Raw genomic sequence first — 121,896 nt, forward strand, 5'->3', positions numbered from 1 at the left:
TCTGTGTACACTTCACCCAGCTTCCCCCGGTGGTCACAGTTTCTGTGATCATAGAACATTGTCAAAATCAGAAAACTGACATTCTATGATCCACTGATCTCTTCCAGACTTTTCAGGTTTACATGCATTCCTGTTTATGTGTCTGTATGAGTGTGTTGTATGCATGTAGTTCTTTACCGTTTTATCACAGGTTCAGGTTTGTGTAACCACAACCATAATCAAGATTCAGAACTACTCTGTCACCATACAGAGAAAGATGTCATTTTAAGAGAATTATTTGAATGGGCCATCCACCCCACCCCTTGTTTAATTGGGATGGTAGTGGTGACCTGGGTTTATATATATGCAAATATATGCATTTGCACATATTAAAATAAGGAAGGATAAGCCGTAAACTTAGATAGCAGGTGCATGATGATTAAGACTCTTCACTTGCATTTTGTCACAAACTAACAAATTATCCTGAAGAGTCTTCCGTAAGGGCCCATGCTACTAATCCTTTTTCATAGTCGTATACTATTCCCCAGTGGGGCTATACCTGGTTAATTTGTGCTTGTTCCCTTCTCTTGGATATTTGGATTCAAGCATTTCTTTACATTTCCCAAAATAAATGGCTCATTTGACCCTCACAAAAAGTCTGAGTGGCGTAGGTCTAATTATACCTGATTTCTGAGCAAAGAAAATGAGAACAACAGGAGACACAATGGCTTGCTCAGTCATATAATACAGAAATGGCATAGAAAAAAATTTTTTAATGTCAAATTTATTGAGATATAATCCACACTCTGTAAATTTCAACCATTTTAAGTGCATATTTCAATAGTTTTTAGTATATTTACAAACCACCATAATCATCACCAATCACATTCAACCTTATTTTAGAATATTTTCAATACCCCCAAATAATCCATTGTCAAAAATCATGAAGATTTGTGCCCAAGCATTTTTACAGTCGTAAAATTTTTACAGTCGTAAAATCCTAGACCTCTCATAATTAGGTCTAGGATCCATTTTGAGTTCATTTTTACATATGGTGTGAGGTAGGAGTCCAAATTCATTCTTTTGCATGCAGATACACTATTTTACAAGTGTCACTTGTTAAAAAGCTCATTCTTTCCCCCACTGAATGAACAACCTTGTGAAAATCAACCAATCAGAGATGGGCTGGTATATTTTGGACTCTCAATTCTACTCCATTGATCATCTATTCTTATGCCAGGATCACACTGTCTTGATGGCCGTAGCTTTGCAATAAGTTTTGAAATTGGGACGTGTGAGCCCCTCGACTTTGTTCTTCTCCAAGATTGTTTTGACTATTCTGTGTCCCTTTAATTCCCATATGAATTTTAGAATCAGCTTATCAATTTCTGCAAAGAAGCCATTTGGGATTTTTTTTTTTTTTTGTCTTTTTTGTTGTTGTTGTTGTTGTTATTGTTGCTATTTCTTGGGCCGCTCCCGCGGCATATGGAGGTTCCCAGGCTAGGGGTTGAATCGGAGCTGTAGCCGCCAGCCTACGCCAGAGCCACAGCAACGCGGGATCCGAGCCGCTTCTGCAACCTACACCACAGCTCACGGCAACGCCGGATCGTTAACCCACTGAGCAAGGGCAGGGATCGAACCCGCAACCTCATGGTTCCTAGTCAGATTCGTTAACCACTGCGCCAAGACGGGAACTTCCATTTGGGATTTTGATAAGGATTGGGTTGAACTTGCAGATCAATTTGGGGCACATTGCCTTCTTAACAATATTATCTTCCAATCCATGAACATAGGATGTCTTTCCATTAATTTAGATCTTCTTTAATTTCTTTCAGCAATGTCTTGTTGGTTTCATAGTATAAGTTTTGCATTTCTCAGTAAATGTATCCTTAAGTATTTTATTCTTTTTGATCATTTGCAAGGGGAATTGCTTTCTTAATGTCATTTTATTTGTTTATTGCCACTGCTTAGGAAATACAATGGATTTTTATGTATTATTCTTGTATCCTGCAGCCTTGCTGGAATTGTTTACTAGTTTTAATAGTTTTTTTTTTTTTTTGGTGGTTTTTTTTTTTTTCAGTTGACTCCTTATGATTTTCTGTCTACAAAATGATATACAAATAGAGATAGTTTACTTCTTCATTTGCAGTCTGGATGCCTTTTATTTCATTTTCTTGCCTAATTTCCTAGCTATAACCTCCAGCACAACGTTGAATAGGTCATGTCTTGTTCTTGATCTTAGAGGGACAATATCTCATCTTTCACCATTAAGTATGATGTTAGCTGTATATGCCCTTTATCAGGTTGAGGAAGTACCCTCTATGCCTAGTTTTCTGAGTGTTTTATCATGAAGGGCTGTTGAACTTTGTTAAGTCTCACAGCCAGGATATGAAACCATGTCTTTCTGACTCTAGAACGCCAGTGCTTACCTGATAAACTAAATCAGGGGACCCCAAAGGAGCCCAGCATTGAATCCAGTAAAGAGCAGATGGTCAGTAAATGGGTATTTCCATCTGCCTTTTCTCTTTGGCATTTGAAATTAACTTAGGGAGAAAGAAAGAGAGAGAGAGAGGGAAATGTTTAATTTGAAGGAATATACAAAGATAGCAGATTCTCTGGCATAGGGCAAAGTTTTTGACTTAGCTTGCAAGAATTTAAGGCTGGGTTCTGTGTAGACAATCCTGAACTTGGCATGAGGAGTCCTGTTTATACACCATGATGGGCAGTTCCTCTGGAGCTGTCTAAACAGAAACACAATGAAGCTAATTACTGGGTTCTGGGTGATGCTGGGGTGGAGGTTGGACTGGCAGGGAAGGAGGAGGAGTGTGGAGGGCAGAGAAAGCCCACCCTTCTCCTGCAAAAGGTAGAAATGTTCATTGACTGAACTTTTCACCCAACAATGAGTCACATCCACAGTTTGCCAGTCCCTGTGGTTGGCAGACACAAAAGAGACCCAGAGCCCACCACGCCCTGCCTCCCAACTCTATTATTTTCCACTGTGTGGATCTTTGAGGCTTAAGCCATGCCCCCAGGGAGAACATTCCCTCCTCTTTTCTCTTCAAGTTTCAGCTTGCAGGAAGTCTTGGTTTGGTGTTACTGAATCCCTAATGCCTTTCTGACACTTGTCAACTCTTTGGGGTTGGCCAGAGGCGGCAACAATAGGAGACTAGAATGTTCTGTTCTCCTTGTATTGATTTTTTATGATCATCTGGCTAGCCATCCTGGTTTCCCCAATGACAGTGGTCACATTTATCAAGCAGTCTCTTCTAGAGTCCACCACACCCCTCGATGATGCAACTCATTTCACCCTCCCAACAACTCTAGGAGACGGAGACTTTACTACCCACCCCACCTGGCGGCTGGGAAAACAGAGGCACAGATAAAGTGGGGAGGCAGGCAGAAAATGAGTAAACTGTTCCCAATATAAACCACTCCAAATTGTAATAAGTAATCTGGAACTGAGATGAAGATGAACTCTGGCAGGATGGAGGTGGTGGTGGTCGGTGGGGGTGGTCGGTGGGGGGCAGTCTCAGAGATTTGAAGGATGAGGAAAATCTGGCCGTGGGAAGAGCAGGAGGAATAGCATCTGAGGCAGAGGGGATAGCCAGTGCAAAGACCCCAAGGCTGGGCTATGCTTGAGGTTTGCAACCAATAGTGAAGAGACTGGTATGGGTGGAGTGGAGTGAGTAAGGGGGACAGGTGGAGGAGGTAAGGGACAGGAGGTGATGGTGGCAGGCGGTGCCACACCTTGTGGGCTGAAAGGACTTGGATTTTTAGCCTGAGTGAGATACTGCCTATTTCCTCCACTGGACTCAATTCTCAGCGGGCAGAAATTTTTTGTTTATTTCTGTGTCCCAGCCCTTAAAACAGCCTGGCACAGACTGATGGCCTGAATGATGGGTTTCCTGAGCATACACTGCACACACTGCACTGTATTTTACATTTGTTTTCCTTTACCACCCACAAGAACTCGCTGAGGTAGATGTGGTTGTACCCTCTCCACAGATGGTAACAGTGAGACTCAGAGTGACTTGTTTCAGGTCCCTCTCCTAATAGGTGGCAGGGCTGAGTGTGGCTTATGCCACAGCCAGCCCCTCCAGAGCCAGCAGTTTCATTTCACTCTGCCTCAATCAAGCATGCAAGGCTTGAACACTTCCTGTGAACCTCAAATCACCTAAGCCTCCCATTTGACATTTGACCCTTCGAGATGAGGTTGTGTCCCCATTGCCTGGGTCACATTGTCAATGGCTAGGTTAGGGTCACACGGGCAGGAAGGAGGACAGAACAAGCTCTGCAAACCTGGCCGCTGCACTGGCCACTGGGAAACTCCGAGCTTAATTTAGGTTTCTTGTTTAATTATTCATCCTCTCCTCTCTCTTCTCCTATTTATGAGTTCCGCCTTCTCATTTTGTTCCCTGGGTTAATGCCTTTTGTTTATATCTGCATCTTTGGCCGGGAATGAATGAATCAATGATTTTGGAGGAAAAAACCCCAAATGTTAAACAAGTCCTTTTGTGTGTGTGAGGCCCTCTCCAAACATATACCTTGAAGAAATAAAACACTTCCAATACGTTCAGAACATACCCATTTGATGAGCAATCTTGTTTGGTGTCTTTGAGCCTTTCCATCCTCTGTGGTAATCCTTCCCTTTTATTTTTCTATCTCTTTTTTTCTCATTATCCCCCCCACCCCTCCCCCCTTTTAATGGCTGAACCCATGGCATATGGAAATTCCCAGGGTAAGGACTGAATCCGGGCCACAGCTGAGATCTATGCAGCAGCTGTGGCAACGCCAGACCCTTTAACCCAGTACACTGGGAAGGGATTGAACCAGTGCTGCCACAGAGACAAGCTAGATCATTAACCCACTGTGTCACAGCGGAAACTCCTCATCCCATCTTCAAGCACCAACTACAGGCCATGCAGGCACAGTATCACACTTTGTTCTTACACTGTCTTGTGAGCAGCGGCCACCTTGCCCCATTTCACAGATGAGAAACTGAGAACCAGAGAGGCAAATCCATTTTGTAAGTGGGAAGGCTGAGGCAGAGCCCCATACAGCAAATCAGTGTCTGAGTAGGGATTCCTGCTGTGGTTTGTCCTGACTCAAGGGTAGCAGGTGATGGCAATTAGGCAAGATGTTTGTAAAGTGCTTACTCTTCAGGAAATGCTCCTCGCCTATTCCCTCATCATGGCAACCAATACACAGGAATCTCAGGCTCTACAGGGTCACATCTTAACACGACCAGAATAAAATCAGGATGATGAGAGAATGGCGTGTGGTGGTCAAGGAAAGCTTCTCCCGGGAGCTGCTGGTTGAGCTGAGACGGGAAAGATCTTGGGGAAGACTATTCCAAGTGAAGGAACAGTGGGGGCAAGGGCCCTGGGTCAGGAGTGAGCAGACTGTTAGGACTGTAAGAAGCCAGCTTAGCTGGAGTATGGACACCTGGAGGAAGAGTGGTGGGTGCGAAAGCAGAGGGGTGGACCTCACAGAGGAGTCTGGATTTTCTACGAAGGGCACTAGGGAGCCACAGCAGAGTTTAGAGCAGGGCATGGCAGGAACCGTGGCCTTAGTGCCAAGCGCCCTGGGGCTAGCGGGTGGCCGGAGGCCAGAGGGTCCCCAACGCTGACGCCGCTACCCACGTGTCCCGCGAAGCTCCACGCCCCACGTGCTCCCGCAGCCCTTTAAACTCTCCGGGCCACGTGACCCCCGCCTAGCCGCTTCATTGGCGGGGGGCGTGGCAACTGCGCGGCTGCGCAGTGACGCGCGAGGGCCAGCCCCGCCCCGGCCCCGCCCCCAGCCGGCGGCGGTGGTGGCGCTGGAGGAAGGGATGACGTCACCGGCTGGGGGGGCGCGCGAGCCGGCGCGAGGGGAGCGCGAGCCGCAGTGAGTGTCCTCGCGCCGCCCGCCCGGCAGCCCGGCCGGCGCGCGCACGCCGCGAGCCGCTGGCGCTCGGGCTCTGCTTGGATCCCATGCAACAGTCAGGATGTGAAGCGGAGCAGAGCCGGGGGAGCCCAGCCCAGCCAGCCTTCAGGTAAAGGGAGAGGGGGAAATTATGAATTCGATTTAAAGAAATGCAGGCGCTCCAGTGGGGGTCTCGGAGGCAGTGGAGTGGGCAGCGCGCCGGCTTTGTGCCGGGGAAGCCTGCACGGCCATTGTGCTCGGAGGATGCTCCGCTGCAGCCGGCTGCACGCCCAGCCACTGCGCCCGGCTAGCGGCTTCCGAACAATGCCCCGAGGGGCTGGGCCGGGGCGGGCTGGGGCCGCCGGGAGGGCTTGGAGGGCGGGGTTGGGGGCTTCACCGCGGCGGGGGAGGGGGCTGGGCTGGACTCGCCCGGAGCGCGGCGTTGGAAGCTGCCCAGCGCCGCCGGCTGCACCACCCCGGGCTGCGGGCGGGGCAAAGGCGCGGAGGGAGGACGCGCTTGTGTGTGTGGAGGGGGAGCTGGCCCCGGCGGCGCCTGGCCAGGCTCCCCGGGCAGGTCCTGGAGGCAGGGGGCGCTGTGCTGGGGGTGGGGGGCGCGCAGGCGCCCCGGAGTGGAAACCAGCCTGGGACAGGTGGCTCCAGGTGGGAGCGAGGGGGGACTGACTGGATGGTGCGCCCAGGGCAGCTGTTGTGCCTGCCGCCTTTGCTTTCCAGTCCCCCTCCCCTAGAGACCCCCTACTCAATGCCATCTCCCCCTAGTGCCCGCCCAGCTTCGTCTGTCCTTTGGGGGGGACCCTCTGCTACCTTGGCCTTGCCCCACCCTTCTGCGGCCCCAGCGCCCCTTCCCAGCCCCCTAGGTGGGGCAAGGCTCAGCCCTCAGCCCCAGGGGACTGGCGGACGGGCGGGTGCACATTCCCGGCGCCTGACCTCCCTTCGGCGCTGGGGGCCCCTTGGGGATCCCGGGAGAGGGGAAGCCGCCCCTGGAGCTGCCGGCCTCACGGGTTCCGCACGCCCCGGGAGCCCCCTCGGGGGCTGGGGCGGGGGGAGGTGCAGTGACGTCATCCCGGGGGCGGAGCCGTTGGAACCGAGTTGAAGGGGGCGCCGTGCCCTGAGGGGAGCCCCCCGAGTTGGAGCGCCGGTACTCTCAGCGCACGGGTTTCGGCCAGGCTGCGGCCAAGTTCACTGCTCCTTATGGAAACCTCTCCCAAATTTAGGATCCTCCCTACAAAATCCTGGACACTAACCCCACGAAATTACCCCTAAATCGGAGAACTCCCCTTAGGCTGCTTTCTCTCCAAAATTCTCAAATCAGAGAACCTCTCCCCCCTGTCTGGAATCTTTTTTTCGGCCACCCCCTCCTAAATCTGGTACCTTAGTGATCCTTTCCCCCGAATTTCAAAATGTCTAGTGGACACCTAAACATGCAGTTTTTGAGAGTACCCTTTCCTCGGCAACCCTTCCTCAAATTTAGCCACTCCCTGGTGTCCTAATGCTCCAAATTAACAAACCTCTCCAGCGCCTCCATCTGAGGGGTGGCGGGCTCAACTGGGATTCCCCTGTCCCCCCATCTCCATCTGAGAGAGTCCTCATTCTGAGTGCGGGGCCCTTCTGCCTCTGGCCAAACCCCTGAAAAACCAGCCTGGCCATCAACTGGTGAAGGGGGGTGTCTGAGGCATCCAGGCTGGGCATTAGGACTCTGAGTAGTGGGGACAAAGCCGCAGGGTCCCCAGGGGTCCCAAGGACAGGGACCCACCCACTCTGGGCCCGTGTAGTTTCCCCCCATCCCAGCCTTTGGCTGCTGAGGGTCTGGGCTTCCCTTGATGTTCCCCATTGTTGCTGTTCCTGAGGTGCCAGGGGCCAGGGTCCCTTTTGTTTGGGGGACCCTGCTTCCTCTTCTGAGCCGCCTTCCACCAGTGCGAAGAGAGAGCCAGCCCGCGCCTCTACTCCTGTGATACCAGCTGCTGCTGCTGGAGCTTTTATTAATGGCCAAGGGACTCAGTCGATTCTGCCATTTGCATAGCTTCCCTCCCCCTCCCAGGGTCTCCTTCCTTTGTGCCCCCCTCCCCCTGCCAATCTCGCCTGCCTTCTGTCCCTCAGTTTTCTTCTTCCTCTGCCAGCTGATACTTTGGCTGCCGAAGGCAGGCAGCTGGGGCTGGGGGCGGCTGCTTCCCACCCCCAGATCCCAGAGCCCACCCACTTGGGCCTGGGTCTCTGCCTGGCTCCCCCTCCCCACCCGCCCCCCATGGTGCCCACCGAGGGAGCATCTCTTGATGCCTGCTCTCGGATCTCCGAACTTCCCCTCCAGAAAGCTGCACCTTGCCCTGTGCCTGGGCCCAGGGTGGGGGGGCACCTTCACCATGACGGTGCACTTCTGCATGGGGCCTGGGCCCCCCCAGCCCCCTGGGAGCAGCCACCCGCCATACGGCGATTGCCCTGAGAGTTGGTATAATTGGGCTCAGGCAAACAAAACGTCGCGGGAGACCCGGCCTGCCTGGTGAGCTCATGCGCTTTTCTATTCCTGCCACCCAGCCGATGACATCGGGCCCCCCAGGGGGTGATGGGGGGGCTGGTACTGTCATGTCAGTGACCGTCCTGAGAGGAGAGGCCATGCCTGGCCCACTCCCCGCCCTCTGTAGGAGACTGGGGGTGGGGCGGGGGGGGGTTACTCTGGTGTGGCCAGGTGTGGCATTGGAGGGCGCTGCTGGGGTGCAGGCTGGGCTCCTTGGGAGAACCGTCTTCCCCCAGGGTCCCTTGCGATGTGGTGGGCACAGAGAAGGGGCCCCTGCAAGGCAGGTGTCTGCCTGCTGCCCACACAGGATCCGTCGCCTACTGACCATGCTTCTGTTTGTATCCCTTTGGAGCATTCCAAGCGCTTTGCTTTTCTCCTGCTTCCCCGGGGACCCCTGGGCATCTTCATATGTCTGAGCCCCACTCAGAGACAGGAGGTATTTTTCTGCCAGTACCAGGGCTGTTGGCCCTGGGCTGATGTGTCAGAAGCAGGTGGAAGAGCAGAAGCTCCCTGTGTGTTGGGGATTTAATGGTGGCATCTGGGGGCACAATTCTGGAGCCGTCCTTCTCCACCCATTTTCTTCTTCGTTGGGCCACAAGGAGCATGGGGCTCTAGCTGGCTTTCCTTAAACCCAGGACCTGTTGGGGAGGCAGGGCCTTCCCTTCAGCAAACGGCTTTCCTGGGCTGACTCGGTTTCCCCTCCTGCCACCTAGGTGATCACTGAACAGCATGTGACAGGTGTTGGAGCACAGCGCACCTCCAACTGCTGCTTCCCGGAGCCAGGCGCCGGGAAACCTGTGGCTTTGCTGATGACTCCAGCCTGAGTGATGGTCAGCGAGGTGGCTGGGGACGGATGGGCAGGGACAACGTGGCTCCGAGGCGCTCTGAGTTCACCTGCTTCCCATGACTTTAGTGCAACCGCTGCCCGTGGGGAGGGTTGGGGGGGGCACAGGGTTCAGGACAGGGAAGAAAATGCTAAAAATAAAGATGGATATTTATAAACCCCGCAGGTTTGGGGGATAATTGACAAAGCTTAACATTTTCAGCTGAAAGTGATCCCTCCCCCCGCCACTGCATTAGACTCCATTTGTAGACTCATCCGGAGCCAGCGGAAGGTTCTTTGGAAGTGCAGCAGGCTTGGCCGGCACGTTGCGGACCATGGCTCCCTTTGAGGGGTGGCTTGTGCGTCTGGAGGGAGGCAGGGTCACTGAGACACCACCCAGCTCTCCTCTGCGTTCAGGACAGCCTCCTGGCACACCCTCTGTGGGTGGGCGTCCTGTTTCCCAGAATTTGCAAGGAGGAGGTGCCCCTCTTGGCACAGCTGGTACACGCTGCCCTTGCGCTGTCCTTCCCCATCGGGAAAGGTGCCTGGCCAGGGATATGTGGGGAGACCCCAGCTGCCCGTCAGGCAGGGTGGCTCAGCCTCCAGTGGGGACAGGAAAGGGCCCTATTCAGGCGTAACCACCAGGCCCATACAGGATTGAGGTGCCAAGCTGACAAAACCCTGCATGGGTCTGTGGCCAGAGTCCCATCGCTGCGCTGGAGAGAACGAGGGCTTTTCAGTTGGTTTTTAAATTTGGTCTTACTCTCATCTGACTTCAGCCTGGAATCAGAAGGCTCCTGGCTTATACCGGAGAGGATGGGGAGCTGAAAGGGACTGAATTTCAAATGCATGTGACCCTGTCACCAGGAGGACGGACAGCCCTTGAAATGCACAGGAAGTGGTGACACCTGGGTCTCCCCACCCTAGGGTCCAATTTATCACCCCCTCTGGCCTTTTAAAAGCTCCTGGGTTTTGAGTGTAGTATGAAGGTTTTTTTTTTTTTTTTTTTGCCCTTCTCTCGTTTTTCTTTAAGGAAAGAAAAGACACTCAAAAAAAAAAAAAAAAAAAGAATCCCGACAAACCATTTCTGTCTTGTCTCTGGCTGATATTTCAGAAGCGTCGGGGGGGGGGGTTGGGGTTGTGCGTGGGGAACATGAAAAATCAATTGGCTTACACTTCTGCAAAGGCGAAAATTAACGAGCGGGTGGGAGTGACTCACGGACAGGCCCCGACTTTCTTGTCGCTTTATTTTTGTCTCTCTTCTCCCTCCCCTCCTCCATTGAGCTGCCGGTCCCCCTCGCCCCTCCCCCGGGCCTGGCCAAGCTGGACCTGGGGGTTGGTGCTATTCCGGGCTGGCTGTGGAATCCCTCTTGTGTTCCGTGGAATAGAGGCATCCCTCCCAGTCCAAAAGGATTCCAGTACCTGAAAATACACCCAGGTTTTTGTCCGAGATCCCTGTTCTCATTCCCATGGATTCCACCCTGGTGGGGGGCTTGGAACTTGAGTGTCTGGGTCACGGTGACCCCACTCTCATAAATGTCCCTTTTTGAAGGGGCAGGTTTTGTCCAGATCTCCCTGGGTGGTCCCTGCGGCTTTGGAGTTTTTTTGTTCTTTTTGAAGTCTTTGTTGTTTTGTGTCTCCTCATAGGAAAACCGAAGATCTCAATTCTGCCCCCACCCCCCTTCTCTCCTTCCTCTCTCCCTCTCTGTGTGCCGTCGCTCTGCCCCTTAACCTCTCTGTGTGGTAGCTTCCTTGCTTGCAGAATGAGATTATTCCTCTGGCTTAGGGGGTCCTAACTTCCAGCACCTACCCTGCCGGAGCTGTGCACGTTTGAGCTGGTTGGTCCACCTCTCTGTGCTCCTTCATCTCTAAAATCAGAGCCATCACACAGCCTGCTTCATGGCGAGCCAGGCCAGGAGATGCTGCAGGTTAAGCGCCTCCCTTGGCTCTCTGTCGCCTACTGAATCTGTCCTGTACGCCTGGCCCCCCTGAAAGTGTGTAGCTGCCGAAGCCCCAGAGGCCTGGGACCCTCGGATGGAGGTGGATAGAGGCGGGGCTGCTGGAGAGGGGCCAGGGAGATGCTCTCTTGCCGTGCTGTCGGGTGGGTAATTGAGTGTTGGTGGAAATTCAGGGGTTCTGGGGAAGGGAGGTTGACGCGTCTGTGTGTGTATAATTTAATGCTGCTTATAATTAACCCCGTGATCAGCAAATGAGGGGATGTCGGGGGATAATAATAGCTGCTTCGACTTATTTGGAGTCGGTGCCCATGCCAGGCCCTCTGCTGAGTAAGCACCTTGGGAGCATCCTTCTCGCCTTTTAACCTTCATCCCTCCTGTTAGCGCAGTTTCTTGGAAGCCCATTCGGCAGACAGGGAAACTGAGGCACAGAGAGAGGTCTTCACTGGCCCGAGATCACACAGCCCACAAGTGACTAGACCTGGAAATCTTACCCAGGACCAGCGACTGCCAGAACCTCAAAGATCTTAACCTCTGGGAAGGAGTGGGGGCTCTGCCCACTTGTCACAGAAGTAGCTTTGATGACCATTCACCTGCTGGGACACTTGAGAGTCACTGTGGAGACTCCAGGGCTCCCAGATGTCTTCCTCAGAAGGTAAGAGTGTGGATGCTAGTCCGAGGTTGCGGGTTCAAATACTGGCTCTGCCACTCACTGGCTGTGTGACCTGGGGCAAGTTGCTCAACCTCTCTGTGCAATTCATTTTCACATCTGTAAAATGGAGAGTGATGCTGTCTACCTTGTAGTGTTGTTGAGAGGATAAATGAGTGAATGCATGTAAAGTGATGCCTTAAGTAGCCAGACCTGCCCTGTGGGGGCTCTCCAGTACCCCCTTCCCCCAGTGCCCACAACCCTCAACCCTTCACGGGGTCCAGCATGGGAAAAATGTCAGGATGACTCAGCCACTGCAAACTGGGGCGTTCCCCGTCACTGGCTGCCTAACAAGGCCGCCCCACTTCTGCGGCAGGACCGGGCCCAGGCGCCTGGCAGGATCTGAACCACGGGAGGCCAGGCCAGGCGGGCCGAAGGGCAAGTGGCTGCCTAGGGAGGCTCCAGGCCGGAGGCTTCAGGCGCTCCTGAGACCCTCAGTGGTGCCCCCTCCCCCTCCTTCCAGAGTCCGTGGTGGATCTGAGTGAACCCCTGGTGAGGAGGTCGGTGAGCATGCAGGGCTGTGCGGTCTCAGCTTTGCGCTCAGGAAAAGCGGTCAGTTTATAAGCTTGGTGTGTGAGCGCTCACTCACTCATTTGCCAATTCATTCATTCAGTCAATTGGTATTTGTTTAATACCGGCTGCCAGAGAACTCGAGAGCCAGACTCTGGATTCAAAACCCAGCTCTGCTACGCACAGGCTGCTGGGCCTCGGACTAGTTATGCAGTTCAGCCATGGAGCCTTGGACTAGTTACCGATCTGCCCTGTGCCTCAGTTTCCTCATCTTTAAAATGGGTGCTTTGACTTTGCTTCCTTCATTATAGAGGTATTATGAGGGATATATGCCAGGTAGACAGAAAGCGTGGGGGTTTTGGGGTTTTTTTTCCCCCTTTTCTTTTTATTTATTTAGCCATGTCTGTGCTGTGTAAAAGTTCCTGGGTCAGGGGTCTAACCCAAGCCACAGTAAATAGTTTTGGTTTGTTTTTAGTGAAAGCAAATGAAAATGGAATTCTAGGGAGACAGCAATAAACAAGGCAGCCTCCTTCCTCCATCCCTTGGACCCTGCAGCCTACTGGGGGAGGAGGTGAGTACATAAATAAGAAAGAAAAATACCAACTGCAGTAGGGGTCTGCAGGAGACTAGGAATCCAGTGGCCCTCCAGCAGGTCACCAGGCCACTATTTTGTCTGGGAGGGATGGAGAGGCAGAGGGGGCTTTCTGAGTTGAACTTGGGAACAGTAAGTGCAAAGCTGAGAGGGGGCACCTGCAGCTCTGGCAGGAGGTGAGGGAAGCAGAAGTCAGAGGCGGGTGACCATGTGGGGTGGGGTGCCAACCCCGAGGAATTGCATCTCCCACACTTGCCGCTAGAGTTTGCTGAAAGCCCCCAGAGTTTGGGTGCAAAAATTGTTGCTAGCAGAGTCCTGGGAGCTTGGGAAACACCTCTGGGAATGGCTGTCAGCCTGAGGCCCAGGGAGGGAGAGGAACTTGGTCAAAGCCACCCAGCCAGGCCTGCCTGCCTGCCTCTGCCTGCGTGCTGGGCCAGGCCTCTCACTGCAAGGTGGGCTGGATCCCGGCACATCAGTCCAGAAGGAAAACCGAGGCGGGGAGACGTGGCAGGAAAACCGTCCATAAATCCCAGTGCCCATCAGGGCTGGGCACGTAATACCTCGGGGTGGTGGGCCCCGGCCAGGCTCTTCCAGCCTCCTGGGCAGCAGCCCTCAAGTGGCCCCACTGCCAGATCTGCCTGTTTTTCCAAGAAAAATCAGAAATCTAGATTTTTCCGCAAAATGGCCCTGTTTTCCATCCTTGGATTGTCCTTTTCCATAAAATGCCTCTGCTTGCCTATTGAATCACTTGGGTACCTCATCTGCTGTCACCAAGCCTCGGTTTCCTGGGCTGTAAAATGGGTTTACGAATCACAGCCACCTCGAGGGGGTTCGTTGGAGGCAGTGGTGGGATAACTCATGGGGAGGGCTGAGAACAGGGCCTGGGCCAGCGGCCGCGCTCGATAAACGTTGGCTCTGATTATATTAATATTGGTCATAATGATAAACTTGACTTAAATTAAATGCTGTGCAGAAGGAAGCCGCTCGTCCCGCGGGGCAGGGCAGTGAATTATCTTCTGGCTGCAGGACCCGTTCCTCGCCTCTTGGATTTTCTGGAATGTACCTGTTTGCTCGCGTGGCTAGGGCACCCGGTCACCTGCATTATCTGTAGAGTTTATTGCAGCGGTTCTCAACTGGGGGCGATTTTGCTCCCTGGGGCACACAGGGCAATGTCTGGGGACATTTGAGGCCGACATGATGGCGGTGGGGGGAACCTCTTGGCATCGAACGAGTAGCTGGGGATGCTGCTCAACACCCCACCGTGCCCAGGATGGCCTACCCCACAGAGAAATGTAATGCTGAGCTTTTGAAAACCCTATGCATGCCCCAGACCCCAGGCAGCGAGAGAAATCAGGCGGAAGGTCCACCTCCATCGCTCTGCACTGTCCTGCTGGACTCAAATGCTGACATTCCTAACTGGTTCCTGCTGCACCGTTGTCCTGGCCCCACTGCCCAGTTGATTATCAGAAGTGGGTAACTCCCCCTGACGCGTGGATTCTGGAAACATGAAGGGCTGGGGTTTCTGGTGACAGGGCTGGATCTGGGACGTGGAAGAGCTGCCACATCTGGGTCCTTCCCCTTTTTTCCCACCTGGCTTTTGGAGGCCTGAGCACTAAGTTTGAATCCTAACTTAAGTTCTCCTCGGCTATAGGAGGCAACCCCTCGGTCTCTCCCCCGAGCCTCGCTCTTCATGTCTGTAAAATGGGAACATATCTTGCCTGCTGCGTCACTCGGAGTTAAATGCGGTCACATTGATACTGGGCCAGGCACTCAGGGGCAACAAGCAGGGGCTAAATGACTATGTGTTCCCCTTCACCCCCAGTCCTCATGAGTAATTTAGGGGGGACAAAGATGGGGCCCAACCCCCACAATTTCCCAAACGACTGCAACGGAGGGGCAATAACCCAGCAAGGCCTTGAGTCCCTTGTTGTGGAGCCTACACTGTGTGTCTGGCCCTGGGCTCCAGCTTCACTTGAATTTTTATCCTTAGAACAGCACTGACAAGTGGCAGCTGTCACCCCATCCGGCAGATGGGGAAACCGAGGCACAGAATGAGGGTGAGAAACTGTTAACACTGCAGCCTTTTCCCATGGCCACCTGTGCGCCCACAGCTGAACTGAGGTGGCATTTCTTTGCTAGTGGAGGTCCAGAGGTCTGCCCTTGGTTGAGTGATCTGCTAGTGCTTTCTTGAAATTCTTCATAATTTTTGCACAGAGAGGCTCAGCAGTTGCTCTTTTTTGTGCGCATGTGCTTTTCAGGGCCGCACCCACCCTAAAATGGAAGTTCCCAGGCTAGGGGTCAGATCGGAGCGATAGCTGCCAGCCTCCACCACAGCCACAGCAACATCGGATTCTGCGACCTACACCACAGCTCACGGCAACACCCAGTCCTTAACCCACTGAGCAAGGCCAGGGATCGAACCTGCAGCCTCATGGATCCTAGTCAGATTTGTTTCCACTGCGCCACAACATGAACTCCCTCAGCGGTTGCATTTTGCAGATCTGGATGATGTAGCAGTTATGTAGCCAGCAAAGGGGGGGGTCACAGAGAGGGACATTGTTGGCTGGTCTGGGTTCGAGATCTGTTTTTGCCTCTTAGGAGCTGTGTGACTTTAGGGAAGTGTCTTTGCCTCTCTGGGTGGCACACCCAAATCTTTCTGGCCAGCCAAGCCCCCACCGGCTTCTCCACCCACTCCCTCCTCACTGGTTCTGCACCAGTCACACTGACCTTCCTTCTGCTGCCACCGCTAGGCCTTTGTCCTTGCTGTTTCCTCTGCCAGGAGCTCCGTTTCTGGCCACGCCAACCCCATCCGGCCAGTGTTCCCCGGCACTCTTTTGATTGTGTTTCCTCAGTTGCTGTTTTACAATCCGCCCCCCTCCTCCCTTCCCAGGACAGCAGCTCCACCAGGCTCCCTGTGCATAGACCAGCCTGCCTGGCTTTTGCGAGCCGCCGCCCTCCCGTGCTAGAAGCATGTCTAATTGTCCAGATCAGGCAGGTCATGGCCGGGAAAGCTGCACATCGGCAGCTCAAAGGCCCTGGCTCAGCTCCCTCTGCCCTGGACAGGGAGGCCAGGAGACCAAGTCCCCAGTAGAGGTGCTGTGTGACCTCAGTCACTCACTTGCCCTCTCTGAGTCTCTGCCTGTCTGAGCTGTCTGGTGCAGCAAGCTCTATGACAAATGGCTTTTGAGAACCACGGGCCCTGAGAATGGTGTCATGGGGTCAGTCCATGGGGTTTCCAGTCTCCTGGGGAGCAGAGGAGAAGCCTAAAGGAGCAGGGCACCTCCAGAGGGCATCGTGGCTGGGCCGGGGATTTTAAGACTCAACTAGTCCCAGTGTTCATGTGACACCCCGTGTCTCTGGCCAGATAAGTGGAGAAGCCACCGAGGAGCCCCTAGGAATGGGCCAGGCTTTCTTTGGGGGCTAACACTTGGCATTTGAAGAACCTGCATTTGAATCTTGGCCTCTTGAGCAGCATGACCCTGGGCCAGAAGAATCTCCTGCCTGGGCCTTAGTCTCCCGGTCTGTACAATGGGAGCGAGACTGTCTCTGGGATGATGGGAGGGGCCTGTACCGAGCTGGCGCGGCAAAGATGTATGTAGTGGCTGAACATCACACAAGATAGTATGATGATCAGCGCCCTCTGGAGGCAAATTAACAGGCCCGTATACAGTGTTTGGGGGGACAAAGGGTTTGGGGATCCTGGGAGCAAGTTGGGCCCAAGGCTGGCTTTTCTCAGGGGTGTTGTCTCCCAGCCCCAGGCAGACAAAACCACAGGCCATACCAACGCCGTGATCCACGCTGGCAAGAGGCCTGCCCCAAGGGCCGTCTGGGCCACAAGGGGGAAACTGAGTCATGCCTGAGTGGCCAGAGCCCTCGGCTGGTGTGTGGTGGGGTCAGTCCTGACCTTCTGCTTCTATGCCAAGGTCGCCCTGCAGGCCTCATCCCTGTCCAGTGCTTGGCCTGACACCACCCACATTACAGTCACCTGGTATGACCTGTGACTTTCGCCCCACCTTCCTGGTCTTCCTCATGACTTGGTCATTTTCTTTTTTGGGTGGGGGTGCCCACACCCACAGCATATGGAGGTTCCCAGGCTAGGGGTCCAATCAGAGCTGCTGCTGCTGGCCTACACCACAGCCACAGCCACACCAGATCCGAGCTCATAGCAGTGCCAGATCCTTAGCCCACTGAGCAGGGCCAGGAATCGAACCCGTGTCCTCCTGAATACTAATTGGGTTTGTTACCGCTGGGCCACACCGGGAACTCCAGACTTGGTAGTTTTCTTGAAACCCATTTTCTTCGACAACTTTAAGGAGAAAATTTTGTCTTCTTCCCATGAAGGGGCAGTCTGGTACGTCCTTGATCTCTGCAGGCAGAACCTTTAAAATCAATGTCATGAGAGCAAAAAAAGAGGGAAGAAATGACATTAAATCATCCTGCTGCCACCACAGGCTTAGCGCAGAAGCCAAGGGCTACTGAGGCGTTAAAGCCGAGTTAACACCCACCAGAGACTTCCAATCTACAAAGGCTGGAAAAAGTCGGAAAGGGGTTGGGCCCCCTTGCTGGTCGGGACTGCGTGGCTGAACGCAACCAAGACTGTGCGGGGGTCTCCACCTTCAGACTGGGTGCTCAGACTTCCTCGTGTGTGTCTGAGTTTTCCTTCTCAGCAGCCTGGGGAGAAGGTTATTTCTCCCTGAATTCAATTAATGAGCCTATTAAAAACTATTTATTTTCCCTGACAGTTGTTTACTGAGGAGAAGGAGATGAATGGGCCTGGCATCCTCACCAGGCAGGCACGAGGTGGTGAGGGGCATGCCTCGGGCCCCGGGGGGCTTATCAGGTGCAGACCACCCGCTTTCTGCCTTCCGCCCCCACCCTCCCATCATGCACAGCCTGAACCTGGGCCACGGGCTGGCCACCGTTTCTGACCTTGGGGTCTTTGGTGGAGGCAGAGCCTGGGATGAGTGAAAAGCATCCAGTGCCCAGAGGCCGGGGACTGGCCCCGATGGTATCCGTCCCCTCTGCCCAGGTCAAAGTCTCCGATACACGGGTTTGAAACCAAGACCCGACCCCAGTGGACTAGGTGGTTGTGGTGGAGTCTCCCAATATCCCTGCTTTCTCCTCCTCAGCTGTTGAACCCTTTGACTTATCTGGGCACATGGCTCTCTGCCGAAAAAAGCCCCTAAACACTCCCCCGTGTACCTTGCAGCTGCCTGTGTCACAGGATCCAATTCTGACCAGTGGGATACATGAACAGAATGTCCTGGAAACGCTTTCAAAGGCAAGTAGTGCGTGCTTCCTTCTACCCACCCCCCCAGTTGGAATATGGAGGTGATGGTTCACACCCAGGCAGCCACTTTGGACCATGAAGCAGGTGTCACGGTTAAGAATAAGGGATCAAAGAGATGGAAGGTGCCTGGACTCTGCTGATGATGGAGTGGGCAAAATAGCCCTGATAGGCCAACCTGGGGCTTCTTTTACGTGAAGAGAGAAATTACGCTCCTCTTGTGCCCTTTTTGGCATCCGCAGCCCAACTTAATCCTAATTGAGGCAGTAGGTCAGCCTCAGGACACAGTTGCTGTACTTCCCTCCTCAAGGCTCTGCTCATTTTAAAGTGAGGCTTCCCCTGATCTCCCTTTTCAGATCCACAACGTCGTTATTTTCGAGATGATTTGTAAAACTGTTATTTGCAAAACCGGCCTCTCCACCTGGCTCCCCTTCTTCCCCGTTCCTGCTCTGCTGTTCCTGGAAGCCCTTGTCACCACCTCCCCGTCGTCCGCATCTTATCCTCTGCCTCCTTTTTGCCGCCTCTGCCGTGTCCACAGCAGCACCCGTACACAGTTGGGCTCTGTGCATGTTTTGCACACACAAAGATCTCCACTCACAGGGCAAGAAATGAGGCTCTGAGACGCCCGAGGTCTCCCAGCTGGCTGCTGGCCGTGCCCGCGTGTGCACTAAGCAGGTGGCTCCCGAGTTCTTCCTTTTCACTGCCCCTCCCCGCAGCCGGCCAGTTCGGGCCGCCGAGTCAGTCCCAACGGCTGCTCCTGCTCCTTCCTCTCGCCCCCGTGTTCTCACCTCGGCCTCCAGAAATAGCCCCTTTAAAATAGCCGCATCCCTGCGTTTTGGGGCCTCTGCCCGCCCACGGATGTGACGCTGTGCTGACGGGCCGGCCTCCTTATTGATGTGGGATTTTTTAAAAATACAGTTGGTGTTAGGTGTCCTGTTCCCCACCCCACTCCCCACCCGCCCCGCCCAGCCACCCACAAGGCTGCTTCCATCCCGACATTTGTCATTTGGGGTTTCATGCTGTGGATCCCCACGGATATTCCATCATGTCTTGGCCGTCTGGTTTGCAGCACTGAGAGCTTCCGCTGCAGGCTCATGTCACTCACAGTTCTGATTCTGGTTGGAGAGCCCTGGGTTCGAGTCCCAGTGCTGCCTCTTGCTGGCTGCATGGCTTTGGGCATGTGGGGGGACCTTGCTGAGCCTTGGTTCACCAGGCTGTGAAGTGGGCACATTGCGGGACTTGGGCAAATGGTTGAAGTTTTCTGAACCTGTTTACCCACCTGGAACTGAGACCCCGTGAGGGTTTTCCACTCAGGGCCCAGCCCAGCCGGTGTCCTCGAGCTGGGAGCTGACTTCGTTGCAGCCCCCAGCCCCCTCTGAAATGGCCACCATCACCCATCCTGGGGAAGGATGGAGTGAATTTGGTGCCAACTCTGGCCACTGCTGCTTCTGGGAACCTTTAGGAAATCACTGAGTCCCGCTGCCAGGGACTCAGTTTTCCCTCCTTCAGGGACTCAGTTTTCCTCATCCTTAGAATGGGCCCACGTCACCAGATCGTTGGCAGGTGGCCAGATGAGGCACATCTGCTGTTTTCTGCTCCACCCAGCCTAAGGACACAGCAAATGCTCCTTAGATGTGGAGACGTTTTCCTGTTGTTTTTTATTCTTGTGTTCACTGAGGCCACATAGATTAGTGGTTAAGAACCAGACCCTGGGACCAGAAAGCCTGGGTTCGAGTCCCAGCTCCGTTTCCTCATCTGTTGTGATATCATTTCCTGGCATCTGTGTCCCTATCTGTTAAATAGGGAAAATGATGACCCCGCCCTCCGGGTCCCATGAGTTAGTAAGGGTAAAGCCTCACTGCTGGACTCAGAGTGTGTGACCTGGTGCCCGTAAATAATACATCTATTCATGGAGTCCCTTCTGGCACAGTGGGTTAAGGATCTGATGTTGTCACTGCAGCAGCTGGGTTTGCTACTATGGTGTGGGATCGATCCCTGGCCTGGAAACTTCCACGTGCCCCAGGTGTGGCCAAAATAATAACAACAACAACAACAGTAATACTTCTGCTCACTAAAGAGTCATCAGGCACTTTCCAGAGTGCCGACTCTTCGTGGGAGGGGTATCAGGGAGACAGAGTTGATCTGTTTGTTTGGCTGGGAGGTCCTGGCTCAGCCTCTGGGGCCTCCCTCCCATTGAGGCTGGGATTAAACTGCCCGGAGGAACGTGCCCAGCCCCAGCCACAGGCCCCCGGAGGCTGCCCCTGCTTCCTGCCTTGGCTAAGCAGGTGTTGGCTAGAGGCTCAGGAAAGGGGGCAGAGGGCAGAGGGCAGAATCCAGGGATGGCGCTGCAACGGGGACAGGAAAGGCCCCCTGGAGGAGGCGTGGATGCTTCCGCTGCCAGTCCATGGCTAGTTTAGCTGCGGCCGCTGCCGCCGCCCCCACATCTGTGCCTTCCGTCATCTGGGCACCTACTGTGTGCCGAGCTCTCTGCTGGGACTCAGCGGGGGAGGGAGTGTGTGCCTTTGTGGGGCTCACATTCTGATCAGAAAGAGATGACAAGCAACATATGTGTGATGTTAGGTGGTGATAAGAGAACACAGTGAAGGAGAAAAAGGATACGTGAGTGGAGAGATGAGGGCTGTATTTTATTTTATTTTATTTTTTGCTTTTTAGGGCTGCACCCGCAGCATATGGAGGTTCCCAGGCTAGGGGTCCAATCAGCTACGGCTGCTGGCCTACGCCAAAGCCACAGCAAAGTGGGATCTGAGCCCCATCTGTGACCTACACCACAACTCACAGCAATGCTGGATCCTTAACCCACTGAGCAAGGCCAGGGATCAAAGCCACATCCTCATGGATACGAGTTGGGTACTTAACCTGCTGAGCTACCAGAGGGAATTCTATTTTCTTTTATTTATTTTTTAGTGCTGTCATTTTATTTTTTATTTTTTATTTCTTTTGCTTTTGAGGGCCACACCAGCGGCATATGGAGGTTCCCTGGCCTGGGGTCTAATCGGAGCTGCTGCTGCCGGCCTACACCACAGCCACAGCAACGCCAGATCCGAGCCGCATCTGCGACCTACACCACAGCTCACGGCAACATCGGATCCTGAACCCACTGAGTGAGGCCAGGGATCGGACCTGCAACCTCATGGTTCCTAGTCGGATCCATTTCTGCTGTGCCACGACTGGAACTCCACTGCTATTATTTTAATGGCTTTTTATTGAGGAGTTGACAATTTGAGTAAAGCCAAGATGGATGTGAGGGAGGGAGCCGAGTGGCTATGTGGGGAAAGAATGTTCTGGGCAGTGGCCACAGCATGTGTAAAGGCCCTGGGGCAGGACTGTGCCTGGGATGTTGGAAGAACAGTGAGGAGGCTCATGTGGCAGGAGTGAGTGAGGGGGAGAGAGGGAGGAGGGGGACAGGGGTGGAGGCAAGTCGTGTAGGACCTTGTGGGCCCAGGAGGACTGGGCTTTTGATGGGTCCCTCAGATGCTCACAGACTGGGAGTGGCGGTGGGGAGCAGGCAGAGGAGACTGGACTGGTCCGGGCAGGATGATGGGGTGACCAGATGGAGACAGAAGACTGGGGAGAAGTGGGCAGATTTTGGATAGAGTTTGGAGGCAGAGTTTTCATAGGCTTAATCTTCATGGGAGCTCCGTGAGGTTGGGACTCATACCCATTTGGCAGGTGGGGAAACTGAGGCCCAGAGAGGTTGAGTCATCTGCCCAGCCACACAGTGGCAGAGTGGCCAGCCGGGCTGACCTGCTGCTGGACCTGGCTGGCGTGCAGCTTGCTCTCTAAGCATTTAACAGCCATCACTTCCTCCTAATTTATATAGAGATTGACTACATGCATTTAAAGGCTTGCGTGAGCTTGAGTTCTCTTCATCAGGAGGTTGGCTGGGATCCCTGCTCTGCCCCATTTTAGGAAAATATGTTATAAATGCTGGAGGCAGGAAGACCAGGGCAAAGCTGTGGACCCTGGATTTGAACTTGCGCCTACCTCTTACGTAGCTGTGTGACTTTATGGCTTTTGTCCAACCTCTCTGAATTCTCGTTTCCTGTGAAATCAGGCTCAGCTATTTGCTTGTCATCCCAGTAATATTTTCTGAGCTCCAGTTATGCACCAGGCAGTTTTAGGCAGATTGGCTGTTCCCGTCCTGACCAATGTGACCCCCAAAATGTCAGTTGACAAAGCACAGTGCTTGGGCCACGTGAGGGTGGATAGGAGCCTTCCGTGGATTGTCACTACTTTCCGTGGGTTCCTTACTGTATTAGAGGCTTGGGGGGAAATTCTGGGGCAGCTGCCGGTGGGAAATGCTAGGTGCCTGGGGCCTGGCAGCACAGCAACCAGTGTCATGTGCGAAACCCCAAATCAACAGCTCTGGGGCCAAAAGCAATTCAGAAGAGCTGGGTTTGGATCACAGAAGAGTTTTAGGAAAACTTCAACTATATATTTCACTTCCACTTTCCATTTCTGTGCAGGAGAGAAAGGTGATCAAAATCTATGTCCAAAGAAGTTGTGAAAAGCTCTTTCAGTAGTGGTCATAGTAGATAATTCTGTGTGATAAGGAAGTCGTGTCCAATTTAACTGGCAGCTCTTTTTCTTTTGTTACTGACACATAAAATAGTGATGCATCCTGAACTCAATGAAATACAGGAATCATCAGATGTGGAGCTGGGACGGGGAGAGGAGGAGGGCTCCAAGCGCGAATGATGGGAGGGGAGGTCAGGGAAGGCTTCCTGGAGGGGAAGGCTTCCTGGAGGGGCTGGCACCTGATCTAAGGTGGCGCAGTGGAGTAAGAGCTATCTGGGCAGAGAGGAGGGAATGGGGTTCCAGGCAGAGGGAACAGCATGGGCAAAGACATCCAATACAGAGTCACTGTGAGCTGTCCAGGTGCAGTGAAGTCTTGTATCTTGCACGAGGCCCAGCACATAGTAGGTGCTCACTGAATGGATCGTGTGAGATCGTAGACAATGGGTCCATAATAGACAGCCAGTGAATGGGTATGAGGCAGGTGCTCAGTAAACGGGCACTGCCCTCAGTCCCAGACCCGGATGCCACGAGGGTGTTGCTTTCCACCATCTGCATTCTGAAAGATCTGAGACCCAGAGGTTCGGGTCTGTTTCAAGTCCCTCCGCAGGTTGGCTGTTGAGCAGAAATAGCCTTGAAGGTTATCCTCGGCTCCCTGCCCTGCTACTAAGAAGGGTCCATCCTCAGGCGCAGAGTGGGCATGCAGGTTGAAAGGTGGAGAAACCCCAATCAAACTGACTTTATTTTTTTCTTTGTATTTATTTATTTTTTAAAAGATAAAGTGATTGAGTCTTTTAACTGAGAGGGCTGATGTTGGGACAGATTTAGCTTCAGGCATGACTTGATCCAGGAGCTTAGATAAGGAGCCTTTAACTCCTTGTTAAAGATAAAGAGACGTAGGCCCAGATCACTTACACTGCTTGCCCAAGGCCACTCAGCTAGAAGGAGGTTAAGCCACAATGCAAACTGGGGTTGTTCCGAATCTAAAGCCCATGGCTTGGGAATGTCGTCCTGAGCTGGGGGCTGATGATTCCACTTCACAGATGGGGAAACCGAGGTTATATAGAAGGGAAAGGACTCCTTAAGGTCACAGGGTAAGCAATGAGTAGAGCCTGGGATCAAACACACGTCAAACCCGTGGTCTTGGACCTCATACCATATAGTTCTCTGTCAACACAAGTTGAATGGTGAGTTAGTCCCACTGAGGCAAAGTGGAGGAAAGGTTTGCCAGGAGCCACCGTGACCTTGGGCCAGGCTCTCCCCTCCATTCATACCTCCTCCTGCCACCCACCATGGATGGTTATGACGTCGCCCTTGCTCTTGATGAACACATCAGGGATGACAGGTGGGGAGGTCCCCGTTGGCCCTGGCTTTGTGCCAGGCATGGGTCCCGGCCAGGCCTGCCCATCTCTGTCACAGGAGGAAGTGAGATTGGCAGCCAATTGTTCTTTTCCGAGCCAGCCGCCTCGTTCCCCAATGCCGAGTTTCCAACATGTTTGCATTGATTGCTCAAGCCCTCATCCCTTCTCCCCAGCAGACGTCGGACCCACTGCTCAGGAACTCCTGCCCTTTCTACCCGAGCATAGTCCTGCCTCTGCTCACTTTGCCCTTGGGACATCTCTGCAGCATTTGAGGGGCACTTACTGTGTACCAGGTATTGAGATTGAGGCTGCCAGTGAGCTTTGTCACCTCATCCCAGGTCAGGCTCTGGGACTGGGCGACCTATACTCTTATTTCTGACCTGCCATCTCCAAGCTGTGTGACTTCGGGCAAGTGGCCTGACCTCTCCGAGGCTCAGTTTTGTCTTGGGTAAAATGGAGAGAATTGTGTGAAATAAGGGTCTAGCATGTAATCCATGGTCTTAAAATATTAGCATGTATTGTTGTTATTGCTGTTATTATTTCAGCATTAGCAAATATAGGTCTCTTGGTCCCTTTCCCCTTTATCCATACATCCGACACCCACTGTTCCATGCCTTGCTCTTCCACAAACAGACTCAGTATGTACAGAGCCTTCATCGCCTTCTGGGGGGCTGCATACTGTGCCATTGACATGCCCAGCCTCCTCCTGATGGTCATGTCCATCCATCTCTCTGTCTCAGGTTCCCATGAGATGAGCTGCAGTGTTTGTTCACACACAGGTGTCTTTGTGGAATACATGTTTTAGCATGTGCTGGATCTCACCTGGTCACCCTGTAGAGTGTCTGTAATTTCTGCTTCATCCATCAGAGAGTGAGTGCAGGCTTCCCCTTGACAGTTTAGGGGGATAGGATTGTTTTTTTTCTTTGACTGCTCCCACTGGGCCAGTTGGAAGAGTCCACCTTGCCCACCTTGGTTTCAGATCTAAAATTTTCTTTCAAACACTAAGAGTGTTGAGATAGCAATTATAGTGCTTCTTCGGGGCCTGGGACCCTGCTGGGGGTTTTAGAGATTCATCCGTGGATGTTTACTGAGCCTCCGCTGTATGCTAGGCCCTGACCCGGGTGCTGGGAATAGATTGGTGAAGAAGACAGAGGAAAAGAAGAACAAATAAATAGATTAAATATTTATTAAGGGGATACTAGATGCCTTTAAGAAAAACGAAGCCAGGGAAAGGGGTAGGTGATAAGGAGGTGCTGTTTTAGCTACAGAATCAAGGCGGGCCTCTTTGAGGAGGTGACATTTCAATAAAGACCAGCAGGAGGTGAGAGAATGAATTAAGTGGTGGTCTGAGGGAACAGCGTTCCTGAGGTGGGGAAAAGAGTTGTGCAAAGGCCCTGGGGCAGGGGCGTGCTTGGTATGTTGGAGGAGCAGTGAGGAGGCCCATGTGTCTGGAGCAGTGGCGAGGGCGGGAGCAAGTGAGGGCAAGGAGGGGACGGGGCAGGTTGTGCAGGGCCTCGTGGGTGGCAGGAGGACTTGAGTTTTTGCCCCAGGGAGTAAAAGGGAGCCATGGGCAGAGCAGAAGCAGGACCTGACTCCAATCCTCACAGGTGCCCTTTTGCCACTGAAGTAGGGCAGACCGTGAGGGTGAGGGCAGGAGCCAAGGACCAGGGTTGGGGGTGACTGTACCTGTCCAGGTGAGTGATGATGAGGCTGGTCTAGGTGGAGGCAGAGGGAGGAGAAGTAGGTGGCACAATGGGTGCCAGGTGGGGTTGCAAGGAATCAAAGATAACTCCTAGGTCTCTGGCTTGAGAACCTACAAGGACGGAGGAACCGGCATGGGGAGCCCCCAGGTTACAGACATCCACCAAGTTTCCCAGAAGGGAAAAGGACTGCGTCTCTCTACAGGTGCTGGAAGGGGCCTCCTGAAGCTGGTAGCTCCTAAGTTAGCCCTTGGATATGATCTGGAGCTGGTATTCCATGGTGCAGATAAGTCGGTGGCCTCTGCCTGAGGCACATCCCTTTCTCAGCCTCAGTTTCCCCATCTGTATAGTGGAGATGATAACGGAAGGCAACAAAATGAGTTAATATGTACAAACCACTTAGAACACAGCCAGCTACACATTTGGGTTTGGATGGGGCTGGGGCCAGAGTTTTGTCAACCCCAAGCTCCACTGGGGCTCTTGGGGCAGAAATTCTGAGATTTGCTGCAAGTCTCCAGTTCAGGATATGGAGGAGGCCCGGTTTGTAGACCAGGAGGTTGAGGCCCAGAGAGGTTAGGGCACTCGTCCCAGACCACACAGCATGTGTGGCACAGCTCTTGTGGGCCCACACACCCTCCCCACGTTGCTCCTCTCTCTTCTTCTCTGTGTGTTTTCCACCCCCAGGGCTGCCAGCTTTAGTTCTCGGTGGTTTCCAGGCTCCCCTTGACTCCAGCTTGGCACTCACCTCCCACCTCCACACACTCTGGACCCAGAGCTTGGTGCCAGGTGGGCTCGAGGGCTGGGGGTCTTGATGAGCACCCTCTGTTTTACACTCAGGGGTCCCTCTGCCCCCACCAGCCCCTCCCCCAAGCCTCCCACTAATGATGGAAGTGGGACAGGAGGGAGAGAGTGAAATTATATACACATGAACATACAAAAATTAGTTTAGGATCTGGGCCAAGAACCACTTGCGCTTGGCTGGGCATTGTGGGTAATTCATCGCCGATTACCATAAAAGCCAGAGCCTGGCTGACAGGCGGCCGCGGGGCTTTTGTTTAAGATTCTGATGAATATATAATCTCTCTCTTGCCGGGGAGCGTGAGGTTCCCCCCACCCTGCCCGTACCCCCTCTGCTCAGCACAGCCCCCAGGAAGGATGTCCACAGGATCCTGCCCAAGGGGCTGGCAGTTGTGGCCTGCTCAGGAGCCAGGCCGGCCATGGTCCTTTGGTGAGCCTGCCTGGAAGAAGCTGGGCTTAGCATTCGATGCCCACGGCTTTCTCCAAGGACCCCGGGCTTTGTAATGCAGCGCCATCCCTGGGCCCAAGTCCCTCAGGCCTGCATTCATCCACCCAACACATGTTTATTGGGCTCCTAACTGTTTGTTTGGCCCCCCGCGGGTGCTGAGATGCTGCGGTGATTGAGATGGATGGGGTCCCTGCCTTTTCAGAGTCTGGGGGCTGATGGATGAGTAGACAGACAAGCATTTATCCATATTTAAAGATTCCCTAAGTCTGGCCCAGGAGATGCAAATTGAAACAACAAGATCCATTTCTTGCTCATCCGCTTGGCAAAAATGTCTGAAGCTTGATGATATCCAGAGTGGTAATGGGAGAGAGACCTCTGGGCGTCACCAGCAGGAGAATAAATCAGCTTCGCCACTTTGCAACATCTTTTTATTTTTAATTTCCTTTTCTGGCCAGATAACACATACATGTGGGACGCACTTGAGGATATATGGAAGAATACACAGTGGAGAGCCTTTCTACCCCTGCTTCCCTCACATCCTCAGTCTCCCTCCCCTCTTCTTCCCCAGAAGCAGCCACCAGCCTCCTTCTAGGACCGTGGTTTTTTTCTGGAAAGGGCCAGACTGTAAGTCTTTTCAGCCCTGCCGGACAGCGGTTTCTCTCAATACTATTCAGCATGCTGCCCTTGTAGCATGAAAACAGCCAGAGACTTCCATGAATGAAGGGCTGTGGTCGAGTGCCAATAAAGCTTTATTGACACAAACAGCCAGCAGGCCAGCTTTGGCCCATGTGTTGTAGCTTGCTGGCCCCTGCTCTGTATCAGTGCTGTCCAGCAGAACTTCGGTATGATGTTAGAAACACGCTGTACCCATGCTTTCTAATAAAATAGCCTCTAGCCACATGTGCTGTTGAGCATTGGCAATGTAGCTAGTGCAAATGAGGACTCACATTTTAAATTTTATTCCATTTTATTGCATTCGAATGTAAATGGCCTTGCATGGCTCGTGGCCACCGTTTCGGGCAGCGCAGTTATCTAGACATCTTTGGTGAACATTCAGTAGGCAGCTAGGTGTGTATTTCTTTGTTTATGCAAAATGATAGCATCTTTTAAAAGCTGTTCTGTACTTTGGTGGTTTTTCTTTCCCCCTCTTGAAAATGTAGTATCTTAAAAGGTAATTTCATAATTATGCATCTGGCTTTTCCCTTTCACAGCTGTGATACTAGTCTCATAATACTAAAAGATACTAATCTTTTGTGGCAGTATTTGGTCCCTTACACTGGTATGCATTTACCAGTCCTCTGCTGTTGGGCACTTAGGTTGCTTCAAGTCTTTGGCCACGTGGACTTTCAATATGCCTCATTTCATGAGACTGCTTCTTTCATATTTCCTAGAGGTGATGTTAGGCCCAAAGGGAAGGTAGAGATGCCCCAGCTGCACACCTCTCAGCATTGAGATGTGGCCGGTGTGGTCACAGAGGTTCACAGGCATGGGTGGAGACTGAGAGAGAGAAAAAACAGGAGCTAACCTAAGTGTTCATCAACAGGGGATTGTGATAACCTGGTAAGGCATTGTAGCAGAAGATTATATTTAGCAGGCAAATGTGTGTGCTCAGTAGATACAATGTCAGTGAAAGAATGCAAGTTGGGAAATGATAACAAACAAGATGATACAGTTTCGTGGGTGGAAAAAAACCCACTCAGTATTTTTTTTTTTTTTTTTTTTTTTCTTTTTAGAGCGGCACTTGTGGCACATGGAGGTTCCCAGGCTAGGGGTCAAATGAGAGCTATAGCTGCTGGCCTATGCCACAGCCACACCATATCCAAGCTGCATCTGCAACCTACACCACACACAGCTCATGGCAATGCCGGATCCTTAACCTGCTGATTGAGGCCAGGGATCGAACCTACAACCTCATGGTTCCTAGTCAGATTCATTTCCCCTGCACCACGTCAGCAACTCCTCCTTTTTTTTTTTCCCTTTTAATTTTAATTTTTTCCATTATAGTTGGTTTACAGTGTTCTGTCAATTTCTACTGTACATCAGTGTCACCCTGTCACACGTATATATATACGTTCTTTTTCTCACATTATTCTCCATCATGTTCCATTATAAGTGACTAGATACAGTTTCCCTGTGTTGTACAGCAGGATCTCATTGCTTATCCACTCCAAATGCAATAGTTTGCATCTGTTAACCCCCAGATTCCCAGTCCATCCCACTCCCTCCCCCTCCCCCTTGGCAATCACAAGTCTGTTCTCCAAGTCCCTTCCCGTGTGGCTCCCACTCAGTATTCTAGCCTTACCTTTGGTCTGTAACTGCTTGGGAAAGATATGCAAAGATTGACACAAACCAGCAACAGAGGTTGCTTCTTGGGGCAGATAAGAGCGACTCTCCCTTCTGCAAATGTTTGGATCTGCTATGTACCAGCTGCTCGGAAGAATTTGAAAGAACAAATCCCCTGCCCTCTTGCAGCTAGCACTCCAGTTGGGGAGTTGGAGAATAAACAAAGCACAGGAAAAAAAAAAAAAAAAAAAAAAAAAAAACCCCACATCAAATGTCAGAAAGTGGTATGTTGCTCAAGGAGAAAAAAAAAAAAAAAAAAAAAGAATCAGAGAAAGGGTCTGGGGAGCACTCAGAGTGGGAGGCAAAATTTTCAAGATGATGTCCCAAGAAGACCTCACTGAAAAGGTGACATTTGAACAGAGGTGGTGAGGGAGTGAGCCAGGTAGATTTCAGGGGGAAGAGTGTGCCCAGCAGAGGGACAAGACAGTGCGAAGGCCAGGCATTGAGACTTCCCGGGACAGTTTCTGATCCCAGACCACTGTGCTTACCCAAAACCATGCCTCTTCTGTCATTTCAATGAGCACTGCTTGCTGGGGGCCACTTCCGGGAAATAATTCATAAGTAGTCATAGTAGCTAATAGACTTGGGAGCCAGTGGTCCATCCTCGTGCCTCCAAGTGGAAGCCAGCCCCAGCCCATGTGCAGATTGCAAAATCACAGCTGGGCTAGGTTTAAAATGTCGCAAATTCCACAACTGGGTGACCTCCAGTTAGGCAGGAGGGCAGAGGTTAGGGAGGGAAGCCAGGGCTTGGATGAGTGGTGGTGGTGGTGGTGGTGGGGAGTTAAGAACCAGCCTGGGTTCATGTCCCAGCTCTGCCACTGACTAGCGGTGAGAATTTGGGCCCACCTCCGGGCCTCAGTTTCCCCCACTGAAAAATGGGGAGAATAATCTCATCAGTCTTTGAGGAGGTTAACTGAGCTGCTTTTTGGATGCCTGGCCCATAGGGAGAGCAATCGTAGTAGCAGTGTACAAACTGAGCACCTACTGTGTGCCTGGCTTTGTTTGGAGCACTTTGCTCCCCACCCCCATTTTCCGCCTCTCAGGGTAGGTGGGATTTGGGTCCAGGTCCAAACCCGGGTCCAGAGATGTCACCTTCTCTCTGTTCACCCAGGGCTTGAGAGCTCGGGGAGCTGCCCAGAGAGGACATGCCCACACCTGAGCTCACACAGCAGGTTCAGGCCAAGCAGGGAACCTGGCTCTGCCATCCCATCCCCCTCAGCAGCCCCCTGGTCCCTAAGTCTTCTCACGCACGAGATGCACTTGGCCCAAGGTTCCTATTCTTGCCTTTCTCCTTTGGTCTAGCACCACTTAGGTTTTCTCTTCCAGTCGCCCGTTTTTTCACATATTAGATACCACCTCCTCCCAGAAGCCTGCCCCACCCCTGTGCCAGGCGCATCCCCCATCACACCTCTGGTCCTTAATTGCTAGAGCCCCTGTCTGCCTCCCTACAGCCCTTGAACTCCCTAATTCTGGGCCAGGTCTGCCTGGGTCATCCTGTGTCCCAGCCTGGAGCCTGGTATACAGCAGGCGCTCTATAGATGCAAGTGTGTGTGTGAAAAGAGAATTGTTGCAGAAGTGTGGTAATCATTCGTGTGTCAATATATTCATTCCTCAAATGACATCCTCTCTTGCACCCTCTAGTCCCATCTGTCTCTTGTTCCCTAGAACTTAGTGTGTTCGTTCCTACCTCAGGACCTTTGCATGTGCTGTGCCCTCTGCCTAGAATTCCTTCCTCCCCATCTTTGCATGGCTGCCTTCATCTGTCCCTGTCCCTCCCTAGAAGAGAAGCCGTGGGAGGTTGTCTGCCCTGTTTCTTTTCTTTCTTTTTTCTTTTTCTTTGTTTTTTTTTAGGGCTTCACCCACAGCATATGGAGGTTCCCAGGCTAGAGGTCAAGTGGGAGCCACAGCTGCTGCCCTACACCACGGCATCACCAGATCCAAGCCATGTCTGTGACCTACACCACAGCTCACAGCAACACTGAATCCTTAACCCACTGAGCAAGGCCAGGGATCAAACCCACAGCCTCATGGTTTCTAGTCGGATTTGTTAACTGCTGCACCACAACGGAAACTCCTGCCCTGTTTCTTCTGTGTTCCCAGAACTCAGGTAGCGACTGGACAGGAGAGATGCTGAAATTCTAGCTGTGACCACCCTGCTAAGGCAAGTCAGTCAAGAGCCCCGTGAAGCCTGGCCTTGGGGAATTCTCTGGCCAGTGCCTCAATTTCCCTATCTTTAAAGGCCTTGAACCCACAAAAATCAGCTTGCAGGCACCAAAAAACCCAATCCTCCTGTGCACAGGGGAGGAAGTGAAGGCCCAGAGAGGGACAGGGACTTGCTCAGGGCCAAACAGCTTCCTGGGGACAGAGCTGGGAAGAGATTCTAGGCCTCCTACTTCTTCTGAGCCATGAGTCCTAAAGTGGGGGACCCGCCCCCAGGGTGAGGTTGTTTTGGGGTGACCTGTGGGGGAGGCATCTGGCAGCACAGACCTACACAGACCAGCGACAACCCTGTTCTCTGGTCTGTAGCATGTCTGGGAGAAAGCCTCAGCCGGGTGCCGGGGGATCTTGAACACCAGTACCTGCCAATCTCTTCTCTAACCAAATCCCATGCTGCTGCTGGCTTTAGCAACAGTATCCAGGGAAAATGGAAGAACTCAGTACATGGTTTCATTGTAATAATTTTTCTGGTGACTTTCAAGGCTCCGCTGTTAGAGCTGTGCATTATAGAGTTAGTTTCTAAAGTAAATTAGTTTAAGAGAACGGCGTTAGCCAGCTGAATGAAAGATTTAATGAGGGTTATTGGGATGTGGCAGAAGTCGGGAACAAGGAGGGGAGGATTTTGGGGGAATGCCACGCACATCCCCACTGGGAACCTGGCAAGTGCAGAGGCATCTTACAGAGAGGATGTGGCCAGATCCATTAAAGTGGCCACAGCTAGCTCAAGGTGGGAGATGCAGGGGTGGGGGGCTGGTGAGGGCCCAGCCTGGAGGAGTGTTCCTGGCCAGGCACTGCCCCTCCCACCCTGTGCCTCTGGCTGAGTCAGCAAGTTGTTGCTGGGCTGCAGAGCCAAGTCTGGCTGTGGTCGGGGCAGCTTTTTACAAATTTCTGCCCTTGGGGCCGGAGTAGCAGCCCCCAGCGGGTGCCTGGGATGGAAGCCAGGTAGACTCAGGTTCAGATCTCAGCTGTGTGGGCTTGTGGCTGCAGATGATGCCTGCCGACCTCTGTCCAGTCCTGCAAACCAGCCCCTTCAGACTTCGCAAGGCCTCTTAGCCATTTGTTTGTTCCTTCCTTCATTTACAAAGTGTTTATAAAGTATCTACCCTATAACCAGGCCCTAGGACCCAGCAGAGGCTGAAACTGACCAGGCCCCACCCCTCGCGGGCTCCCACAGCCTCCAGCAGAGCTGTCCACAGAACTTTCTGCGCTGATAGAAATATGCTCTCTCCGTGCCAATTCCGTGGCCATGAGCCACACCAGAAACACGGCCGCTGTGATGGAGAAACTGAATTTTGAATTGTGTTTAGTTTTACTTCATTTTAATTTTGTCACGTGTAGCTAGCGGCTCTTGTATTGGACAGCACAGATCGAGACAGTAAACGAGAAGTAGATCATTTCAGATGAAAATATGTGCCAAAAAAGAAAAAAAAAAAAGCTGGAGAAAGGATGAGTGATAAAGGCTGATGGAGGTGCTGCCTGAGCCAGGGTGATTAGCCATGGCTTCTCTGAACAGGTGATGTTTGAGGGAGATCTGAATGGAGAGAAGGAAACTGCCATGAAAAGATGGGGGAAAGGTGTTTCAAGCAGAGGGAACCAGCATGTGCAAAGGTCCTGAAGCAGGGCTGTGCCTGGGGAGTTGGAGGAACAAGTAGGAGAAGTTCTGTGTGGCTGGAGCAGAGTGAGCAAGGGGGGAGGGGGAGAGAGCAGGGGCAGTTTGGTGACAGGGGCATATCATTTGGGGCCTTGTGGGGGGCAGAGACGACTTGGATTTTTACTGGAGGAAAGTGGGGGCCCTGGAGGGCTGTGGGCAGAGGAGGTAAGGTGGGGTCTGACTCAGGTGTTCACAGATATCCTCTAGCTACTGTGGGGTGGGCAGATCATGGGGACCAGGGCGGAGGTGATAATAGGGGCTAGACAGGATGGGAAGGGCAGGCGTATGGAGAGCAATAAACAAATTCAAGAGAAATTTAGGAGCGAAACTTGAGAGTATTTCCAGACTGGCACCATGTGGGGGTGAGGGAAGAAGAGGAGTCAGGACCAGCCCACAAGTTCTAGCCTGAGCTTCTGAAAGCATGGAGCTGCCTTCAGCTGAGCAAGGGAGGACAGAGGGAAGAGCAGGTCTGCTGGATCCAGCTGCACCTGAAAGCATCCTAGATTTGTCCAGAAGGAGAGGATGGTATCTGGGCTTGGGGGATCCCGAAGGTGAACAAGGCAGGTGAGGGGCTGGTGCGTGCCTGTGGTGTGCCCGCTGCGGTGTGGCTGGCAGGCAGACACAACACCACAGCTCTGATGAGTGTGGGCGAGGCGGGCTCCTGGCTGGTCTGCACATGCTTGCTGCCCCAGGGCATGAATGCCGAGCAGGGTGGGGAGGGGGTCCTATTGGGCAACCTGGGGCCCTGGAGCCCTGGAGCCTGAGGAAGGAGGAAGTTGCCCGACCAGTTTCTCTCTCGCTTCCAAAACCAAGAGTGTGGAGTTTGGTGGTTGCCCTTCAATGAAATTTTCGGGGATTTTGTCCCCAAATGTGAGGTCAGCAGAGGGAGGGGAGTAGGGGTCTTGCCCAGGGATGCTGTTTTACCTACGGGAGCCACATCAGTGCAGGTTGCAGAGGTTTGTCTGTCCCAGCGGAGTCCCCCTTTGCTTGGAAATGATGGGTCACAGCTTTGTCTGAGGACCTCCTTCTGTTATTTATACTGGAAATCAAGTGGGGACCCACTGAACTCTCTGGGCTGGACCCTGGTGAGCCATCTCATCATGGTGATCTCTGTTTTTTTAAAAGTACCCGCTTACGCACATCCAAGAAAGACTGGGAAGAAGGCAGTCAGCCTCAGGGCCTCTGTACTTACTATTCCACCTGCCTGAAACTCTGTTCCCATAGGAGTTTGTCCTGCTGATTTGCTCACTTCACGGTCTTCTGAGAGATCTGCTCAGATCCCTCTGTGCTTCTAGAGCCTTACAGTTCATTTTGTTTTTACTTTGCCATCTCTGGGTACTTCCCAGCCTTAAGTTATTGACAATGTCTGTTTCTCGGTGGGTGTCTCTCTCTTCCAATTTGAAGCCTGGGTGGGGGCAGGGGCGCTTATTGTCCCACCGCTGTGTCCCTTGTGGCCCAGCACTTAGTAGGTGCTCAGTAAGTGTTTCTGGAAAAGAATGAAAATGACCCATATGAACAGTTTCCCTCCAATGAGCAGGGTGCATTGTGGGCAATTTTTATTTTCTCCTTTATGCTGATTTCCCCTAATTTTCTGCTGCACGCGCCTATTTTATAATTAGAAGAAAAGTTATTTTGAAAAAAAAAAATTACCTCCCAAATGTCCCAGCTGCGGGAGCTGACGTGATCTAGCCCCAGGCTCCATCCCAAGGGCAGCCGCCTCCTGGGTATATACAGAGGACATAGCAGCCAAATGTTGGGGCGGGGGGTGGGGCTCCAGGGTCAGCCCTCAGGGACACAGGGTGGGCAGAGCAGTCAGGGATGGCTTCCTGGAGGTGGAAGCTCTAACCTTCACGATGCTCGAGCTGGAGTGCTCCAGTTGCTCCTCCTGAATCCCCTCTTTAACCTGCATCCTGCAACCAGTTCTTTAGAAAATTCCCTTGCTTCTGCCTTTATCATCTGTCCAGAATGTGCCCTCTTCTGCCCGCTTCCTTGCTTCTGCCTATTCTGTCCCCTTATTACTTGCCTGAAGCAGTGCAGTCACCTCGGCCCAGGTCCCCTGGCTCCCACCCCTGCCCTGCCCCCCATTTGTCCTCCCCAAAGGGCACCTGCGAGCATCTGAGCATCAAGTCCCATCCCTTCTCTGCCCACAACCCTCTATGGCTCCCACATCCCTGGGGGTAAAAGCTCAAGTCTTCCTCGAAGCCCCCAAAGCCCTGCACAATCAGTCCTGTCCCCTCCTTGGCCTCTTCTCCTCCATCTCTCCCCCTTACTTACTCTGCTCCAGCCCCACAGGCCTCCTGGCTGTCCCTCCACCATGCCAGGCATTGTCCTGCCTCAGGACCTTTACACAGGCTGTGCCCTATGCATGGATCGCTCCTCCCAAATATCCGCACTTCCTCAGCTCTTAGCTCAAATATCACCTCCCCTCTCCTTGACCCTCCTGTTTAATATTGCATCCCACCCCATGGGTCCCCCCCTCCCCTGCTTTGTCCTTCTTCATAGCACTTAGCACCAGCTGCCCCTGGGTGTATTTTCTTGCTTTTATTGCCTATCTGTTGCCTGCACTGCCATCAGTGTCTTGAAGGCAGGGATCTTTGTCAGTCTCAGTCACTGCTCTGTCTCCAGTGCCTCAAGCCAGGCCTGGCCCACATTAGGTGCTAAGAAATGTGTGTTTTAAAAAAGTGGCGAGTTGGCGTTCCCGTTTGCGGCTCGCTCGCTTAAGAACCTGACAAGTGTGTGTCCGTGAGGATGCAGGTTTGATCCCTGTCCTTGCTCAGTGGCTTAAGGATCTAGTGTTGCTGCAGCTTAGATCCCATGTTGCTGTGGCTGTGGTATAGGCTGGCAGCTGCAGCTCCAATTCAACCCCTAGCCTGGGAACTTCCATATGCCTTGGGTGCGGCCTTAAAAAGAAAAAAGATAAAGACACCTGCTTTGTGACCAGGGCACCGCACAGTGTGGCCTCTTGAGGAGAATAAAGTTGGAGAGGGCCCTCCTGGGTGAGGACTGGCGCGGCTGTTATGGAAATGTTTGCTGAAAACCTACTGGGTGCTGTGCGCTGGGCACTTGACTCCGGTTAAGACAGAGACAAACTTCACCCGGCCTGCCAAGGTCCCAGTCTGGTGGGAGAGGCAGACCTGGGACCAGAGAGTTCACATGCGGGGTGATCAGAGCCATGATGGTGGCGGGGGCGTGGCACTTCAGGCCATTTAGTAGATGGGGCCGCCCAGTTAGGGGCGGCCAGATGCAGGCCACATTCAGCTCCAGATCTCTGCCTCCCCTCTACCATGGGAGTGGCTGTGTTCCCAGTGTACTGCGGTCACTTCCATCCCCTGGAAGCAGGAGGTCACTTCCACGAAGACACAGGCAAGAGGCCCAGACAGGGCAGGGCCAGTCTGGGAGGGGGTGGCAATTCCTCAGCCACAGTCTTCTGGGTCTCAGGCAACCTAGAACCAGGCGTTTCTGCCCCAGGTCGCACAGCTCTGGTTGTCAGGATGACGTGGGTTCATGGAGTGCCTGTTCTGTATTTCAGCTGGGGAGACTGAGGCCCCTAAAATGGCAGGTTCTTGTTTGAGGTAATGTGGGTGGACCTGGCCTCAAACCCCAATCTGGATGAGCCCTTGGCCTGGGCCATCATCCTGCAGGTGCAAGCACAGCACCTTCTATGCTCCTGGGGACATTTTCTGAGGGCCCACTGTGTGCTCTGCTGTGCTGTTGCAGGGGGAGTTTCCGCGGCTCAATCTCACCCCCATGTTGACTCAGAGCACCTCCTGTGTGCTGCCTACGTGGTGTTGGGGCACCAGAGGGCCTCCATGAAACATCCACCGTGGGCCTCCCAAGGTTAGAGCTCAGGGCCCTGTGGGGGAGGGGAAGTGTCAGAGGTCTCCTGCTTAACAGCACCTACTGTGTGCTCCAAGTAAAAGGGGTAGGTGGCGAGTCTGCATGCAGACATTCACAGAGCACTTACTGTTTGCCTGGTGCTTTGAGACCTCCCCGGTGCTGGGGGAGGTAGGATTTTATGTTCTGTTTTGCAAATGGGGGGACTGAGGTGTGGGACAGGAAAGGGGCAGATCACCCAGGAGGAGGGCCTGGGAGGGTGCCTTGGATGCTGGGGAGAGGTGGGGGTTGGACCTGCCAAAGCATGGGTGGGCCACCTTGGGAAGTGAGTTGTCCTTGTCCCTTTTTGCCGCCCCCCCCCCCCACGCCCATGTTCTTTGTCCCATCAGGCGGTGAGCTTCTAGAGGCTGGGGCTTGTCTGTCTCCAGCACTGATTTTTCCCCCTGGGCTTTACCTTTAGAGTAGTTTTGACGTTTTCTGGCCCCAGGCCTCCTGTATCTTTATGGGTCAGGGCGCTGAGTCTCTGGACCCAAACTTGAGTTTGAATCCCAGCTTTTCCTGACCTTGGTAATTTCTCTCTTCTCTCTCTTTCTCCCTAACCGCTTTGGGAAACGGGGGCGACTGATGGTGGGTGATGGGAGCGGTAGCAGCGTTTGGAATACAAGGCTATGTTGGCTCTGGGAGCCTTCCCTGTGCATGGACGGTGGAACTGATCCCAATTCACGAGGGATGGGATTAGATGGGGGAATCACACCACCCCCGCCCCACTGCGGAGGCCCTTGGGTCTCCGCTGGGGGTCCCTGCCCCTCGCTCACCGCCTTCCCCAGCTCCCAAGAGCTGCTGGGCCTCCGCGTTCCCTGCCTCTCCCTTGGAGTTTTCAAACCCGCACGGGGCAGCAGCGCCGGCCGGGATTGGCTGCCTGGGTGGGGCCGCCCCTCCTTCTCCCCCCTCTCTTAAGCCCCGCTCCGGAATCGGGTGTCTCTGGGCCTGGCACGGTGGCCCCATCTGTTTCCAATCTGACCCTGCGCTCTCTGCCCCCTCCTCACGGTTGTGGCTAGGGTGTGGGCCTCTGCCACGGTGTCCCCGTTCATTTCCCCCACCCCCCCAGACCTCTACTGGACTCCCAGCAGGAGGGAGGCCTCTTTGTGTCCGTGCCCCTCCCCCACCCTCTGGGTTTCTGTGAGTGTAGGGGGCGCGGCCTCTGCCATCCAACCCAGACTGGGAAGGGATCTTCTGCCCCTTCTCCGACCTCCTGTATTTGGGTGTGTTTGGGGAGCTCTCTGCCGCTCTGTCCAGCATCCAGCCCCTTCATCCGTTGCCATGGCCACAGTCCGTGCCTAGAAGAGAAGGGGCTGTCTCAGGCATCAGGCTTCCAAAGGGAGGGTCTTGGGCTGTGCTTCTTCGGCTGCCCCCTCATATATGTGCACACATACAGGGGGCACAGTACCCCCCTTGGAGGCCTCCCAGGCACGGGACCCCCATCCATGTAGGCTTCCAGTGCCCGCCGATTTGGCTCCCCACTGTCCCGCCCGCTCCACTTCCGGCGGGCCCTCCCCGGGGCTCACTCTGGTGCCCCCTCCCCGGGCCCGCCCCCTGGCCGCACCGCCCCTTGCCCCGCCCCGGGGCCGGCCCCCAGGCCGAGCTCGCTGGGCCTCGGCCTCGCCTCTCCGAGTCCTCGTTGCGCGCCGCGCTCCGGGAGGACCCAGGGACAGGCTGCAGCGGGCCCTGCCGAGGCAGCGCGGGGCTCGGGCCCCGACCTTTGAGCCGTAGGGTGAGTGCGTTGGGACCCCTTCCACCTCAGGGCCCAGCATGCGTGGGGCTTTGTCCCTCTCCCACCCGCACCAGGCTTCCAGGAAGGGGGGTCCCCAGGTTCCCCCCACACTCCCGCCCCGCTCGCGGCCTGGCCCAGTGGCCCTGCAGAGACAGCTCAAGCCTGCCACTGCCCTGCGCTACCCCCCGCCCCCCATTCGGGTTAGTCGCTTGCACTTTGGAAAACTCCAGACCGTTATGCTCCGTGGGGTCCCCTCCCCCGCCTGGCCCCCAGCCCGACCTCCTCCCCCACCTCCTGGGGGCGGAGCCAGGTTGGGGCAGCCTTCTCTGCCATCTCCGTGGTGCTCTGGTAGCAGGTTTCTGATAGGGGGCTTGGGCATTCTCCCGCTGGGGACACACGCTTTGCAGAAGAGGTGGCAGGACTGTGGGGGTGGGGTGGGAGTTGGGGATAAGTGGCTGGCATCCCTGCGTTTAGCCACTCCCCAAAACTCACTGGAAGTTTTCCTCTATTTGTCTTAGCCCCTCAGCCTTATGGACCTCAGATGGATGCTGTGCCTCGTGGGGGCTTTAATAAATTAGAGGGTTGGGGCAAGCATATCAGCGTTCACCTTTGCTCTTCCCATTCCTGTCCCTAGACACCAAACCTGCGTACCCTCCTTTATTGCCTGGAGAGTCCTGCTTCCTGGGATTCCTACTCAGAGTCCTGGGCCATCTCAAAGGGGCTTCCTGTGACCCTTGGGTTGGCGCTGAGCCTCCTAAGTCCTGCCTGCTCCTCCTTGAGTTTCCCCTCCATCCCTTAAGGCTTGAGCAGACCTCCCTCTACCCAAGAGTAATTGTAAGTTGCAGCTGGAGGCCGCGCCCAGGTTGGCCTTCCCTGCCTGCGGTGGCTCCTTCTGGCCTCAGTTTCCCCCTCTGAAATGGATGTGATGACAAGAATGATGTGGATAAAGCGCTAAGTGGGGCCAGGCATGAAGAAGGTGTCAAATAAATACCTGTTCCTCAGATGGGAAGAAGACTCTCTCCTGGAGAATGATAGGTTTATGAGGGGAGCAGACCTGTGATGGGAGATACTGGTGCTGGGGAAGCTCAGAGGGGGCCCTGATCCAGCCTGGGGTATCCAGGAGGGCTTCTTGGAGGAGGTGACAGCTCAGCTGAGACCCAAGGATGAGTGGGAAGGCTGAGGTTTGATGGCAGTCAAGGAAGGGTGTGTGGGGTGGACGAACCCCGTGCACAGATATCCCCAAGGGAGCCAGAAGGCAGTGAGTGGGGCACCCACAAGGCAAGCAAGGCGCTTAGGGTGCAGCATGATAGGGTTGGCAGTTCTGGAGGCTGAGGTTAGGGGTCTAGATTTTAATGGACTTTGATGGAAGCCATGGAAGGTTTTTAGCACAGAGGAGGAGTAAAGTCGAACACAGCTACTCCCAGCCTCTGGGTAGGGGGTCAGGGCTGGGCAGAGGAGGGTCCTGGGGCCAGGGGAAGAGTCTATAGAGGGAGTGATGACCTGTGGCTGCAGCTTGAAGGATGAGCAGGTAGGTGGGTCCGCTGGAAGGAGGACCTGTGTACACAGAGGCCCAAGGCGGACGGGTGCATGCCGAGAACTGTGATGACCTATGGGAAGAGGCAGGGCAGGTGCAGGACACCACACAGAGGCACTGGGGGAGCCCTGGCAGGTGTGAGCAGGGTAAGAGCGCACCTGGATCTTGGTGTCTGGGGCTCCCTGGCCTGGGGGACATGCTGCTGGGGGACATGGACCCCTGGCTTGATTGAGAGCTGCTCTCTGGCCTCACATAGTAACCCAGCCCAGCCCCTCCATGCTGGGTGACCCTCGATGTGCCAGCTAGCCTTCTCTGAGCCTCAATTTCCTCCTCTGTCAAACAGAGGGAAGCACAAGTAGCATTTAAGAGGGCTCGGCACATGGAGAGGAGGGCACCCAGCTGGTATTAACCCATCACACCCTCTGAGGCTGCGCCTCCTGGCTCCCCACTGCCCTGCCCATCACTTGTGGCCGTGGGGACCCTTGGGGACAGCGTGCAATACAAATCGATAGTCAATTAAAGGCGGATCCCTCGGCCCTGATCCTAGCCCTTTCTGGGAAGGTGGCCCCACCCTGAACCCATTTCTTGCTTGGGGGGGACATTGACAGCCCAAGAGGGAGAGGGGCTTGGCTAGAGCCACATGGAGCCACCAGGGGCTCCAGAGCTCAAGCTTAGTTCCTGCTTTACAAAAACTTTGGGGGATACAGCAACCCAGGGAGGCTGGAGGCCTGGGTCCTGCCCTCAATGGGCTCTGGGGCCCTGGGAAGGGGTTCCAGGCAGCAGGAAAGTCCCTGGGCCCAGAGGAAGGCAGTGGGGCTGGAGAGGTGTTGCGGAGTGGAGAGGCTGTGCATCACCAGGGGCTTTTCTGTAAGCCTGGCTGCCACTGTTGCCAGCCTCCAGCCCTGGGAAGTCCCTGAGGGTCAAGGTTGCACTGATAAGCACCTAGCCCCGCAGGACAGACCAAACCTCGAGGTGGGGCAGGGAGAGGCAGTGGGGAGAGGCAGTGGGGACTTCTCTGGCCCCAGGAGAATCAGCCTCGTGCCAGTGACACAGAGCCTATTTGCTGCCCAGTCCTGGGTCATAATCACCCTTTTATACTCTCTGCGCCGCGTGGGTACACAAGGCTGGCTCCAGGATCGCGTGACCTGCGCCCTGGTGCCCGACTGGAATGGGTGCCCACTCACCCCCTTGAGCGTGGCCTGGGAGCCCCCAGAGGCTATCCAGCAGGCCTCACCGGGCCCAGAGAGGGCCGTCCACTTTCCTGAGATCACGTGGACTCTAGGACCAAGCCCCCACCCAGCTGGGGGCCTTGGCAGAGTCCCTGCTCATTTGTGGGTCTCAGTTTCCCCATCTGTGCAAGGCAGGCACCCACCTCTGCTCGGCTGCTGGGAGGCAGGTGGTGGATGGCTCAGCGCCTGACACCCAGGTGGGTGGGGACCTTTTCTGGGCCCTGGGTTCCAGGTCTGTCTGGAGGCCACTCCCTTTCCTCCTCCTTATGCCCTGCCCAGCCCCATTTGCCACCCAGGCTATTTCCTGTGACTCCCAGGGGTGGCCGTTCCTCTCTTAATGGCCACGCCATCCTTCAGACACTTACGGATCGCTGTGTTGTGCAGCTCCAGGGCGCCTACCTTACTTTCCTTTTCTGAGCCATGGTGAGGCTGGTGGCCCAGGCTGCTTTACTGCAGGAGGGCCAGGGAAAAGGCTTGGCCTGGCCATGCCCCTCACTGCTCAGAGCTGCCTAGGGCCCCTTACCTTGCGGGCTTGGTCCATATCTCCCACTCTGCCCTAATCTCTTCCCAGCTCATCCCCAGGACCTTTTGTGCTGCTTCTTGCCCTTCCTCATGCTGTTCCTTCTGTGGAGACAACCCTTATCCCTTCCCATTCATCCTTTAATTCTCAACCAAGTAATAATATTGACATTAAATCTGGAGGCAGGAGTTCCCATTGTGGCTCAGTGGTTAACGAATCCAACTAGGAACCATGAGGTTGTGGGTTCGATCCCTGGCCTCACTCAGTGGGTTAAGGATCCAGCGTTGCCATGAGCTGTGGTGTAGGTTGCAGACGGGGCTCGGATCCCACGTTGCTGTGGGCTGTGGCATAGGCTGGCGGCTACAGCTCCAATTAGACCCGTAGCTTGGGAACTTCCATGTGCTGCAGGTGTGGCCCTAGAAAATACAAAAAAAAAAAAAAAAAAAATCTAAATCTGGAGGCAGAAAGATCAAGGCAGTGGGTACAGTGCATGCAAAGGCCCTGGGGCAGCACCACGCCTGGTATCTTGGAGGAACAGCCAGGAGACCTGAATAGCTGGGGCAGAGTGAGCCAGGGGGAGAGGGAGGAGGTGGGGGCAGGGATGGGACCAGGCAGGTTGTGAAGGGCCAGGTCGGAGGAGTTGGGCTTTTACCCATAGAGGAGGAGGGATGGGCCCCGACTTAGGTGCTCACCGGCGCCCTCTGGCTTTGGGGGGAGGACACACCAGCCAGGGATGGAGGTGGCATGGCAGGAGGTGACTCCTTGGGTCCAGGTGAGCCATGAGGGGGCTGGACAAGGTGGAGACAGAAGAAGGGGCAAGAAGTAGATTCGGGCTAAATTTTGACGGCAGAGCTGACAGAATCTGCATATGTTCTCTGCCGATCCCTAGCTGGAGACCCCACACCCAGGTCCTGCAGGAAGCCAGAGGAGGCTGGAGGGCCTTGGAGTTTGCAGGTCCTCCCTCAGCCAAGTTCCTTCAGGGAGGACCTCTCCTCCCTGAGTCTGTCCTACACCTGCCACCCCCACTCCTGCCCCAGGAGCAGCCCCCGAGGCCGTGTCCTGCTCCAACCCAGCTGGCTCAGCGTCTCTGGGGGAGTCAGGAGCTCGAGGCTGAGCCCCACCTGAGCCTGGATCAGCCCTATCCTGCCCAGTCACTGAGAAGGCGTGGGCTCAGCGAGGCCGGGGATGCAGGAGCCAAGGGGTAATTAGGGGCCTCCCTGTTTAGAAGGCAGGGAGTGGGGGAGGCGTTGTGGCCAGGGCCCGTACATGCATCAATTTCATCCGGGCCCTTCAAGCAGGTGACCCCCACCCAGGCCAGCTGGTGTTATGGGTGAGGAGACCAAGACTGAATTAGGGAGGTCATACCCTCCGCACCAGGGGGGCCTGGCAGCCCTGGGTTTGAGGCCTTCTGTGTTGCCGTGCTGCCTTGGTTTCCCCAGAGGCTGTCTGAGGGGGGACCTGGCCAGCCCATCCAAGTGGTCTGAGCCAGAGCCCCCTTCCCCAGATGTGGCCAAGCCCCTGTGCATCTATGGGTGGGGTCACCTGCCCTGGGGGCTGTTCCCCCGAGGTGGGGCCTTCCCCTTCCTCACTGGCCACTTTTGCTCTTAAAGGGCCCAGAGTGGAAGCACAGGGCAAGGAGGTGGCTCTAGGCTTCCGGTTGTGTCCCAGTGTCTATCTGTGGTCTGACTATGCACGTGCCTATCTCTACTCGCACGTGTGGGTGAAGGGTTCTGACTTTGCGTGTCTGTGTATGTGGTTGGACTGGGTGCACCTGTGGCCTGCTGACCGCCTGTCTCTGTAGCCCCACTGTGCTTGGGCATGCGAGTCTCTAGGCTGTGTGTTTTTCACCTGCCGTGCCTCATGGATCTCTGATCTACAGCCCAATTGTTTGTATGTATTGCCTGCCTGACCGTGACCTTGTGTGGATGTTTCCTCTTGCTGTGTACCCGTGTGTGTCTCTGGTCTGCCTGTGCTTGTGGTCTGACTGGACGTGCATTGTCTGCCCCACTGTGACCCTGTGTCTTTATCTTGTGTGACTCTGTCTGGGGTCTATTTTGTGCCTGTCCATGTAAGTTTCTTTGGCCTGATTACGTGTATGGACCTCTCTCATTGCCTGCCTGTACATCTGTGACTCTGTCTGATCTCCCTGTTTGTCTCTCTGCGGTCTGACTGGGGGTCTGGGTCTGTCTGTGGCCTGACTGTATGCAAGCATCCTTCTCTGTCTGGCCTGACTGTGTGTCTCTTGAGACCCCTCCCCCACACTCCCACCTTCTTCATCTCGGCTTCCCCACTCTTCACCCTGGGCCATGACCCGGCCACCACCAGCCCAGCCTTCCCCTGGGGCCACTTTGGGGCTGGGCGAGGTGACCGCAGCTGGGTATTTTGGGAGCCAGAATCACAGGGGCCGCCCCGTCATTACATGGCACCCATCCCTGTGGCCATGGCCTGGACTCGCCCTGGGCACTGCCTGCGGTGAATGTGGGGCCGACCCAACCACCAGGGCCTCATCCTTGGGCCTCTCCCTTCCGCCTGGCTCTGGCCAAAGTGGAAATTGGGGAGGGGGCCGTCCCAGGGTTTGGCCCCCGCGAGGGACCCTTCTGTCCCGGAGGAGTTTGGATCCTCGTGGGAGCAACAGACGGAGTGATAGGCATTCGCACTTGATTTGCAAAGTGGGGTAAATGCCGTGGAGGATGATCTTAGTCATTTCTGGAGCCGTGGGATGTGGAATGGGGGTGGGGGCTGACCTTCGAGGGGCAGAGAGGGCTTCCGGAGGAAGTGGCAGGGGAGCTGAGACGTGTCACGCGGGAGCGAGGGGACAGCATTCCCGGCAGAGAGCACAGCGAGGTCAGAGGCTTGGAGGTGGGACTGAGCTGGGGCCATGTGGCTGCACCTCCCACGAGAGGGAGGCCGAGGTCAAGAGTGGCTTCCTCTGGGGGTGACAGGAGCCATGGGTGGTGGCCGGGCAGGGATGGGGGGGAAGATCCATCTGGTGGCCAAATGGGCCGGGTTGTGGGGACAGCTGGCCGTGTGAGCTGGGGTCTTGTCCTTAGGGAGCCGTAGCTCGGGAGGGGGAGAAATTGGATGTTCAGGAGTTCCCATTGTGGCAGCAGTAACAAGCCCAACTCGTAGCTATGAGGATGCAGGTTCGATCCCCGGCCTCACTCAGGGGGTTAAGGATTCGGTATTGACCTGAGCTGTGGTGTAGGTCACAGATGCAGCTTGGATCCCGTGTTGCTGTGGCTGTGGTGTAGGTGGCGGCTCCGGCTCCGGCTCTGATTAGACCCCTAGCATGGGAACGTCCGTGTGCTGTAGGTGCGGCCCTAAAAAAGAAAAAGAAAAAGAAATTGGATGTGCAGAACAGCTTTGAGAGCTGGGCCCTGTTTTGGGGTTGAGCCTGGGGTCAGGGCTGAGGTCTGGGCTTCATCACAGTCGGGTCTGAGCTGGGATTGGGACTCAGCTTGGGGGGTGGGGACTGACTCAGTCAGTTCGGGCTGACATTACAGAATACCATAGACTGTGGGCTTGTAAACAACACACATATCTCACGATTTCAGAGGCCAGAAGTCCAAGATCAAGGCGCTGGCAGATTGGGCATCTGGCGAGGCCGACTTCCTGGTTCACGGCTATCTTCTTGCTGTGTCCTCACATGGCGGAGGGAGGGAGCGAGGGAGCCTTCTGAGTCCCTTTATAAGGGCCCTAATCCCATTCACGAGGGCGCCACCACGTGACCTAACCACCTCCCAAGGCCCCACCTGATCGTACGTACCATCACCCTGAGGGTTAGGTCTCCACATAATTTTGGAGCCATGCATTCAATCTATAGTTGGGGCTCAGCACTTCCTGCCCTTTCTTCACCCTGTGACTCTCCCCCTGGGCCTTTAACCCTCTCCCTCCCATCCCCTGACTCTCCTCTACCCCTCTGCCTCCCTCTTGCCACCTCCCCCATGAAGGCCCCCCGGATTCTCCTGCTCCCCTCTCATGGCCCCTCCATTGTCTCTGCAGACGCTGCCCCCTCTGACGCTTGGCTCGAGGCCTCTCTGTGAGGGACTGGGGGGCCATCCCCCCTCCAGAGCGGAGGTCGCAGGTCGCTGCCGAGCATGGCGCCTGCCTGGGGCCATGGCGTGGCGACTGTGGTTGGTCCCGTGGGTCTCCTCGTGGTCCTGCTGATCGGAGGCTGTGCTGCAGAAGGTAAGCGTGAGCATCTGGCTTTGTGTGTGCTCGTGGGGACACGTGTCCCCACCTCCTCCCAGGGGCCCCCGGTCTTGCCGAATGGAGCCTCTGTGCTCCATGAAAGAGGCCGAGTAGAGTGCTTGCTGGGCACTGGGTCCTGAGATTCAGAGGTAAATAATAAGGCTGGTATTAAAAAGCAATCCTAGTAACGCTGACGATGATGTCTGTTTCCCCAGCATCATCTTTGCACCAAGTCCGGTGCTAAACACACACGTTACCTGCTCTGTCTCCCTCTGCCTCGCAGAACCCAGCGTGCTGGTTGCATTACTCCACATTTTTCAGTGAGAGAAACCGAGGCTCAGAGGGGGCAGAGACTTACTTGAAGTCACTCCTGAGGGAGCCAGAGAATTTGTCTTCCCTTACCACAGGTAGAAACCCCAGTGCCCAGTTGGTAGACCCACAGGCAATCAAACCTTCCCAGGCAGAGCCAGGGAAGGCTGCTAGGGAGAAAGGGCATTGGAGCTGGGGTTTTGTGGGTGTATAGGAGTTTGCTGATGGAAAGGGCATTACCGGTGAAGGTGTTAACTCACGGGAAGGCCTGGAGGTGAAGAAAGAGGTTGGTATAGTTTGGGGATTGGCAAGGCTGCGTTTCCGGCGAAAACATGGAAGAGGATGGGGGTCAGTCCAGGGCCGATAATGCCACGGTTTATCCCACCATGAGGGGCTTAGAGGAGGTGTCAGTTAGGGCCATAGGAATCCCAAAGGTCAGGCCAACAGGGAAAGAAACTGGGGTCTGCTGTTAGGCTGAGTTTGAATCCTGATTGCTGCTAACCTGCTGTATGACCTTGGGCTAGTGATTGAACCTCTCTCAGCAGCTCTTTCCACTCTGAATGAAACTCAGTATCATCCCCCTCCCAGTATTCCTGGGACAAGGACACATGATAAGCCCTTGCATGCTGCTTGCACATAGTAGGTCCACAATACAAAGTTAACCACATGCATAATAATTCCTGCCGCTGGAGGAGACATATGCACCTGCCTTGTCCGTCTTTGCTTTTTGTTTTCATATTGTTTTTAATTTTTTATTTATTTTATTTTTTTGTCTTTTTGTCTTTTTAGGGCCCCACCCGCAGCATATGGAGGTTCCCAGGCTAGGGGTCGAATTGGAGCTGTAGCCTCTGGCCTACACCAGAGCCACAGCAACGCCAGATCTGAGCCGCGTCTGCGACCTACACCACAGCTCACGGCAACACTGGATCCTTAACCCACTGAGCGAGGCAACGGATCGAACCCGCAAACCTCATGGTTCCTAGTCAGATTCGTTTCCGCAGCGCCACAACAAAACTCCTGTTTTCATATTGTTTTTAGTACATGCCTAACACATTCGGATAGACCACCACAACCTGATGAGAAGAAGGCTATTATCACCACCCCTATTGTACAAATGGGAAAACTGAGGCACACAGTGAGGTTACATTGTAGACAGGAAGTAGCCAGGCTGTCTGGTGCCAGAGCCCTAGTTCCTAACCAGCAGCCAGGCATGACTGGACCATGATCCATCCAGTCACCTGCCAGGGCCTGGGTCTTCTGGGCTGTGTTCCCCACCATGGAGTGGCAGCCAGAGGGTGCTGAGCATTTGTAGTTTTTCATGCATTTAATACCCCACCCTTGACACTTAACATGGGGGCTAGATCATTCCCTGTGGGGGACTGTCCTGGGCACTGTGGGGTGTGAAGCAGCTTCCCTGGCCCCACCCCCTCGCTGGCACCCCCAGACCAAAACCACTGATGATTTAATTAATACCCGGATGGAATAAATAATATATTTTCTATTTTGACATCTTACTCTAGTGATGATTATCAGCCTTGGGCAGGATAGAGCTGGGATTTTTCCCATTTTACAGGTGAGGAAACTGAGGCTGCAGAGAGACCATTGTGATGCAGGGATGGAGATCACAGAGTTTGGAGACTGTCCTGGTCTGGTCAGATCCTGGCTCTGTGGTGTGACAGGGGGTGGCTCTGTGCTCTTCTTCATTCAGTGGGTTTTTAATTTTTGTTTTGTTCAGCACAGCAGCTCGTTGTAGGATCTCAGTTCCCAGATCAGGGCTTAAACCTGGGCCGCAGCAGTGAAAGCACCAATTCCTAACCACTAGACCACCAGGGAACTCCCCTGTGGGTTTTAAATAAGCACCTACCGTGCACCAGGCACTGGTTTATACCTGGGGGACAAAACAGATATCCTGCCCCCTTGTGGAGTTGATAATCTCCGGAGGGAGAGACACCGAGCATGCCCAGGAGCAAGATAAGCAAGAAGGGAGATGAGGGCGAAAGGGGGAGGGTTGGGGGCTGCATTTTAAATAGGTCTGTTAGACATCGGGGAAGGTCACAGCCAGGAGGTGGCAACTGAGCAGAGAGCTAAAGGAGCTGAGGAGGGCAACCCGCGGGTGTCGGGTCAGGGAGGAGGTATCCTAGGCAGAAGGTACAGCCTGTGCAAAGGACCTGGGGCAGGACCATGCCTTGTATTTTGGAAGAACAAGGAAGCCCGAGTAGTTGGAGCAGAGTGACCGAGGGGGAGAGAGGGAGGAGGGAGGACAAGAAGGGGATAGGTCTGGTTGTGCAGGGTCTTGTGGGCTACAGGGAAGGACTTGGTCTTTTACCCCCAGGGAGGTGAGAGCCCTTTAGGGCGGTAGGCAGAGGAGGGGTGGGACCCAACTTGGGTGCTCACGGGCGCCCTCTGGCTGCGAGAGAGGACAGACTTGTAGAGGGGGACAGAGCCAGGGCAGAGGGGACTGCACTGGTCCAGGTGAGCCGTGGGAGGGCTGGGGGGCAACCCAGGGATCAGCACTGGGCATGTAACTGGAGCTATCTCGGCCGGTCCCCTACAGTAAGCCCTGTCATTGTTTTTACTGTATTCCTTTAGATGTTGGTCATGGCCTAGACTCAAACCCAAGTCTCCCTCTCCATAGCTGGGGCACCTTGACCCCAGTAGATGGTCTGTTTAGCAGGAACCCTGGCACCTGGGGGCCAGCGGGGGGGGGGTGCTGTGGGCACCGTGATTGGCACTGCCAGCTTCAAGGAGTAGCCCAGGTCCTCAGGGAGCTTTTCAGGTGGGGGCTGTCGGGCCATAGGGAGCCTGGGGACGGCCGCTGAAGTGTCCACCAGCCAGAACTGGGAGGAGTGTTTTCTGTCCTAGAAACAGCTTCGGTCCTGTGGGGCCTTCCCGGAGTGCTGTGCGGCCAGCCCAGGCTGGATTGGAGGGGACGGGTGGGTGGGTCTCCAGCTCTGGCACCAGATCCTTTCCCGCAGAATCTGAAGTGGAAAAACCGAAGTGGGGCCAAGCCCCTCCCAGCCTCTGAGCTGTTGGCCTCACCACTCTGAACCCCAGTCTCTTCATCTAAGCAACGGGAACACCCCAGGTGATCTCAGTCCCTGAAAAACCCACCACCCTGTTTACCAAGGGTACCATTTGCAGGGCCTTGGGAGCCAGATGCGACTGGGGTGGAATCTTAGCTCTTGACCATCGCAAGCTGGGTGACCAGAGGCTGGTCACCTACCCTTTCTGAGCCTCAGAATGGTGCCAAGTGTGAGAAGAGACCCAGCACAAAAGGCGCGCTTGCTTGCCACAAGCTGCAGCCATACCCCAGTGTGTGTTTCTCCCGTCCAGGGCCCCTTTGCCAAGAAGAGGAGGGGAAAGTTTGTCCAAATGAGAGAGAATCCAAGGATCTATAATAAATATTCTAATGGGGGTTGCAGCCAGCTGAGAAAGCTCTTCGGGGCCAGCTGGGCTCTCAGAGCTGCCTGGAGGTGGGCTGAGAGCTGTTTGCCCTGCAGAGCAGTGGGGGGACCCAGGGAAGCAGTGGGCAGCTTCTTTGGACTTGCCGTCCAACAGCCATCCAGGTTTAGAGCCCCATTTTCTCAAGGGTCACGGGGCATGGAGAGGAGGTGTAATGGGGTCCCGGGGAGTGGGCTCTGTTCCACCCCCAGCCTGCCAGGTGGCACCAGTATTTCAGCCCAGTGCCATCAGGGCTGTGATGGGGGACGCCCAGGGAAGGATGGGAACCGAGAGGGTCCCGACCCGGCCAGTGGTCATCCGAGAAGGCTCCCCAGGGGAGGTGCTGGCCCAACTGAGGTTGCAGCTGCCAGATGAAGGGAGGAGGGACAGCACGGGCTCCCATCATGTCTTGTTCCCTGGATTGCAGGGTGCTCAGGGTGTGTCCCCAGCTCTAGGCCATAAACAGGCAGCTGGATGCTGCTCACTCCCCACAGCCTGCTTCTGCCCTTCCTTCCAGCGACTCCTGAGGGAGGGTATTCCCAGAAGCAAGATTCCTGACCCGGCTGCAGTGGCTTCCCCCCCATGAACTTGGCTGAGGACCCGTATGGCTCCTGTCACCATTCTTGGAAGAGGAATAACCCAGGGAGGCAGGCCTAGCCCCAGGGCTCAGTGTGGAGCAAAAACATGTAAATCAAGCTCAAGGCTGATAGGATAGGAGTTCCCATCATGGTTCAGTGGTTAATGAACCTGACTAATATCCATGAGGACACAGGTTCGATCCCTGGCCTCGCTCAGTGGGTTAAGGATCTGGCATTGCCGTGAGCTGTGGTGTAGGTTGCAGACGCGGCTCGGATCCTGCGTTGCTGTGGCTGTGGTGTAGGCCGGCGGCTACAGCTGCTATTGGATCTCTAGCCTAGGAACTTCCATATGCCTCAGGTGCAGCCCTAAAAAGACAAAAAAAAAAAAAAAAAAAAAAAAATGGCTGATAGCATAAAACATAGGCTTGGGGACATTAGATCCAGTTAGATCCAGGTTCGAATCCTGGTGCTCTCCTTTCTGCCCTGCATACCCCATGCAAGCTCATTAACCTCCTTGAACCTGTACTGTCCCATCTGTACAGTGAGATTTTTTTTTTTTTTTTTTTTTTTTTTTTGTCTTTTTGTCTTTTGTTGTTGTTGTTTGTTGTTGTTGTTGTTGCTATCTCTTGGGCCGCTTCCGCGGCATATGGAGGTTCCCAGGCTAGGGGTTGAATCGGAGCTGTAGCCACCGGCCTACGCCAGAGCCACAGCAACGCGGGATCCGAGCCGCGTCTGCAACCTACACCACAGCTCACGGCAACGCCAGATCATTAACCCACTGAGCAAGGGCAGGGACCGAACCCGCGACCTCATGGTTCCTAGTCGGATTCGTTAACCACTGCGCCACGACGGGAACTCCCTGTACAGTGAGATTAATCATCACTGCCTCAGTAGGATACACAGGAGTTGAACGAGGCTACACATGCCTGCACAACACAGTAGGTCTACTGATTTTCCAGAGAGATGGCTAGTGTAGACTGAGATGGTCATATCAATGGGAGCATAGCCTTGGAGGAGGGAGGTGAGGCCAGTCAAGCCACTGGGATGGGGACTCTATTTTGTTCAAAGTCCACCATGAGCCATGGATGGGAGAAATTGGGGTCTCTGGGCACCCAGACTGGGAACCTGAGGCCTCTTTGAACTTCTCAGTGCTCCTGAGCAGCCAGAACTTTCAAGGTGAACTCTTGCATGGCCCAGCGTTCAGAGACCTGGCGTTTCTCAGGCATAAGTTGTACATCCTCTGTCTGCCTCTCCCCAGACCCCAAACTTTTACTTACTTAATATTTTTCTTTAGTCAGCTTACCTTTCTGTTGAAACCTTAAAAATTATAATTTTGGGAGTTCCCGTTGTAGATCAGGAGAAACGAACCCAGCTAGTATCCTGAGGATGCAGGTTCGATTCCTGGCCCCTCTTAGTGGGTTAAGGATCCAGCATTGCCATGAGCTGTGGTGTAGGTCACAGACATGGCTCAGAGCTGGTGCTTTGTGGCTGTGGCGTAGGCCGGCAGCTGTAGCTCCAATTCCACTGCTAGCCTGGGAACTTCTATATGTTGCACCTGCAGCCCTGGAAAAAAAAAAATAATGTAATTTCAATTTATCTTCAGATAGTTCTAAATCTAAACAAGTACCAAGATATGGAGTTCCCGTCATGGCACAGCAGAAACGAATCCTACTAGGAACCATGAGGTTGTGGATTCGATCCCTGGCTTCACTCAGTGGGTTAAGGTCTGGCATTGCTATGGCTGTGGTGTAGACCGGTGGCTACAGCTCTGATTAGACCCTTGGCCTGGGAACCTCCATATGCCATGGAGTACGGTCCTAAAAAAAGCCAAAAAATAAAAAAGAGGTACCAAGATATGAAGCCTCCATCTCCCTGTGTCCAGCCGCCTGATTTCTCTTCCCAGAGATAGCTGTTGTTTACACACACACACACACTTTCCCCATTTCCATTTTTCCCATCCCACAAACAGGAGCGTTTGCTATACTTTCCTACCCTTCACTTTTTGTCCATTTCACAGTGTATCTTGCTAGTCCTTCTCTAGCAGTTCACAACAAAAGCATCCTTGTCCCTTTTTTTATAGCTGCATAGTATTCCACTTCATGGGTGGCCCAGTATTCATTTAATTATCCTCTTTTGTTGGATAGGTTGTTTCACTCAGGACCTTGTGTGTATGTCGCAGCTCTTGAGTCTATGAGTAAAACTCTTAGAAGTAACTGAATTCATTTTACAGGCTAATTGTAGCATTGCTGTGGATGGCAATCCAGCATCCCTTTGGGTGATTCAAAGGTTACTGTGAAAAGTCAATAAAAAAGAAAACAATGTTAATAAACTCTCACCGGATCCTGTAGTTGTCCAAGGCGCAGAGTTGAGACTGTCTAGCTGTTAAAGACATAGTAGCTCCCCCTTAGACTTTCCTGGGAAGACTTAACATATCAGATCATCGGGAGGGACAAAGGATGTGGGCACAGGAGCCAGCCCGGGTCAGATCCCTGCTCAGCCACTGGCCAGTTGTGTGTTGAAGCAAATGCCTTGTCTGTTCTGTGCCTCCGTGTGCCCATGTGTGAACGTGTGCCCATGGTTCTGACCCTCAGCCCTGTCAGAAGTGTACACCTTCTGCATGCACTTGGCATTCACTAGGCACTCATTCTGAGTTTGGTCCTCCAGCTCTGCCCCACTGCGTTTGGACACCCCTCATGGATTAAAGAGGCTGGAGCCCTGGGTTTGAATCTGGCTCTGACTTCAGGTCCCTTGGTCACCCCCTGTTCCCTGTTTGATGCCTCAGTCTCCCCATGTGTGCCACCAGGGCTTTTGACCAAGTTATCACCTCCCACATCTTTTTAGGGCCAAGGACCCAGGGTTTGGCTGGTCACTACTGAGGGCCTCCGGGTGCTGAATTTGAGGACCCCTGAGTGTCAGGGATCTCCCCTCCTGCCATCCCCTGTGGCACTGGGCCTGAGTAGGTGTGCCCATGTGAGGCTGCATCCCTGTGTGGGTGGTGTGGCTCTAGTCCCCAGGGGGTAGGGGTGGGAGTGAGGGTGCTGGGCAGGCCCTGGAATACCCACAAGTGCCAGTAAGGGGGCATCCAGTGGTAGCATTTCTCTCTTTTTTTTGGCCACATCCATGGCATGTGGAAGGTCCCTTGTCAGGAATTGAACCCCATGCCACAGCAGTGACAGCGACGGATCCTTAACTACTAGGCCATCACGGAACCCCACATTTCTCTTTCCTTCTCTCTAACCTTCCTGTTGAGTCCTTCTTGTACCTCTCTGGGCAGACAGGAGATCGTGTTTGCGTGGCCCGTGGGGTCCTGGTCACATGCCCCGGCCCACTAGAGCCCCTCCTCTTCCTGCTTTTTCCCCAGAGCCCCCCAGGTTCATCAAAGAACCCAAGGACCAGATTGGTGTGTCAGGGGGCGTGGCCTCCTTCGTCTGTCAGGCCACAGGTGATCCCAAGCCACGCGTGACCTGGAACAAGAAAGGCAAGAAGGTCAATTCGCAGCGCTTCGAGGTGAGTTGGGGGGATGGGGGAGGGGAGACAGCCCAGGCTCAGCCCCACCCCCTGGACAGAGCCACGGAAGCAGGCTTGAAAACTTTCCCCAGACGGCGCATGGGCAGCCAGGGCTGGGCATCCCATCTCAGCGGCCCCCTTCCCCTCCTGCACCCTCCCTGCCCGCTCCATGAGGGCCCCGCCAGGTTCAGCTGTTCTGCCACCCTTGTGCTGTGTGGCCTCAAGCAACGCCCTGCCCTCTCTGAATCTTATCTCACCCCTTCACACAGAAGGGAATCCCCTACTCTGTGCACATTTCCATATCCAGCACACCTTTGCATGCCTGCCACACACTTCCGTGTGCATGTCACACACCCACTCACACACAGTACCCTCTGTTTGTGCAGACCCAGTTTTCTGCCTCCACTGCATTGACAGACGTATACACACAGGCGGGGCAGTTCCCAGCTTGTCTCCCGGTCACTCCTGGCACCCCAGCCTCACCCTGGCCTTTCTCTCAAACAGACGATCGAGTTTGATGGGAGTGCGGGGGCCGTGTTGAGGATCCAGCCACTCCGGACACCCCGGGATGAAAACGTGTACGAGTGCGTGGCCCAGAATTCAGTTGGGGAGATCACTGTCCATGCCAAGCTCACTGTCCTCCGAGGTATGGCACCTCCCAGGATAGGTGGGGCAGGACCCGGGCCCTGGACTTTGGGGACAAACACCAAAGGGATCTGTGAACGTCTCACTTGGGATTTTTTTCTTTAGGGGGGACATCTTCTAGTCCATAATACCACTGGGTCCATGGTCTTCTGGTAGGAATTTATTGAGCCTTTGCAGAAAAGAGGAGTTTTAAGGGCTAGAATCATCCCTGTTTGTCATCTTAACCATGCTCTTGTGATTACACGAGGTGGATCCAACTCAGACTGAGAATTCATTGGTTCCTGTAATTAAAATGTCTATGGAGTAATTTAGCTTCAGGTTCAGCTGGATCCAGGAGCTGATACAGTGTTCTCAGCGCTCACTTTCTGCCTCCGGGTTTATTTTCTTCCATGTCAACTATACCCTCAGTGAGATTCCCCCCCACCTCCACTTAGCTCCAGCTTCCCAGGCCCCCACTACAAAGAGAGGACTCAGTGACCCAGGACTGCTGTTCATTGGCCTTGTTTGGGTCAGATGACCATCCCTGAGCTGGTCACTATGGCTGGAGGAACAATAACTCTGATTGGCAGAGTCCTCCCTGGAGTCAAGGGTGTGTCAGCCCACATAGGGTCAAAAAGGGGTGGTTCCCCCAAAGGAACAAAGGAGGGGTAGAGGCTGACTAGGCTGAAAAAGCTCACTCCCACCTCCCTGAACATTCACACCCTGGCCTCATTCAGGTGGGCTGGGGCACCAGGAAATTGCTTCCTTATTGTAAACCAGCATCATTCAGACAGTGTTGCCACAAACCTGCCCCACCCCTGGACCCCCACACCTGCTGCTCCTGACTTCCCTCTCCATTGCAAGGTAGTTTTAACCCAGGGGCCTGCAACTTGAGTGTACATCCTGGCGCTGCCACTCTGTAGCACTCTATTAAGTGCCTGGTCTCAGGGAGTCTGGGAAAGACACAGCTCCCCTCCCTGTTCCCCATGGGCATGTTAGTGAACCTCTCTGAGCTGCAGTTTCCTCACTTCCAAAGTGGGATGATAATGGTGTTCACCACAAGGGATCATGAACCAGAGAAACAGACATTACAGGTGGGGGACCCTCGTGATGCTCCACGGGGACAAGGATTTGGTTGGTTCTGCCTATCTGATATTATTATGACCATCATTGTTGTTAGTTACAAGACAGCTGCCACCGGCCATGCTCCAGCTCTCTGGTGGCTGGGTGGGTCCTGTCTTTCACCTGTAGGGGCACCCTGACCCTCTGTGATCTATAAGTAGGAGCCACAGCCAGCCATTAGGGGGTTGGTGCCCCCCCCATGTGGCTCTGGGGGGGGGAGTGTTCCAGCGTCCCCTCGGGTGGCAGAGCGATGGTCAGCTTGGAGCCCTGGGAGGAGCTGTCACTTCGGCTGTGGGGGCACTTCGTGCCAGACCCTGGTGTGTGCTCGCACTCAGAAGGCTCTGTGGTTGCCGCCTGGAAATTCCTAGTAATTTTTTTTAACAAGAGGCCCCATAGTTTCAATTTGCGTGGGTCCTGGAGCCCATCCGGCTGGGGCATGGAGGCAGGAGGAGCGAGGGGAGGAGCCCGAGCGCCCAGCCCTCCTCTTCCCAGCAGATATTTTTGCCCTGACCTTTCCCCGGCAGTCGGCACAGGCTGCCTCCCGCAGCCCCACCCCCTCCCCGCGCCAGCTCCCATTGTAAGCGCTCAGAGAGTTAAAAGGACAAGCTGTGAATCTATTAAGTGCCTGGTCTCAGGGAGTCTGGGAAAGACACAGCTCCCCTCCCTTCTCCCCATCAAGGCGCCCCGTGTCTCTGTTCTCCGGGTGCATGATGCTGGGGCTGGGCACCCAGCCCAGAGCGATTAACCTGGAGTGTCTGTCCCCCTCTCCACTTAGCCCCAGCCCCAGGGACCCCTGGCTGAGTGGGAAGGTCTGGGCTGCAGGGGAGGGGGGAATCTTCCCTTCCACCACCGCCATCTGATTGTGGCCCCCGCTCACGCCTCCCTCACTGTTGTTTTAATTAAACTCCGAGGAACCAGGCACAATGTGGTACTCGAACATTTTTGTTGAATTAGGAGCTCTCCATAACATCAGGTGACCACCGCCTCCCCCACCCTGGCTGGCTGCCATGCACTCAATCCCCCTCTCCCCCCATGGGGCTGCATGCACCCAGGAAGTGCTCACGTGAGGACAAGTGTGGGCTGCGGGTGCATACTTGGGTGAGCACGCGTGCATACAGGTGTACCCATGCACACACACAAACACACATATAGGAAACGGGAGCGCAGAGGGACATCAGCAGACCCAGGCCCCCAGCCTGCCTAGGTCAGCTTTGAGCACTAAGAGTTGAGACTCTGCCCTAACCTTTGGTGATGTCATCAGTAACCAATCAGAACCATGTGTAAAGTGGTCCAGGCCTCGGGGGCCTGGGAAGAGCAAACGGGGGCGTGAACCAGCTCAGACAGGATGCAGCCACCCCTCAGACCTGACATCTTGGCTGGGCTTGGGGGTTCTGCAGCTGCAGGCTCCTCCCAGCTTTTTCCAGGCTGAGCCCAGCCTGGGTTCAAAGCCCGGTGTTGCCGTGTCCCAGCTGTACAACTTAGGGTGGGTGTGCGTCTGTCTGAGCCTCAGTTTCCCCCACTGTGGAAGGGGTCCCATCGCTGAGGAGGGCATAGGAAGCTGCCTTATAGTGCCTGGTACCTAGTTAGTGCTCAGGACTTAGATGTGCAGCCGGTTTCCTTTACCAAGGGATCCCTGCCTGGGCTGGAGCCACAGCTCTCTTGTTTAACTGGGGGCACGGGGTGATGCTACACCCCCATACCCACCTCTACCGCCTCTCCCGTGCCCAGTCTTGGCCTTCTGCCCCTTCCACGCACCTGCAGCTCTGTTCCCTCCCTGCATGGTGGCCTCAGACCTACCTCTTCCCCAGCCCTCCTGTCCATCACCCAACACCCTCGCCATGCCCAGTGCCCCTCCTGGGCATTTATGAGCAAATACCCATGTTTTGTGTCCTTTTAACACAAACGGCAGCGTTGTCTGTACCAGGAGGCAGCAGGTTTCTTCTGTACAATGCCAAAGGGTAAATGCTTTTGAAGCTGCAAGCTGGACAATCTCTGTTGCACCTTCTCAGTTCGGGAAAGCTCTTGTAGGTGATGAGGAAACCAATGGATGCGGCTGGTGTGCCAATAAAACTTTATCCACAAAAACAAGGGGCGGGGCCAGGGTTGGCCCAGAGGCCATAGTTTTCAATCCTTGGTCTATACCATCTCTCACTTTGAACTCTGCCGCTTAGCAACACATCCTGGACTTTGTTCAGATTCGGACTTTGTTCCAAATCTCTCTGTGAGGCGATTCTTTCTGCTTGTTTGGGGGACCTGGTCCATGGGCGGCCTGGTCAATATGTAATAAGTCTCTGTTGACAGGTGTCGAGACTGTCACCAGGCTTTTACCATTGCTGTTAGGGCCTCAGGAATACCTCTGCCTTCCTTCTCTAGTGCCAGCCACTGGGCTGAGGGTGCAGGGGTCTCAGGGCACCAAGTCACCCCTCCTGGTCCTGCTGTACCAATGAGCATCCCTACCGGTTGCAGACAAGTGTGCCTGTTTCTTCTCCATCTCGGCCCTGTGTGTGATCACAGTTTGTCACTTGTCTACCACCAGGGGTGGGGTGGGGACTGTTGGTTTGCAAGGGCTGCTGTGACACAGCTCCACAGTCTGGGCAGCCTGAGTCACATGTGTTCTTTGCATAGGCTGGAGGTCCAAGATCAAGGTGTCAGCAGGCTTGGTTCCTTCTGAGGCCTCTCTCCTTGGCTCAGTGTCAACCGTCTTCAGTGTCCACACGGTCTCCCGTCTGTGTATGTCGGTCCTCATCTCTTCTTATGAGGACATGAGTCCTCTTGGGTCAGGGTCTGCCTAATACCTCCTTTAAGTTAATGTTCATGACCTCTGTAGAGACCCTGTCTCCAAACACAGTCATAGCCGAGGTCTCAGGGATCAGGGATTCCACATAAGAATCGGGGGGAATGGAGTTCCCGTCGTGGCTCAGTGGTTAACGAATCCGACTAGGAACCATGAGGTTGTAGGTTTGATCCCTGGCCTTGCTCAGTGGGTTAAGGATCCGGTGTTGTCGTGAGCTGTGGTGTAGGCCGGCAGCTACAGCTCTGATTCGACCCCTAGCCTGGGAACCTCCATATGCCTCGGGAGCAGCCCTAGAAATGGCAAAAAGACCAAAAAAAAAAAAAAAAGGAATTGGGGGTAAGGAACACATAACAGGGGGCTAGTGGCTATTTTTGTTTTGTTTTTTTTTTTTCTTTTTAGGGCTGCACCTGCAGCATTTGGAACTTCCCGGGCCAGGGGTTGAATCAGAGCTGCAGCTGCAGCCTACACCACAGCCATAGTAAGATGGTTAACCCGCTGAGTGAGGCCAGGGATTGAACCTTCATCCTCATAGAGACAATGTCAGGTCCTTAACCTGCTGAGCCACAATGGGAACTCCCACTAGTGACTCAATTTTAGCTGAGGAAGCCTGCCCCACCCCAGGGGACCCTTTGTCCATTGTGGATTTCAGGCCAGACCAGAGCTGGGGACACTAGAGGTCAGAGCCAAAGGAGCCAGGGGTCCAGGTGCTGGAGGTGGTGGGTGAAGGTGTGGGAGAGGGTGGGGCCTAGTAGGAGACCCTCGAGCTGCATCCCCCTCACTGGCATCAACCCGCTAAGTCAGGCCAAGGAGTCCATGATGCCATTTGCCTCACCACCCCAGCCCAGAACCACATTCTCCATCACTGGATGTGGGGACCAAGAGTCTCCAGGGAGGGATGTTTTTCTCTTTGTATCCCCCCTACCCCCCCCACCCCCTTTTATTGGATGCTTGCCAGAGAATGGGGAGCCTGAGGCCGGGAGACATGAGGCTTCTCAAAGGTTGGCAGTAACTAGGGCTGAATCATTTGTGTACTTATTGAGCACCAACTGCATGCCAGGACCTGCATGGGGCAGTGGGGACCCAGATAAATCATTTTCTGTGGAGTTCAATGCTCAGATGTTCTGGAGTCTGGGAGGATTTATAAGTTGGGGCCACAAAAAAAAAAAAAAAAAAAGATGTCCCCATTGTGGCTCAGTGGTATCCATGAGGACACGGATCCAATCCCTGGCCTCACTCAGTGGATTAAGGATCTAGTATTGCCGTGAGCTGTGGTGTAGGTCACAGATGCGTCTCAGATGTTGCTGTGGCTGTGGTGGAGGCTGACAGCTGTGGTTCCGATTTGAACCCCTAGCCTGGGAACTTCCATGTGCCTCAGGTGCAACCCTAGAAAGCAAAAAAAAAAAAACCAAACTTGGGGCCGTCAGCTAGGCTGAGGTAACATAGACACGTTGCCCAGGGTGTGAAGCAGAAGGGAGCATGATGACATCAGGGAGCAAGGTGGCCAGTGTGGCTAGACAGAGCAAGAAGCAAGCGCGAGGCTGGCTTGTGATGGAGCTGCCGAGGCCGGTGGGGGCCAGCGCTGAGTGGGGAGCCTGGGTTCCTCTGGGGAGTGGTGGGGAGGGCAGGCAGGAGAGGTGTGGTGTGGTCTCATTTACATTTCGAAAAGCTGCATCTGGGGTTCCCTGGTAGCTGAGGATCTGTCATTGTCAGACTGTGTCGCCTCTGCATGGGTGTGCCCCCCCGCCCCCAAAAGTGCCCTCTGGCTGCTGTAAAGCAACTCAAGGGTTTTGTAACCTCGGCCCTGACGGTCCTCTGCAGGGCCATCCTCGGTGCTATGGGGTGTAGAGCAACAATCCCCATCTACTCGATGTCAGGAGTCCCCTAGTCTTGACAACCACAGATGTCCCCAGACATGGCCCAGTGTCCCCTGGGGGCAGGATCACCCCGGGTCAAAGGCACCGGTCTGGCCTGATGTCTTCCTACCAGTTCCCACACATGAGAGTGATGTTTCCCATGGACCAAGAGGAAACAGGCTACAAACGGTCACATTGCCCAGCGGGGGCTGGACCTAGCGCCCTGGAGGGATGGCCGTGCAGTAATTGGGCCTTGGCTTTGCTTTTCCCATCTCCACTCTCAGAGGACCAGCTGCCCCCCGGGTTCCCCAACATCGACATGGGCCCCCAGCTGAAGGTGGTGGAGCGGACGCGCACGGCGACAATGCTCTGTGCTGCCAGCGGCAACCCTGACCCTGAGATCACCTGGTTCAAGGACTTCTTACCTGTGGACCCCAGTGCCAGCAACGGGCGCATCAAGCAGCTGCGATCAGGTGAGTGCAGGTGGCTGGGAAGATGTGGGAGCCACAGAGGACAGCACGGGGAGGGCACCCTCTCCAGCACCCAAGCCCTGGGGGCTAGTGGAAGACAGAAGGGCAGAGCTGACGTGCAGCCTCGGAGGCCATGGGTGCTTGGGGAAGTGTATATTCAGCGCTGAACCCATGGGGATGTGATAGGGCGTGACGGGCAGGGGTCATGGGGTGCCATAGTGGGTGGTAGGCAGAGAATTCTTCAGTGCCTGAGTGGGAACATAACAGACCCAGAAATGCACAGTGATGGCGAGCCACCGAGGCCTCAGGAGCAGTGTCTCCAATACCCAAAACACTGCTGTCCTCATGAAGTGTAGACAGGCACAGACGGCAGGTGTCCACGGTGCCCCAACAGTGGGACACAGTGGGGGCCAGACGGGCAGAGGTGATGGGGAGCCACGGAGGGTGGCTATCTTCAGTGTCTAACCACTGGCTATATATCGGGGCCCAGTCAAGATAATGGGGAGCCCCGGAAGGTGGCAGAGGGAGGGTTTCTTCTATGCTGAAGCAGGAGATGTGTCCAGTGAGGACGTAAGGGGGTCCAGACAGGTAAGAATAGAGGAGAGCACTAGGCCAAGGCAAGTGTTTCCAGTGCTGAAACAGTGGGTGTCTCCAGAGGAGGTAGTGGGCGGAGGCAGCTGAGGCCATGGGGAGCCCCAGAGAGCTGCAGGGAGAGATGGTCTCTGAGCCTGCAGCAGTAAGGACACCATGGGGCACCGACAGGCAGTCCAGCCTGTTTGTCCTGGTCCTGGCCAGACTCAGGGGGCGGGGAGGGGGGGTTGGAACAGAGCATAAAACCTTGGCCACCTTGGGCCAGGCACATCCACACAACTTCCAGTTGTGTCTCAGCTTAGCACCTCCGTGCCCCCTCCGTGAGTCCGTCCGTCTGAGGGGCTGTGTGTGCGTTGTGTCGATTGTCCCACTGCCTCACGAACATCTACGTGGGGTCCCCATGTGTCCTGAGTGTCCTGACCTGCTCCCCACCAGTGGGCACACACAGGCCATGCCCTCGGCACACGGGTCACCTTCTCCCTCCCAGAGCGAAGCTTGTCTGTGTGCATCTCAGCCACACATATGTCTGAGTGACAGTCCCTCCCGTGTGCATGTCTGTTCCTTGTGGGTGGACGCATGTGTGGTCAGGATGTGCCCACAGGCACTCACGCATGTTTTCGTCCACTTTGAGTACACGTGTTGGTGCACCCCCTTTTTTCTCTCTCCCCTTCCTATGAGGACCTCCCCACCCCCGCCCCGGAGCCACCCCTACCTGAAGGCCTCTCCATCGTTCTCAGTGCTCCCTGCCCATCCCCACTCACTGCTCAGCCTCGTCCTCTGAGGAGTCTGTCTGCCCATCCTCTGCTTTCTGCTCCTTCTAGCAAAGACCCAGACCCTGAAAAGGGGCAGATGTTAAGCCCAGAATGTCTTCCCTGGAGCGACCCTGGCCCCTGCACCAGGGAGAGAAGTAGCCTTCCCCGTCCCCACCTCTCTGAGGATATTTGCAACTTTGTGGGGGGTTTCACCTGGAGGAGTGATGGCAGGCTTGGGACTCCAATTTCTTCCTTGATGGTCTCTGCCATCACAGCCCCAATATAGCAAAATGATCAAGAGTGTGGACCTCAGAGTTCCCGTCATGGCTCAGTGGTTAATGAATCCGACTAGGAGCCATGACGTTGCAGGTTCGATCCCTGGCCTTGCTCAGTGGGTCAAGGATCCAGTGTTGCCGTGAGCTGTGGTGTAGGTCGCAGACATGACTGGGATCCCACGTTGCTGTGGCTCTGGAGTAGTCTGGCAGCTACAGCTGCAACTCAACCCCTAACCCAGGAACCTCCACATGCCTTGGGAGTGGCCCTAGAAAAGGCAAAAAGACAAAAAACAAAACAAACAAAAAGAGCGTGGACCTCAGCACCCGACTTGCCCAGTGTGCCCCAGGGCACGCCCTCCTCTTGGCATCTCAGTGTCCTCAGAACACGTGCGCCCCCCCCCCCCCCCCCCCCCGCCGAGTGTTGTTGCGAGGGGCCCCTGACGGGTGGCCTGGCCCATCCTCAGTGCTCCGAGAACGGCAGCTGATTTAATCACCATAATCAACCTGATTCGTCTTCTGACCCCTCCCCGTGAGGATACAGGCTTCTGCATAACCACCCGTTAATGTTCCTGTTCTCTTTTCTTGTCCCTCCGTTGTAAACGTTCAGAAACCTTTGGTAAGTTTAATTTCTTCACCACGTCAACCACTAACGCCCCCTCCTCCCCCATGTTGCCCCGCCTCCCAGCCGTCCCCTCCCCTCAGACTAACAGCCACCGTGACAGTAACTGTGACCCACTCTACGTGGCATGTGTACTAACGCCTCTCCCCCACGTCCCCGCCCCCAGCCCCCCAGCCCTCCCCATCCAGGCACCAGGGGGCTGCAGAGAGAGGAGCCCAAACGGAAAAGAGGAACAAAGACCACAAGGGGGCTGGTGGAGCTCCGCATGTAACAGCCACCCCTGCCCCTGCCCCATCCTGGGCCTCGACACAGCTGGAAAATGGTGAAATTACAGAAGTCGGGGGGCTGGATATAAGGGAAGGAGAGGGAGTGTTCCCGCTGAGCTAGTCCTGGGTGTATCTCATTCTTTTCCCCAGCATCTACCCTGAATCCCCTGAAACCAGCTGCTAGGCTCATTCTTACTAAGGTGAGAATGATAACGGCCTATAATGGTCACCTCTCGCCTTTAATACCCAAGGCGGGGTGTCCTTTCCTCTCTGTAGAGGGGCCGTGGGCTACTGGGCCATCGTGGGAAGTTCTGCCTCTGGCTTCTCTTAGCATAATAGTTCAAGTATAGCGAACCAGCCCGAGCAGGGGCCGACCTAGATTCCCAGTGACCTGGATTTTTGTTCTCCATGGTACAGCCTTCGGCAAATTCCATTTCCGGCCCATGTGAAGAGGAGGAGTGGCCTCTTTGGGTTGGAGATTTTGTAAGAGATCATACAGGGTCCTCCCAAAGTTCAGGCTAGAAGGGCCCCAGCCTGGGAGGCTGGAGTGCGGGTTAAGGGCCCATCCCTGCCTCTACCTCATGGTGGGATAAGTCCTTGTGGGCCTCCGTTTGCCCATCTGCAAAATGGGCCTGAATGCGGAAGGAGCCTTGCTTTCTCAAAGCTTCTCTGCCCTGGCCTTGGGGTGCCCGTGTCCTCAGTTATCAGCTGTGATCAGCACAGGTAGAGGGGGCCCAGATGGCCCCCCGGGAGCATGAGCAGAAGGCGGGCAACTCCAGCCTGGGGCCACCTTTTCTGGTCTCCTGAGCTGTCCCTGCCCCCAGGGCCCATCTCAACACACACAGTCCTCTTCCTCTTTTCCTTTTGGAAGTTAAGGAGGCTGCGGGGCCCTCCCTGTGCCCTCCATCCCCTGTCACTGCCCTCCCCTGTCCCTCCCACTTGGCCTGTCTGTAAAACCTTCCCTTGGCTTTATTAATGCCCGGCCCTGGGGCACTAACCCTTCTCCCCCGTCTCTAACAAGATTCCCAAGACCCACCCCCCTCATTCCCTGTCCCTCCCAAGAAGGAAAAGAGTAGAGGTCATGGACCTCCCCCCCCCCCGCCTCGACCCAGAAGGAGGGCAGCTGACAGGGCCCGGCCAGGCCATGGATCTCCGTGGGGCACCGCCACGCCCCTCAGGCCTGTCCAGAGGGGCTTCTAGACTCAGCCCATCTTTCCCCAGGAGAGTCTCCTCACCTCCTCCAGGAAGCCCTCCGGATTGGCAAGCCCTCAGACCCCACCCTGCTCCTAGGAGCCTGGCCTTCTCTTCCTCAGCAAGCCTGTAAACCCAGGGCTGCCCCTGCCCCATGTCCCCCTCTCCCCCCGGGCAGAGTGGACAGGCCTGGCTGGTGGCCTGGCCCCGCCTCCCTGGGGCCCCCCGGCCCCCCAGGACTGCCTTCTGACATTCACCTGACTCTCTCTGCTTCCCTTACAGAAAGCACTCCGATCCGAGGTAAGAGGCTCTTTCCTCACCCACCCACCCACTCACGCTCTCTCTCACTGCCACCCAGCCTCCCAGGCTTCATGAGGGGCTGCCGCCAGGCCCCCCTCCACATGCCTCCTCCTCGCCACCCTGCCTAGTGTCCGTGCAGTCTCTGTGTCTACGTCACTGTCTGTGACTAGGGGCCAAGTGTGGCCATGCTGGCCCTTCGGGTCACCTGGCTGCAGTCAGGGGGTTGTGTCCTCCGGAAGGGGCAGTGCCTGCCATCCCCACCCAGAGCTCTGGGGGCCAGGCCCCTGACCAGTGCCCTGTACACAGCCCTCAGCCATCTCTAGCCTCGATTTCCCCATCTGTACAATGAGTGAGCAGAGGGCACCTCCCAGCTCTAAAGCTCTGATCTGGGCCCTGAGGGTGGTGGTGGGGGATGGGGTCCAGCTTGAGGGAGCAGAGAGACAGACAGTCATAAAGGCAGCCCCATGGTGCTGCCCCAGAGAATGGACTAGAACAGGCCTGGGTGGGAGCCTCAGGGAAGAGTCAATGTCTAGTCCTGACTTTGCTACAAAATGCTGTGTGACCTTGAGCAGTCTCCCTGCCCTCTCTGGGCCTCCATAGTAACACCTGGCTGCCTGCTCTCCTGGAGCCTTGAGGTTGATGGGGACTGAACCCTAGCGCATAGGACCATCCCCCTCCTCCGCCAGAGAGAACTTCCCAATCTGTGGGTCCCTTTCACTTCCTTGGGACAACCACAAACAAAGCTGGGTGGTGGAGGGGGGTCTGCTTGGGACCCTGGACTGGATTTTTTGGACTCCTGGTGCCAGGGACTCTGATCAAAACCTGTGACTCCAGCAAACTTGGAGCTCTCCCCTCACCTCCATTTACTCACAGGTACCAAGTGACGGGGTCTAGGCCTGTGATTCTAACATACACCAAGATATTCATGCAGCTTTATTTGCCTAGGAGAATGAGGACTTTGGGCCAGGCCTTTGATTTCAAACCTGCTGTGGCAATCTCTGCCTCATTTTTGTTTGTTCATGGGCACTTGAGTATTTTATCAAGACTCATGACTTCAGCCATACTTAGAGATGTTCGCTTGACTTCACCTACTTGTGAAAATGATTCGTTCCAGGCCTGTGGTCCCAGGTATCTTCAGGGAAATCTCAGCCATGTTTTCATTTACTCGTGGGCACTGTAGTGTTTAATCAAGGCTCTGTACTTGCAAACATTCTTAAGAAGTTTCATTCATATTCACATGCTCATGGCAAGTTAAGTCTTTCATCTGAGCCTGTGATTTCAAACATTGAAGGGGTGGGGATCAGCCCTGTTTTCATTTACTCGTGGGCACCAAGACCTTTGACTGGGCCTGTGATTTTTAAATATGCTTGGGAAAATAGACCCCTTCTTTAAATGCGTGCTCACTCATGACCAAAAAATTCTTTGATAAAGGCTTGTGATTTCAAACCCACTAGAGGCCTGAGAACCTCAATTATATTTGTGGGTATCTGAGGTCTTCCTTCAGACTGCTGATTTCAAACACTTCTGAAAATTCTCAGAGTTCCCGTTGTAGCTCAGTGGGTTAAGAACCTGACATAGTGTCCGTGAGGATGCCGGTTGGATTCCTGGCCTCACTCAGCAGGTTAAGGATCTGGCATTGCCGTGAGCTGCAGTGCAGTTCACAGATACAGCTGGGATCCCAGTGTTGCTGTGGCCATGGTGTAGGCCAGTAGCTGCAGCTCTGATCCGACCACTAGCCTGGGAACTTCCATATGCCATAGGTGCAACCTTTAAAAAAAAAAAAAGAAAATTCTCCTCATTAACCTTTGAGCCCCTTGGACTTGGGTCTTCCTTCATGATTGCAAACATGTTTGAGAAAATTCATTTGGTTACTGGTAAGCACCAGGATCCTGACTCCAGACCTGGTTAAATCCAGACAGACTGACTTAGGTGCCTTTAAATCTCTGGGGCAATTCAGAGTCCCCTTCAGTTTCAGGTACATAGTGTCCTGGCCCCCCGGGATCCAGCTTTGATTTCAGACACACTTGACCTGTGTCACTTCCAACATCCTTTGCCTTCATTCTTCTTCTTCTTCGTTTTTTTTTTTTTCCTTTTTAGGGCCACATCCGAGGCATATGGAAGTTCCCCAGCTCGGAAAGCTTGGATCCAGGCCTTTGATTTCAGACACACTTGACCTGTGTCACTTCCAACATCCTTTGCCTTCATTCTTCTTCTTCTTCGTTTTTTTTTTTTTCCTTTTTAGGGCCACATCCGAGGCATATGGAAGTTCCCCAGCTCAGAGCTGCAGCTGCTGGCCTACGCCACTACCACGGCAATGTTGGATCCGAGCCACATCTATGACCCATGCCACAGCTCATGGCAATGCTGGATCCTTAACCCACTGAGAGAGGCCAGGGATCGAACCCAAGTCCTCACAGATAACAGTCGCGTTTGTTACCCCTGAGCCACACGGGAACTCCCTGCCTTTGTTCTGGCGGAGGGTAACCCAGTCCTGAACTGTAAATGGCCTTGAAGAAACACAACCCTGGCTCCGATCACAGACACTGTGGGCCTTGAGACTTATGATTCCAAACATACTTGAGGAACGCAGACCCATGTTCATTTTGACACGTGGGCGCTGGTTGAAACCAGAGAGCGACCACCAGCTCCCCGAGATGGCATATCATCTGTGGTGGCCTCTTCGACGCCAGGGTCTTTGCTGTGCATTGGGAATGCCAGCCAACCTGCCCTCCACCCCCGACCTGGGGAGCATTCCTGGGTGATTTCTTGAACACGCCTCTGTTGGCACGCACTTCTCCCAGCCTCGTCGTTCAACTTGGCAGTCGCATATGAGGTCCTGGTTGAGGATGGAGGATTTGCAGGGCATGCAGTGTGGCCAGGCTTGCGGTGGGGGGGGCCGCAGGCAGGGAGGCCCCGGTCCAGCAGAGGCTTCTAGGCTGACTCAGCTCTCTCATCTGCCTCTCTGGCCCAGCCCACCCAAGAGACAGGCTGGACAGGGCCCTGGGACAGCCGTCCTGCCCGCCCCCTTTCCCTGGGGCCTCCCCTGACAGGACAGGCCTTGTCCCCTCTTCCCACAGGAGCCCTGCAGATTGAAAGCAGTGAGGAGACTGACCAGGGCAAATACGAATGTGTGGCCACCAACAGCGCCGGCGTGCGCTACTCGTCACCCGCCAACCTCTACGTGCGAGGTAGGGAACACTGCGTCCAGGTCAAAGACAGGGACCCGCCCCACCTGTCTCCCCTCCCTTGGGCTCACAGCCTCCGGGCTCCCCTGTCCCCTGCAGACCCCAGCAGGCAGGCCCTCCCCCGCTGGGGGCCGTGGGACCTTGGGCCAGGCGGTGTCTCTCTGGGCCTCAGTTTCCTTGCCTGTAAAATGGGGGCAGCTTCCACCCCCCACCCCCGTGCCTTGTGATGGCCGCCCCATGGGCTGCAGAACTTGGGGGGGGGGCGGCAGGAGGGAACGGGGGCGGGGGTCCATCGGGGGCCTACAGGGCCGGGGGAGCCTGCAGGCCTCTGCCCCACCCCGCCCGCCCACCCATCCGAGTTGGCTTCTGTGGTGTGTTGTGCGGTGCCTCCCCCTGCTGTGTGCTTGCTTTGCTTCTCCAGACTCGTGGCCTCGTAGCTCCCTCACCCCTTCACCGCCCCCCTCCAGCGCCCTCAATCTAAGGCTTGGGGAGGGGTCTTCGAGGCTGCCCCCCCGCCGGCCCCACCCCCTCGGCCACCCCAGAGCCCCTGATCTCTCGGTTACCCTCAGAGAGGGATTCCTTTAGGCAGACGCCCTTGGGCTTGGGCTCGGGCTGAGATCCTGCACCCCCCACCCCTTCCCCCGGAGGGCCTGGGAAGCAGCTACACAGACTTCCTTCTGAGCCCCTGGGTGTCCTCTCAAAGATGCCAGGTGGGAGGGGGCTGTGCCTGCCCCCAGATACCTCTGTCGCCCCCTCTCTCATCCCCAGGCTGGTCCTCTTTCGCCCTTTCAGAGATTTCAGTCCGCCTCCTCCTCCTCCATCTCCCTGCATCCCCAAGGCTGTTTCTGACCAGCTTCGTGGTAGAAACAGCTTCTGCCTGCCAGGAAACAAGGCCCATTAAACAGCCTCCCCACCACCACCCGATGGGCTGCTGCAATGGGCTCTGTCTACCTGACCCCCTTCCCGCTCTTCGGGCCTCCGTTTCCCCCATTCGACGCACCCAGCCCCTGCTGGGAGGCCAGAAGGCTCCTCCCTCAGGCAGAGACCCTCAGCCCCTCGGTCCTCCCACCAGCCCTGACGCAGCGCCCTAGCTGCGCTTGGGTTCTGCATCTCGTCTCGGTCTCCGAGGAGGAGGAGGCCACCTGGGGGGAGGGGACGGGGATGCAGGGGCGTGGGTGGGCAGGGGACACACATCCAATCTGCTGCCATGGCACCTCTGGTGAGTTATAGTGCGTCCACGACTCCCAGCTGACCAGTCTTCGTCTAACTTGCTTATTTCTCTGCCAACACCCAGGATGGGGGGTTGTAAGGCTGGCAGAGCTCAAGTGTGGACAGCAGGCATGGGGGCCGGGCGGGGGCGGGGCCTCTAGCCAGGGTGTGACAAGGGAGGGGGGCTTTCTGTGTCCTCAGCACCACCCCCCCGGAGGTGGGGTCCTTTCTCGTGGGGGTCCAGCCTCCCTTTCTTTGCCTGGGTCTCAGACGCTCCAAAATTGAATTTTAAAAAATCGTGGAAGGTGAACGTAGATCTTGTATGTCAAGGAAAGAGCGGAGGAAAGACTAAAAGGTCGTTGCTGTTCTTTTTATTTTTTAATTTTAATTTTTTTTTTTGGTTTAAAGAAAAAATTCAACAAACTATTGCAGCTTGTAGCCTTGGGAAGTCCTCTTTTTACTCTCTGTATCTCCCCTATTTTTTCTCTTCTCCCCATGTCATTGTGTTCTGCATCAAACCCCCTTTACATCCCTCAGAGCTTCGAGAAGGTTGGTGTGTTTTTTTCTTTTTTACTTTCTTTACCCACATTTTTACATTCTGAGTGACACACACACGCACGAAACACATACAGACAGGCACACAGACACATGCAGACATGCACATGGAAAATAATAGCAAAACAAACTTAAAAGAATACATGATGGAATACAAATAACGAGCTCAAAGTGAACAAAACAAAAAAAAAAACCGCCAAGCCAGAGCAAAAACCCAGAAAGACACGAAAATCTCAGCCGCGCCCAGCCCGGCCTAGGGCCGGCCGCACACATGCGATGCTTGCATTGTGGTCGCCTCTATGCATCCTTTGGTAATGTTGTTGCTAAGTTTTTTGCACTCCTCGTCGTCATGGTAACTTGGGCCTGATGCATGCTGGGAGAATGTAAAAATTTCTCTGCATGCCACTCTTGTCGGTTCGGTTTGGTGAATTCCCAACGCCTTCTGTTGGAGTGTTTCTCGTCTTCCGTTCTGTTTTTCTCCTTTGGTTTCCTTCGTTTTTTTTTTTTTCTTTCTTTCTTCCTTTTATTTACTTATGAATTTTCTGATTTTGTTTCCTTTTGGGGGGAAAAAACCGATGAGTTCGTTTTTTTTTCCCCCTCCCATCCTCCTTCCCTGGCCCCCTCCTCCCCCAAAGCGTTTCGTCTTTGGTTCTGTCTTGTGTTTCCGTGCTCTTTGGTTTTGGTTTCTTGGGCTGAGCTGTTGTGTGGTTGTTCTCCAAACGCATTGTGATTTAAAAGCCAGTGTTCCTGTCCCACCTACCATCCAGGAGGGCAGAAGGGGTCCCACAGCTGGGATGCTGGGGCAGAAAGTGACCGCCCAGGCTCAAGGGCACAAGGGAGGTGGTGTAGACAGATGGCGGGAGGTCAGAGCCTGGGTTGGGTGTGTGGGGAGAGCAGCCTAATTTGCCTGGCCGGCTCTCTTTTACCCAGAGCTGATGCCTCAGCTCCATGGGGTGGCCACGTTGGAAGGGAGCTTAAGCAGGCCTCAGCATAAGACCATCTCCCACTGTCCCAAACAACCCCCAAACAGGCATTTGAAGCACAGCTGAATGGGCAGGCAGCATTCTGAGAGCAATACCTCCAAATATGAGAAGTGGCCACCTTTAAATGGACCATCCTCCCCAGATAATGCATGCTTGGCAACATAGGCAATGCTAAAAACGGTAGCTAGTGTGATGACTTTTTGCATCCTGGCTGGGCACCAATATGGAACTGCCCCTCAGATAATGTAGCATGACAGACTTTGGGAGAAATACTTGACACATTATTCTACCCTTTAGTGCTATGCCTCTGCCTCTCCAGATGATGTTGGCTGCTTCTCCTACCACCTCATAGGCTCCAGGCCCAGTCACAGGCTATTTTTGTCCAGCAGCACAGCACGGTCACTTTCTGAGTACCTGAGCATCAGAACTGTGGAATTCTGGAGAAAACCCTGGGGAACTTTGAACGCAGCCTCTCCCCCCCTCCCTCCCTCTCTCTCTCTCTCTCTCTCTCTCTCTCTCTCTCTCTCTCTCTCTCTCTCTCTCTCTCTCTCTGCTTCCCCAACTCTCCTTCTGCCTCTCTCTCTCTCTTTCAGCTCTCCTCTGTGTGTCTCTCTCACTCTTGAAACCTTTGGTGATGCTTGCTCCCATCCTCTGTTCCCTCCCTGAGGACAGGCAAGCCCTTGAGAGCCCCATTCCAACCCCAAATAAAAAACAACTCCCAATACCATATCCACTTATATGTTTAGCCACGAGCCAGCCCCCAGCTTATTACCCAATATAGATGATAGTTGAGGGCAGAGACCAGCCTGTTTGGGGTCACCTTTGTCTCTCTCTTGTCCCTCACCTGCCTTCACTAAACTCCAGACTATTAAGTTCAGGGCCAAGCTGGCAAGAGCACTTGAAATGTGATAATAGGGGATTCATTTTTCCTATCTTCTTTTGAATCCAGAGTGAGAACTGCCAGGCAGAACCTCCCTGAGAAGTGGAGGAGAGAGGTCTTCCAGCTCCTCTACCAAAACTGGGTCCCAGTGAATTGGAACTGATGTGACTGGGGGTCTCTGATATCCACTTGAACTTTGGGGCAGTATAGCTTAGGAGTGAGAACACAGGCTTGGGGCATCCCAGATTCAAATCCTGCCTGTGCCCCTCTCTGGTTGTGTGACCTTGGCTGCTTGGAGTCCCTCTTTCTTCATCTGAACAGCAGGAAGCATCGATATGCCTAGCTCACAGGGTAGTTGAGAGAATTCCATAGAACAGATTAACTCTTGTCTAGTGCCCTGTGTAGCACACAAGAAATTGCAAGTAAGATTGCTATAAAACAGAGAAATGGAGTTCAAATAAATGGCCTGGGCAAGTCCCTTCCCTTTGGGGACCTCAGTTTCCCCATCACGTATTTCATAGATCTGTTTGAATAAGACGGCTTATGGGAAACTGCTTTGAAAAATAATTGGAGGGAGATATTAATTCGCTTGCTCAGTTTTTTTTTTTTAACTGGTGCTTTATGAGCCAGTCCCATTTTCTCCTGGCTCCAACCCCATTCCCATGAGATTTGGCCTCCCCAGAGGTATGTCTCTCATCTCATTCCCTGTCACTCCCTCAGGAAGTTTTATGGCCAGAGTGGCAAAAGAGGGGGAAAAACAAAAAGCCCAGTTTGGGTGTTAGGCTACCCTTGCAGATAAGTACCAGCCTCGCAGAAGAGATGAGCTACCTAGCATGTTCTGCCCTGCCAGCTGCTCAAACATTTCCATTGTTGCCAGGGCAACCAGTCCTGGGAGTTAGCTGCAAGGAATCTCTACCCTTAACCTAATTCTTCCTTTAGTTCCCAACATCCAGCTTCTGTTGACCCTGGATGGTCCAGGGGGTGGAGTATTCAGATTTGCCCTTCTCTTGAACTTTATTTCTGAGATCCAAAGGGCCACAGTCAAAACCAAGTCCATTTTTTTAATGCACCTGTCAGCTATACTCCCACAACTCCCCCAACAAAGATGCAGCTCCAACATTTGACAAGGTGGGAAGATGATCAGACTATATTCTCCCTGGCTGTTTTCTTTTTTTGTCCCTTTAAAATCATCAGCCTTTAAGGTGCAAATTAGTGGCTGAAGATGGTGTCTTTACCACTTGGTCTAGCAGCATAGCATTACTGAACCATGGTGCACAGGACCCAGTTAAATGGTGTGCCACCTGCCTGATGACATAGGAAACATGCAGGAGGAACTTGGAGCGAGCTGGAGACGTGGGAAAGAGCTTTCCACCTTCAGGAGACTTAGTATATTGTCAGGATTTTGGAGGAGGCCAGATGGGGGATAATTTAAAGTCAGGTCGCCAATGCTGAGCTAAGAGATCAGTATCCAATGCCAGAGGGAGATCTAGATTGCCCCAATTTCCAGGTATTCTTCAGAACTTTTTATCTACAACCCATCCCCAGGCCTCTGCAGATCAATTCATAGCATGGCATTTTATGAGACAACTTGTTTTTAAAATTAAGTTTCTGGCACCCGAGCCATATAATTGGCAGATATGGCCTCTAGGTGTTCCCCTTCCCTCCTGGCACCCCCAAACAGGAGTGGGTACCGTTATTGGGCCTGGAGCCCCCCCCCTGTATCTCCAGAACAACTGCCACTGGGGTATGCTGGCAAGCTCCCCAGTTCCTGCTCATCACATCTGGCCATGCCTCCCACCTCAGCCCCCACCCCGCAAAGCCCCTGACTTGACCCTGGTGGTAGGCAGTGGCAGATCAGGACCCAGCCCTTCTCCTCATCCCACCCTCATCCCGAGGGGAGAGGGGGCTCCATGGGTGGGGAGGCAGGCTTTCCTCCATTCGGGCACGGCGGGTGGGGGTGGGGCCGTTCTGCAGGAACACTGAGCTCTAGACACTTCTCGCCTGCTGCCTGCCTCACACCCTTTGCATTGCTGTTTCCTCTGTTTTTTGGGGGTGAGGGGACCATTAGATTACACCTTGTCATTTGGAAAGCCCCGTGTCTCCGGCGGCCACAGCGAGGGAGCAAGGGGAGTCAGTCAATTGGCAAGATACCATCCCATTTTTCGCTAGAACTGGGGGAGAAAAGTTGGGAGAGAGAGGGTATCCAAAAAAAAAAAAATAATAATAATAATAAAGAGTATCTACAGTGTAGCAAAACGTCCAGCCTAAAATGCTAACAGCTTTCCAAGGCCGCTGGTCAGCCTGTGGGCCCAGGTGCCCAGCCAGGTCCCTCCAGGCCTTGCACGCTATCCCGATGGCGGAGGGAGCTGGTGGTGGGATGGAGGAGGCAGGATGGCGGAGAAATGAGAGGGGAAGGAAGGTGCACAGGGCAGACTGTGGGGTGGTTTCCACCCTCACCTCCCTGGGCCACAGGCTGGGTTTCGATGGAGGAGCTGAGAAACGGGCTTTGGAATTAGGCCTTGGACCCGTCCCTTCCCCTGACAGGTGTAATCTAAGCTTAAGTAAACCCCGTGGAGGCTGCAGAACTTCTTGGCACCTCTCCCCTCCCCTCCCCATCCACATCCTCATTTTGGAGTCTGGAGGAGCACCCCGCAGCTCCTCTCACCCCAAAATGCCTAGCAGAGCCCCACCCCCCCACCCCCCACCTCGGAGCTGCGGCTTGCTGAATCGTTGAGATGTCTGACACTGTTGAGTTCCCTACCTAGTGCTTCAACCAGATCACCTCACTTTGAGTTTCTCCCTCACCCTTTCCTAACCCCTTCTCCCCTGGAAACCCCCTCCCTCTTTTTTGGTTTTTGAGTTTCTGCCTCTTCCTGCCTGGGGGAGGGGTCGTCTCCCGGTTGCTTTGACGGCTTTTGAGTTGTTTTTCCATGTGAATCGGGGTTTGAAGCGACCCAACCCCCCCCAACCCGCCACCCCCCCCACCGCCCACCCTCCTGAATCCCTCACCCATGCGGGTCCCCCCCACTGGGACCCCCCGGCTACTCGGTGACGAGAAGAGCTGGAAACAAGAGCCAGCTGGAGCGTGCTGAGGACCAAGGCTGGTGTGGTCCCCTTATAACCCGCCTGGACCCTCCATTCAGGTCGGTAATTGGGGGCGGGGGTCCCGCGGGGCCACTCCGTCCCGTGGGTTCCGCGCCCACCTTATTTTCTAACCTGCACCTCAAGCTTGCAGCCAGGGGTGGAAAGATGATGTGGGTGGGAGTCAGCACCAAACTGGGCAGAACACAGCGTCAGCCACCCGCCCTTGCCAGCTGGGAGGATGCCCAGAGGCCTTATGCGACCCCCCTGCCCCCGGGAGTTTTAAGGCACATAGCGCTCATGGGCACGGTCCTCTCCTAACCCGTGGCAAACCAGCCCTCTTCCTGCAGCACACCCAAATGGGATAAGTGAGAAAGCAAGTGGGCAGCATGTCTTGGGTGTCAGCCTTTATAGCATGTTTGGCACATCCATTGAATTGATGGCTACCGGCCACGTTGGGGATTTGCGAGCACCAAAATTACAGTTGTTGATAAATGTCCTCCCACTCTTAACTGACTTATAGTTAACAAGCCTGTACAGCAGCCCTTTTACGTGTTCGAGATGTATGCCTCGTGTCTACTTGTGAAAAGTGTTGGAGATACCTTCCAAATTACGACACTCTTAAAGGAAGATATTTTAAGATCAGATGTGAACAGGGTCTTTGGGACACGATGTTGAGCATTACACAGGGATGAATTGGGCTCGTATTTAATCTTTAAATCCTAAAAAGCTCTTAATCTCTTTGATGTTCCAACAATCCCTTTCAGTAAGAACCTTTACCAATGGCTTTGGGACAAGTATTATGATGGCTGCTGGATATTATTCAACTGATGGTTTCTGGGCATTATTCAGTTGATAGGTATATATAGGTGATGGGCACTTTTGCCTTTGGAATCCCCAGAGGGTAAAGACACACACGTTTGAAAGGGCCAAGAAGAGGCATGGGGTTATAATTCCTGCTAATTACCATGGTGAGAAAAGGCTCACTTTATTCGAGAGGTCGGGATAAGGCATACCTGACTTTGAGTGAGGTCTGGCCTTACCATTTCCTTTTTTTTTTTTTTGTATTTCCAGCTAGCCCTAGCTCCTCTCTGGACCTCTACTGCCTCATCCACAAAATGGGCATGAGGTCATTGGCCTCTCAAAGTTGTTAGAAGAGATAAATATGGATTCAATAGAAATTCTTTCTATTCCTTTCAAGACTCTTAATTCATCCCCAGACTCCTTTAACATAGAGTGCCTAGTTGATCTTACCAGCACCCTAGAAGGCCAGAAGGAAACTTCACCAGCCCCATGACCAGGGTGGGCATCTCCTGTGTGCTGAGCACTGCCCTCGTCAGTTTAATGGCCTTCTTAACACATCACTGATGGCCTCCATTTCACAAAAGAGGAAACTGAGGCTCTGGGAGGAGGAGGGCCTTTCCCGAGGCCATGGGGCTCATCCGGCCTCAACCGCCCTCCCAACCTCTGCCTCAAAAACATTTTCTATGGAATCCTGAGGCCTTGAGGAGTTCACCTTGCTGTGGGTTAAAGGGACTTGGTCTCTGTTCAGCCCTAAATGAGGACCAGAGAGGGTGTTATGGAGAAGAGGGCTGATAGGGGCTCCTGTCAGCTGGGGCTGGGTTGGTTTGCTCCGAAGGTTGGTTCTTTCTCGTTGAGGATCTCACCTCTGTGGCTGCCTCAAGCCTCTGCCAGGGCCCTTGGGTGCTGGGTGGGGAGGCCAGATGCTGTGTTCTGCCAGGGTGGGGGGGGCACCTCCCTGGGGAAGCCACAGCCCTCCTCCTTTCAGACCCCGATTTTCAGCCCCACACCCATTCCATGTTTTGGTTTTCTTTTTTCTTCTTGCTTTTGGGTGTTTTGGAGGGGTTTTTTTGTTTGTTTGTTTGGTTGGTTGGTTGGTTTGGGGATTTTTTTCCCGCCCCCCTGCTTTGTTTTTTCATTTGTTTCTCCAGGTTTTGTTTTGGACGTCGATGCCGTTTTCTGTCCTTGATTAATTAGCTCCCCCACTCTCATCCCCCATCGTGTTCCATTTCCATGACAACGCAGCGGTTCGGGCATCCCACTCGTGCCTCGCTGTGGATGCCGGTGGCTGGCCTGGACCGCGTCCGCTGGCTGGCCGGACCCCATTCTCCCCTGACTCCCCCTCGCCCTCCACCCAGTCCTGCCAGAAAGCCGCCCCCCATCTCAGCACCCCACCTCGCCCCTCACCCCCAGTCTGTCTGCATGGCCCCTTTGTCTCCCCTCCCTGCCACCCCACCCCCCCAGCTCCTCCCCTCTGCCGATACTTTCCACTTCATCCTGTCTCCAACGTGACTCTGGACTTTTCGCGGGGCTTCCTTTTCCGAAGGGCTTCCAGCTTTCCTGGCTCAACCTCCCACCTCCATGGAGCTCCCCCTCCTCTGCCTCCAGCAGGAATTAGGAAACAGGGATTGAGAGGGAACCAAGCTGCCCCCCTTTGCCCCAGAGCCCTCCTCCTCCAAATAACAGGCCAGACCCCCTACAACCGCCCTCTTAGGGGCGCAACTGCACCCCCAGTCCCATGTGAAAATTAGAGACAGGTCAGGTTGCTGCAAGTCACTTCATGGTCCTCCTTATGCCAAGCCTTCAATGTGGCATCTTTACAGTTTGAGGCAAGGCTCCTTGATCTGCCCAAAGAGGGGGGCGTGTCCACAGAACTTCTTAAAGCCGGGGACAACCTCATTCTGGCTAGGAGGGCTTTTTACCAGCTAACCCAAGTCCTTTCTGTGCCAGTGAGACATCGCCTACGGGGCAGCCATGCCTCTCGACAGTCCCGGTCCATTAGCATCCTCCCCTCCCCTCTAACTGCACTGCCGCCTACAACCCTGTCCAACTTCCGAAAATGGAGCCCCCGAAATGCATCCTGCTGCCTTCGTGGTCTGTGAGATTGGGACAGAAGGCTGCATCCGCTTCCCCGCTAAGAAATGCACAGAACATGTCCCTGTTTTCTCAACGTTCAAGTTCATTCCCTCGTTTATTATTATTGTTATTATTATTATTAATATCCTATTATTCTGCCAGGGCTGTGATGTGACAATGTGACATGTCACATTGGGTCGCATCCGCTAGAATTAATACGCAGCATTGAAGTGGGCCCCCTCCCCCCCTTCTCTCTCTTTCTCTGTCCCTCCCTCTCTGTGTTCCTGTTTTCTGTCTTTCTCTCGGCCCATCTGTCTCTTCTCTCTGGTCCCTCCATGATTGTGCACTAAAGGCCCCTGAGATCCAGGCCTCTTCGCATTAACCTCTCTCTTCTTCCTTCCTCCTCTCTCCCTCTCTCTCTCTCTCTTTTCTCTCTCTCTCTGTCTCTCTCAACCAACCTATTTTGCATGCTGTTTGTGATTCTGAGAGCTGCATCTATCAATGGAAACTTGTCAGATCCGACAGAAGCTTTTAGAAGGGTTTCTATACCCCAAAACCACAAAAATTTCATTAGAGTTTCTCATCTTTTCGTTGAGGCCCCCCTGGGAAGTGGGTGGGACCCCTGGATCCCCAGAGGGGGTGAGCGTGGGGGGGGGTCCCAGCCCCCTCTGTCTCCTGGTCCCACTTCTCCCCCTGACCTCCCCAGGCCCCCTTCCAACCTACCCAGAGCCCCCCCCAACTCCTGCAGCCTGAATCTTCCAAAGCTCCCCGTTTGGGGGACCAGGCAGAGGGGCTGCCTCCCCAAAGGCACATCTGTCAGCAAAGATGAGAAACAGCTGATAAATTTTTGTGTTCCTAACTGTGCTGTGGACCAGCCACTCTGGTCTCTGAAACCCTGTTGCTATGAAATAATGCTTCATGTCTCTTTTATTATATATCGATATATCTCTCTCTTTATTGTTTGTGAAGTACCTTCCTTTGAAGTTTTGGTTTCTTTGTGTTGGAATTTGGTTTTTTAATTTGGTTTTCTTTTGTTGTTGTTTTCTTTCATTTGGAAGAAAAAAAAATCAACTGGGGGGAAGGAAACAGCCCTGTTTATATTTAAATTGTTTTCCACTTTTTTTTTCCTTTTTTTCTTTCTTTCCTTCTTTCTTTCTTCCTGCTTTTCTTTCTTTTCTCCTCTGCATTCCGTCTCCCCAACCCCCAAACCCTGTGCATTTCCCTCCCCTCGCCCTTTACCCTCCCTCACCGCCTCCCCACATCTCCCCCCACCCCACCCCCAGTCCGCCGGGTGGCTCCACGATTCTCCATCTTGCCCATGAGCCACGAGATCATGCCAGGTGGCAACGTGAACATCACCTGCGTGGCCGTGGGCTCGCCCATGCCATACGTCAAGTGGATGCAGGGGGCCGAGGACCTGACACCTGAGGATGACATGCCCGTGGGCCGGAATGTGCTGGAACTCACTGATGTCAAGGACTCTGCTAACTACACATGTGTGGCCATGTCCAGCCTGGGCGTCATTGAGGCGGTGGCCCAGATCACTGTGAAATGTAAGCAGGGGCTGTGGGCCGTGGCAGAGGCAATTTGCCCCCTGACCTCACTGTAGGTGGGGTGTACAGGTGGAAAACCTCTGAGTAACTCTTCTGTCAACAGCTATTTGTTGGTGATTAATTATTCTGAGCCTGTACCCGTGGAATGAGACCCAGTCTTGCTCTGTTGAGTTCAGAGTCCAAAGTGGGAGATGCCACAGAGCCTGGCAGCTGTGATGCAGGCTGATTACAGCAGTGATGGGGGCCATGTACCCCACTCAGACCTAAGCAATAAAGGTTCCAGCTCCCAAGAAGGCTCAATCAGGGAAAGATAAAAGATGAACAAGAATGAGCCACAGAAAGGGGAAGAACAAGTCTAAGAAAAGGAAACAGCCTGCGTGAAGACTTGGGGAGATAAAGCATGGGGGTGGGGTGGAGAGGGATGTCTCAAGTTTGTGGTGAGATTCAGAGAAGGGTGCCCCCAAATATTTTTCCTAGCTTTAGAACAGGGGCCAGCCAACCACAAGCCATGGGCTGAATCCAGCCCTCCACTTGTTCTTATAAGTAAAGTTTTATTGACACATGCCCATTTGTTCATGCCTGGCTTGCAGCAGCTTTTGGACCACAGTGGCAGAGCTGAATAATTCTCAGCAAAGGCCACCTGGCCTGCAAAGCTGAAAATATTTATTGCGTGGCCCTTTGCAGGAAAAGTTTGCCAAGCCTGCCCTAGGGCTCTAGAAAGTGCCAGCATTAGCTGGCATGTTTGTCATTTTGCTGAGGGATTGAACTGCTTCCTGGGGCCCGTGTAGTGTAAGGTCTTGGGGCAAGTGGGAGAGAAAGTCATGATCATCTAGGTGTGAGGACATGGCATAAACCAAACTCAATCCCTGCTGGTAGGGAAAGCACACATACCTGAAAATGAAATGATGTCAGGCAGTGATAAGAACTAGGCAAGGGCACCTCTAGCCAGGAAGGCCTTAGGAGTTGTTTTAGAAGGAGCCAGCCATCTGGCTGTCTTAGCATTCCAGGTACAGGGAACAGTAGGTGTGAAGTGGGAACAGACAGAAGGGCTCAGTGGCTGAGCAGAGTGAAGCGGAGTAAACCCCAGAGAGACCTATAGCCCAGGGGCTGTTAGTGTTTCCTTCAGAAATAAACATTTGTCTTTTCTTTTCTTCTTCTTCTTCTTCTTTTTTTTTTTTTTTTTCTCTTTCTGTCTTTTTAGGGCCACACCTGAGGCATATGGAGGTTCCCAGGCTAGGGGTTGAATCGGAGCTGTAACCACCAGCCTCCACCACAGCCACAGCAACGCCAGATCTGAGCTGCATCTGTGAGCTACAGCACAGTTCACAGCAATGCTGGATCCTTAACCCACTGCGCGAGGCCAGGGATCAAACATGTGTCCTCATGGATGCTAGTCAGATTCGTTTCTCCTGAGCCACAAGGGGAACTCCAGTATTTTTCTTATTGGCCACTTAGTCTCTGCTGCAGCTGTTCAACTCTTGTCATCACAGTGTAAAAGCAGCCATCAGCAATGTGTAAGCAGGGCCAAGTGCTGATAAAACCTTATTTATAAAAACAGGTGCCAGCCCTCAGGCTGGAGTTTGCGAACACCTGCTGTAGATGATGGGATGGGGACATTAAACCAGCGGTCGCCACCAAGGAAATGAAGGCTCAGAGAGGGCAGTTGTGTGATAGAAAGTCACACAGCCTTCAGGATCTGCAGCCAGGGTGCCTGTGTGTGACCTTGCCTCCTGCCCACAGCTCTCCCTAAAGCCCCCGGGACTCCTGTGGTGACAGAAAACACAGCAACCAGCATCACCATCACGTGGGACTCGGGGAACCCAGACCCTGTGTCCTACTACGTCATCGAATATAAATCCAAGAGCCAGGATGGGCCATATCAGATCAAAGAGGACATCACCACAACGCGGTACAGCATCGGAGGCCTGAGCCCCAACTCGGAGTACGAGATCTGGGTGTCAGCCGTCAACTCCATCGGCCAGGGTCCACCCAGCGAGTCCGTGGTCACCCGCACGGGCGAGCAGGCCCCCGCCAGTGCACCGCGGAATGTGCAGGCCCGCATGCTCAGCGCCACCACCATGATCATCCAGTGGGAGGAGCCCGTGGAACCCAACGGCCTGATCCGGGGCTACCGGATCTATTACACCATGGAGCCCGAGCACCCCGTGGGCAACTGGCAGAAGCACAACGTGGACGACAGCCTGCTGACCACTGTGGGTAGCCTTCTGGAGGATGAGACATACACTGTGCGCGTGCTGGCCTTCACCTCTGTGGGTGACGGGCCCCTTTCGGACCCCATCCAGGTCAAGACGCAGCAAGGAGGTGAGATGCCTGTGGGAGGTACTGTTTCCAGGGCGGGGACAGTAGGATTCGGCTCATCTCACAAGAGGGAAGGAGGAAGCAGTGGAAAGATGTGTCCCCTGCGTGTGCAGCGGGCTGATCTTACCTGGATTTATTTGGCCTGTGTGGCGCTTTCAGATATTTTCCTGCCAGCGTTGCAAAGCAGGAAGTTGTCCTAGAAAACCCAGATTTCTGGCTACCCTTGGAAAGTCTGATGTGGCAAGCCCACAGGGCCACCGTCAGTCATCCGGGCGTATGCAGATAGATGCGGGTGGCTGTCTGAGGAGAGGGGCATGGTTCCCCCTCACCTCCTTCTCTGTTAATTGCCCAGCCCCCGTCAACATCTGAGTTTGAGAACCCCTCTTAAGGGAGGGATCCATGCCACTTGTTTTGAAATAATAGCCATCCACCCAAGGGCAGCAGGCTGGTCTCCTGCCTGCTGGGGGTGGGGGGACTGAAGGACTAGAGGTGGGGGGGGGTGCGTGGCACTTAGGTATATGGGGTTCCAGCTCTCTATGGGCTTCTGGGCTTTTTCTCACCAGCTCAGGCTTCCAGAACCTCAAATCAAGGAAGACTCAGGCAGCTGCCCAAGTAAAGGGACAAGAGGTTTGGAACTCTGCTATAGTAAAGCAGACATCGGCTGGAGATCCATATTTCATATGATGGTCTCCAATTTTCTGTTTAATTTGGTGGGGGGGCAGGGTGCTGGGGTGTGTTAAAAGGGGGATTTTTAAATGTTTTGCCACTGGCAGCAGAGAGGATGGAGGAATTGAAGTGAACAACTGGCAACAAGGGGCATTAGGGGGGGTCCCTGTAAATAAGAGAAATAAGAACAGTGGAGAACATTCCGGAAGCATCCAGAGCCGAACAACTCTTCCTTTCAGGGTAGTGCTGAGCTTCACGGGGCTCTTTTTGGGAGAATGGGGACCTGGTGGGTCCCTATGCAGGTGGACCCCCATCCCACCTTCCCCTACCATGGCCATTCCTCTCCCCCCCACTTCCCCACAGTGCCAGGCCAGCCCATGAACTTCCGGGCCGAGGCCAAGTCAGAGACGAGCATTGGGCTCTCCTGGAGCCCCCCGCGGCAAGAGAGCATCATCAAGTACGAGCTCCTGTACCGGGAAGGCGACCACGGCAGGGAGGTGCGTTGGTGGGGTGGGCGGCGCTGGCTCTCACCCCTGGTACCCGCTCAGGGTGGCCGGCTCTGTGCCAAAATGCCTCTCTCCCCTTCTCTTTGCCCCTGTTCATTGCTGATTTGTCCGCCTCTCACGCCTTCCGCTCTGTCCATTTCCATGTGTCTGCGTCTCTCCATCTCTGTCTCTCTCCCCTCCCCGCCCCCAGGTCGGGAGGACCTTCGACCCGGCCACAGCCTTCGTGGTGGATGACCTCAAGCCCAACACGGAGTACGCCTTCCGCCTGGCGGCGCGCTCCCCGCAGGGTCTGGGCGCCTTCACCTCGGTGGTGCGGCAGCGCACGCTGCAGTCCAGTAGGTGTCTCGCCGACCCCGCCCTGACCTGCGGGGGGGACCCGGCCAGCGCAGGCGTCCTGCGCACTGACCAGGGCGGGGCCTGCGTGGGGGTGGGGGTGGGGGCGCCGCTGCTGGTCCCGCCTCGCTCTTCCGCCCCTGACGCGAGCACCCGTGCTGCACCTCAGTTCTCCTGCCAGTGCAGTGAGGGGCTGCCCGCGGGGACCCACAGGTTCCCCATCTCTCTGGGAGACAGCCGTGGCCAAGTTTTCACCCCTGGTTGGGGAGTGGAGGTTGAGGGTACTTTTGCTCTCCTCTCCCTCTCCCGGATTTGGGGCCAGTGGAATGGCCCATTTCATAGGCTTGTGGAGGGGTCCGTGAGGCCATCACAGCTCACAACCCATCCCTCCCAGAGAGCGGAGGGCGCAGAGATAATCGCACCTCCCTAGACGGCCTTTTTGCCCCCAAGACAGGGTCCTCATTGCCGAGGGCCAGGGTGGGGGGGAGTTGGAGCTGATGCCAGATTCTGGGGGGAGAGCAGGGCCTCCAAAAGTCAGGGCTCTCGAATTGCTGGAGTTCTTCGCTGTGCCCGCCCGGCCTCCCTGTCACAAAAAGGTCACCTTTTGGCCAGAACACTGCAGCCAGCTCTGGGCCACTCCGTGCTCTGAGCTCAGGGCCTGGGCAGGCCCCTCCTCCCGCTGCCTCCCCCGCCTCCTCCTCCTCTCTCTGCTCCCTCCTCTCTGCTCAGCCTGGCCTGTGTGACCTCCGCCATGGACCCCCTGTCCTCCCCTCCCCCTGTTCAGTCAGTCAATCGGGTAGTCACCCCAGACCTTGCTCTGGAAGCCGCCGGTGTTCAAACCTTCAAGCCCCTCCCTGGGTGTGTGCACACAGGGGGTCACGGGTCAGTTGAGAGTGACAGCAACTTGGGCTGGAGAGTCTGGGCTGCTGGGTTGAGGGGTCTTGGAGACGCAGCACCCCCATCATCCCCAGCCCCTTACCCTCCTCCCTACCCTACTGGGGCCGAGCCAAGCCAAGCGCTCCACAGCTCACAGGCGTGTTTGTGCGTGAGGCGATCAGTGAGGGTGTCCTGTGGCTTGGGTGGCCACGTGAGAGCCCGGCACAGGTGCCGCGAAGGTGAGTACACGCTGGTCATCAGCGGGTTCACAAAAACGGCCCACCCTGCGTGCCCCCTAGCCTGTACCCCATGTGCACCAGCAGCCCTGGGCTGTGCAGATGGTCCAGAGCCCAAATTCAGTCCCCTCAAACTCTCCACCCCACTGCCAAGAGGCACAGCTGCCCAGAAACTGGGAATCCGGAACCACACCCATTCACACATGCGCACATCTGTGTGCACATCCATGTACCCCGCCCCCTCCTGAGATGTCACGCAGGTTGGGCTGGATTGTGAAGGAGGTGGCCTCCAACGTCGGCAAGAAAGTGACTTTGGCCTAGCCATGTGAACCTCCGGGGCGGCCCAGGACAGGGAGTGGGGAAGAAGGGACTCCCCACTTCGCACCCCGAGATGGGTGGGGCCTGAGAGAACTGGCAGCCAAGACTCAGGGCCAGGCGTATACTCCCCACCCCACCCCAGGGAGTGCGGGCTTCTTAGGCTGAACTCAAGGGTAGGTGGAGGCCAGACCACTCAGCCGTGGGTCTCCCCAGACACCGTCCCACGTTCCCGCCTCATCCGCGCCAGCTGGGAACTGCAGCGTGCCCGCACTAGGGCCAGAGCAGGGCTGTGAGCCCACTCGCATCCGGAGACCCACCCAGAGCTCGGTCTGGCCTTGTAGCTCAGCACTCCGCCATTCCCTCCCTCGTAAGAAAGTCTTTTAAGTTAGCAGTTGAAGAGTGGAAGGTAGGTAACCAGACTGGGAGTTTTCTGGAAGGCGTCTTTCTTTTATTATGGTTTTTCTCATCATCATCACCATCATCGTTGTTTCTTCTTTTATTATGATTTTGGTTTTATTTTTCCTCCCCTTTTCTCAGCAAATCCATTCCTTTTTGGCACATTCCTCGGTTGGTTTTTCCCTCCTGCCCAAATCCTCTGGGGCACTTTGGTTGGGGTGGCTGGTCAAGAAATGAGGGAAGGGACCCCCAAGTGTCTAGTTTCAGAGGAAGGAACTCCCGTGTTTCACTCTAAGCAAGGCCAGAGAGCCATTCTGGCTGCAGTAAGCCATTGGCGTGGCCTCCAGGGTCTCTGGTAGCCTGATATCTTTGAGGATGGGGCCTCTGATTCATCTTTGGGTCCCAGACCCTGGAATGGGGTGTGCTCATAGTAACTACTTTATAGACACACTTGAACAAATAGGACTGGCGTGATGGTGACGGTTCTATGTGCCTTGACTTCAAGCAAGGCTGGTAACCTCTCTGAACCTCCCTCTAGAGGCAAGTCATGGCCAGTGGGGGTAAGGGTGGCTGAGTGGCACCAGCCTGAGCCTGGCTTCAAGTCCTGGCTCTTGCCATGTGCCCTTATTTACACCATTTGCCTTTTCTGGGTCTCAGTTTCCTCACCTCTAAAATGGGAGGTGAGCACCCAGGATGGGTGGGGCCTTGCACCCAGTAGGTCTACAACCAATGATGAAAGAATGCCAGGCAAACCAGGTGGGCTTTGAAACTCATTTCCCCAGCTGGAACACTGGGTGGGGGTGGAGGGTGCTAGTTCTGGCTACCTAAGGGGTCAGGAGAATTACTGAGGCTCAGTCAGCGGGCTGCATTTTGAGTCTATAAGGGCCTTGGGTGCTGGGCATGCAGAAGTTGCATAGGACATAAGGTTTATTATCAGCAATGCCCTTAACACAGGGCCTGGCCCATAGTAGGAGACTATTACTGGTATTCGATAAAGCCCTTCACATGCTCAGTAGGTGCTTGGCGTGTGCAAAGTATCACTGTTACTTAACAAAGCCTTCAGCATGCTGCCTGGCACACAGTAGGTACTCCGTAAATGGAGCTGCTATTTTCAGTCTAAACTTGGATGGTCAGGGGCCTGGGCACATAGTTGGCGCTCTATGAATGGAAGCTATTAGTAGTTTGTAACAAGCCTGACCTAGTGCCAGGCACACAGTAGGTCCCTGAAACATAGACGCTATGATTATTGCTCTGCAAAACCCTTGGCACGGTGTCTGGCATACAGTAAATACTCAATAAGTGGTGCTTTAAAGAGGTTGGCCTGATGCTAAGCACATAGTAGGTGCTCATAGTAGGATGGGAGCCACCATCCATCTAAAAGGGCCTAGCATGCTTTCTGGCATAGTTTTTGTTTGGAGTTATTTGCCAGGTTCTTGGCACTGTGTGTAAATAGTAAGTGCTCAATAAGTACGAGCTCTTACCATTTTTTAAAAATGTAAGGCTATTAGCACAGTGTTTGACACATAGTAGGTGCTAATATGTGGGGGCTACTGTTATTCAGTGAAGACCTTAGCACAGTGCTTGACACATAGTAGATACTTAATATGTAGGAAGTACTACTATTATCCAGTAATAACAAAGCCTGGCACATAGTAGGTGCTTAATACATGAGGATGACTACTGTTATCCAATAAAGCTCTTAGTACAGTGTTTGATACCTAGTAAGTCTTAAGAAATAACTTAGTGTTCTACAGGACCGTTAGTACAGTACCTAGCACGTACTTAGTATGTGGGAACTGTTACTCTTTTTCAATAAAGCCCCTGGACAGTGGCTGGCACACAGGTGCTATTATGTGGGGACTGTTACTATTAATCTGATAAAGGCCTTAGCACAGTGTCTGGCCTGCAGTAGGCACTGCATAAATGGCAACTGCTACGTTTATCTTCAGAGATAAAATGACCAGCCCATAGTAGTGCTCAACAAGTGAGACTTGATATTGATCTGTAATGGGCTAAGTGTGGCGTCAGGTGCACAGTAGGGTCTCAAAAAAGAAGTATGATCTTTAAAAACTTTGGCACACGATAGGTGCTAAATATGGGCTGGGTTACATGTAAAACCTAGTGCCATCACAGTAGGTGTCCAGTACACAGGGACTTTTATCATTACTCTGTACAGCCCTTGACATGCTAAATGGCACATAGTAGGTGCTCAGTATATGGGCATTATTTTCTTTGGAGAAGCCAAGAGGATGGTCCTGGTTGAAGTAACCATTGGAATGCCCTCTGGGGTCCCTGGCAGTAAATAGAGTTTTTATTGCTTTTGCACTTGGCTAGTGGCTGGCACATAGTAAGTGCCCAATAGGTGAAAGTCTTATTGCTGTTCCTTTTGCACAGTGCCTGGCACACAGTAGGTATGCAATAAATTTTGGGGGCTTTTATGGCTTTTACACTAGGCACAGTCGCTGGCACAAAGTAAGTGCTTCAACAAGTGAGGGTTTTATTGCTAGTCCTCTGGCACAGTGCCTGGCGCACAGTAGGTGTTCAGCAAATAAGTACACTTACTGTTATTCTGCGAAGCCCTTGGCACGTAGTGAGTGCCCCCAATTTTGGGGTTTTATTGCTATTCTCTGGCACAGTGCCTAGCACCAGTAGGTGTTCAATAGATAAGTATATTTACTGTCATTCCATTCCTGGTGCTATACAGGGCACACAGTAGGTGTTCAGTAAATGAGTACATTTACTGTTATTTTTGCGAAGCCCTTGGCACCATGCCTGCCACACAGTAGGTGCCCCATATACAGGGCTTTTACTGCTATTTCATTGATTGCCATGCTTGGCACATAGTAAGTGACCAGTAAATGGGGCTTTTCCTGCTATTCCACTTGGCACAGTGCCTGGCACATAGTAGGTGCCAGTAAATGGGGCTTTTACGGCTGCGCCACTTGGCACAGTGCCTGGCACGTAATAGGTGTTCAATAAATGGGGATTTTAACTGCTATTCCATTTGTCACCATGCCTGGCACATGGTGCTGGAAAATAGGGCTTTTACTGCTATGCCATTTGGCACAGTGCCTGGCACCCACATGCGCTCCATGAGGACTGTGACTGTCCTCTACCCAAGACCTACTGTCTGCCAAGTGCCCCTCCTGGTGAGTGCAGCGTTCTTGGCCAGCCCTCCCAGCCCCCAGCCCCGCCCGCCTGCCCACCCACCCATCTCACCTTTGGTTGACACCCGCTTCTTTTGGGTTCGACTTCTCTTTGGTTTGGTTCTGTTTTGTTTGTTATCATCTTCTTTTTTATTTTCTCTTTCCCATCTTTTGTTTCCCCACCCCCTTCCCTGCCCATCCCGCCTCCCTTCCCCACCCCCACGTTCTCCCCCCCTCCAATAGAACCGTCAGCCCCCCTCAAGACGTTAAATGTGTCAGCACGCGCTCCACGGCCATTTTGGTAAGTTGGCGCCCGCCGCCGCCGGAAACGCACAACGGGGCCCTGGTGAGCTATAGCGTCCGCTACCGACCGCTGGGCTCGGAGGACCCGCAACCCAAGGAGGTGAACGGCATCCCCCCGACCACCACTCAGATCCTGCTGGAGGCCTTGGACAAGTGGACTGAGTACCGCATCACGGCTGTCGCTCACACAGAGGTGGGACCAGGGCCCGAGAGCTCGCCCGTGGTCGTCCGCACCGACGAGGACGGTAAGCACCGGCCCCGGGCCCAGGACCCCACAGGCCCCAGCCTGCCCCCCCCCCCCAGCTTTGGAGCCTTCCATCCCTGGAAAACTGGGCTGGCTGGTGGTCAGAAGGTAGAAGCCACAATCAGGAGAGGGAGACATGCAGCTGTCAGCCTCCCCAAGCCATTCCGGGTCCTTGATCTTGGAGTTGTCTATTTGGACCTTCAGGGCTGCATTTTCTCTCTGATCCTTGGGCCTGGAAAGTTAAGCTGGCAGCCTTGTATTTTGGTCCAGTGGTGGAAACCTTGGAAACGGAGTGTAAGAAACAGCAAGCAGCATGTGCAACAAAATTAGGGCCCCTGAGCCCAGAAAACCCAGGTTTTAGACTCTTGGGATGACCCGAGATTTGGAGCCCCTTGGGTCTGAGCCACCCTAGCTAGAAAGTCAGATTACGTGCTGATTTTGGTTAACAGCCAGCTCTCTGGGAGACAGAGACAGAGACTGATTTGTAGTGCTGGCCGGTTTCTCTGGTGTAAATATTCCCACTGTAGCTGTTTTAAGGCACTAGCCATGCAGTAGAAGCTGAGGCCCTGGGGAGAAATGGAGCAAGCAGCCTCCCAAACAAAACTTCAGCCCCTTGGTCCCAGCAGCCTAGGTCAGTTTTTTTTCCTGAGCCATTGGCCTAGAAGGTTCGGTTGGCGACCCCACATTTTGCCCTAAGCATGGTGCAGAAATGAAGCCATTCTTCACGTTAGACCTTGGGGTGGGGGTGGAGAGGGCTCTTCACTGGGGGCTGGCTAGAAAGAGTCCCAGCACAGAGTGGGCTGGCTGCATCCTGGAGTGTATAGGACCATGCAGCTGGACTGCCTGGGTTCAGATCCCGGCTTTGCCTCTTAATAACCCCAAGGTCTTGGAATCCATTCTCTGTGCCTCAGCTTCCCTGTCTGTAAAGTGTGTTTATATAAGAGCCCCTGTGTGGAAGGGTTGCAGTGAAGACGGAGGCAGTGTGGGTAAAGTGCTTAGAATGGGGCATGCACGGCCTGCTTATGTCTGTGGCCCTGGGCAGGTGGCCTAGGCTCTGGGGGACCTCCGTTGCCCGTCTGTAAATGGGGTGCACCGTCAGGGACCCCTCCCTGGGCTAAGAGAGGCCTGCAGGAGGTATTCCCCTCCTCACCAGTGGTGAGCACTCAGAGCTCCCAGTTAATCGACAGTCACCCTGGCATCGGGCAGTGGCGTTGCCCGGGCAGGGCTGGACGCCCCAGTAACGGCCCCACCCGCCCTCCCCTCCCCTTCCCCCGCCAGTGCCCAGCGCGCCTCCGCGGAAGGTGGAGGCGGAGGCGCTCAACGCCACGGCCATCCGCGTGCTGTGGCGCTCGCCCGCGCCCGGCCGGCAGCACGGCCAGATCCGAGGCTACCAGGTCCACTACGTGCGCATGGAGGGCGCTGAGGCCCGAGGGCCACCGCGCATCAAGGACGTCATGCTGGCTGATGCCCAGGTGGGCAGGGCTCCCGGGCGGGGCCTGGGGGCGGGGTGGGGCCCGGGCCCCTGCGCTCCTGCCATCTCGCTGCTCCTCTGTCCCTCTCTCCGGCTACTCTGCTCACCTACTCCTCTTTCCCCTGCCGCCTCCTCCCGCGCTCAGTGGGAGATGGACGACACCGCTGAATATGTAAGTAGTGCCTTCCAGCCATGGCCAGGGCTCTTCCCGCGGGCCGTGAGGTGCTGTGATCCCACCCCAGCCCTGCACGCCCCTGTAAAAGGGTCTCCTACCCTGGGCCCCCGCTGCATACCTAATTACCTCTTGGAGCTTGCAGCCTTAATTTTGCATCAGACAAATGGCACCTGCTAGGGTCCCCAGGGGGATCCATTAGCCCTTCTTACCTGAATGGCCCTGGACTCTGCCGGCTTCATGCCTCCATATTTCCCTGCCTCAGCTCTGCTGCCCGCTGCCGTCTTCACCCTCACAGCTTTGCTGGAGCTGTCCCACAGCCTGGAAAGCCTTTCCCACAGCATTAACTACTGCCCCCACCCCTGTAGCCTCCCCTGTTGGACCCAGGCCTGGCAGATCAGAACTGGGTCACTTTCCAGGCGAACCTGACCCTTTTGTCACCTGGCTTTTCCCTCCCTGACCTTGAAACTTCTCTGTCTGGCCACATGCCCTCTTCATTCTAACCATGGCATGAGAGGGGTCAGTGGGCCCCGGCTGGGAAAGGAGGCCAGCAGGATCCCTGTTTCGACCCCTCCAAGCTTTCTCAGGAGGCCCTTAACCAGGGTTGGGACTGCCTCTCACTGGACTGTCTTTCTGGCCCTAAGATGGGTCCACAGGCTCTCCTGAGAGAGACATGACCCCGCCCACTCAGTCACTCTGCTTCCTCCCACTCCCAACCCTGGGGCAGGGGGGCAGATTCCCTAGCGGCTCCGGCTTAGCCCTTCCTACCCATCAAGAGCCCAGAGGGACTGAATGTGAGGCTCAGGGGCAGGAGACCCTCTGTTCGTGCATCCTGTGCCCCCTCCTCATGCCCCTGACCTACCCCACAGTTCCCAGGCATGCCAGAGGTGTTCGTGGGTGTGCATGCATGGGGACATGGGCACACGTGTGACCGTGTGAGGGTCAAGCTGCTCTGTCATTCACTCAACAAGCAGTGATTTACTGAGCACCTATGGTATGTAGATCTTGTGCTAGGTGCTTGTGGGCCTGATAGAAACCAAGACCTGAGCCTGCCTCCTCTGGGGTCACGGTCCTGGGAAAACAGATGTTAATCAGAACGAAGCACAAATATGTATCTAGTTACAACTCTGGCGGGGATGGAGAGTAGACAGTGGTGTAAATGCTTGAATAGTCAGCTGGGTGGGTGCAGTCCTGACTGGTAGCATTTGCCCTTTTCCATGGTTGTAAATACTCCCACCATGTCAATTTCAAGCTACCTACCAGATGTGTAGTAGCTTGTCACAGTGTGGTATTTCTGTCACACAGGTACAAGAGACAGACTAGAATAACCTCGAAAACATAGATAACAGTAAACACAGCAAAAGATTTAGGGAGGGGTGGGTTTCAGTACTTATTACCTTTGTTTTACCATTACTTGATCGTATGTTTATATAATTTAGTTTTTAATAATGACTGTGTTTAATAACTGGCTCGCACATTTTCTGCAATTTTGACTATCGGCTTTTGAGAGCTGGTACGAGGAACCTCGAGCACACCATTGGGTGTAGTTGAGGCAGAGAGACAGCCAGTGCAAAGGCCCCGGGGTAGGACCGTGTCTGGTGTGTAGGAGGAATAGCGAGGAGGCCTTTGTGGCTGGAGCAGAGTGAGCGAGGAAGGGGATGGGGGCAGGTAGTGCAGGGCCTTGTGGGCAGAGGGTGGGGAGGACTTAGGCTTTAGTCCCCAGGGAGGTGGGTGGGAGCCCTGGAGGGCTGTGGGCAGAAAAGGGTTGGGACCTGACTCAGGTGCTCACTGGTGCCCTCTGGGTGCTGCTGCAGGGAGGACAGATGGGGGCAAAAGTGGTAGCCGGGGACCAGAGGGGTGGGGACTGCCCTGTTCCAGGTGGGCCATGACAGGTGTCAGGCCACGTGTGCCCATCTCAGCATGAATGTGCTATGTGTTGGGGTCTGTGCATGAGGTCGGGTGCACGTCTCTGCCCGCAGACTGGGCCCCGTGTCCGCCTGGCTTGTCCCAGCATGGGGAGGAGGGCGGGCAGCCCTGGTGGCATCACTGATCCCTACCCCTGCCCACAGGAGATGATCATCACAAACCTGCAGCCTGAGACCGCCTACTCTATCACGGTAGCCGCCTACACCATGAAAGGCGATGGCGCTCGCAGCAAACCCAAGGTGGTGGTGACCAAGGGAGCAGGTAGGAGACCCCCTCTAGGGCCCCTGTGCCTCCAGAGCGTCCCTAGGGAGTTTTTGAGCCCATGCAGGGGGGAGGGTATACCAGGGAGGAAGAGCAAAGAGAGCAGAGGTGTGTGGGGGCCGGGGAGAGGGCACTCAGAGCCAGCGTGGTCCAGCCCTGCTCAGCTCCAGCCAGATGGAGACCTTTAACCGTCAGCTGTAACTCTTCATCCTCTGCTCGGACACCCTTCTCCAGCCTGACTGTCTCCTGCTCCTTTGGGTCTTTGTTTAATCTGCACCTCCTCGGGGAGCCCTCCCCATCCCGCACCCCGTCTTGGTCAGAAATCCCCTCTGCACCCCTCCCACCTGCCGGCACCCTGTGCCACCCCCATCCCAGCTCTGATCACCCCAGGGGGGCTGTCCTTTCAGAGTGGTGTGTCCGTCTCCCCTGCTGCACCATGAAGCCTCCTCTCTTGGCAGCCCTGCCTCAGTTTCCCCTTCTGGCCCCTTCAGGGACCTCGCCTCAGTCCCCAGAGACTGTTTTTTCCACCAGGCAAAATTAGCCGAGTGAGAGAAAGGCAACGGTGAAAATCTAAGGGGGAGAGTGTTCCAGCCAAAAGGCACAGCCTGAGCAAAGCCTCAGAGAGGAGAATAATTTTGGTGCGTTCAAGTGATGAAGGGCCCCTGTGGCCTCCATCCCACCTCCCACACCCTCCTTTCGGCACCTCTGAGCATGCCTCTGATGTTCAAGTCCTCGCAGCTGGACACAGCACCCCTCCACTCTACCGCCAGGGTGCTCCTTCTGTTCCCTTCACCTGCCTAGTCTCTGTGTCCTCCAGCACCCATGTAACCTCCTCCAGGAAGCTTCCCATGATCTCTCCCTCCTCTCTCAGGGATGTTGCATTAGAGCTATGCTTGCTAAGCAGAACCCACTGCATACACTGACTGTTTATGCCACAGTCCAGTAAAGGTCCTGATAAGTCCTGCAGTAGAAAAGCCTGGTTTCAAGTGTAGAGCTTCTGCACTGCAGGAGTTCTCAGGACCTTGACACATTGATTACTACCCAGATTGAGAACTGTGGGGCAAGGGCAGGGTCTTGGACACCCCTGCGTTCCATGGGTATTAATCATGTGCCAGCAGGAGTCATTGGGCAGATAAATGAGGCAAGAGATGAGTGACATGTTAACCAAAGGAGGAAGTACAAAGACAAGGACCTGCCCTGACATCCGTGGATGTTTTCCCTTATCGGGTCTTCTGAGTCCACTACTTCCTTACTGTTCCTTGCACTCTCTCAGCAAGATCTGAGCTCAGGGTCTTTGCACTGGCTGCTCCTTCTGACTGAACTGTTCCCTGCAGACCTCCCTGCGGCTCCGTTCCTCAGCTGCTTCAAGTCTTTATTCTGAATGAGGCCTTCCCAAGACTGCTTTTAAAAATTGCAACCTTAGCCCAAGCTCCCGATCCCTCCCACTCCCTCAGACACAACCTAGAATAGATTTACAAGGAGATCCTGCTGAATAGCATTGAGAACTATGTCTAGATACTCATGTTGCAACAGAAGAAAGGGTGGGGGAAAAACTGTAAGTGCAATGTATACATGTAAGGATAACCTGACCCCCTTGCTGTACAGTGGGAAAATTAAAAAAAAAAAAAAATTGCAACCTTAGGAGATCGTTTTGTGACTCAGCAGTAATGAACCCAGTTGCTATCCATGAAGACATGGGTTCAACCCCTGGCCTCTCCCAGTAGGTTAAGGATCCAGCATTCCCGTGAGCTGTGGTGTAGGTCACAGATGTGGCTCGGATCTAGCATTGCTGTGGCTGTGGTGTAGGCCAGTGGCTACAGCTCTGATTTGACCCCTAGGCTGGGAACCTCCATATGCTGCAGGTGCGGCCCTAATAAGACAAAAAAAAAAAGAGTTCCCCTTGTGGCTCAGCAGTAATGAACCTGACTGGTGTCCATGAGGATGAAGGTTTGATCCCTGGTCTCCATTAGTGGGTTAAGGATGTGGCGTTGCCATGAGCTATGGTGTAGGACAAGGCATGGACCCCAAGTTTCTGTGGCTGTGGCGTGAGCCGACAACTGCAGTTCCAATTTGATCCCTAACTTGGGAACTTCCATATGCCGCCAGTGCAGCCCTAAAGAAGATCAAAAAAAAAAAATTTCAACTCTAGGAATTCTCTGGTGATTTAGTGGTTAGGACTCGTCATTTTCACTTCTGGAGCTGGAGTTCCATGCCTGGTCTGGGAACTGATATCCCACATCATGCCACTGCATGCCACAGCCAAGAAAAAAATTAAAATTAAATTAAAAATAGATTAAAAATTGCAACCCCTCCCCGTGCTCCCTGGCTGAGGGGTTGGTCACATGGCCCTGACTCCTGCCCCATGTCCCCCACAGTGCTGGGCCGCCCCACCCTGTCGGTGCAGCAGACCCCCGAGGGCAGCCTGCTGGCACGCTGGGAGCCCCCGGCCGGCACCGCTGAGGACCAGGTGCTGGGCTACCGCCTGCAGTTCGGCCGCGAGGACTCATCACCCCTGGCCACACTGGAGTTCCCGCCCACCGAGGACCACTACACGGCGTCAGGCGTGCACAAGGGGGCCACGTACGTGTTCCGGCTGGCGGCCCGGAGCCGAGGCGGCCTGGGCGAGGAGGCGGCTGAGGTCCTGAGCATCCCTGAGGACACGCCCCGCGGCCACCCGCAGATCCTCGAGGCGGCCGGCAACGCCTCAGCCGGCACCGTCCTGCTCCGCTGGCTGCCGCCTGTGCCTGCCGAGCGCAACGGGGCCATTGTCAAGTACACGGTGGCCGTGCGGGAGGCCGGCACCCTGGGCCCTGCCCGAGAGACTGAGCTGCCGGCGGCGGCCGAGCCGGGCGCCGAGAACGTGCTCACGCTGCGGGGCCTCAAGCCCGACACAGCCTATGACCTCCAAGTGCGGGCCCACACGCGCCGGGGCCCCGGCCCCTACAGCCCCCCGTCCGCTACCGGACATTCCTGCGGGACCAAGGTAGGCGCGCGGTGACCCCCGCACCAGAGCCGGACCGGGCCTCGCGCCCACCCCCACCCCAGCCCCCTCCCTCTCCCCCGCCCAGGTAAGTGGTCACTTTTCTGCTTCCTCGTGGACGCTCAAGGCGAGTCCGGACCCCGAGGCTCCGGCGTTGGCAAAGGTGGGACGTGCCTAGGTGGCACCGCCGACCCCACCGCCGCCCCCCTCTTCCCCACCCGCTCCGCCTTCTCTCTGCAGCTGCGTCATCTCCCGCAGCAGGGACTTGGGACAGGGCCAGGCAGGGCCGGGCCAGGGCCAGACAGGAAGGCCACGGGCACGGGCACAGCGGACGACAGGGAGCGCCTGGGCCGCCCCACCCCATCCGATCCTGCCCGACCCCCAGCACTCACAGAGCCTCTCCTCTGCTCTCTCCCACTCGCTGCTCCCTGGCACAGTCTCGCCCAAGAACTTCAAGGTGAAGATGATCATGAAGACATCGGTCTTGCTCAGCTGGGAGTTCCCCGACAACTACAACTCACCCACACCCTACAAGGTGACTTCTCCCGCCACATCAGGGGCCAAGGCTCAGTCTGGGGTCGGGGCCTGGTCCAGGGTTAGAGGTCAGCTGGATCCAGAGCCGAGAGGGATCCGGTTTTGGCTGGAATTTCAGATCCAGGCAGGATTGGGACTCAGTTGGGACTCAGCAGGGGGTTGAGATTGAGTCTGGGTTTGGGGTTCAGTAGGGGACTAGGGCTCCATCAGAGCTGGGACTCAGCCTGGGGTCAGGGCTCAGCTGGGATTGAGGGCTAGTCTGGGTTCACGGTTGGTGGGGTCAGGGCTAAGCCTGGGATGGAGGCTCAGTCAGGATCAGGGGCTCAGCCCAGAGCCCCACTGAGCCGGCCCTGGCCCGCAGATCCAGTACAACGGGCTCACACTGGACGTGGATGGCCGAACCACCAAGAAACTCATTACGCACCTCAAGCCCAACACCTTCTACAACTTCGTGCTGACCAACCGCGGCAGCAGCCTGGGCGGCCTCCAGCAGACCGTCACTGCCTGGACTGCCTTCAACCTGCTCAGCTCCAAGCCCAGCGTGACCCCCAAGCCTGACTCCGACGGCTTCATCGTGGTGTATCTGCCCGATGGCCAGAGCCCTGTGCCTGTCCAGTACGCTCAACCCACCCGTCCTCAGGGATTTCGCACCCCTCCGTTAGCCAGCTGGGGCCAGCCGCCTGACCTCTTTGGCCTGTTTCCTCCCCTGTCTGTAAAATAGAGATCACATCAGCCCTGTCCCACGTGGTTGCCCTGAAGGTCCAGTGCTTCTCACAGATGTTGTCACTAAATGTGGCCTTGTGTCTGCTCCTCCAGCATTCCCTGACACCCCCATATGCCTAACCTTCTGCTGGTTCTGGGTTCCCAGACTGGTGGGGAGACAGAACTACGACACAGACACTCTCAGGCCCGTGGTATGGCAGTGAGAGGCACCGGGGCTGAGAGTCCTCAGAGAGGAGAGGAGGACTCTGGGAAGCAGAGGAAAAATCAAGGGTTACAAGAATGTGTGGGCATGAGAGCTGAGGCTTTGAAGGATGTATAGACGTTCAAGAACTATCCAGTTGACCCTTGAATAGCACAGGTTTGAGCTGCCTGTGTGGCTCTATGTGGATGTTTTTCAACAAATGCATACTACAGTACCACCCAGTCCACAGATGGATTGGTTGACTCCACAGATGGAGAACCACATATACAAGGGGTGACTGTACTTATAGGTGGATTTTTGACTGCACAGAGGCTAGTGCCCCTAACCCCCATATTGTTGAAGGGACAACTGTATGTAGTTGCATGGGGTGGGCTTTTCAGGCCAAAATACAGCATAATCAAAAGCCTGGAGGCTTGAATCAGAAAGTGTAGTTGTATGTGACTAGGGCTATATACCCATTGTATGAGCAGAAGGGAAGATTCAGAGAGGGGTGGCTCCCCCACTCACCCCAGGTCACATCCCTTGGCCATGCCTGTAGACAGCCTCCTCGTGACTTTTGTCTCCTAACAGGAACTACTACATCGTGATGGTGCCACTGCGCAAATCTCGTGGCGGCCAGTTCCTGACCCCACTGGGGAGTCCAGAGGACATGGACCTGGAGGAGGTAAGGGCTGGAGGACCAGCCAGTGGGGCTCAGACATGTCCCAGCTTTCATGAGCCCAGTTACTCCCAGCCAGGCTCTGAGCGGCCCACACCTCTGTTCCCACAGCTGATCCAGGACATTGCACGGCTGCAGAGGCGCAGCCTGCGGCACTCGCGCCAGCTGGAGGTGCCCCGGCCCTACATTGCTGCTCGCTTCTCAGTGTTGCCACCAACCTTCCATCCTGGTGACCAGAAGCAGTATGGTGGCTTTGACAACAGGGGCCTGGAGCCTGGCCACAGATATGTTCTCTTTGTGCTTGCTGTGCTGCAGAAGAGCGAGCCTGTAAGTCCTGAATTGTGTCTGCCCGCATCCGGCCACACCCATTGAGTGAGGCAGGCCCCAATGTGGCCTCAGCTCCCAGGGCCCTGACCTCAGAGCCAGATACAGATCCTCCCAGCTCCCTGTGGTCAGGGCTGGGTAGAGGGAAGGATTCGAGGTTGAGGGAATCCCCGGGGGAAGGTTTTTTGGCAGAAGGGACTTTGGAACTGAGGCTTTGATGGATGTGTAGGAGTTCAATAAAGAAAGGGCATCCCTTGAACTTCCTGTTGTGGCTCAGTGGGTTAAGAACTCGACTGGTATCCATGAGGATGTGGGTTCAATTCCTGGCCTCGCTCAGGGGGGTTAAAGGATCTGGCATTGCCATGAGCCTTGGTGTAGGTTGCAGACACAGCTTGGATCCAGTGTTGCTGTGGCTGTGACATAGGCCAGCAGCTACAGCTTAGATTTGACCCCTAGCCTGGGGACCTCCATATGGCGGAAGTGCGGCCCTAAAAAGATTAAAAAAGAAAGAAAGGGCAGCCCAGGATGTACAAGTGCAAAGGTCTGTAGTGCAAGAGGAATGAAAAGGATCACAGAGAGGCTGAAACAGAGTGAGGGATGGGGCGAGTGACGATTGGGCCAGGCTACGCAGGCCACCAGGGTCAGGGTTCTTGGGAGCCATAAAAGGGTTTTGAGTAGGGGATGGACACACATCTGTGCCCGCTTGGCCCATCTGCCCCTGTGAGGAGGATGGGCACTGATGGGGGTCTCCCCCCACCCCATTCCTGCAGACATTTGCGGCCAGCCCATTCTCAGACCCCTTCCAGCTGGATAACCCAGACCCTCAGCCCATCGTGGACGGTGAGGAGGGGCTCATCTGGGTGATTGGGCCCGTGCTGGCTGTCGTCTTTATCATCTGCATCGTTATTGCCATCTTGCTCTACAAGAAGTGAGCTCCCTGCAATCCCCCACTTGACAGGAGGGAGGCTTCCTCGAAAAGGGGGGTGGGGTCTGGAAAGGTCCAAGGAAGGGTGGTCTCAGAGGAGGGTCCCGGAAGCCCTCTATGCTACAGACAGGGAACCTAGTGCTCAGAGGAGTTAAGCCACTTGCTCACAGTCACACATCCTGGGAAATAGGAGCCCCAGCCAACGACTCCTGTTAAGCCCCACACGCCATTCGGCAGGGTTTGGGATGGAGGCTGCCTCTGTCCAGTTTCATGAGGATAGTCGTTGTAGTGGCCACAGGGGACACATCCCAGCTTAGAAAGGGAGGGCTAGCACACTCCTCCTTGTGGTGGAGGACCCAAGCAGGATTAGCCTCATTTTCTGGAGGAGACCAAAGCTCGGGGAAAGAAAGCCACCCACAGTCACAGAAGGGGCCCCTGATGGCCAGCACGCCCTCACCTGTCATCTTTTCCCCTCCTCCTCGCCTGGGTCTACTTTCGGGAGCAGTAAGCCTGACAGGTAAGGACTGGTCCTGCCCATTGGAGGCTGAGGAGGGGATCTGGGGTGGCGCTGCTTCCGTGGGGTGAGGGGGTGCCCGGCTGCGCCAACATTGTACACATGTCTGTGCATGGTCCTGGGGACCCCGGCTGCATGCGGCTGGGTCACGTGTTTGTACGTCTGCTTGCTCCCACAAAGTAAACGCAAGGACTCGGAGCCCCGCACCAAATGCCTCCTGAACAATGCTGACCTTGCTCCCCACCACCCCAAGGACCCCGTGGAAATGCGACGCATTAACTTCCAGACGCCAGGTAAGTGCTTATCCCAGGTGCCAGGGGTGACACCGACGGGGAAGGTAGCATGGGACGGAAAGCTTGGTGGACCCCCATCTGCTCCCACTGAACTGTGCTGGGTGCAGTTAAATTCCTGATTCCCAAATTCCTCTGTGGCTCTCAGGGGACTGTCGTGGGTTGATTCTGCCTGCAACCAAGGGAGGCTTTCGAAAAGTGGCATTTCACTGGTGGTTGCTGTCTTCTCCGGGAGCTTCAAGGACACCTAAAAACAAAGACAAAAGCAAAAAAAAATTCTAAATCCTCATTTCTTCTGACAGAAAGTGATCGGCTTCTGCTCACACTTCTAGTCTTAAGGCCACCCAGTGATGGGTGTTAGGGTTTTTTCCGTACTCCCCTGGGATGTACCCTTACCAAGGCACGGAAACTCCCCCGCTTCTGCCATGCTGCGCCTCTCTCCCCTCCATGGCCACAGATGCTCATGTTCTCCTTGCCTCTTGATAGTTCCCTGTCGATTAATAGGATTCAGCCAAGTCCCCTGCCATGCCTGGTGGGAGAACTGAATCAGGGTCTTGCCCTTGATCTTCATGTACAGGGATCCTCTCATTCCTCCATCTCCTCCCTCTTTAATGGGCTCATGCCAGCTGCTTCTAACCAAATAAGGAATTTTTAATTTAACTGGTGGCTGCTGTTCTCCTTATGAGCTCTAAGCATGCTGCCATCTGTTCCCTACCTACACCCTGCTCTCCACGTCCTGTCTCTGAACTTGTTCATATTAACTCTGTTTCCAACCAAATGGAGATTTTTAACATTTATATTTAATTGATGGCTGCAGTCCTCCTGAAGGGTTTCATGCATAGGCTTGCATGCTGTTCCTAACATTTCTTTCTCTTTTCTGCTACTGGACTGTCTCATGTCAGTTCCATTACATCCAAATGAGGGTTTTGACCATTTATATTTAACTGACACATTCCTCCATATGAGCTCATGGCACCCCTTAACGTAGTAGTCCCTTCTCTTTTCTGTCTCTGGACTGACTAGCTTATGTCAATTCTGTTTCCATGCAAATGAGGATTTTAAACCTGTGGGTTTAACTGATGGCTGCTGTCCTTCTTGAAGCTCCTGGCATGGGACCACATGTCCTTCCCTTGCCCCCAAGTTTCACCTTCATCATCCTGCATCTCCTTCCAAAATCCCCTCTGCAGACCCCAGTAGGGGACCCAAGGCCAGGTTGGTTTCAGGGGACATGTTTATAGAGGAACCTAAAGCTCTGGGATCTTTCCAGAGTCACAGCCAAAAACCAGGACTGGCTGGTGTCCAGTCAGAGGGATGCACAGCAACTGCCATAGGTTCTCTGGTTGGGGCCCAGGCGGCTGCGTGTCCCTCACTGTTGAAATGTCCCTGCCCTCTGCGTCAGTCCACCAGCTGCTGTGCGTGCACCCAGCAAGGGGTTGGGGGGAGGTGGGCTCCCCACGGGTTTTCATTTATTTATTGTTTGCTGTTTCTGCAGATTCAGGCCTCAGCAGCCCCCTCAGGGAGCCGGGGTTTCACTTTGAAAGTTAGTTCCTGTGTCTCTCTGTTCTTGGCTTTCTTTCGCCCCTGTTTGTTTTCATCCTTGGTTTCTCCATCCCGCCTCCTCTCTCTGCCCACCTGTCCTGCGCTGGCTTCTCAAGGCGGGTGGGAGTCTGGTCCACTGGGCCCTTAGATCATGGGTTGTGACTGCGTGCGTGTGTGGAGCAGGGAGGGATTGGGGGCGGGATAGAGGCAAGAGAGTACATACATGAGAACAGCCAACCCGTGTGACTGGCAGGGGGACCCATCCGTCAAATGGACACTAGCCTCATGTCCCTTAGAGGTGGGCTCTGGGGGAGCACCACGGGTGGTGAGGAGCATGCAGGGACCCAGAACATCAGCTCTTTACCAGTCGGCTTAGCAAATCCTTTGCTTTCACGTTGGTACGTGGATGCTGGCGCATAGCTCTCCATCTCAGTAGCTGCAGAGTGAATGTGGGAGCACATGTGTGGCCACCAGGCTCCAGGAGAGGAGAGGGGTCTGGCAGCCTCAGATATTGGGGAGAAAGAGCAAAGTCCCCCATCTCAGTACCTCTAGCCACCCCCCTGGGGCCTCCAAAGATAAGAGAAGTCACCATTTCATGCACCAGATGAGAACATGAACCCTGAGAGGTCAGGGGCAGGTGCACAGACAGATGGGGGCTCCACCATCCAACACACATGTACCCCATGTCTCCTTCCCCAGGCCCTCAGCTCCACCCGGCAGAGGACTGGTTCAGTCCCTCTGATCCGCGGGGGCCAGAAAGGGGTGTTGGCCTCCTGCCCTACCCGCCTCCCCAGGGCAATATTTTTGAAAGTCCAGCCAGCTGCATCTGCTTCTTCATTTCTGTGTCACTTGCCTGCTTCTTGCCACGAGGCACTAGGAGCTTGGAATCCTGCAGGGCGACCCTTCCCCAGCCCTTGCACCCTCAGCTGGTTGGGGGGGACGGAGGAGGGTGGTCACCGGGAGCCAGGGCTCAGCCAGGAGCTTCAGCCTCAATGCCCCTCCCCCAGCCCTGCAGGCCTGTGGTCCTGGGCCCCTACGGGTGCCCACCCTGAACCTTCCCCTTCCCCGCCACTCCCTCTAACTGCAGCTCGTTCATCGCAGACTGACACTGTAGAGCACCCCCTGCCCTCTCCCCGGCCCATGGGCTGGCCTCCCAAGTGACCACCTGGCCGGCGGGTCTGCTCTCCCCGCAGGCATGCTCAGCCACCCACCCATCCCCATCGCAGACATGGCAGAGCACACGGAACGCCTCAAAGCCAACGACAGCCTCAAGCTCTCCCAGGAGTATGAGGTGAGCGGGCCCCTGCCTCCCACCCTCCCGGGGCCCACAGATGCCCACCCTGACACCTCCCGCCTCCCCTTCCCCTCAGTCCATCGACCCGGGCCAGCAGTTCACATGGGAGCACTCCAACCTGGAAGTGAACAAGCCCAAGAACCGCTATGCCAACGTTATCGCCTACGACCACTCTCGCGTCATCCTCCAGCCTATTGAAGGTATAGCACATGGGGGCCCCAGGTTCCAACTCACCCTTCCTCTTGGCCACGGGGCAAGGCCAGAGTGGACCCTCTGGGGGACTGGTGGGGAAACTGAGGCCTGATTCTGGTCACAGGCCTGGTCCACCAATAGCCAGAAGCCACTGGGGAAGTTTTAGTATTTAACGGATGGCTGCTATCCATTACACACTTCCAATGATTCCTCTGTATCCATGGTTCTCAGTCAGGGAACACTTGACCACTCAGGACATCTGGCAACATCTGGGGATACTTTTGTTGTCACAGCCTGGAAGAGGGAGTGTTAGTGACATCTAGAGAGCAGAGGCCAGAGGTGCTGCTCAATTACCTGAGGAGCCCGGGACAGCCCCCACCATGATCTGGCCCCAAATGGCAGTAATGCTGAGATTGAGGAACTGTGAAGGATATGCCCCTGATTTCCTTGGAGAGATGTTGGGGCAATCCAGGAGGGTTTCCAGGTAGTGGTGGGCCAGGAGCAGCCAGCCTAAAAGGACAGAGGGCCCCCACTGACCTCTGGCTTGCCTTGGTCATAGGCATCGTGGGCAGCGATTATATCAACGCCAACTATGTGGATGGCTACCGGCGGCAGAATGCATACATCGCCACGCAGGGGCCACTGCCTGAGACCTTTGGTGACTTCTGGCGTATGGTGTGGGAGCAGCGCTCCGCTACCATCGTTATGATGACACGGCTAGAGGAGAAATCACGGGTGAGGCCTGGACCCTGTGGCCCCCAAGCCCTTAGCCAGCCCCAGCCTACACTCATCTCTGTTCTCTTACCTGGTACAGATCAAATGTGATCAGTATTGGCCCAACAGGGGCACGGAGACCTATGGCTTCATCCAGGTCACGCTGCTGGACACCATCGAGCTGGCCACATTCTGTGTGCGGACATTCTCCTTGCACAAGGTAGGGCCCAGGGAGCTCCCCACGGGACAAAGGAAAAACCAAATGTGTTGACCAAGGCGGACCATGTTCTCATGGACAGGGACACTGAGACTCAGGGGAATCGCTTTTGTCTCCAGCCGTAGCAGGAAGACAAGTCAGCAGACTCCAACTTAGCCATGAACCTGTTGTCCCCTTGCTGTCAATCACTCCCAGCTCTTCCTTGTCCTCTGGCTTCACCCAGCCTAGGTTTATGACAGGGTCTGGCAGGGTCTCAGCCATGCACTCAAGGGGCCTCCAGTCTCAGATATGCACACAGTGGGCATTTGGGACAGGGCAGAGAGAATCTTTAGATTTGCATTTAACCAATGGCTGCTGTCCATAACATGTTTCCATGTGTTCTTCTACATCAGTGGTTCTCAGTTGGGGCATTTTGGCATCCAGGGGACGCTTTTCAATGTCTGGGGACACTTTTTATTGTCATGATGGTGAAGGGAGATGTTTTCGGCACCACAGTGTTCCCCTGGCAGTCAGCCAGGTCCTCTCAACATTAGGGATACACCTGGCCCAGGTGCCAGAAAACTGAGTAGATGGACAAGAGGGAGTGAGAATTTTCAGTTCATTCACACATTGAGCACACCCTGTATCAGCCCCTGACCTGGGCACCAGGACACAGCAGGAACCAAGAAAGATAAAATATCTGGCTCTTGTGGGTCTTACAGTCTAGCGGACAGAACAGAAACAATAAACATGTAAAATGACAAGACATCTTACACGTAAAAGTAAAGCAGGGGAGAATAAAGTGCATAGCGAAGGGCCTGGAGTTGGTGGGGAAGGGAGGTATGAGCCGATCCGAGGGAACAGCATTCTAGGCAGAGGGCACAGCCCGTACAAAGGCCCAGGGCTGGACTGTACCTGGGATGTTTTAGGAACAGTGAGAAGTCCTGTGTGGCTGGAGCTGAGTGAGGGCAGAGAGAGGCCAGGGGTAGGTTGTGCAGGACTTTGGGGCCTTCAGGAGAGACTTGGGCTTTTCATTCAGGGAGGGCTGGTTGGTAGGGGTGCAGGGGGACAGGGACTGCTGACTCCGGTGCTCACTAGCACCCTCTGCTTGCCCCTGGGGGAATAGACTGTGGTGGGGGAGGGCTGGAGCCCTGCCACTGGGGTGGGGGGGACTGCTCCGGTCTGGATGGGTGATGAAGGGGCCAGACCAGAGTGGTCGCTATGGAGGGGGCGAGCGAGAAATGGGCGGGCTTAGGATGGACGTTGAAGGCAGAGCTGATGGTGCTGACGGATGTCTTGGATGTGGGAAGGCAGGGGAGGGGAGTCAAGGGTCACCCCTAAATTTTGGCCAGAGCCCGAAGGCAGGGAGGAGGATTGGGAGAATGTGGGGGCATAGTGTTGGTCGCATTGAACGTGAGACGCTGGTGAAACTCCCACATGGAGACACACCCGTGCCCAGGGGCAGCCTGGCCCCAAGTCAGGTGCTCGGGGACGTGGTCAGGAGGTGTCAACTCAGACCCCAGCCCATGAGTGGTGGGCCGCGATGATAGGCGGTGTCCCTGTGGCCCCCAGAATGGCTCCAGCGAGAAGCGTGAGGTCCGCCAGTTCCAGTTCACAGCGTGGCCGGACCATGGGGTGCCTGAGTACCCGACACCGTTCCTGGCCTTCCTGCGGAGAGTCAAGACCTGCAACCCGCCGGACGCGGGCCCCATTGTGGTCCACTGCAGGTACCCCTGTCCCCCATCCTCCACTCCTGGCTCCCCTCTGCACCCCGGGGCACCCCTGATGGTCCTGCCTGTCTCCGCAGTGCCGGCGTGGGCCGCACGGGCTGCTTCATCGTCATCGACGCCATGCTGGAGCGGATCAAGCCAGAGAAGACGGTGGACGTGTACGGCCACGTGACGCTCATGCGGTCCCAGCGCAACTACATGGTGCAGACGGAGGACCAGTACAGCTTCATCCACGAGGCCCTGCTGGAGGCCGTGGGCTGCGGCAACACGGAGGTGCCTGCCCGTAGCCTCTACGCCTACATCCAGAAGTTGACCCAGGTGGAGCCTGGCGAGCATGTCACCGGCATGGAGCTCGAGTTCAAGGTGGGAGTTGGGCAGAGGATGATGTGGGCAGGATGGGGGAGGAACAGAGCAGGAGACCAGAGGGTGGGGATTGGTGTTTCCCTGCCTGCCGTTCCACTGTCCAGGTTCTGGCTGTAAACACACAGCCCTCCCCATCCCTGGGGAGAGCAGGTCCCCAGCTGGAGACTGTCCTGATGGCGGCGCCCCATCTCTTGGTCCCCACAGCGGCTGGCCAACTCCAAAGCCCACACATCCCGCTTCATCAGTGCCAATCTGCCTTGTAACAAGTTCAAGAACCGCCTGGTCAACATCATGCCCTACGAGAGCACACGGGTCTGTCTGCAGCCCATCCGGGGCGTGGAGGGCTCTGACTACATTAACGCCAGCTTCATCGATGGCTACAGGTACCCTGTAGCCGATGGCCTTCCCCTGGCCACTGTGGGGCCCCGGTCTTTGCTGGGCAATGCTGGGCCTCCACAGAGGTCCCAGCCTTGCCTTCAGGGGGCCTCCAGTGTTTCATGAGAGAGAGCTAGACAGACATTGCCAGCCCGGTACAGTTATAGCTGAGGTGGTGGGAATCTTTAGATGTGTATTTAACAGATGGCTGCTGTCCATAATGTGGTTCCATCTGTCCTTCTCCATCAGAGGTCCTCAACGTGGGCAGTTCTGCCACCCGGGGGAAATTTGGCAGTGCCTTGGGTCATTTTTGATTGTTAAAATGGGAGGGAGGGAGGAAGACTTCTGCTGGCATCTGGTGGGTCGTGGCCGGGGAGGCTAGGCTGCTCAGTGCCCCATAGTGCCCAGAATAGTGTGCCATCAATGAACGCTCCAGCCCCAAATGACAGGCGTGCTGAGGTTGAGAAATCCTCGCCATGGGAGGGTGTTCCAGGAAGAGGGTGCTGTCCTTACAAACAACAGAACTGCGTTTAATGGCACTTGGTGGAGGAGGAAGGCAAGAGAGGTCAGTGGACGGTCCTGCAGCCTCCTCGAGGAGCTGGCGTGTATTCTGAGGCTGATGGTTTCTCCATGTACAAAATGGGAACATTTGGAGGGTTGAACAAGACAGGGAAGGAGACAGTCCCTGAGCCTCCCTGCGGTCCTGGACTCACACACCCCGCCCTGCAGGCAGCAGAAGGCCTACATCGCCACGCAGGGGCCGCTGGCAGAAACCACAGAGGACTTTTGGCGCATGCTCTGGGAGAACAACTCAACCATTGTGGTGATGCTGACCAAGCTGCGAGAGATGGGCCGGGTGAGCGGGGCACCATGGAGGGTGGGGCGGAGGCCAGGCCAGGGGCCAGGCTGACCACAGTGGCCATCTCCCCCAACAGGAAAAATGTCACCAGTACTGGCCAGCCGAGCGCTCCGCCCGCTACCAGTACTTCGTGGTAGATCCCATGGCAGAATATAACATGCCTCAGTACATCCTGCGGGAGTTCAAGGTCACAGACGCCCGGGTAAGCTTGGGGGATGGATTGCTGGGAAGGATCAGAACCCAGGCTGGACCCTGTAGGTTGCTCAGTGTTCCCCTAGTGATCTGGAGAGGGCTTCCCTAGCTGGGGATAGAAGCAAAGGCCCAGGAGCTGGAATAAGCATTGGTGGCTGGGTGGAAGAGGAGTTAGTTGGCCAATTGTACCATCACTCCCACCACCAAGTGGGTAGCAGGGAGGGCCATGTCTATGTACTGACCCCATTGGAATGTGTGTAACGCTACTCACTAAGGAACATGGCACACAGGGCAATCATGTAAAAGGGAGGGAGTTGTGTTCCCCTGGAATTAGCAACCCACAGAGGATAGTACTAGAAGGCCAAAAGCATGGTGGGGGAGGTTTGATGGACTGATGGTGCCAGGTGGGGGAAACTGGAGCTGTAGATATGGAAAAAAGAGTGGTGCACGGTGGGGGTCAGATGGTAGGAATTGGCACCATCATGTAGAGAGAGAAGGAAATGGAGAGTGGACGGTGTTGGCTGGTAAAGACACAACGGAGGAAGGTAGTGTTGGGTGATGAGAGAAGGGAGGGTACTCAGTGGGGACTGATAAAGACTATAGAAGGTGCCCTTGTTGGGTGAGAGAGGATTAAAGTTAGCGGTGGGAGAGGGGATCGGAGAACTCATGGGTGGGATAATGGCATGTGGGGGGGATATCAGTCAAGATGTTGCCAGTGGATGGTGAAGCCCAATAGACAAACAGCATCATTGATCATTGTGCGTGGGTAGTGCGAGATGGTGTCATTGGATTGTTGGAACGTGGGATTGCAGAATCAGCAGAAGATGTTACTGTTGGAGGTAGAAGAGTGTGGTAAACAAGGATGGTGTTGGATGGGAGGAAGATGAGATTAGAGATTAGAATGTGTGGAAAACAGGACAGAGAATGCCAGTAAAACATGATACTATAGGTTGGTAAAGGGTGATGTGTTATCAGCACTGGATAGTGGAAGATGAGATTGGCGAGGGCAAATGTTTGGCCAGTGGCAGATGGAGAAGATCAGTGGGAGATGACTTGGAACAGAAAAGAATGATGCACATTCAGTGGTCAGTGGTAGATAGTGCTGTTGATGGTACAGGGCAGAGGAAGGTGGGATTGGAGAAAGGAGGTGTTAGGTGGTGGGGGATGGAGACCATCAGGATAAGATGGCATCACTGGATGGCACCATTTTGCTGTAGAGAGTGTGACTGGGGAAGGGTAGACGATGAGTGAAGGAGGGTGGAAAATGTCAGTGGAAGATGGCCCTTAGATGGTGAAGAGGGACGAATTACTAGGGACAAATTGTGGAAAGTGGTACACCACGGGATCATGATAAGTGGAAAATGGCAGAAAGCAATGATGTTGGATGTTGGGTAGTGGGAACATAGGACTGGAGAGAAGGATGGTTGAGTGATAGAGATGGAGAAAGTCGGGGGTAGGTGCCATCATTGGATGGTCAAGGCTCATGAGTTCCCAGAAGCAGATGGTGAAAGATAGAAGGTAATAGTGTTGAGTAGCACTGGTAGAAGATGATGAGTTTCCAGTGGTGGCTGGTAGAAGATGGTGCCCTTGGGCAGAGAAGGATAGAAGATGATGGTGCTGGTGGATGATCAAAGATGATGACTAGTCAGTGGAATGGAAGATGGCACTGTTGGATGGTGAAGGACGGAAGGGGATGGCGTGGGGTAATGCTGTACTCTGAGGTGATGCGGAGTGAAGGATGACAGGATTACAGAGCTGGAGATTGGGACCAAGAAGGACAGATGCTGGGTGCATTCTGGGATGGGGAAGGAGTGGAGGATGGCAAACAACAGTGGTCTTGGCCGTCACTTTGATTGTGGTGGATGGGATTGGAGAGGTGGAGAGAAGAGCAGCTGGGTGGTGGGGGGTGGACATTGGCCACATAAGATGGTGTCTCTGGACGGCCAAGTTAGAGGATAGTGAGAGGGTGCTCTTGGCATCCTTGGATGGTAAAGATGAACTTGGAGCATCTCAGTGAAAGACAGTGCCCTTAGATGGTGAAGGGTAAGGAGTCATCAGGGGATGGTGGAAAAGGGGGCTGAGGGTAGGAAAGAACAGGGAGTGGTGTTGGCGATGGAGGCTGGGACTAGAGGTTGGTGGGGGTGGGAAACCACCATGACTGCCACTGACCTCCAGAGCAAGACTGGGCACTCTCTCCCTTCTAGGACGGCCAGTCCCGGACTGTCCGGCAGTTCCAGTTCACGGACTGGCCGGAACAGGGCGTGCCAAAGTCAGGGGAGGGCTTCATTGACTTCATTGGCCAAGTACACAAGACCAAGGAACAGTTCGGCCAGGATGGCCCCATCTCTGTCCACTGCAGGTGAGCTGTTCCTTGGGCCCTCCAGTTTGGGCTCTTTTCATCCCCGAGGAATCAGGCAGTCCATTGGGGTTCCTCCCAAGCACTCACCTCTTACTGCCATGCTCACCTCAACAGCGCCGGCGTGGGCAGGACGGGTGTCTTCATCACGCTCAGCATCGTGCTGGAGCGGATGCGGTACGAAGGCGTGGTGGACATCTTCCAGACCGTGAAGATGCTGCGGACCCAGAGGCCAGCCATGGTGCAGACGGAGGTGAGGACGGGACAGGAGGCGGTGGCCCCGACTCGTGCCTCTGCTGCCCTGAGACACTGCTTCCTGCTCTGTGGGACGGACGCAGCCACCCTCTACTCTCTGGGTTGTTGGGGGTGAAGGCCCCTCGAGCCCCCGCCGCGGCTTTGGGCTGAGAAAAAGCTGAAATCCAGACCTGAGAAGTGGGCAGAGATGGGTCCCTCCCGGGCCCAGAGTCAAAACAAATTCAGGCTCAGCTAGGACCCTGGCACGGACCACAGATCCTGAAGTGAGGCCCAGAGCCGGAAGGAACTTGCTGCCATCACATTCACATTGGGGTATTTTAACAAAGTCCTCCAAACTCTCCCAACTCCAGGGAGGGAGACAAAGCTGGCGTGGCAGCCTCATAGCCCCAGGGGAACATTGCAGGCGTCAGGGATGGCCAACGTCAGCGATGGCCAATCCTGAATAATGAGTAGGACCTCCAAGCAGATAGGGGCGGGGAGAGCACCGCTGAGGGGCGTGGCTTCTGGGCGGAGGAGGCCCAGGGAGGCTTCAGGCAGCAGAGGCACTGACAGAGCCCCGCCCCTCTCCATCCCCAGGATGAGTACCAGTTCTGCTACCAGGCGGCGCTGGAGTACCTCGGGAGCTTTGACCACTATGCAACCTAGAGCCAAGTCGGCCCGGCCGGACTCCGCCGGCCCCAACGCCTCCCGTGCCGGGTGGGCCCCGAGGTCTGGACCCAGGCAGCCAGGGCAGGAGGCGGCGGCCAAGTTTCCGCCGGGTCTCCAGGAACGCTGCGGCCCCTCGAGCCCCCCACGCGGCCCCAGCCACCTCCCTGGACGGGCCGCCGCCTTTGATACTTGGCACATTCCTCATTTCCTTCTGATTCCAAAACCGAGAGATTCCGGGGTGGGGGGTGGGGGGGGCGGTGAACAAACAGGGGTTCTCCCCAGAACCAGAGGAGGGCGGGGGCTGTAAACTTGACCCCTTGTCCTCCCTCTCGGAGCCTTCCCGCCCAGCAGCCTGGGGCGGGCTGGGGCAGCAGGGAGCAGGGGGCCGGATCCCGCTTTCTTTCAGACTCGGTGTAACTGTATCCAGTGACATTTCCTTTTTTTTAAATAGTGTATTTTTTTTTCCATTTTTTTTTTAAAGAAGAAACAAACAGGAAAAAAAAAAAAAGTCAACAAACTTAAAAAGAAAAACTTGGCTTATTCCTATTCTGTTCGCCGACAGTCTATTTTTTCACTGTAGCATACCTTCTTGTGTGATGGCTGTATTCACAGGCACGCTCGGGCTTAGGCTGCCCCTGTGGCTTGCTTTTTTTTTTTTTCTTTTTCCTACCATCTGAAGGTGTGCCTCGCTCAAGACTAGGACCTTTTTGCTCCTGATTTCTTTTCTTCCTTTTTTTTAATTTCTATTTTAAATTCAATTCTCAGACATATCAAGGACCATTCTGAGGGGGGAGGGGCAGTGGGGGGAGGGACTCGGGCCCACCAGCGTAGGGTTTCGAGCCCACGGGGTAGGGTCTGCCACAGGGGAGCTGGCAGTGATCCCCCCTGCCCCCCGTAGCCCGAGCCCCACCCCCCACCCCGGCTCCCACCCCGAGGAGAAAGACTGAACAAAACAGGAGGTTCCCACTTCAGGGAGAGAGAGGCCATGTGCTGCTCTGGATCAGGGACCCTTTCCCCCACTGGGACCATGGGGCAGTTTTGGGGCAAAAGCAGAAGGATGGGATCCCGCCAACCCCTGAGCAAGTGAGTTTTTCTCTTTGTATGAGAGCAAATCTGCCGTTGCTTTCAACACTGTTTATTCAAACGGAAGCAGCCGGGTGGTTTTCCCACCCCTGTGTATGTAGATATATCAACTTTGTATTAAAGGAAGATTGTCCGACCCCGGCCAGTGGTGGAGTCTTTGTCACGCCCCTATCTTATTTCTTGTCCCTGGTGGTGGGGGTGAGGACAAGAGAGATTGTATCGCTTATCCAACATCACACAGCATCTAAGGGGCCACATGGAATTGGAACCCAGAACCCAAGCTTTAGCCCTGCAGGGAGTGCCTCATTGATAATAGTTATTCCTCTTGATAAGTGTGACCACCACCGAGCCTCTACCATGGACCAGCCCTTTAAGATAGGAATCAACTCAATTTATAGATGAAGAAACTGAGGCTCAGAGAGGGGCAGGCCCCAATGCAAAGTCTGACCCTGGGGGATGGAAGGTGAACCATTCTGTATCTACACCCTTGCCTGGGTCCCTACCCCCTCTGGCTTAAGACCCAGAGATGGGATGAGAGACTCCCCCTACCCTCACAGAGCTGCTCCAGCAATGAGAAGAGGGTCTTAGGGCAGGGGCACAGTCTAGGAAGGAGTGACATTATCCTACTTAGAAGCTGTCAGGAGTTCCCGTCGTGGCGCAGTGGTTAACGAATCCGACTAGGAACCATGAGGTTGCGGGTTCGGTCCCTGCCCTTGCTCAGTGGGTTAGCGATCCGGCGTTGCTGTGAGCTGTGGTGTAGGTTGCAGACGCGGCTCGGATCCCGCGTTGCTGTGGCTCTGGCGTAGGCTGGTGGCCACAGCTCTGATTGGACCCCTAGCCTGGGAACCTCCATATGCCGCGGGAGCGGCCCAAGAAATAGCAACAACAACAACAACAAAAAGACAAAAGACAAAAAAAAAAAAAGAAGCTGTCAGACCAGTAGTAAGCAAATAAATAGATTACCACCATTAATAATCTTACTCAAATAGATATATCAAATCCTACATCCCCCATGCCTGAAATTTTCAAATACGTATAGAACATTTATAAAAATTAGCATTTATAAAAAACATCTGTGGAGATCTTCATAAATTTTAAGAAACGAATATTAGATAAGATAACCTGATCTTGGCCCCAGGAGTAGTTTCTGTAATAGCCTCCCATAAAAAAGGCCAACAATGAGAAATTTTGAAACACATTTTTAAATGAGGCATGAGTTAAAGAAGGAATCAACATAGAAATTATGAAGTTCTTAAAACTGAATAAATAGTACATTATGGAATGAGACTTGTGGGATGCAGCCAAAGGGGTACCCAGAGGAAAATGTATAGCCTCAAATATGTTGCTAAGAAAACAAATTCTGAGAATAAGTCAACTTTTAAAAGACATGAACCAAGCTTTAAATTACTCGACTTGGACCTTTTTGAGGTGGTTCTTTTGCATTAACAAACAACTTTCTTTGAAACATCTAAGTAGATACGTCTTAGGCAAGTACAACAAGAAAAGAGAGAAAGCATCCAAATCCAGGGAAATGGGGAAAATTACATCAACTACAGATTGAGACTTTTCAAAAACTGCAAGATGATTATCAGAGGAGACAAGCCAGAAGGAGACCACAGAGGGAAGGATAGTAGAGCTGGCATGGGGAAAAAAAATCCCTTACTTTCCCCCTGTGGGATGGTGGAAAGAACAGACAGTGAAGAGAGAAAGATGAAGAAATAATAGCTCCTAGGTTCTGAATGCAAGAAGTAAAGGAGAGGGATCTTGTTTGTAACAAATGGTGTGACAAAAGGGACAGAAAAGCCAGACTCTAACCCAAGCCTGGTTCTATCCAAGACTAATTTTTGTCTGTTTTTGGTGGGGGGACATACTCACAGCATATGGAAGTTCCCAGGCTAGGGGTCAAATTGGAGCAGTAGCGGCTGGCCTACGCCACAGCCATAGCCATGCCAGATCTGAGCCACATCTGTGACCTACACCACAGCTCATGGCAGTGCCAGATCCTTAAACCACTGAGTAAGGCCAGGGATCAAACCCACATCTTCATGGATAGTAATCTGATTGATTACTGCTGAGCCACAACAGGAACTCCCCAAGACTTTATTAATAGGCTACTCTGCCTACAGAACTCCTTATTCAGTCCTCAAAGCCCAGGACTAAAAGCTCCTCTAAGAAGGTATCTCTTAATTTCACTTCTCTGTTTGCAAAAGCCCATTGAGGCTGAGGTGTCTGGATAGGATCTACCTTGCCCCCCTTACTGAAAACCAGACAGAGGATCTTCAGGGAGTGTTATCGAATGTGTGATCCTCTGCTCTGTGATTCAGCCCTTGAGATGTTCCTGTCTATAGTTAAGAGTAGGTGGTGGCACACAGGGGTTTATCTGAAGGCTTCTTGGAAAAGGAGGGCCCTAAGGAATTGCCTCAACCCATAGACATGACCATCAAGGCTCTAAGCATCTCCAGTTGCCTTGGCCCTGCCAGAGGATTCCATAATACCTAATCCCATTTATTGAGCACTTACTGTATGCTCATGCAATCTCATTTAAGCCTTCTGACAATACACCAGTGGACCAATGAGAAAACTGAGGCTGAAATAGGTCAGGTCTCTCACCCAAGATTACAAAGGTGGTAAGTAGTGGAACCTAGACGTCGGCCCAGATCTGCTCAGTTCCTGCTGTGACAAGGGAATTCAAGGCATCTGAGCTCCTGCCCACAGTCAGCATTGGCCCCATGGTGGGAGGGACAGAGCCCTAGAGCAGAGCCCCCACTCATCACCAAGGAACTGTCAGGGGCCAAAGCAATCTAGTATTCCAGACAGTGCAAATATCCTAAATGTATATTTTGACCCTAACAACATCATTTTAAAATGTTTAAAGCTAAAGTATCCAGAGTTCCCGCTGTGGTGCAGTGGGTTAAGAATCCAACTGCAGCAGCTCTGGTGGCTGCAGAGGTACAAGATTGATCCCTGGTGCGTTGCAGTGGGTCAAGGGATCTGGCATTGCCACAGCTGCAGCGTGGGTCACAGCTGTGGCTCATATTTAGTCCCTGGCCCAGGAACTTCCACATGCCCTGGGTGCAGCCATAAAATAAAAATAAAGCAAAATAAAATAGCTACTAGGAGAAATGAGCAGAACTACAGTGATGCTGGATGCTGAAGCAAACTCAGGAATGGAAAGACCAATCTGACAATAAGGATCTGGAGGATCTGAACAATGTAATACTGAACTTGAGCAAATACATATGTACAGGATTTTGTACGTAACAAATGAAGAATGTACACTCTGTCCAAACACTTAAAGCCTGTCACCAAAAAAGGACCATGAATTAGATCATAAAGAAAAGCTCAACATTCAGATTTCACTCACTAGGCACAATGCAATAAAATTACAAATCAGCGACGACATGTAGCTCCTCAAATCCACAGAGGAGGAAGTGTTAAATGAGTTTAAGATACACAAATTACAAAGTATTTAGAACTGAGTGATAAGACCACTGCAAATGAAAAGCTTTGGGATGCAACACAAAACGTACTCAGAAGTAAATTTAAAGTCATCACTGCATTTATGGAGGGAGAGAGATTGCTGAGTATAAAGGAAATAAGCACATATATAGCTTTATATGGATTTATGAAGAAAATAACTGAAAATAAACCCATTAAGCTTTCAATAGAAGCGTCCACAAAAAGGACAAATAAACCCAAGGAAAGTCAAGGGAAAACATTATTAAGTAAAAGTCAGAAATTAATAAAATGAGAAATGAAAGCAGCAGCAAAAACATTATAAAAAGCTGGATCTTTAGAAACACCCATAAAAGAGGAAAACTTTTGGCAAGAAGACAGAAGGTGCAAATAAACAGTAGGGATGACAGAGAAACCAACTACTCTCAAAGGAGATATTTTAGGAGTTCCCTTGTGGGGCAGGGGATGAAGGATCCGGCATTGTCACTGCAGCAGCTTGGTTGCTGCTGTGCCTAAGGTTCAATCCTGGCCTGGGAACTTTTTTTTTTTTTTTGTCTTTTTGCCATTTCTAGGGCTGCTCCCATGGCATATGGAAGTTCCCAGGCTAGGGGTCGAATTGGAGCTGTAGCCACCGGCCTATGCCACAGCCACAGCAACGCACGATCTGAGCTGCGTCTGCAACCTACACCACAGCTCATGGCAATGCTGGATCCTTAACCCACTGAGCAAGGCCAGGGATCGAACCCACAACCTCATGGTTCCTAGTCAGATTCATTAACCACTGCGCCATGATGGGAACTCTGAAACTATAAAACTCTTAGAAAAACTCATCTATAAACAAATTCAGGAGTTCCCGCCATGGCTCAGTGGAAATGAATCTGACTAGTATCCATGAGGACGCAGTTTCAATCCCTGGCCTCACTCAGTGGGTTGTGGATCTGCTGTTTTGGAGAGCTGTGGTGCAGGTTACAGACACAGCTAGGATCTGGCATTGCTGTGGCTCTGGCATAGGCCAGCAGCTACAGCTCCGATTTGACCCCTAGCCTGGGAGCCTCCATATGCCATGGATACAGCCCTAAAAAGACAAAAAAACAAAAACAAAAACAGGGTAATTGTGCCCTCTGGGCAGAAGTAAGGGGAATACATTCAACAAAGGGTATACATGTAAATTCAACCTGATGTGTATGTTTTAATTTTTTTTTTTCTTTTTAGGGCCACACCTGTGGTATATGGAAGTTCCCAGGCTAGGGGTCAAATCAGAGCTGCAGCTACTGGTCTACACCACAGCCACAGCAAATTACTTAGGTGTTAAGGATATCATATCTATTATTCACTTTTGTATATTCAAAATAAGGAAATAATAAATCTATGGAAAAGGGGAGAAATATCATCGCAAAGCATTTGATTTTTAAAAATAAACCACGGCTCCATAATTTGAAAAAGTAGCTCAATGATGCTAAAACTTTAGAACAAAATTTGGCAAAATATTTTAGGTTTTTCAGGCCAGAAGCTCTCTGTTACAACTACTTGGCTGGTCTGCCACAGCACACAAGCAGTCATAGACAAAACCAATGAGTATGGCTGTGTTCCAAAAAAGTTTATTTACAAAAACAGGGAGTGAAATGCATTTGGCCCACAGGCCATAGTTAGCCAATCTCTGAAGTAGAGACATGTCCACTGAATTCAGAAACAAGGCAAGGAATGTCCATTACCATTTTATGTAATACTCGGGACCCCTGCCAATGCAGTAAGAACAAGAAATAAGATAAGAACAAGAATACAAGTATGGAAAAAGACAAAGCTTTCATTATTGCAAGAAATATGACTGTCTACTAGACAGCTCAAAAGAATCATCTTAAGGAGTTCCAGTCGCGGCACAGAGGAAATGAATCCAACTAGGAACCATGGGGTTGCGGGTTCTATCCCTGGCCTTGCTCAAGTGGGCTGAGGATCCGGCATTGCCCTGAGCTGTGGTGTAGGTCACTGAAGCGGCTCAGATCTGGCATTGCTGTGGCTGTGATGCAGCAGGTTGGCAGCAACAGCTCCAATTAGACCCCTAGCCTGGGAACTTCCATATGCCGTGGGTGTAGCCCTAGAAAAGACAAAAGACAAAGAAAAAAAAATCATCTTAAATTGTGCTATAAGTAAGAAGAAAGTCCAACAAAATACCAGTTACAAAGCCATCATAAAAAGTCACTGGCCTATTTCTTAGGTACAGCACAACTGAAAACATTTTCAGCCATGAAAAGCTCTGATCCAATTTCTTATCAACCACTTTACACTTTCATATTTAAACCTTTGTGGCCATATCCTCGCAGTCCAGATGAAATGTAATTTTGCACATAAAAGAGAGGTCCCCCACCCTCCCACACTTGGCACTTGAATCTGACTCTTATTCTCTCTCTCCCCACAAAGTCAGGCAGAGTCAATTTTTTTTTCTGTCCTTTGAAAGGCCAGAGTTAGTTAGACTTCTCTTTCTGGGTTCCAATTACTTGTTTGAGGGAAAGGGTTCTTTAAGTCATTTTTTGTATCACTAAGGTATGCACAAGTATTACCTGGCATAAGTTAGTTATGAAATACATTTTTCAGAAAAGAAGAAAGCAAGGAAGGAAATTATACTAATAATAAAATTAATGATGAAAAACAGTGTATTTGCATGGTCTCAAAGTATCTCCACACAAGATAATTTTACAAAGGGTAAAATGGTAAATTTACCATAGAGAAATCTGATCAACAGGACCTTAATCAAATGATCAGGGTCAAGGTCTCCAGTGATGAGACATATCAACATAATGTACCTCCTGATATACTAAGAAGTACACACCACCACTTCTGTGATAGTCTTGCCCCAAAATGCACAACCTCAGTCTAATCATGAGCAAACCTCAGACAAACTCAGCTTCAGGGACTTTCTAAAAAATAACTGACTGGTTCCCCTTTAGCATAACTGAGACTATGAAAGACAAAGAATGAGAATCTATCACAGACCAGAGAACATCTAGGAAATGTGATGACTAAAAGTACTATGGGATCCTGGATTGGATTCTGGACCAGAAAAGAGCTGGAGAAGCAAACATTCTTACATTTGAGGAGTTCCCATCGTGGCTCAGTGGTTCACGAATCCGACTAGGAACCATGAGGTTGCGGGTTCGATCCCTGGTCTTGTTCAGTGGGTTAAGGATCTGGCGTTGCTGTGAGCTATGGTGTATGTTGCAGATGCGGCTCGGATCCCACATTGCTGTGTCTGCGGCATAGGCCGGCGGCTACAGGTCCGATTCGACTCCTAGCCTGGGAACTTCCATATGCCATGGGAGCGAAGACCAAAAAAAAAAAAAATTCTTACATTTGAATAAGATCTGTAAGCTACTAGGATTGTATCAGTGTTAATTTCCTGATTTCAATAAAGGTACTACGGTTATATAAGATGCTCACATTAGAAGCTGGGTGAAGGATACACCAGGAGCTACCTGTACTATTTTTGCAACTTCTCTGTGGGTCTAAAATTATTGCAAAATGAAAAAATATAATAATTTGTTTAAAAGTCATTGGCTGGTTGTACTATTGGCAGTAACCAATTAGAAACCTTACATTTAAAAAACCCTACAGCATAAGCATGATTGCCAGAGGCTGGGAAGCCGGGAGAATGGGGAGTTAGTGTTGGATAGGGTCAGAATTTCAGATTTACAAGATAAAGAGTTATAGGGATGGATGGTGGTGATGGTTGCACAATGATGTGAATATATTTCATGCCATTGATCTGTACACTTAAAGGTTATTAGAACAGTAAATTTTCTATTATTTTAACAATATAAAAGAAAGATTATGGATCTTTTCTTGCAGACAGATAGGTGATTGTAAATATGTAGGAAAGGGAGATCGGAAAGCTACACGTCTAAACTGATAACATACCTCTATGAAGTATGGCTGTTTCGTTTGTTTGTTTTGTTGGCCACACCCACAGCATGTAGAAGTTCCAGGCCAGGGATCGAATCCAAGCTGCAGCTGGGACCTACACTACAGATATGGCAACACCAGGTCCTTAAGCCACTGTGGCACAGTGGGAACTCCAAGTACAGCTGTTTTAAAATAGGACCACAAATTCTTTGACATGGAGATGTAGAGTCGTTGCCTGCTCCATTTGGATCTGCTTGTGACTATCTGGACCTAGAGCATACAGGGGAAGTGATGCTGGGTGGTCCCCAAGACCAGGTCATCAAAGCCTGTCAGCTTCCACCTGGCTCCCTTGAGACATTCACTTCTTGGAAGCTTCTCAGGATCCTTGCTTGGATCCCCACTATATTGTGAGGAAGCTCAACCCACACGGAAAGGTCACTTGTGGGTGCCCTGGTCGGCAGTCCTAGCCTCCTTGCTCAGGCTCCAGACATCATGTAACAGGCACAAGTCATCCCCAACACACTTGGTCCAAATGAGTGACCCACAAGCATAATAAAACAATTGCTGCTTAGAAGAGACAGTCTGGGGTGGAGGCTGTTCACCAATATAAACTAGAACAGAAGGCAAAGACAAGACCAGGATGAAAGAGGAGTGAAAGAGAACTTTAGTTCTTATGGTAAAATTTGTTTTTATGACAAAAAAATGTTTATATAGCAATTGTGATTAAAAATGATTTTAAAAGATAAATCTCCTTGAGTTCCCACTGTGATGAAGCAAGTTAAGAATCTGACTATAGTGGCTCAGTTCACTGCACAGGTGCAGGTTTGATTCCCCATGTGCCATGGGGGCTGCCAAAAGAAAGAGAGAAAGAGAGAAAGAGAGAGAGAGAGAGAGAGAAAGAAAGAAAGAAAGAAAGAAGAGAGAGAGAGAGAGAGAGAGAAAGAAAGAAAGAAAGAAAGAAAGAAAGAAAGAAAGAAAGAAAGAAAGAAAGAAAGAAAGAAAGAAAGGAAGGAAGGAAGGAAGAAAGAAAGAAAAGAGAGAGAGAAAGGAAGGAAGGGAAAGAAAGAAAAGAAAGAAAGGAAGCCCTCCCATCCACTATAAGGTATGTAAGACTTAGTTCATCATAGGCAGACAGCAGCAGCCCACAAGAGCACAGCTGAATCTTAGAACTATGCCATCTCCCCTGGGGGCCCTGTCACAATCAATTTTTTTAAAAAATGGCTCCTGTTAATCAAGTGGTTATCATGGTGTTTTTAAACCACTGTGATAAAGTAGTTTTAGCCCCTCATTTTACAAATGAGAAAACTGAGGCACAGAGAGGTTAAGTAAATTGCCCAAGGTCACACAGCCTGAAAATGGCAGAGCCAGGATTTGAACCTGAGACTTCTGGCCTCACAGTGTTCACAGTGTCGAATAAACCTTGTGCAGGAACTGGATACTTAAGAGTGCACAAGACGTAGCCCCTGCCTTCAGCAGATTTGTTGCTGAGTGGGGGAGACAAACCATAAACAGGAAATTTCTATTCTCTTCTGCTGGGTGACATACATGGGGCCAATGTATTTCATATACATAGATATGCATATCTATGTATCTATATATATGCATATATCTATTATATATATATAGATATAGATTATATATACACACATAGATGGGAGGGTGGTCAAGAAAGGCTTTCCAGAGATCAAGGTGAGAAGTGTTTTAATTTCTTCATGGTAGAGGGGAAAGGGTGTTCCTGGAAGAAGGCACAGCTCATGCAAGGACCAGTCAGAGAGCATGGTATCTGAGAACAGCATGGTAGATGCCAGCTCACTGGCCCCATCTTTCACCTCATTTTTATTGATGTGAGGGGCCCGGATAGTCTGACGACCGACCCTCCCCTCCAAAGGACAGTTTTAACATCCATGCAGCTCAGACTGGGGTCTGGGGGAGCTGCACATTAATTCCCAGAGGAAGAACAGGGCTGTGTCCTGACTGACAGCTGTTATCTCAGCAATTCCACTCAGGCCCAACTTGCAGACTCCTCCTCCAGAGAATCCTCAGGTGATGATAGAGCCTTCCTGAGCCAGCTCCATGGGGTCAACCTTCCGCTATTATTCTGTCTACTACAAAACCAGCACTTTCAAGAGGAAGGGAAGCTCTGCCAACGCAATTTTCTCCACCCATTTGGAGACGACCCCTGCTCAGGCCTTTGTCCAGCCGGCCGAGTCTTTCTTCTGGCTCTACACTGAGTTAAACCAGCTGTTCATGGGCTGAACTCTGTCCCTCCAAATGCATATGTTGAATTCCTAATCCCCAAGACTTCAGATTGTGGCTGTGTTTGGAGACAGTGTCTTTAAAGAGATGATTAGATTAAAATGAGGTGTTAGGGTGGCCCTACTCCAATATGACTGGGGTCCTCATAAGAAAAGGGGATTAAGACACAGACATGGAGTTCCCGTCGTGGTGCAGTGGTTAACGAATCCGACTAGGAACCATGAGGTTGCGGGTTCGGTCCCTGCCCCTGCTCAGTGGGTTAACGATCCGGCGTTGCCGTGATCTGTGGTGTAGGTTGCAGACGCGGCTCCGATCCAGCGTTGCTGTGGCTCTGGCGTAGGGCGGTGGCTACAGCTCCGATTCAACCCCTAGCCTGGGAACCTCCATATGCCGTGGGAGCGGCCCAAAGAAATAGCAAAAAGACAAAAAAAAGATGTGGTACATTTATAGAATGGAGTATTAATCATCCATTAAAAAGAATGAAATAATGCCATTTGCAGCAGCATGGATGCAACCAAAGATTCTTATACTAAGTGAAGTTAGAAAGAGAAAGACAAATACCATGTGATGTCACTTATATGTGCAATCTAAAATATGGCACAAATGAACCTGTCTGTGAAACACAAACACACTCACAGACGTAGAGAATAGACTTAGAGTTGCCGAGAGGGAGGGAGTGGGATGGACTTAGAGTTTGCGGTTAGTAGGTGCAAACTATTACATTTAAATGGATAAGC

At 53.8% G+C, this 121,896-nt stretch overlaps 1 protein-coding gene across 1 annotated transcript; it reads left to right on the forward strand.

Annotated features, from left to right (window-relative positions):
* PTPRS (protein tyrosine phosphatase, receptor type S) lies at positions 38,824-111,694 on the forward strand. Its single transcript, XM_021084028.1, is given in 40 exon segments — positions 38,824-38,945; positions 46,231-46,416; positions 54,109-54,254; positions 54,759-54,900; positions 60,932-61,120; positions 63,343-63,351; positions 65,094-65,111; positions 68,189-68,299; positions 70,043-70,054; positions 79,165-79,434; positions 81,175-81,756; positions 82,783-82,916; positions 83,116-83,260; positions 86,853-86,862; positions 88,483-88,778; positions 90,056-90,249; positions 90,394-90,420; positions 92,490-92,607; positions 94,983-95,549; positions 95,552-95,590; positions 96,025-96,122; positions 96,483-96,736; positions 97,617-97,710; positions 97,816-98,031; positions 98,799-98,956; positions 99,459-99,470; positions 99,648-99,760; positions 101,250-101,297; positions 102,490-102,587; positions 102,667-102,790; positions 103,342-103,517; positions 103,597-103,716; positions 105,265-105,419; positions 105,500-105,785; positions 105,990-106,168; positions 106,890-107,016; positions 107,096-107,221; positions 109,416-109,570; positions 109,685-109,820; positions 110,399-111,694. Coding segments are annotated over 39 exon segments (5,844 nt in total). The 5' UTR covers positions 38,824-38,945; positions 46,231-46,325; the 3' UTR covers positions 110,468-111,694.

This window comes from Sus scrofa, chromosome 2, assembly GCF_000003025.6.
Source record: "Sus scrofa isolate TJ Tabasco breed Duroc chromosome 2, Sscrofa11.1, whole genome shotgun sequence".
Taxonomy (NCBI): domain Eukaryota; kingdom Metazoa; phylum Chordata; class Mammalia; order Artiodactyla; family Suidae; genus Sus; species Sus scrofa.